This window comes from Canis aureus, chromosome 25, assembly GCF_053574225.1.
Source record: "Canis aureus isolate CA01 chromosome 25, VMU_Caureus_v.1.0, whole genome shotgun sequence".
NCBI lineage: Eukaryota > Metazoa > Chordata > Mammalia > Carnivora > Canidae > Canis > Canis aureus.
The window spans coordinates 37,653,363-37,797,541 of record NC_135635.1 but is presented as its reverse complement, the minus strand read 5'-3'; the positions used below and the strand labels follow the sequence as shown (position 1 = coordinate 37,797,541).

Genomic DNA, 144,179 nt, shown 5'->3' with positions numbered 1-144,179 from the left:
GTTTCCTTCTGGAAGTTAGATTATTGATAAGAATGTTTTTTATTTTTCTTGTAAATCACTAAAACTTTTGTAAACTAAGGGAGACTCCTGTCTTGCTGGACTGTGATATCTATTAGTTAACCATTTGTTTTCCCTTCCCTTAGTTTTAGGGCAGCCAGGATTGCCTGAGGAATGTCACACAGATCCCACCTGGGAGTGGGGGTGGGGGGTTTGCCCTCGGCTTCCCTTCTGCTCCCTCATTGATAGCACAGGAGATGAGATAAATACTACTGTGAACATTGTTATGCATATATCCTATTTCTCTATAATAATTTCTTAAAAGTGAGTCATGGGTCAAGATGTACACCAAATTAAAAATTTTAATACGTACTATCAGACTATAAGACTGAAACAAACAAAAAAAAAACAAAAACAAACAAACAAAAAAGACTGAAACAATTTTACTCCCACTAGATGTGAATAAGAATACTGGTCCTTCTCAGGTGTTCTCAAATTTTAACTAATTATCATCATCATTATTATTACTATTCTTATTCTTATAGCGGCGGGGGGGGGGGAGGAGGAATGGTATATCTCAGTTCTTTTTTTTTTAAATTTTTTTTAAATTTTTATTTATTTATGATAGTTACAGAGAGAGAGAGAGGCAGAGACACAGGCAGAGGGAGAAGCAGGCTCCATGCACCGGGAGCCCGACGTGGGATTCAATCCTGGGTCTCCAGGATGGCGCCCTGGGCCAAAGGCAGGCGCTAAACCGCTGCGCCACCCAGGGATCCCTATATCTCAGTTCTAGTTTGTTTTCCTAATTGCTAGTGTCTGAGCATCTTCTCAAATTAATTTGTAATTTGCATTTCCTTTGAATTAACTGTTCATATCCTTTGGCTATTTATTCTCTCATGGTTTTGGGTTTTTGTTTGTTTTCTTTCTTACCAATCTGTAGGCACTGTATATACTTGGAATAACTTTTTGTTAGTTATACATGTTACAAGTGTTTCTATTATTTGCGTGTGTTTTTTATTTTTTATTTTTATTTATTTTTTTAAAGATAGATTTATTTATTTATTTATTTATTTATTTATTTATTTATTTATTTATTTATTTATTTATTTTAGACATAGAGAGAGAGAGAGGCAGAGACACAGGCAGAGGGAGAAGCAGGCTCCAAGCCGGGAGCCCGACGTGGGACTCGATCCCGGGACTCCAGGATCGCGCCCTGGACCAAAGGCAGGCGCCAAACCGCTGAGCCACCCAGGGATTCCCTGTGTGTGTTTTTTAAATGCCACGAGATTTTTTTTCTCTTTTCTTTTTTAAAAAAGAATTTATTTATTTATTCATGAGAGACAAGAGAGAGACAGAGATATAGGCAGAGGGAGAAGCAGGCTTGAGGGCAGATGCTCAACCACTGAGCCACCCAGGTGCCCCAGAGACGTTTTTCTATTCATGCATTTTAAATTTTAGTAAGGTCAAATCTCTCATCTTTTCCCCCCAGTTGCAGATTCTGGTTTTTTACTTTGAAGCCCTTGCCTGGGATTTTGCATACATTTTCCAATTTTTTTTGAATGAATTTATATTATTATTATTTTGTTTTACATCTTATTTTTTAAAGTTTTTATTTAAGTATTGTATTTATTCATTTAAATAAGCTCTATATTCAAGGTGGGGCTCTACCTCACAACCCCGAGATCGAGTTACAGTTCTTCTGACTGAGCCAATCAGGCGCCCCTTGCTTTACATTTTATTTTATTTTATTTTTTCTTGCTTTACATTTTAATAATTAGTTCATTTTTGCTGTTTTGAATATAGACAGGTGTCCCAGGTCTGCGCCAAAATCCTGGGTCACTGTGAGGGAGGCAACAGGTCTGGGGATGACAGTGGCAAGAAGGAATAGACTATGGGCGGGGGAGGGGGAGGGGTGTCAGCTGGCATGCATCTCAAAGGGGCCATTGTTTTTTATTGTTGTAGAATATAGATAACATAAAAGTTACCATTTTAGCCATTTTTTAGGCACACAATTCAGTAGCATTAATTACATTCACAGTGTGAATCTATTCAAGGATCCAGTTTTGGGATGTCTTGGTGGCTCAGCGGTTCAGCGTCTGCCTTCGGCTCAGGGTGTGATCCTGGGGTCGTGGGATCGAGTCCCACATCGGGCTCCCTGTGTGGAGCCTGCTTCTCCCTCTGCCTGTGTCTCTCTCTCTCTCTGTGTCTCTCATGAATAAATAAATAAAATCTTTAAAAATAAATAAAATCTTTAAAAAAATATTTGTCTGACTGCACCGAGATGTACAAAGAACTTTCTTACACTTCTACAATGGGAAAAGTGAGAAACGATTCACCTCTCCAGCAGTATTGAAATGATTGAATCACATCACCTCACCTTTTGCTTTCCTTCTGTAGAACAGACCTTGGAAAACGAAAATGTTTTCATCTTTTGCCTGCATGACTAGAGAACAACAATAATAGACAAAAAGAAACCAGTCTTTACCCCCCAACAAAAATCATCAAGGGAGAATGTTGGTGAAGAGTTCTCCCAGGTTCCACGGTGCCGTTCCCTTGGACTGCGGGCTTCTGCGGAGGATTGGTTTTGTTTGGCTCCTGTGGGAATGCGAGTGTAGACTGCAGTCCTGTTGTTTCATGGTGCTTTGAGTCTTTAATGTACTGTCTCCTTTTGCTCCCCCCACCCCCTTTTTAAAAATCTACCCACAAAAGTTGCACTTTCTTCTTTTGCCCCTAAGAACAGGTCCTCCCTGTCTTCAGAAGGCCTATATTTTTTGGCACGTGGCTACAGAGTTAGTGACCTCACTCCAAATTTTGTAAGGGATGCCAGGACTAAGGTGGTGGCCTATCTTGGCCAACAGGGCTGTTGTGGCCTGGGCTGCTCTTATCAATTTGGCCTCCAACCAGCTGTTTTATACATGATGTCTCTCCGCAGACTGGCTGGAATGTGCTCTGTAAATCCCTGGTAAGAACTAGAAGGTTTTTTGTTTGTTTTTGTCTTGTTTTTTCCCCCCTTAGTCCTGTTTTTTTGTGTTTTTTTTTTTTTTTTTTGCTAACATTTTCCTTACTGCAAGAACTTGCATGACTGGTAACGTCTAGTTGCCAATGCTCACTTTCCTGAAACCTATTAGTTACACTGGCTCTTTATATGGCTGTTATATATGTGTGTGTGTGTTTGTAAGTATGTTTTATATATGTATATATGTTACACATATATATTTGGACAATACCCTGTCCCTACTTGAGGGTGTGGAAGCATACTAGGAAGACAGGATGCTGAAGTTAATAGGACAAACCTGTATTCAAGTCCTTTTTAAAAATAATTACTGTGTGATTCTAGGCAAAGTGCTTGAGTTCTCTGAGCCTAGGTTTACCCCCCCCTATAAAGACCATTCCATCTAAAATAGCCAACCTCCTTGCTCTCTATTACATCCATTGTTTAGTTCCTTCAGAACTCTTGTCAAGTCTGATTCTTTTTATGTGTTACTACTTTGAAATGATTATTTACTTTGTTTTGAAGATGTGCATGTTCACAGTACAAAAATGCAAAAGCCACAAAGGGATGTATCTGTGAAAACGGTCTGTTCCCACCTCTGATTGCTGACTCACTCAGTTTTATTCCATTTCCTGTTTCTTTCCAGATACAATCTTTTTTTTTTTTTCAGATACAATCTTTTCATACACAGCATTTACTTATATGAGCACGCATGTGTGCACAGACACACAGGCTCCTCAAGTTGTAGCATATATACATGCTGCTCTGAACTTTACTTTCCCCTACCTCCACAAATTAATAATATATCTTGTATCTTTTTATGTTTTTTTTATTTTTTTTTATTTTTTATTTTTTTATTTATTCATGAGAGACACAGAGCGAGAGAGAGAGGCAGAGACACAGGCAGAGGGAGAAGCAAGCGCCATGCAGGGAGCCTGATGTGGGACTCGATCCAGGGTCTCCGGGATCACACCCCGGGCTGCAGACCACACTAAACCGCTGCACCACAAGGGCTGCCCTCTTTTTATGTTTATACTCATAAGAACTGTTTCTTTCTTTTTAATGGTTGGATAGAATTCTATTTTATGGATATGACAATTTATGTAGCTACTCTTCTATTAATGGAAGTTTAGATCATTTCCTCTTTTTTGCCTTTGCAAACAATGCTGCAATGACTATATTTCATAGCAGGCATAATTTTGTGCTTTTTGAGTGTTTGTAGACATGTCAAATTGCTCTGTGTAAATCTCCAGATTTATCTTCCCACCAGCGATGTATGATAGTTTCATTTTCTCTACATCTTCGCCAATGCAGTTTTTCATCAGTTTGATCTTTGCTAATTAGAGAGGTAAAAAGAAAAAAAAATTCCCATGGTAGTTTTAATTTGTATTTCTTTCTCCTTTTTTTTTTTAAAAAAAAGATTTTATTTATTTACTCATGAGAGACACAGGCAGAGGGAGAAGCAGGCTCCATGCAGGGAGCCTGCTGTGGGACTCAATGCTGGGTCTCCAAGATCATACCCTGAGCCAAAGGCAGCGCTAAACTGCTGGGCCACTGGGGCTGCCCTTGTATTTCTCTTATTAAGAACTACAGAGAGCATCTTTTCATGTGCTTAAGGGCCATTTGTATTTCCTTTTCTGTGAACTTACTGTTTTCATAGCTTTTATCCTCTAAAAAAAATTGGATGAAAGTCACCTGGTTGGCTCAGTTGGTTAGTTGTCTGCCTTAGGCTCAAGTCATGATCCCAGGATCCTGGGATCAAGGCACTTGAAACTCTCTGCTCAGTGGGGAGTCCGCTTCTCCTCCTTCCCTGTCCCCCACTCACATACGCTCTCAAATAAATAAACAAAATCTTTTTTTTTAATAAACAAAATCTTTAAGAAAAATTGAATGAGTGATCTTTTCCTCAATAATTTGTAAGAAAAAAGTTTTGTTTTTTTTTAAAGATTTTATTTATTTATCCATAGAGACACAGAGAGAGAGAGAGAGGCAGAGACACAGGCAGAGGGAGAAGCAGGCTCCATGCAGAGAGCCTGACGTGGGACTCGATCCAGGGTCTCCAGGGTCTCCAGGATCACGCCCTGGGCTGCAGGCGGCGCTAAGCCACTGAGCCACCAGGGCTGCCCGAAAAAAGTTCTTTATGTACTAAATAAATTAACCTTTTGAGTGTGATAAAAGCTGAAAATATTTTGTCTTAGTTTGTCATTTTTCTCTTGTATATGATGGGATTTTTTTTCCTAGTTAGAAATTTGAGATTTTATATATAAAATTTATCATTTTTAAAATAAGTTCTGGGTTTCGTATCATTTGAAGTTTTTCATTCTCTATTCTAAGATCAAATTAGTTAAGAAAGAGTACAAGACAATTGACTTCTAGTGAAATGCATAATTATGGAAGCATTGGGAACTAACTGGAATCGGCACTGTTGTGGCAAGAGGGTAGAAAACTGGTGTATCTGCCGGTGAAACATTGAAGGGTGCAATGATTGCATTATTGAAGGCTCATCTAGGAGGCTTTAAGAACCAACATAAGGCTGGACAGATATTCACTGACTCATGAACTCATCAAATATCCCTAGACTCAGAAACAGAACTGCAAGTGAAAAACATTGTTCAGACTCTAGAACAGCCCGGGGATGCTCTTTAAAAATCAATGTTCTGGATTGAAGTTTACCTATGAAAAACAGCTTTTCGCAAGAGTGCAAAAGTTTACTCAGTAATGAGAGTAGTAGAATACTAGAGAAAGATTTCATTCTGTGGTTTCGAAATTTTGGCTGAAAGCTAAAGCTGAGAATAGTAGGGTGACAAGAAGTCCTATATTCTAAAGGGAGTCCTTGGACACATCCCATAGGTCTTTGTTAGGGACAATTACCAACAGATCATTACGGGAAATTAAAAACCAACTGCAGACAAGTACTTTGAAGGAATTTGTAGATCAAGAGATTGCTGGGGTATTTTACCTCCCACCCCCAAGCCAAGTGACAGCAAAAACTAGATGGCACCTGGGACAGACAGAGTGAGTGCTGCTCACTGGAGGCGGGAACAGAATCTAGCTCCCCAGTTCTGTGTTGCTCAGCCATGGAAACTTGTAGACTTCGGGCCGCCTGGAGAACAAAAGAGAACTTGGAAGAATTTGACCCAAGTTCCCTGATATGGAGGAAATAGAAACTTTTATCTGGGGGTGCCTGGGTGGCTTAGTCAATTAGGCATCTGCCTTTGGTTCAGGTCATGATCCTGGGGTCCTGGGATCAAGTCCCACACTGGGCTCCCTGCTCAGCAGGGAGCCTCTTCTCTCTCTCTCTCTCTCTCTCTGTCTCTGCAGCTCTCCCTGCTGTGCTCTTTCTGTCAAATGGATGAATAAAATCTTAAAACAAACAAACAGACAAACAAACCAATTTTTATCTGAACACTGCTTAGAGATGCTTAGAGAGGTCTGATGGTTGTAGAAACTTTTGTAGAAATTGCCCCTACAGATGAGGGAAGGAGGAATGGCTGCAGTGGATGGAAGCTGCAATTTTACTATTTGTTGAGGGGGTATATGAGCTCTGCTGAGGCCAGAGGAAGCAGAAGAAGGTAATGCGATTTGAATACCTACAAAGGGCTTTATCCAAGAGGACTTCCTGCCAGGCAAAGGGATCCTAGAAAGAGGTCTTGTGGAATGTTTCCCCATAAATTGAGAGTTAAGGTAAAGCCATAAGAGGCCTTCTAGAAAGCGTATCTATCTCCTGTACCAGGGAATGATGCAGGGCAGAAATTCCTCAAAGATGTATCTTGCTGCATGCAGGATCTGCTAAAGCCCACAGAAGTGCCCCATGAAAGAGAACTAGTATCTCAGTATTGCATTTGGGTTCAGCAAGAGAAGCAGAACGAGTAGGATACATTCATTAAGAGATTTATTGCAAGGAATTGGTTTATGCAATCGTGGAACTGACTTGTCAAGTCCAAATCCATTGGGCAGGCTGTCAGGAAGGGCAGGCTAGAACTCCCCAGCGGGGCTGAAGCTCCCGTCCACCGGTGCAATTTCTTCATCAGGGAAGCTTCAACTCTGTTCTTAAGGCCTTTCAACTGACTGAATCAAGCCCACCAAGATTATCTAAGATAATCTCTCTTACTTAAAGTCAGTTGGTTATTGACTTTAATTACCTCTCTAAAATACCTTCATAGCAACATCTAGATCAGTGTTTTGACAGATAGCTGGGAACTGTTGCCTAGCCAGGCTGACACATCAAACAACCATCAAAGGTATCTTCTACACAGACCGATGGCCCAATAACATCAGTACCAATGAGAAGGATTTTGCCTTTGGAAGAAAGGCTGGAGGGCTGCCTCACTTCCCTACTGCTGGTCTGTGGAAACAAGGATTAGAACTGAGAGACATGCAGGTGAAATTTTTGAATTGGTTATAAGATTGACATTTTGATTTAGATCGGATTAAACTTTTCAGGTATCAGTTTGTATACACAGAAACAGGATTGACAAAGTGGTCTTATTTGATCTCTGCAAGTGTATAATATTATGTTTTTGTTTTTAAACATGAAAACGGGATGCCTGGGTGGCTCAGCAGTTGGGCTTCTGCCTTCTGCTCAGGGCATGATCCTGGAGTTCCTGGATCCAGTCTGCCTGGGGCTTCCCACGGGGAGCCTGCTTCTCCCTCTGCCTTTGTCTCTGCCTCGCTCTGTATCTCTCATGACTAAATAAATAAAATCTTTTTAAAAAGCTGAAACAACTTTTTTTCCTATCCCACTACTTTTTCCTCTGTTTCTTCACTTTATTTTATTTATTTATTTATTTATTTATTTATTTATTTATTTATTTATTTTTGTTTCTTCACTTTAAAAACCAATGTGTAACCCTCTCATTGTGCAATGGACAATTAAACCCTCTTGTGGTCAAAGCCAATAATGGTTGTGATAATACACTGCTAAAGCACTTAGCCTGAGGTCATGTTAGAGGATACTGAAATAAAGAGACCCCTTTAGGATTTGTTTGTTTTTAGTGGCCAATCAAGGGCAGAATATTTTCAATCACTAGTGGAAAGAATATTTTCTTGTTACCTTGATTCTAGAAATATTCGTGCAATATTCTTACCTTACTCAGATACGAATAGTTTATTTGTGGCCAGTCATTCCCTTTGACACTGTACCTTTTCAAGAGAGATCTAAGATCATTTGATTAGCAAGGCTGCCTCTACACTGTATTCAGGTTACAGCCAGTTCTGAACACTAGTCCTAAAATAATGAGTGAATAAGAAAGAAAAGAATGGTAACATTCAGAAGCAAAGAAACTGGAAATTTCAGGGGTAGGAGGTTCCATAATGAAGAAAGAACAGAAGAGGATAAAACAGGGACACATCATATTCTTAATAAAAGCTGACGTTGGATTATAGGAAATTAAACTTTCAGTAAAGCAGGAGAAAATGGAGAAGTGTAGTAGAATAAAGTGCTAAATCTTATTATCTTTTAGTATGGTTCATAATCCCACATACATAATTTCAGTATATGGCACAAAATCCTCACAGAGTCACAGTCACAGTATTAACTCCCCAGGCCTGTTCTGTCCTTGAAGTGCTTAGAGGGAATTTTATGCATTGAAGGCATGTGTTAGAAAAAAAAACACAAAAAACATCTAAAATCAATAATGTACACTTCTACCTTAGGAAACTTGAAAAAGAAAACCAAAATAAATCCTAAGTAAATGGAAGAAAAGAAATAATAAAAATTAGAGCAGAAATAAATGAAATTAAAACAAGAAATCAATAGAAAAAATCAAAAGATCAATAAAATTGATAACTTCTAACCAAGTTAATCAAGGAAAAAAAGTAGACACAAATTACTAATAACAGAAATGAAATAGGCAACTTTACAACTGATTCTATGGGAATTGGCAGGCTAATAAAGGAATATTATGAATAACTTCCTGCCCACACATTTGGTAAGTTACATGAAATGGACCAATTCTTTGAAAGATACAATCTGTCAAAACTCTCATATGAAGAAATTGATAATCTGAGTAGGTCTATATCTATTAAATAATTTTTAAAAAATTTTTATTTACTTATGATAGTCACAGAGAGAGAGAGAGAGAGAGAGAGAGAGAGAGGCAGAGACACAGGCAGAGGGAGAAGCAGGCTCCATGCACCGGGAGCCCGATGTGGGATTCGATCCCGGGTCTCCAGGATCGCGCCCTGGGCTAAAGACAGGCGCTAAACCGCTGCGCCACCCAGGGATCCCTAAATAATTTGTTTTTTAAAAATATTTTATTTATTTATTCTAGAGAGACACAGAGAGAGGCAGAAACACAGGCAGAGGGAGAAAGAGGCTCCCTGCAGGGAATCCAATTCAGAACTTGATCCCAGGACCCTGGGATCAAGACCTGAACAGAAGGCAGATGCTCAACCACTGAGCCACCCAGCTGCCCCTCTGTTAAAGAATTTGAACCAGAAATTAATAACCTTTGAAAACAGAAAGCATGAGGACCAAATGGTTTCATTGGTGAATCCTACCAAACATTTAAAGAAGAAATCATACAAATTCTCTACATTCTCTACGGGAAATAGAAACAGAAGGAACATATCCTAACCCATCCTATGAGGCGAGTATTACCCTAATACCCAAACCAGAGAAAGACTTACAAATCTTTGTCAGAATTCTATCCCTACAAATGATAGGGAGGCCCCAGAGTAGTAGACCTAAAACAGTCATGTAGACTGTAGACAGATGATGGCAGTGCAGATGATGGATGTGACACCTTCATCCTACATTAGTTCCCCAGGATATCTGAGATAAACTTCTTGTAGTCCAATGGGGATAAGGCTGAAAGTCACATTTTGTTCATGGAAAACAAAGAAATGCAATATTCCTTGTAGAATATACTGATCCTAAGAACCATGCCCTTCCCCATCAGCCAACTATTTCCAGCATTGTGAGTGTAATTCTGCTCACAGATAAGGACCATTTGTTCTAGGTACCTGACCTGATTTTGGTATCTTCTTATCTCAAGTTTCCATAATTACGTATTCCTTTTTTTCTTTTCCTTTTGCCAAACTTGTTTATTTTTTATGTTTTTTTATTTTTAAAAGATTTTATTTATTTATTCACAAGAGACACACAGAGAGGGGCAGAGACACAGGCAGAGGGAGAAGTACGCTCCATGCAGGGAGCCCAATGCGGGACTCGATCCCGGGACTCCAGGATCACACCCTGAGTCAAAGGCAGAGGCTCAACTGCTGAGCCACCCAGGTGTACCTTATTAAAAAAAAAAAAAGAAAGAAAAAATTAATAAAGCAGCAGTACTCACTTTTTAAACTTTGCTGCCACCCTGTGGCTCATTTTCATTACTGTACATGAAAAGAGGGCCTCACACCGCTTCTGGTAAGCCACCAGAAGAGGGACAAGCATTCAAGAAAGCACATTCAAGAAAAAAAAAAAATTGCAGAACATCCAAGATGGTTTTTCACCAGAATGCCCAGGATCTGAGGCATGAATCTCATATATGCTGGGTCTCTTAAAGCATTTGTCCTTTAACATCTTGTTAGTCTGAGTCTAACCGTGCTTTAGTAGTCCCCCATTCCTCATCCAATAACCAAGATGCATAATTACTCTGGGAACACATTAATTATTGATCTTGATTGGCCACTTAGTGTCAGTTATGGCTTTTAATGAGTCCAGAAAGCAAATTTCATAGAAAGCTGAACAGTAGGCCTGTATATTATTATTATTATTATTATTACTATATTATTTCGGTAGGTTTTCATTTTGGTGTAGAACTTGTCGTATTGGTGCACAGCATTCTGGCTTTCTCTAAATTGTAAAAATTAAAGAATACAGTTTTATGAAGTAGAATATACTTACAGCCTATTTTCCAGGCACATTTTTCATGAGAAATAAGTACTATTGTAATAATCAACTTGCCACTTAGCCTCTTTCTGTCACTTGTTGCCATTCTAAACCAAATCTGATCATGTTACCCACCTGTTTTTAAAAGATTCCATTGTCTCCCTATTGTGGGATCAAATACAGACTTCTTTGAAGATGGTTGATAAATCAGCCCCACTTGATCTCTGTAGCTTCAGTTTTTTATGTTTATTTTTATTTATTTTTAAAAGATTTTATTTATTCATGAGAGACACAGAGAGAGAGGCAGAGACACAGGCAGAGGGAGAAGCAGGCTTCCTGTGGGGAGCCCAACGTGGGACTTGATACCTGGACCTGGGATCACGCCCTGAGCCAAAGGCAGATGCTCCACCATAGAGCTGCCCAGGTGCCCCTTTTTTGTTTTTAAAACGGTTGTATTTATTTGAGAGAGAGAACAAGAGCACAAATGGGGGTGAGGGAAGGGCAGAGGGAGAGGAAGAAGCAGACTCCCCACTGAGCACCTTTTCAACATCCAACCTGGTCTGACTCTCTCAGCACAGACTAAAATTGAAAGCTGCTTCCACTTTCTGCCCTAGGTCTTACTATATTTCTTTCACTGCAATTAGACAAAAATATCAGTGCATCAAGGGTCAGAGGCTAGTCAGCAGGATTTTTCTGTTTCTTCCTCACCAAGTACAATGCTAGTAGTATTTGGTCATTTACTGGCAATGCTTCTAACTCATTGTGTGAAGCTGGGATTCTCCATCGTGACCATTTCTGGGAGGATCTCCACAAACCTGGGCTCTCAGCTCTGGTAGCTCTTTTGAGATTGGGGCCTATAGCAGAGTCACAGCATATGCCTTGGATAAGAGTGCCTGTGGGCATGGCCAGATCCAGTCTGAGAGTAGAGGTTCCCTGACCCTTCCGTTGTGATCAGCTAGGGAAGGAACCTTGGATCCCACGATATTATCCCATCATAAGTCTGTTAGCTCTTTTGGAATATTGAAGGGCTCTTTTCCTTCTGTCCTCTAGAAAGAAAATGAGCGAACACAATGTCCAAATAAGGAGGCTTTAAGCAAGAGATTTTGTGGGTGTTACCTTGTCTCCTTCCCCAGTGAAGTTTGACATTGGGAAAAGGCCTGTTGCAGCGTCAGCAGCATTGGTCAGTCTGTCAATCCCACATGCTTCTTGCAGAAAAGGGACGATTGCTCCCTGGTGATGCCCACACGCCTCAGAGGTGAGCTTGCCTGAGGGTCTCCCCGGAAACTGTAACTTCTGCTTTCTCTGCCACATTTTTCTCACCTGTTCTCTGCTTGCATATACATTTTTCTTCCTTTAAACACATCTCTTTTTCTGCATCCAGCCTCTCACCGTCCTTTGAAATCTCAAAAGGAGAAAGGACCTTTCTTTCCCACTGCTAAGTAATGGAGGGAAGTGGTTACGGTATATAGACTCTGATGCTGGAATGCCCGGGTGCAAATTTTGCCTCCCTCAAAATACTTTGGACTTTGGGAAGCTTCCTAGCTTCTTACCTCTGTCTCCTCATTTAAAAAATGGTATTAATCATACTATGTACATCATAGAGTGATTGTGAGTATGGAATTATATAACAAACAAAATGCTGAGAACAATGCCTAGCAGATAGACACTCAGCACTGGGCTTGTTAAAAAATTAAGGTAACCCTTTATCTATTTTTTTGCTTCTACGCTTTCTTATCTTCTCAGAACATTGCTACCATACTTACTTATTACTTCTTAAATAACATCAGATTCTCTCTTATGTGTGAAATTGATATCTAGACATTAGTTTATCCAAAGTCAATGCAGATGATTATTGGCAGATTTCATTTATTATTTAATATTTTAAAACAATTTTATTTTTTTGAGAGGGACAGACTGAGTGAGAACACAAGCCGGGTGGTGGTTGGAGGGACAGCAGAGGGAGAGGGAGAAGCAGACTTTCCGCTGAGCTGAGCCAGCTGGTGTGGGGCTGGATCCCTGACCTGAGTCGAAGGCAGATGCTTAACTGACTGAGCTGCCCAGGCATGCCTATTCATAACGGTTCTTTTTTTTTTTTTTTTTAAGATTTTAAAAAATTTATTCATGTGAGACATACAGAGAGAGGCAGAGACATAGGTAGAGGGAGAAGTAGGCTCCCTGTGGGGAGCCCGATGTGGGATTCCATCCCAGGACTCTGGGATCAAGCCCTGAGCTGAAGGCAGATGCTCAACCACTGAGCCACCAAGGTGCCCGAAAAAAGTTCTTTATATACTAAATAAATTAACCTTTTGAGTGTGATAAAAGCTGAAAATATTTTGTCTTAGTTTGTCATTTTTCTCTTGTATATGATGGGATTTTTTTTCCTAGTTAGAAATTTGAGATTTTATATATAAAATTTATCATTTTTAAAATAAGTTCTGGGTTTCGTATCATTTGAAATTTTTTAAACCAGAAGTCAAGTCAACCAATTTCTAATTCAGTGAAATTGCCATAATACTTTTCTGCCTTCTACCTTTAACGTAATGTATTAATTAATTAACATTTAGCTTCTGCAATATGAAACTCCCATCTGGTCAGGTCAGTCATACTACCTGGCATAAAGTATACTCTATGCCTTTTAAAAAGTGCTTCCACCCATCTATACTTTATACTCTTCTTGTCACTAATCTACCCATCAAAAAAATTTGGCAGGGGTGTGTGTGTGTGTGTGTGTGTGTTAAATTTTCTCAAATTGTCAGTAGATTACTTTGAATATTCTGAGGTTCTGCAGTAGTAAGGCTGTTTTGAATTGTTCCCAGTTTTATAATTCACCTTCTCACTTCTACTAGAATGTCATTCTTTGTTCATTGCAAATGCAGGATACAATGCAAGGCACTAAGTGATCTTGGAGTAGATTTGCATTGAATGAAGAAGGAATCAATGATAGATACTCTCAGAAATATATATTTATTAACCAAGCTTGTTCAGCCATATATTTTAGAGACCAAACAGTTCTCTTAGAGTCTGGTTCTGGGGACTTCAGCAAAGCCCTGTTTAAGGATACGGGCCGCAAGCATTTCCTCGCTCTGTGTCTTTGGAGAGAAGAGGAAAGAAAATAGGATGATTTAGTACTTGCCAAAGAGTGAATATAATTCTTTTTTTTTTTTTGAAAAATTGAAGTGCAATTGACATACAATATCCTATTAGTTTGAGGTGTACATAATAGTGACTTGATATTTTTATATATTATGGAATTATCTCCACAATAAGTCTAGCTACGATCTGTCACCACACAAAGTTGTTATAATATTATTGACTATATTCCCTATGCTGCACATTATATTCTCATGAGTTATTTATTTTGTAACTGCAAGTTTATTTATTTTATTTTATTTTATTTTATTTTATTTATTTTATTTTTTTTTATTTTTATTTTTTGTAACTGCAAGTTTATACCTCTTAATCCCCTTCATCTATTTCACCTGACCCATCACCTCTTAATGATATGGGAGAGCTTGGTTCTTGTTTCACGGAGTTGAAGAATGAATCTCGCAGATACAGGAGAGTGAGGAAAGGGATAGAAGTTTATTAAGTAAAGATACAGAGAAAGTTCTCAGGAGTGAGAGGGGTCCCGACAGGGTTGCCACTGAGAGCCTGTAGTGTCAGTCTTTTATTGAAAACTGACTGGGAAGCTTGTGGCCCTGAGATTCTTGTGCTGTCTTGGTTTGAGTTAGGACTGGTAATAACATCCTTAATGGCTTACTTCTTCTTTGGGGTCTGGTTATTCTTGGTTGGTCATGGATGACTGTCAGAAAAAGATACCCTCCCTATCCACACCTAGGGCAGGGTGGTCTGGCTTGCTCCCTTATCACTGGTTTCCTTCCACCTCAGCATTTTTGGGATTTCTGTGAGTCTGATTTCGTGGCCCCCTACCTAGCCCTGCCTAGTCCTGTTTGTCCTAACTCACTAACACCTTCTCACTCTGATAACCAGCAGCTGGTTTCCTGTATGTATCTATGAGTCTGTTTTTGGTTTGTTTTGATTATTCACTTATTTTCTTTCTTAAGATTCCACATGTAAATGAAATCAGACAGTATTTGTCTTTCTCTGGCTGACTTATTTTACTTAACACAATACCCTCTAGGTCCATCCATGTTGTCACGGTAAGTATATAGTTCTCCACATCCTCACCAACACTTGCTATTTTGTTTTATTTTTTGTTACTGGCCAATCTGACATGTGTGAGGTGATATCTCATGGTGGTTTTCCTTTGTATTTCCCTGATGATTAGTGATGTGTAGCATCTTTACATGTGTCCATGTATCTTTTGGCCATCTGTCAGTCTTCCTTGGAGAACTATCTGTTCAAATTCTCTGACCATTTTTAAAATTGGGTTGTTTTGTTTTGTTTTTGGTATTAAATTGTGTAAGTTTTTTTTTTAAGATTTTGTTTATATATTCATGCGAGACACACAGAGAGAGGCAGAGACATAGGCAGAGGGAGAAGCAGGCTCCATGCAGGGAGCCTGACGTGGGACTCGATCCCAGGACCATAGGATCATGACCTGAGCCAAAAGCAGACACTCAACCACTGAGCCACCCAGGCATCCCAAATTGTGTAAGTTTTTAAAAGGTATTTTGGATATTAACCTGTTATCAGATGGATGATTTGCAAATATCACAATAGAGGAAATATCAGTAAGTCCTATTCAGGTGGTTGCCTTCTCATCTTGTTCATGGTTTCCTTTGCTGTGCCAAAGCTTTTTAGTTTGACATAATCCTATTAATTTATTTTAGCTTTTGTTGCCTCTACCTGAGGAGATTTGTTCAAAAAATATTAGTAAGACTGATGTCAAAGAGCATACTGCCTATGTTTTCTTCTAGCATTTTCATGATTTCATGGATTACATTCAAGTCTTAATCCATTTCAGTTTATTCTTGTGTATGGTGTCAGACAGTAATCCTGTTTCCTTCTTTGCATGCAGCCTTCATTAGGTAGGGGTATGTTCTGTCTATACTTGGCTTTGTTGAGAGTTTTTATCATAAATGGATGCTCAATTTTGTCAAATGCTTTTTCTACATCTACTGAGATGATCACATGATTTTATTCTTTATTAATGTTGTATATCACATTAATTGATCTGTGCATATTGAACTGTCCTTGTATCCCTGAGGTAAATCCCACTTGATCATGGTGTGTGATCCTTTTAACGTATTATTAAACCTGGTCTGCTAATATTTTGTTGAAGAGTTTTGCATTTAATTTTCTCTTTTTTGTGGTGTTTTTGTCTGGTTTTGATATAAGGGTATACCTTGAGACAAATTAAAATGGAAACACGACTTTCCAAAATCAATGTGACACAGCAAAAAGAGTTCTAAGAGGGAAGTTCATAGCTATACAGGCTAGCTCAAGAAATAAGAAAAATTCCAAATCAATAATCTACCTGAAGGAATTAGGAAGAGAAGAAAACAAAGTCCAAAGTTAGTAGAAGGAAGGAAATAATAAAGATCAGACAGAAGTAAATTAAATAGAGATTAAAAAAAGATCAATGATACTAAAAGCTTGTTCTTTGAAAAGATAAAATTGATAAACCACTAGCCAGACTCATCAAGAAAAAAAAAGAGAGCCCAAATAAATGAAATCAGAAATTAAAGAGAAGTTACAGTCGACACCACAGAAATACAAAAGATCATAGGAACTATTGCAAACAATTATATGACAATAAATTGGAAAGCCTAGAATATATGGATAAATTCCTAGAAATATACAACCTTCTAAGACTGAATCATGAAGAAAAAGAAAATCTGAAGAGAACAATTATAGGTAATGATATTGAATCAGTAACTTAAAAAGTCTCCCCCAAAAAATCCAGGACCAGATGGCTTCATAGGTGAATTCTACCAAATATTTTTTTAAAGATTTTACTTTTTTATTTATTCATGAGAGACACAGGGAGAGAGAGAGAGGGGCAGAGACACAGGCAGAGGGAGAAGCAGGCCCCATGCAGGGAGCCCAAAGTGGAACTCGATCCCAAGACTCAAGGATCACGCCCTGAGCGGAAGGCAGGCACTAAACTGTTGAGCCACCCAGGCATCCCTCTACTAAATATTTAAAGAAGAGTTAGTACCTATTCTTGAATATAATTCTAATTAGATATGAAAAATAAGGCTTGCTGAAGGAAACCAGACTGGCTATGGCTAAGAATGGAATCCATCAGATATGCACTCTATAATAAATATATGCTCTACTGATAAAGGAATTAGAGAATTTTCCCAGAGAGTTAGAGAGTTAGTGCTCCTCTCCTAAGATCAATCGATCTTCTTCTTCTTCTTCTTCTTCTTCTTCTTCTTCTTCTTCTTCTTCTTCTTCTTCTTCTTCTTCTTCTTCTTCTTCTTCTGTCTTCGTCTTTGTCTTTCTTTCTTTTTAAATATTTTATTTATTCATGAGAGACACAGAGAGAGAAGCAGAGACATAGGAAGAGGGAGAAGCAGGCTCCTTATGGGGAGCCTGCTGCAGGACTCGATCCCAGAACCCTGGGATCACAATCTGAGCCAAAGGCAGATACTCAACCACAGAGTCATCCAGGTGCCCCTGCCATTGTTTTTTATTTTTTTATTTTTATTTATTTATGATAGTCACAGAAAGAGAGAGAGAGAGAGGCAGAGACACAGGCAGAGGGAGAAGCAGGCTCCATGCACCGGGAGCCCGACGTGGGATTCGATTCCGGGTCTCCAGGATCGAACCCTGGGCCAAAGGCAGGTGCCAAACCGCTGCGCCACCCAGGGATCCCCTGCCATTGGTTTTTAAGCAATATGCAGAAGAATGTGAGTTAAAGATAAACCCATGCTGTAGTCCTGGTGTTCAAGCTAAGACACACCAGTGTTCATACTTACTCATATTCTCGCTAACTTTAAGTTGTTCACATTTGAGATGAATTGGGTTATTTAATGTGATAATAAATAAGCACATATGCTAATCAAATAAAAATATTTTGAAAATTATACTTTTTGTCTTCTTATATGTTTTATTTTATGAATTTAAATAATATTTATAGTCTTCACCAGAATGTTTAGTCAAGTATAATAAATGAATCAAGACCCTTCACATGATCATGAATTTTCAGGGCACCATACATAAAGAAGAGATCTTAAAATGTTCCAGAAAGAAAATACAAAACAAATACAAAGACTGAAATTTAGAATGGCATTGAGCATCTCAGTCATGATTTTGGAAGCTAGAGAGCACTGGAGCAAGTGCCTTTAAAGCTCTCAGTAAAAATGATTTTCTAACTAATGTTCTGTACTAAGTATAAAATATTAATTATCTGAGTAAATAGAGATACTCACAGTTCTAAAAAATGTTTACCTCCCGTGTTCTTTCTCAGAAACTTACTAAAGGATGGGCCCTACCAAAAGGAGGAAGCAGACTAGTTAAGAGGTTAAAGGATCCAGGACACACAGTGAACCAAACCAGGGGAGAGATTTAAAAGGTATTTGCAAGAATGAGACTGAGCACCTGGCCTGGAGAGCAATCAGTCCAGAATAGAGCAAGAGGATGGAGGGATCCAATAGAGAGAAAGTGGAGTTAATAGAATTGAATACTATTTACAGATTTATTAGAGAATGTGGAGACAGACAGAAATGAGAGGGAAAAAATAAAAACAACCCTACAAATATGCAAATAAGGTAATGACTAATCTCCAGGAGAAATCAAAAGCAAGAAGGGAAATATAATCATAACACACTAGTTAGCTTTGTAATGATCAATATTTATATAGTCACAATAAGAAAATTAACAAAGACTTTTATCTAAATTATGACTATATTGGCAAGAGGAAAAGAGAGAGGATGAGTGTTAAGAAAGTTAAAACTTTGGGGCTCAGTCTGTTAAGCCTTCTGCCTTCGACTCAGGTCATGATCTTGGGGTCCTGAGATGGAGCCTCTTATGGTAGCTCCCTGCTCAGTGGGGAGCCTGCTTCTCCCTCTCCCTCTGCCTGCCGCTCCCCTGTCTGTGCTCTCTCTCTCTCTCTCTCTCTCTTTCTCTGAAATAAATAAATAAAATATTTAAAAAGTTAAAATACTACTTACTATAATAGGAATCAATAGATAATGTTAAAAATGATGAAGAATGGGCAATGGCTGTATGCTTATTTAGAAAAATGGAAGTAAATATCAGGAGGAATAATTAAAATGGTTGAAAGTGTATGCCTCCAAAGAATAGAATGAGGAAGTGTAGTAGGAAGCCAGAAAACTTGTTGTTTTTTGGTTATAACACTTCTAACACTTCTAATACTATTGGCATTTTAAAACCTAGTGCATATATTTCTTGAATAGAAATAATTACTCATGAGATCTTTTATTACAAGCAAGTTTGGGGGAACTCAAACTATAAATAGCAAAACTTTAGTAATATGTTTTCCAAAGAACTTCCTACATATGAAACATAAACTCTCATTATTTAAACACTAGTTCAAGTTAAGCACTAGTTTAATTAATAAACAATAAATTCTCAAACATCCTAGCTAAATAATTCTATTCATAATAAAATTTAATTAAACATTTAAGAAATTTGCATACATACCCTATTTTTTTTTTAATTTTTATTTATTTATGATAGTCACACAGAGAAAGAGAGAGGCGGAGACATAGGCAGAGGGAGAAGCAGGCTCCATGCACCGGGAGCCCGATGTGCGACTTGATCCCGGGTCTCCAGGATCACACGCTGGGCCAAAGGCAGGCGCTAAACCGCTGCGTCACCCAGGGATCCCCATACCCTATGTTTTAAATTACGTTTGCAGCCAATGCCAATAATGATTCTTAAAAGTTCCTTTTCAAAACTAGAGCTATCATATGGTAACCTTCATAAACGCTGATCATAACCCAGTACAATAACCAAATATAAAAACCGAGAGATTTTCACATTTTAACTAGCCGAGACGAGATTATTGAAAATAGTGTAGGATTTTATTTTAGTTAATTTATTTATTTATAAATTTATTTATTTTAGAGAGAGAGAAAGAGAGTGCGTAGGAGGGGGGAAAGGGAAGGACTGAGGGGGAGAATCTCAAGCAGACCTGCTGAGCACAGAGCCAAGGCTGGCTCCATCTCACAACCCTGAGATCATGACCTCAGCTGAAATTAAGAGTCAGATGCTTAAGGAACTGAACCACCCAGGTACCCCTAAAATAGTGTATGATTTTAGTTATGCTTTTGAGAATTTTGAAAAGAGATTAAGAGCCTCCCTCTTCATTTTTATTTTTAATTTAAAAAAATATTTTATTCCTATTTGGGAACTATTGAAATTTGTAAGAATCATTTTTATAAAAAGTTTACTTGATGCCTAAAGACCAACATTACTGAGGATCTTAAGGGTAAAAGCACTTAAAATATATGTTTGACTCATTGAGATAGCAGTAGTAAAATAAACCGCAGATATATAGACTGAATATCTGAAATCACATTCAAGTTCAGGAATTTACTGGCTGTTCTTATTTTCATCTTGGATAAACAGCTATATTTTCCTGAGCTATATTTTTACATTTTATTTTATTTATTTTTTTAGTTAAAAAGTTTTTAAAAATTTACTTACTCATGAGAGACACAGAGAGAGGCAGAGATACAGTCAGAGAGAGAAGGCTCCATGCAGGGAGCCTGATGTGGGACTCCATCCCAGGACCCCAGGATCATGGCCTGAGCCAAAGGCAGATGCTCAACCACTGAGCCACCCAGGCACACTTATTTTTACATTTTAAGATTAAGATATATCTTTGGGATGCCACCAGCATTCAATAAGGCATGTTAAAGAACTTTGACAATTATTAACGTCCAAACAAATGTAAACTATTTTAAATTGTTATTTCTTTTTACTTGCTCTGAGCTTCTGACCCCTTCCTCACTCCTGGGGCTGCAGGGAGCTCATGGAGGTTGGGGACAGCTCTGCCTTGGGCCTCCTGAGCAATGCACTTTGGTCCATGACCCAGTGGGGCACGGACTGAGGAGAAGCTGACTCACTGGTGGGCGGTAGGTGCGTGAAGCCAGGAGACTTTGTGCTGTTGGAAGCTAAAGTCCCCTGTGAAAGGGAAAGTCATCAGGTTAGTAAGCTACCTGGTGGGGTGACAGTCCTAAAGCTCCTCACATTTTTTGAGTCATCTGCATATTCAACACTCACCACTCCATTTTGCTAAATTATAATTGTCAGACAGTTACTTCTGGGGCTTTCTGCCTGTCTTTCCCTCACCAATGTTTTCTGAGTGATTAGTTTACAGGCCAGCTGTATTTGGAAACAATGAAGGAGTGCTTGGAGTGATTTATATTCTTATCACTTGTTCATAAGGACCATTAGGTACTTAAGCTATTGCTCCAGGTGCAATGTCAGTCATTCTAATTATAAGCAGATTTATCTACCTGAATACCCATTTAATCATCTGTCTTTCTCTCTACCTCTGCTTCTTATCTCCTTTCAGGGGAATGAAGTGAATGGCTCTGGACTGGGTTGTATTTTAAGGGCACTCAAAATGTGCTGAAGCCAAAGGGGATAGAATGGTAGATGCCAAAAGCTGGAGAGAGAGAGAAACAGGAGATACTAATAAAACGGTACAAGGTTTCAGTTACATAAGATGAATACATCCTAGATGTATATGTGCAGCATATAAACTGGGGTTGACAATATGGTATTTTACACTTAAAATTTTGGTAGGAGGATAGATTTTATTTTGTGTTATCACAAACAATATAATAAATGAAGAGTGTAGGACTTAAAAAAAAAAAAAAAGAAAGAAAGTACACTGAACCAAGATTTGGGAGAGCTGGATCCTAGTTCTTTATTTATTTTATTTTATTTTATTTTATTTTATTTTATTTTATTTTATTTTATTTTATTTTTTAGATTTTATTTATTTATTCATGAGAGACAGAGACAGAGAGAGAGGCAGAGACATAGGCAGATGGAGAAGCAGGCTCCATGCAGGGAACCCGATATAGGACTCGATCCCGGGACTCCAGGATCATGCCCTGAGCCAAAGGCAGACGCTTAACTGGTGAGCTACCCAGGCGTCCCTTAAATTCAATTTAGTTTTTTATTAAATTCCATTTAACATAACTTATTAGTTTTAAGAGTAGAATTTAGTGATTCATCAGTTGCATATAACACTGACTGCTTATTGTATCAAATGCCCTCCTTAATGCCCAACACTCAGTTACCCCATCCACCCCTCCCCTCCAGCAACCCTCAGTTTGTTTCCTAGAGTTCAGCATCTCTTATGGTTTGCTTCCCTCTCTATTTTCATCTTATTTTATTTTTCTTTCCCTTCCCTAATGTTCATCTGTTTTGTTTCTTAAATTCCACATATGAGTGAAATCCTATGGCATTTGTCTTTCTCTGGCTGACTTATTTTGCTTAGCATAATACCCTCTAGTTCCTGGTGAGGATAGGGTGGCAGTGGACACCTTGATATCTGGGAGTAGCAGAGAGAGAAAGCAATCATTGGATTGGAATACATTTGCTGGTATAAAAAATTTTTTAGTTATATTAATGATGAACGTCTGAAGAGTTCATGAAAATACATGATAAGGATAAGAGTTAGCTTTAAACATCTCCCTGGCCCAAAGGATGCAGAACCATCTTAGGACAGTACAAATTTAATTTATAATTTAATTTATACTTTCACAAATCAGGAGCAGTTAGTCTCTGCTTTCCTTACTTCTTCAATCCAGCTAGGCCAGAATCCCAAGATAGGGAGTGGGTAGGATATTTGCTTAAGGCTGAGGAAGAGGAGGATCAATCAATCCCTCTTGCCTGACTTTCCACCTGCACAACAGTTCAGCTGTGAAAAAGAAGAGGATTTAGCTTTAAATTAAATTTGGAGTTTAGATGGACACACTGGACTTGACATTCCAGTTAATGTGATTTTAAAATTACTATCTGACAATGACAAGAAAAGTCAGAAGATTGCCAGACTTTCCTTCTACAGGCAGAGATGAGTACATTTCAAAGAACTGTGAAAGACAAAGTAAAATTGTGTTCTGATTACATCCCTGGAATTATGATTTTTCAAAGGACCAACTAGGGTAGCCCCGGTGGTGCAGCGGTTTAGTGCCGCCTGCAGCCCAGGGTGTGATCCTGGAGACCCGGGATCGAGTCCCACATCAGGCTCCTTGCATGGAGCCTGCTTTTCCCTCTGCCTGTGTCTCTGCTTCTCTCTCTCTCTCTCTCTCTCTCCCTCTGTGTTTCTCATGAATAAATAAATAAATAAATCTTAAAAAAAAAAGAAAACAAAGGACCAGCTAATTTATGATCAAGGAAGTTTATATACAACAATTATTTGTTATAGAAGACAATAAAATTATAAATAAAAGTTTATGGAATATTGAATTTAAATTACTTTAGGGAGCCAATAAATGTTAAGAATAGTACAAAAAATAAAGATTCCAACAAGTGTGTTTTGCTATTTCCTAAAACAGAATTTGCTAGCATTGATTGTTTAAAACCACCTAGTGAACAACATTCTGATTCTATACTTTCACAAATCAGGAAATGGAGATTAACACAGGTTCTTTTTTTTTTTTCCCTCATGGTTTAATTTCAAATAACATATGGCTTCCAGAATTCTTGGGCAGCTCTTTGTTTTTCAAAGTGTGGTCAGAGGACACTAGGACAAAACTAATGATCAGAATTTCTAGATTCAGGCAGGAAAAAAAAATATACATATATACACACACACATATATATAAAATTATATAATTATAATTATAAATTATATATATATAAAACTCTGAACTAGAGGTTGAGAAGAGAAATAACAGCTAACTTCTTTTTTAAAAATTTTTTTATTTTTAAATTTTTTAAAAATATTTTATTTATTTATTCATGAGAGACAGAGAAGAGAGGCAGAGACACAGGCAGAGGGAAAAGCAGGCTCTACACAGGGAGCCCGACATGGGACTTGATCCCAGGCTCCAGGATCAGGCCCTAGGCCAAAGGCAGGAGCTAAACCACTGAGCCACCTGGGCTGTCCCAACAGTTAATGTCAATTGTGGTTTTGCTCTCTGGGAGATATTTGAGGAGTGTCACATTCCTTGTTTAAAAAAAATTGTTTATTCATTAGAGACACACAGAGAGAGGGAGAGACATAGGCAGAAGGGGAAGCAGGCTCCCTGCAGAGAGCCCAATGAGGGACTCTATTCCAGGACTCTGGGATCACGACCTGAGCCAAAGGCACATGCTCAACCACTGAACCACCCAGGTGCCTCAATGACTGTCACATTCTTTATCTTGTTTAAGGTTCATTGCAATCAGATGAGTATTCATATTATCCCCATTTTATAGATAAGAAAACTGAGGCATTAAGAGACTAAAAAACTTGGCCAAGGTAACACCACAAATGGAAGATGGTAGAGCTAAGATTCAAACCTAAGCTGTCTGACTCTAGTGTTCACATTTTTAAAAAAAATTTTTTTTAGAGAAAGAGAGAGAGAGAGCATGAGTGGGCTGGGTGGAGCAGGGGGAGAAGGAGAGAGAATCTTATGCTGGGCATGGAGATTGGTGTGGGGCTTGCTTGACCTTACAACCCATGTTATGACTTGAGCTGAAATCAAGAGTCCAATAGTTGAACTGACTGAGCCGACCAGGCGCCCCCAGAGCCCATGCTTTTTTTTTTTTAATATACTTTTTAAAAAGATTTATTTATTCATGAGAGACACACAGAGAGGCAGAGACCTTAGGTAGAGGGAGAAGCTGACTCCCTGCAGGGAGCCCAATGTGGGACTCGATCCCAGGACCCCAGGATCACAACTGAGCCAAAGGCAGACACTCAACCACTGAGCTACTCAGGCGTCCCCAGAGCCCACACTTTTAACCACAAATCTTACTAGCTAATTCTGCGTGGAATCCTAACACTAACAAAATTAAAAAAGAAATCAAAACAACTCACTGAAAGTTCTCTTGTAGCAATCTGGGAGGATATCAAACAGAAACAGAAGATTAATTAAAAATAATGATATGAAAGGGTGCCTGGGTGGCTCAGTCAGTTACATAGTGGAGTGGGGAGGCCCAGAGAGAGAGGGAGAGGGCATTCCAAGCAGGCTCCGTGTCCCAGAGCAGAACCCAACGGGGAGGTGATCTCACAACCATGAGATCATGACCTGAGCTGAAATCAAGAGTTGGACATTTAACTGACTGAACCACGCAGGCACCTCTAAACTATTTTTAATTTAAAAGAATCATGCACCATTATCAAGTGTGAATAATTCCTGGGATATAAGTATGGTTTAACATATGCAAGTCAATTAATGTGATATACTACATTAATGGAGTAAAAGACAAAAATCATATGATCCCCTCAATAGGTATGTGAAAAGGTATTCAACAGCACTAATCATCAGGAAAATGCAAATCATAACCACAATGAGATATCACTTCATACCTATTAGAATGCCTATCATCAAAAAGTCAAAGATAACAAGTGCCAGTAAGGAGATGAAGAAAACGTAACTCTTATGCACTGTTGGTGGAAAGGTAAATTGGTACAGCCATTATAGAAAACACTACAGTTTCCTTAAAAAAAAAAAAAAAAAAAAAGAACTACCATGTGATCTAGCATCCCATGTCTGGGTATGTATCTGAAGGAAATGAAATCTCTATCTTGAAGAGATATCTGTATTCTCTTGTCCACTGCAACATTATTTACAGAAGCCAATATATGGAAATCACCTAAGTGTCTATCAATAGATGAATAGATAAGAAATACACAGACATAATGAATTATTATTCAAACTTAAAAAAGAAAGAAATCCTATTATTTGTGACAACATGGATGAACCTGAAGGATATTATGCTAAGTGAAATAAACTAGACATTAGATACAGACAAATATTGCATGATCTCACTCATATGTGGAATGAGTGAATTTACTAATGTAAATGAGTAAATAAATAGATAGGTAAATAAATAAAATTTGAACTCATGGTAACAGAGTATAACTGTAGTTACCAGGGGTTGGAGGGGGTGGGGCAGAAAGAGAAGATATTTATCAAAGGGTACAAATTTACAGTTATAAGATGAGTAAGTTCTGGAGACCAAATGTACAGGATGGTGGCTATAGTTAATAATAATGTACTGTATACTTGAAATTTGCTGAGAAGTCTCAGCATTCTCAATGTGCATACGCACCCACACTACACAGAATGCTAACTGTGGGAGGTGATGGATATGTTAATTAGCTGGATTGTGGCCATTGTTTCACAAGCTTTGACACATCAAATGTATATATCAAATACATATACATATATTATAATTTCCTAATGTGGGGCACCTGGGGGGCTCAGTGATTGAGTGTTTGCCTTCTGCTCAGGTTGTGATCCTGGGGTCCTGGGATGGAGTTCCACATCGGGCTCTCTGCAGGGAGCCTGCTTCTCCTGCCAGTGTCTCTGCCTCTCTCACTGTGTCTCTCATGAATAAATAAATAAATAAAATCTTTAAAAAAAAAAAACCCTTCCTGTTGTATACTTTAAATATGTCCAATTTTTAATTTGTTATAAATTTCCTGTTCATCAACAGGAAAATAGATAAATTGCAAAAAACTATTTATTTGGTAGTTAAAAGGAACACACTATGCTACAGGAATATATAACAGCATGGGTAAACTTGAAAAGTATAATATAAATGAAAAAAACAAGCTACAGAACTATATATATATATGTATATGTACATATATAAACATTTTTAAAGATTTTATTTATTTATTTATTCATTATTCACGCAGAGACACAGGCAGAAGGAGAAGCAGGCTCCATGCAGGGAGCCTGACGTGGGACTTGATCCCCAGTCTCCAGGATCATGCCCTGTACTGAAGGTGGCGCTAAACCACTGAGCCACCGAGACTGCCCAATATTGTATATTTTAATATTATTTACAAAAATTTGCATAAACATGTAAAATAATACCATAATAGTTTAAGGATGCCAGTCTCTCTCTCTCTCTATAATGTATATATTTATACACACATATATAAATATGCACATATACTAGGTATATACATACTGTATGTATGTAGCACTCAGGACAAGAAGAAATAATAAACATGCTCAGCAATTATAAGTGCCAAATTCAGGATAATGGACATCTGTAGTGAGGGAGGGAGGAATAATAAGATAAAGGAAGGATAGATGGAGGATTTTCACATTTTTCTTTAATGTCTCCTTTCTGTACAAATGATGCAAATACAGTAACATTAAATGAATCACAGTTTTGGGTATAGGTGTTTGTGAAGTTATTCTCAATACCTGTCTGTCTGCTTTTAATGTATCATAGCATTTTAAAAGCTCAAAGAGGGATCCCTGGGTGGCGCAGTGGTTTGGCGCCTGCCTTTGGCCCAGGGCGCGATCCTGGAGACCCGGGATCGAGTCCCACGTCGGGCTCCCAGTGCATGGAGCCTGCTTCTCCCTCTACCTGTGTCTCTGCCTCTCTCTCTCACTGTTTGCCTATCATAAATAAAAAAAAAAAAAAAAAAAAAAAAAAAGCTCAAAGAGATGGGAGGTAGCATTTTAAAAGCTCAAAGAGTAGAGATACTGTGTGTAGTAAATTCTTTCATCCAGATTGGTCATGAAGGGGAATAGAGAAATGGAATGGTATTTAGTGAGAGGTGTGAGGCCTCAGGAAACTTTATGCTTAACTTAAAAATAAATAAGGTGCTAGTAAGGTGTGCAGCTTATTAGGAATCATCCTTCTTTCCTATAAGGAATTATAAAAGAGAAATACAATGATGGAGGAGAAGAGGACAAGTGGGAGCCCTGGAGAAGGAAAGAGGCTGGGCACAGCTGGAGGGGTGGTAGGCTTTGAGTTGAAATGTGGATACTTCTTTCATTGCAACAGAAGTAGAGAAAAAAGAATACAGGTAAAGATGTGGAACACTTAGTAGAGTTGGGATTTACTGTTTTCTTTCTTTTTTTTCTTTTAAGATTTTATTTATTTATTCATGAGAGATATACATAGAGAGGCAGGGACATAGGCAGAAGGAGAAGAAGGCTCCCTGTGGGGAGCCTGATGAGGAACTCGATTCCAGGACTCCGGGATCAGACCTGAGCTGAAGGCAGACACTCAACCACTGAGCCTCCCAGGAGCCCCAGTTTTCTACAAGTAAAGCAGTGAGAGTATACAGCTTTTGAGGATTTATGTGATGAAATGATGTCAAAGGCCAACCTCTGTCTGTTATTGTCTGTGTAGGTCCCCAGCTATGAGGATATAGATACTTCTGAACAGTAAAGATACTTGACTGATATCTGGTTGATTAAAAAGTGTGAAGGAAAAGAAATTCATTCTTCCCATTTGGTAACGCTTCATATGACAATCTAGTTTTCTGCTTGGGTTAAGGGTTGTTGCTGTTGATTTCAGGTTTGTTAGAGGCAAATGTCCTTTCTTGCATTTCTCTCCCCAGCCCCCATGACCACTACTGTTTCCCAAACCATTGATATACACACAAAAGGCTCATAGACTCTTGAAGTGGGTGAAAATTTTTGTCCACGGAGACAACTTGAAATGTAATGGGAGAAGACAATTTTTCTTAGTGAGATCTTTTGGGTAACATGCGAAGGATATCTAATTTCTAAAGTTACCCCACTGTGGAGTGTCATATCATATTGTCCTGGCACATAGGCTTATTTGTATGTTTTGACAGAGATAAGCCTTTCTGTGTTCTCTGCCAGGGCTGTGATATTTTCCCTGAATTCATGGTGTTGATCTTTTTATCTGGACACAGAGGAATACAGCATTCTCAAAAGTTGAGGATCTTGGGAGCTGAGAACAAGAACGAACATGAGAGCCTTCATAATCTCTCTCTGGAGGCCTCTGTATTTCTTACCTGTTCTTCTTCAACATCACAGGAGGGTAGGTAAGAGGTATTACTTATTACTGAAACTTAAGGTGGAGGCGAATAATTCAGAATGAACGTAACAAATGAAACCCAAATTTCCAGGCGACTCCACAATAGCAATTAAAATATAGTCAGCTGTATGGAGTAAATATTATAATGTAAATTAAAAAGTAAATCTAACTCTGAAAACTATGGGAAAGGGAAAAATTCATATTGTGATGATGGTAGGAGGTATGTCTTGAGAGTGGATTGCCCCAAAAGGAAACTGGAAATTTCCTCAGGATATAAATTATATGTAGAGTATGGGGACACTTGTTAGTTCTAGTATTCTTTCAAAGTTTGTGCCCTACTATTAGAAATATCCCAAAGGGGGCAGCCCCGGTGGTTCAGTGGTTTAGCGCCGCCTACAGCCTGGGGTGTGATCCTGGAGACCAGGGATTGAGTCCCACGTCGGGCTCCCTGCATGGAGCCTGCTTCTCCCTCTGCCTGTGTCTCTGCCTCTCTTTCTCTCTCTCTGTGTGTGTGTGTGTCTCTATGAATAAATAAATAAAATCTTTAAAAAAAAAGAAATATCCCAAAGTGTCTAACTTATTCTTTCTCTGGCTAATAGGACCATTTTGGGGATTCAATAGCAAATTTGCCTGTCTATAAGTAATGCCTCTCCCTTTTTTGGGATGGGAAATATATACTTTCTTCCTTTGTTCGGATAAATTTTCTTTTTAGGTTTTCCTTTGAAGTCATTGATGTCCTTTTATTTATTTTTATTTTTTAAACATTTTATTTATTTATTCATGAAAGATACACACACACATACACACACACAGAGAGAGAGAGAGAGAGAGAGAGAGAGGCAGAGACATTGGCAGAGGGAGAAGCAGGCTCCATGCAGGGAGCCCGATGTGGGACTTGATTCCAGGACTCCAGGATCACGCCCTGAGCCAACGGCAGACGCTCAACCACTGAGCTACCCAGGCGTCCCTGAAGTCATTGATGTCCTTTTAAATCAATTCCCTGTTCTGGAAAACCAATCTCCAGGCTGTTAGAATTATATTAAAAAGGAAGAAAACAAATAAAACAGGGATATAGCAGTTAGTACTCACAGTGAAGGAGATACAGTGGAGTAAGTCCTTGTCACCTACAAAGTCATTAAAGAGGCTCCCTCTTCCCTTGATAAATTCTAAGGAAGCACCTACAATCACTGTTCTATTTGAGTATCTCAGAAGGAGACATTCAATGCTCATGGTGAGAGAATATGCTCTCACTGAGCTTACTGAATAACTGCCAACTTCCCACAAAAGGCCCTGGGAAAGTCTCCAGGTGTGGTTAGAGCTGCTATGGGATACAGGAGCCATGGCATTTCTCCGACCTGGCAAGAGGGAGAGAAAATGAGCAACATCACACACACCTAGTCCTGCCTGGTACCTGGCAACTACATGGGACTCGGGGGATCCGGGCATTCATAAAATAGATTGGATTATTCTAGCCTGCAGGTAGGGTCAGCCTGATGAGGGGGATCTCGCTGGGCACATAGACCCTGGGCATCTATAGAGAAGATACAACAAATTCCTAGGAAGTCAGAGACGGGCCATCTATACTCCTGTTGTTGAAAAGAAGATGGGAGTCCTGGTCTGGCATCTCTCTCCTTCAGTCATTTCCTCATGTCTGACAGTGCTCTCTCCTTGGTCAATGTATGTGGTATGTACAACCAGGTCAAGTTCCTAAAACTGTCAACCTCCTTCTCCTCAAGGCCAGATGGACACATTCTGTTTTCCACCAGTACCATCATTTGTCCCCTCCACTGGCTTGGAGAACATTATAGCACAGATAGAAGCCCTTACTAAATTCACCCAGCAAGCCTTGAATGATAGCAACAAAGTCTGTCCTTACTGAATACTGAAATGTCTCTTAAGGGAAAAGCTGTTCTTCAAAATAGGCTGGCCATCATTGCGTCTCACAAGGAGGCACTCGTGCCGTTATCCAAACAAAATGTTGTGTTCATACCTGATGAGTCAGTCTGCTAATGTATGATCTTCATTAAATCCTTGCAGACACAAGTGAACACCCCGAGTGACCTGATCCCCAGCCTAGGGGCTTTAAGAAATCAATGGTGTGGATCATGGGCTCTTGCTGGAAAAAGCTGTCACTGATTTCAGGAATCACTGTCTAAATCTGTGTTTTCTCTTCCATGTACCTGCATTGTTACTGTGGCATCTGCCTCCAGTGTAGGCAGAAAACGGGCCACCTCCATGATAATGAAACTCCCTGCTGACCTCTCAGAGCACACTGGGGAAGACAGCTAGTGGAATGTTGGAAGAGGTTAAGAGGATGTGACCACAGGTGACCCGTGAGCTTGACCTTGGCACTCAGAGGCTCCTTACCCATTCTACCGTCCTTGGAATACATTCTTCTTGCCTTTCCTATTCCCAGCGACTGCCCCTGGGACAGGGACTGGAGATAGGGATGTGGTGATGAGAACACCTGCACGGTATATGTGGCTGAACCCAGGTAAGGCCTTTGTATACATTTTTAAGATTTGCCAGTTGGGATGCCTGGGTGGCTCAGCAGTTTAGCGCCTGCCTTCAGCCCAAGGTGTGATCCTGGAGTCCCAGGATCGAGTCCCATGTTGGGCTCCCTGCATGGAGCCTGCTTCTTCCTCTGCCTGTGTCTCAGCCTCTCTCTGTGTGTCTCTCATGAATAAATAAATAAAATCTTAAAAAAAAAAAAGATTTGCCAGCTGGGTGTGAGGATCTACTTGTTTTGCAGTCGCTGAACACAAGCCTCCTATGTACATTCCCTTCACTTATTTGACCTCTCCCTGCCCTCTGTATACAAGAGCTGGTTTCAGATTTTGCCTGGGAAGCTCCGAGGAGGTTATGAACCAACAGTGACAGACTCACAGGAAGGGAGTTTTCTGAAATAAAATCACATATAAGTTTAGTCATATGAATCACTTCTGAAAAAAAATTATACAAATTTATATAATATTAAAGTAGGAAGGGGCATTCAAGAAAACAGCTAGTGGCTTGGAGGGAAAAATGGCAATGGAATGACAGAAGAGAAGAGAGATGGAAAGAAAAGGGGACAATATAAAAATAAGACCATGGGTGGTATTCATGGTCTTCCATGTACTGAGGTCAAGAAGAATTAGAACAAGACATGACAGAGCATATCTGTCTGTCCTCATGGTGTAGGAGATCCGAGAATATGGTATCTTCCTCCTTGCACTCTGCGTAGTCTCCGAAACTCCCCCAGCTCACAGGCATTTATTTATGAGGGAGCTCTGTGCAAACAGAATGCCCCACCCCAAGGCTTCCAAGCAGAGCGTGTGGAATTTGGCAGGAACACCCTGAAAGGGCTCATTGCTCTCAGCAGTGGCCAGAAGTGGTGTCAGAGCAGATGCTGTTAGTAAAGTGGCCAGGGAATGCAAATCACCCTCTCATCAGAACCCACCTCCTCATCTTAGAACTGAGTTTCCCAGCCTCAGCACTATTGACATTTGGGGTCAGATAAGTGTTTAAGCAATGACATGTTTGAATCTGGTTTAGAATCCTTGATATGGTGGTTTGGAGGATGACTGAAAGCAGAGAGACTCATTTGAAGGTGAATTTAGCTATCTAGAAATGTTGTGATGGTATTCTCAGCCAAGATGGAGGTGGTGGGAATGGAGAGAAGATGAATTTACACGGTATTTAGAAGGAAAATAAAAATCAATGAAATATTTTGAATGATTGGATATTTAGGGTGGAAAGAAAGTTGGGGATGATTTCTAGTCTCTGTTCTAGTTGGGTGGATTATGATGCTTTCATTAACAGAAAGCACAGCAGTGTGTGTGTGTGTGTGTGTGTGTGTGTGTGTGTGTGTGTGTGTGATGAATGTGATGAATGTGGTTTAGACGTGACGTGCATGTGGATGTCTATCATTGAGTTGAATAGGAGAGGTTAAAGCTCAGGAAAGGGCTCATGGCTGGAGATACAAGTTTGGATCATCATATCTGGAGGACTTTAGGCAGGGGAATGGATGACATCCCCCATGTAGAGGATGCAGATTACGAAGAAGTCTAAAAAAGGGCTCCGAGAAACAAGTGCATTTAAGGAGACCCAGAAGAAATAGACAGAGGAATAGTAGAAAAAGCAGGGCAATATGGTGTATCATGGAAGTTAAGGAAAAAACGCATACATATTTAAGAGGTATAAAAATATAGAAGGATTATTAAAAAATTAGGCAATTGTAAAATTGGTTATATTTGGCTTTTTTGACTCAAGCATAATGAAGTCTAATTTCCATATAGAAAATTCATCATTTGGTGTTCGGTTCTATTATTTTTTTTCTTCCTCCACTGTTTTATTTATTGCTATTTATACTTTTTATTTTGATAAAATATCCAAAACTTTCTTGTAACAAGATAGTTGCTTGCCTGAAATTTCACTCTGTCAAGTTAGATCCCTCTCCTCCTCAAGATTGGAAAATACAGTCCTCTGGGTACTGGAGTTCAGTAATGCACTGAACTGTGAGTCCAAATGGAGCTCTAGTCCCGGCTTCACACTTAACAGGTATATTTATTGAGCTCTTACCATATGCTGGGCTTTATGTTACTTCATTTAATCCTCCCAACAATATCATGGAGTGGGTACTCTTATCGCTCCCTTTTCACAGATGGCATACCCCGTGGTTAAGTAACCAACTGGAAATTTCACAGGTACTAAGTGGAGGATCTAAGATCCAAACTCACATGGTCTAGATGCAGGGGTCTAGTTGTTCGTCATCACTACACTGCATGCCTAAGTCATGTCTTCCAATGAAATCATTTTTGGTTCTGATCCAAGCCACAGCTTTCTGAGCAGTAACACTGGAATGATAAGATTTTCTCTGCCTTGCCCTGAAGGTGGTATTTCATGAGAAGAGAAGCACATCAAAAGTGCAAGACTAGCGTCATGATTGAGAATGTCATCTTCATCAGATCCTGGCTTCTCTAGTTGACTTAGCATCTCTAAGCCTCATTTTCTCAACCTTGAAATGCAAATAATAATCCCATCCACTCGTGGGGGCACTGTGAGGGTGAGAAAGAAAGCCATGTAATGTCCTTATCACCATGCAGGGCACAAGGTAAGCAACATCGTGTTGGAGCTCCTCTCTTTCCCCTACTCCTCATTATAATAATAGTTACTTATTATCACTGTTCCCAAGGGCTGATAAGGGGAATAATTTCAAGTCTACTATTGATATCAGCACAGGGAGGGAATGTGCCAACCTCTAGACAGTACAGATATTAGATAATCTTTGTAAGAATTTTCTGGGAGGGGGATCCCTGGGTGGCTCAGTGGCTTAGCGCCTGCCTTCAGCCCAGGGCGTGATCCTGGAGTCCTGGGATCGAGTCCCATGTTGGGCTCCCTGCACGGAGCCTGCTTTTCCATCTGCCTGTGTCTCTGCCTCTCTCTGCGTCTCTCATGAATAAATAAATAATATCTTTAAAAAAAAAAAGAATTTTCTGGGAGAAGAGAGCCATTGTAACTTTGATACTGACTCCATAGCTTCGGAATACTTACTTCATCCCATGAGTTTCTCTAATTAAGAGGAACAGAGAGAAAAGGTGGAAGGAAAGAAGGAAGAGAGATCAAGAACAAGAAAGAGGAGGAAACAGAGACAGGAAAATGAGCAACATTTTCTCACCTTTTATAGGTCTCTTCCTATAACATTATTTTTAATTTTAATTTTTAAAAATTTATGAGAGACACAGAGACACAGGCAGAGGAAGAGGTAGACTTCCCATGGGAAGCCTGATGTGGGACCTGATCCCAGGACTCCAGGATCATGCCCTGAGCTGAAGGCAGATGCTCAGCCACTGAGCGACCCAGGCACCCACGGCTTCTTACGGAAGTCTTTCCTGAGTTACTACATAGAACTGTAGTCCTACCCCATTCCTACTTCCATCTTCCTCCCTGTCTTTCCCTCCCATATCAGGAAACATTTTTTGTCTGCAATTTAAATTTCTTGTTTATATTTTTGTTTTTAAAAAATCTTTTCTCCACTTTCTAGAATACAACTCTCTGAAGGTGGAGAGTGTTTTGTTTCCTATTGGGCCACAGTGTAATTGTTGGATGAATGCATGATTGATAACATGAAATAGCAGGAATATTTGAGATTGGACACAAATGGGGACTATGAAGTTAGATGCCTCAAGTCAATTGCATGAAATATTTGTTTCCTGTAACAATTACTATGTGACTGAATTAACTCTCCTATCTTCTTGCATTCTATCAGTCCCAGTGTTGTATTTGAACTTTACCTAATATAAGTCATACAAGAGTATATTAGCCGTACTTTGCCTGAGTCCTACAGGGGCTGAGGGACATTTTGTCGGGTTAAACAATAACCATTTTCAGACACATAACGCCCAATTACTGGACATGAACACTTTCTTCTCAGAATGCAAGCCCAACTATTCTATGATGTTAACTCTTTGTACTTGTTTTTAATTGGAAGCTAATCAGAATATGAAGTAAAAAACTTAATAAACATTTTTCAGACCCTTATTATCTGTCAAGTTATAATTAATTTATTTTTAAATTGAATTTGGTAATTTATTTATTTATTTTTGAATTTGGTAATTTAAAATGAATTTAATTCATTTCTTTTTTTTTTCATTCATTTCTAAAAGTGATGAAAAAACAAAATACTTTGGTAATCATGTCAACCTCTGAACATTAAAATCTTGTTTCTTTCATGCCATTCCCTAAATGACCCAAGCAATATACAAGGGTTACAATTTCTCTACATCCTTGGCAACAATTGTTATTTTCCTTTTCTTTTTTTTTTTTAATTATAGTCATCCTAGTAGGCATGAAGAGGTATCTCATTGTGGTTTTGATTTGCATTTCCCTGATGACTAATGGTGTTGAGCATCTTTCGTGTACATATTTTCCACTTCTTCTCTTCTTTGGAGAAATCTCTATTCAAGTGCTTTGACATTTTGAAACTGGGTTGTTTCTGTTTTTGTTGTTGACTTGCACAGGGTCTAGAGGCCCCTGGGAAGAGTCGACCCAGAGCCCCCCGAGGCTCAAGCCCAGTGTCCCCCACCACCTGCCTAGTCATCTCCCCACTTCCTTCCCTGCTAGCAGAATGAATATAACAGCCTTATCCCAATTACTTGCATTTTCCAGTATATTTTTAAAGCCTCAGATTTTTATTAACTTTGTGTTCAGGAAATTGGAGAAAATAATTGGACTTCTAAATGTAATTTTTAAAATGGTAAGTTATTTCAGATTTGCTTTTTTTGTGGTTAATTGCTCTCCAGTGCATTGTTGTTATTGTTCAGAAACAACCTTGAGCTCCCCTATTTCTGAACTAATTTCCCTTGAAGAAGTCATGTTATTACTGGCAGGCTTTAAAAGATATTTGAGAAATAGCTACCATTTAGTTACTGAGTGTTTATGTGTGTCAAGGACTCAATTCAGCAAGCACACTCCTCACAGCTGTCTCCTGAGATAGTTGCTGCTTCTATTCCCATTTCACATATAGAACCAAGGTGGCCAGTGACTCCAGTCAGCATTGCTGTGTCTGGCGAGGTCCGCTATGTGCAGGGCCTTTGTCTTTTCATCCTCACACACACTTGTGGAGGTTGATAATATTCTCCTTCTTTACAGATCAGAAAATTGAGTTTCAAGAGGAGTTAAGTGCTGAGTAAGATTACATAGGTATTAAGTGGCAGAGTCGAATTTTGAGTCCATTCTATTTTCCACATCTTGGAAAGCACATGGTTTTTGCACCACATCAAACTGAAAATTGTGTAAAATGTGGAAGTAAAGGGCACCTGGGTGGCTCAGTGGTTGAGCGTCTGGCTTCGGCTCAGGTCGTGATCCAGGGTCCTGGGATCGAGTCCCGCATCAGGCTCCTCATGGAGAGCCTGCTTCCCCCTCTGCCTAGGTCTCTGTCTTTCTCATGAATAAATAAATAGAATCTTTTAAAAAAATATGGAAGGTAGATGATTCTCTGAAGAAGGAAACCCTGTCCTTGCCCACTTCACCATTAGGATAATCATTTCTTCCCGGTGTTTTGACAGGGTTTTAGCCTGGCCCTGGTTATCAAGTTTGTGCTGAATAAATCTGGTGCTCTGTCAGCCTTGTGAGTTTTTGTCTGTGGGGCTTCTGTGGTGCTATTGCAGCTTTGCAAGAGATCTGGGATTCAGTAGGGTTGAGATGGGGAGGCTTGGATGTGTGGAATTCAGTGATAGTTTTTATTTTTTTACTTGTACCCAGTTCCAGAGATAGAGCTAAGAACGCTTAACTTCAAAGTCCTTTAGAGTTCTTAGTTGATACCATTCAGGCATCCATCAAACTAACCCAAATGAAGACATGGACTCCTATAGACTCCTAGGACTACTCCAGAGATCTCTATGAACTCCTGAGTCTTCTGCCCCTCTATCCATACAATAAATGATTTCAATACTTACCATGAAGAATGTGTAAAGACTGGATATTGTGCGGACACTTATTTCTGTGTCTGAATGCCTCCTTGAGTTTATACCTATCTTTTGATCCTGACTCAAAGTTCTGGGGAAAAAGTATTCCAATATAACACTCCTATTCAGACTTTTGAGTCATATACTTTCTTCTAAAAGAGTTCATTTTGTTGTTGTTTTTGTTGTTGTTTTTGAGAGAAAGAGAGAGAGCGTTGGGGGAGGAGCAAAGAGAGGGAGAGAGAATCCCAAGTAGGCTCCATGCTCAGCACAGAGCCCAATGTGGGGCTCGATCCCACTACCTCAAGATCATGACCTGAGCTGAAATCAAAAGTCCAACACTCAAACGACTATGCCACCCAGGCACCTCTACGGGAGCTTGCTTCTAATGTATCACCCTCAGCATTTATTTTTTTTCTTTACCCTCAGCATTTTCCTTCTGTCATCCTTTATCATCTGAGACCCATGGTTAACTCTGACTAATCACTTGTATCAGGCAATGGCAGATTTGGTTCTGAGGACACATAACCCCAGTTCAGGTGAAGTTCCAACTAATTATGCTGCCTCCCAATATAACTTATCCAACACTGTATTTCATTATTTCTCTTTATTATGGAAAGTCTTTTCCATGCACTTTGGCTTTTTCTTAGGGGATTCCTGTAACCAAACATACTTCACATTCTTACAGTAAATAATCCAGTACTTTGCCTGCAACCTCTAATGAAGCCTACTTAGACCACCATCACTGTAATGTTTTTCATTTTCTGAAGTCCCTCAACCCTTGATTGCTATGAATTTTTAATCTCAGAATTCTATTGGGGATTATATGGAAATGTAATAAATGTCTATTGTGTGAATGAGGAAGCAGTGATAACAACTGACCAGAAAAAAAAGTTTATTCCTCAAATCTTCATAGACACAAAAGTTCCTCAGTCTGTGGAATGAGGACACCAGCAAAGAGGTTTTCACTGACATGGTCTTCAAGCATTTCCATGATCTGTGATAGTGGAAAAAAGAGAGAATCAAGATGGAGTTGGGCTTCCTGAACAGTGAATGTTCCATCCCTTAGGTGTGGGTAGCATACTGCCTAAGGAAGCCTGATTAGCACAGTGGGAAATGAGATTTATTACTTATAAGTATCCAACAAATAAACCTATGAACTATCTGAAATTTGCCCATCAGCGGCCCTTTCCCGATAAATGCATTTTTCTATAATAGGTTGCACTGTGAGCAAGATGATGTCTATGAAAAATATTTAGCCATAATTTTATGGAAATGTGAGAGACAAGCCAAGCGGGTCTGACTGCATTTGGAAAGAGTGTGCATTACTTACCCTTGCTGCAAGGAGCATTGTACTCAGCAATTGCAAACTCATCTGAATCAAAACAAAACCATTAGGTGAAGTGAGAGGGAAAGAAAACATCTATGGGATGCAAGTCAGTTAAAAAATCTTTTATTATGGGAAGAATTGTATCAGAAACATAAGTATCATCCATTTGATGTGTTGCTTGCTGTCTTATATTGCTAACTCTTTATTTTTATTTTTTATTTTTTTTTATTTATTTATGATAGTCACAGAGAGAGAGAGAGAGAGAGGCAGAGACACAGGCAGAGGGAGAAGCAGGCTCCATGCACCGGGAGCCCGACGTGGGATTCGATCCCGGGTCTCCGGGATCACGCCCTGGGCCAAAGGCAGGCGCCAAACCGCTGCGCCACCCAGGGATCCCTATTGCTAACTCTTTAAATACAATATGTTGTATTTCTCTTTCCCCTAACTTCTGAAAGTTCAAATGTTATACTTATTTAAGTCTCATGTTGTCTTATAGTTAACTAATCTGAAGAAAAGGGAACGAAACATCCCACAGGTGGTCTCTATTAGTAGTTGATGTATTTACACGATAAGATAGTTTCTATAATGTATGTATAGAAGACAGAGAAGAATCAGACTTGATGGAGACAAAACGAAGTATTAAGAATAATTAGTGTAATAATTTGCCCCTACACATTTCTCAAATCTAAATTTTTGTGATCAGAAATTTAATTTCTAAGTGAAAGTTGTTCATACTCACCTGTCTCATAGTAATCATAGACTTTCACTATGGCTGGCTTCAGATCTCTTACTGGGACATCTTGCAAAACCATGAAGGACAAGCTGAGTGTCTGATTTGTCACCTAGAAAGCAAAAGGAAATGACAAGCTTTCTTCTCTCTTCTTTGAATGAGTTTAATTATTCATCTACTTCTGGGGAGAAAAAACCTTTTTTTAAAAAAATATTTTATTTATTTATTCATGAGAGACGTCTCTCTCACAGAGAGAGAGGCAGAGACATAGGTAGAGGGAGAAGCAGGCTCCATGCAGGGAGCCCGATGTGGGACTCGATCCCAGGACTCCAGGATCACTCCCTGAGCCGAAGGCAGATGCTTAACTGCAGGCATCACAAGAAAAAAAACCTTTTTATCAACTAATGGTGTCCTTAAGTTTTATAGAAAGCTTCCAGGGTGCTTGAAAATATCCCTAAATTTTTCTTAAATAACTCAAACAATTCATATACTCCTATCAATGCTGGTATGTGCATTCTATTTATAATGGGTGAATGACAATATGATTTTTGTTGGTTGAATGGCAATGTTCATTTTTACAAATCCAGTGATTTTGTATAGTTTTACTCCTCTATCTTGTAGAAATACTGTGTTGACTTAAAAAGTAATATAAAAGGTCGATTGTTACAGCCTTATTACATTTTCAAAACACTTGTAAAATAAAATGTCCATTAATATATGAATAAATAATGTTAGAACACATAACTATAAAATGAGATTGGTTTATTGGTCAACTCATCTTATCATTTTATGGTGCATCCTTGCTGAAATGAGTATTTTCCCCTTTTATACTGTTGATGTGCTGTTGAAATTGAGATGTCATTTATATAATTGATGTATTTGAAATATAATACATAATTGACATATCAACATCCACATAATAATTGATGTTGATATAATAATAGAAGGAAGAAATCATTAGATTTACCATTGGATTTCTTCCTTATATTACTCAAAGCTTCAAAATAGCTTATGGACATAACAAACACATTGTATAGAGAATTTTTTGCTTATAACATTCTGGAAGGATTTACATCCCAAAATTATAATAAGCTATTTCTTCCCATAGTTTCACATGAAATGTGAATAAAGGAGAGGAGAATATTTACTGGAATTAATATTAGAATGCTCAAATTTTTGCCATGGAGGTGATGTCTCCAAAATGCCTTCATTCACATCCTTTAGAATAGGATTATTATAGTCCTCTTAGAGAGATTATTATCTGTATTTTTTTGCTACTAGAGTGGCAGGGCTCTTACCTTATCCAGATAAATCAACACATGGTTGTTGCTGACTTCTGTTCGGCTCACATGGCTAGATCTCTCAAGCTGAAGAAAAGTAAGACATCACAAATGTTAATAAACAGATGAAACCTCTGGGAAAACCAGAGAAAAGAAGAATTGTTATTACCAAATTAAGCCTAAGAGGAAAGTTTCTTCAAGTGATTTTTGTAAGTGAAGAGGGTAATGTTTTCAAATTAAAAACTGAAAGATAATTGGGATGCATGGGATGCAGGGTTTGATATTAGTATGGTACATGACTATGCATAAAGTTGATATATCTGAAGAAGAGTGAAATAAATATCCTAAACTTGGGAATTCCCCATATTTTGATGTTCAGTTTACATTTTATTCTTTTGTGAAGGGCTTTTTTTCTTTTTTTAACTTTATTTTGTTTTCTCTAACTTACAGCAATTTCATTTTTCTCCGAACTTCTGTAATAATTACAGTTAATATCTATTGGTCATTTTCATGTTTTTTTCTTTCTACTGGTGCATAAACTTTATCTCATTTTTTAAAAAATGTTTTGTTTATTTAAGTGATCTCTACACCCAGCATGGGGCTTGGGACCATGAGGAGATCATGCTCTTCCTACTGAACCAGCCAGGCGCCCCTAAGCTTTATCTTCTTAAGAGTCTAAGCTCCATGAAAAGTGGGAACGTGCTGACCTTCTAGTAGATGTGGCTCATAGAAAAGAGCTGTTTGTAACATGAAACAGTCCCTTTAGGTGTATCAAAGCAATGGATGAAAGGGCTGCTGGAGCTGGCAAGATCACCACATCTGCCCAGAAGCTCAGGAGGCTAAATGAATATTATACCTAATATTATATTATCCCAGTCTTAACCAGTTGTGGAAGAATGACCACAGAACTCTGTCTCAATTGGACAGTTAAGTTTAAAAGGAAGACTGGTTAATGATGAAAATGTCTCAGAAAACCTTCAGAGGGAAGGGTGAATGTTTTGTGGACCATTTGTGTGCGTGTGTTTTAATTTATTAGTTTTTAAAATAAGTACTTTTTAATGGGAACAACTTGACCAAAAATCTGTCACAGAATCTTGAGATCCATTAAAACAAAGTTTAATGAGGAAAAAAAACCCACACCAAAAACCCTAGTATACAAGCATGTTAAATTATATTTCTCAGATTGGAGAAAGTATTATTTAAATCAGAAGTGATTTAAAGTATTTTAGTATTTTCTTAGTGTGAAGATACCTAAAACATCAAATAAAAGAGAGCCTCCTGAACTTATACTAGACCTACCATTTTCACTGTTGGTTTCAGGGGAATGAAGCCAGATACCATCTTCACGTCAGTAATCACCATATTGGATTCAGGACGACTCCCAGTGTAACTGAAGAATTAGGGAAGAAAGGAATTAGGGTCTTCTGTGTTGTTAAATATTCTCTTTTTCTATGCCCATAGCAAGCCCTTACAGCCTTCAAAGGTATATGGAAGTCTTCCTAAATATCCACCCTATGTGGAAGACGGTTGTGCGTTACAGTCTCCAGGGAACTTGTTAAAGCCACAAAGACCAGGCTGTCCCCTAGACCTGATGAATCAGGACTTCAAGGGTGTGGACTCCAACCTCTGTAATTTAAGACAGTAAGTGATGCATAGCTGGGTCTGAGACCTCTAACCTTTGCCACTTATTTGGTACGTATACTTTAACTTTTTTTCCTGAATCATATCCCCATCAAGGCTAGAATACTCTTGTGGACAGACACATTTTTTTGGTAAGCCCTGGAGCTACTTGAATACTGCTGCATATATGTGTATGTTCCCCCCAAATTGATTATTTTGTATATAACCTGAGAGTTCTATATTGCCAGTAGTAATTCTAACTAGAGAGTCACTACTTCCTTCTATTCATACTTTTCAGGAATTCTCCATCTCTGCCCTGGATAGAGCAAAGATAATATAGAATTTCATTACAATAGAATGAAATCAGAGAATGAATCGATTACATCAGAATTAAATCAAGAATTCAGGTCAGAGGCAAGGGCTAATATTCTTTTGTTTTTAGTTATTGTTGAGGGGAATTAATCCTTAAATAATGAGGTTTGACAATCATAGATCCTGGAGGCAGGTGATGTACGATGTATATAAACCCCACCATGGAGAAGTTCTGTATGAGCATGAGGACGCATTGCTTTCTCAATAAATGTAGTGCAACCATTTATTGCCACACTGCTCAGCTTTGGGAGGAGTTCCAGTAAGAGGACTCGTTGTTATATCTATGAGATGATTAATTCAGAAGTCTCACCTGACATTCAGCAAGATATGGAAGCTGGTGTGGGCTTTGGGTCTGTCACAAGTTTGGGGCAGAGTCTGTACCTCCAAAGCGAATGGGGACTCTTCCCTTTCTGGAAGAATATTGTACTTCAAGGATGTCTGTGGAACATCAGAGACAAAAATCTGTGTTTCTCTCTTCACCGGCACCCCTCCCAACTTCCTCAACTCTTTTCTCTGATTTGCCCTATCATTTGCTGAGTTAGAGGAGTTTTCGGTGAGAACAGTTATGTGGACACTGCCCCATGTCCCCAAGAGTCTCACCTGGAGGTAGACACACCCTCCTCCTGTCACCGTCATGGTGTATTCCTCAGGCACCTTTGGCAATGAGGTCTGCTGTAGTAACAGGCGGTTGTCATCGTCCACTTGGAATTTTGTGAAAAATGTCCCTGAATATTGGATGGTCACCTGGGTTGGCTTCCCAGTCCTGGTGAAAGTGGCTGCTCCGTATCTGGACAAGGACTGGAGAGCCACCACTGTGTCCTGGAAGAGACGAGTGAGAGAACCTGCATCGTCATGGTAACCTACTGAGGGCCCAAAGGCCCATGTTAGCTGATTTCCTCTTCCCTGCTTCCCTCACTACTTAAATATTGGAGTTCTAATTTCAAGATTGGTTATATTCCTTAGATAGATAGCAGACCCATAACATTCACATGTGTGCCTTGGACTGTATGCTTTGGAAGCTTACTTTATTTCTCAGAAAATTGATCTTTATTTATAAATATTGTGGGATATGGAATGTGGAAAATATATGTGAATGGGAATCATTTACTGGCATTAGCTATTTGCCTAAGAAGTGTCACTTGATAATCGTGGTCATATCTGCCACCACCCAACCACAGTTCAGTCTGGCTCTCACTCCAGATTAAACTCTACTCTGCTGCTGAGGTCAGCGCCTGAGAAAATCTAAGGTCCTTTGCAGTCATCATCGGGGTCATGCTTAATTATAAGTATTTTCTTGATTTATGGAATTTTTTGGCTCTCTTTCTTTTTTAAAAAAAGATTTTATTTATTTATTCATGAGAGAGATAGAGAGGCAGAGACATAGGCAGAGGGAGAAGCAGGCTCCCTGTGGGGAGCCTGATGTAGGACTCGATCCCAGGACCCCGGGATCACAATCTGAGCCAGAGGCAGATGCTCAGCCACTGAGCCAGCCAGGTGTCCTTGGCTCTCTTTTTTATTGGAAGTCTGGATTCCCCCCATCCCTGCATGTCATATTCTCAATTCTCATCAGCATTCAAATCTGAATGACAGTCTTTAAATAATAGATTTCTAAGAAAGAATAGCTTTTAATAAAAGTATTCAGTTTTTTCCATTCATATAGAAAAATAAGAGATTAAGTACTATGGACAAAAGATGAGATGCCATTTTGTCATATTCTCTTTCGCTTTGAGGTTTACCCTATAGGCTAACCTCTAAATTCTCTGAAGAAGAAACTTCCTGCTGTGTACATACTGACGAATTTTTTTATATATAAGATTATATAGGGATCCCTGGGTGGCGCAGCAGTTTAGCGCCTGCCTTTGGCCCAGGGCGCGATCCTGGAGACCCGGGATCGAATCCCACGTCGGGCTCCCGGTGCATGGAGCCTGCTTCTCCCTCTGCCTATGTCTCTACCTCTCTCTCTCTCTCTCTCTCTCTCTGACTATCATAAATAAATAAAAATTAAAAAAAAAAAAGAAAAAAAAATAAGATTATATAGTTAGGCTTAGGATGTTGGTACAATAAAGAAAGTTCTTCATGCTCCTGGTGAACAGATGTTTGTATAGTAAGAGGTAACTAGTGGAAGCATAAAATGTGTCAGCTTTACAACAAGCCAGTTAAAGGGGACCTACAAATAGAGACATTTGCAAGGAGAGATTAGTGGGTTTCGAGTAGCGTTCCTGGAGTTTGGAAGGCACTCTTAGAACTTCCAGAAGATTCCAGAAGGTAGATTCTTTTTTTTTTTTTAGTTCATTCTGCTCTGACCATTGCATACAGGGTCCTGTTTCTTTAGAAAGATAAAGTTCTTGTTGGGAAGAGGGGGCCATGATGATAACAGGGATAGGGTGCCAGAACTGCAGGCATTCTTCCTTATTTCTCACCATCCCTGAATACTAATAATATTTTCATTTCATGTAATTCTCAACTTCAGGTTTTCTTCTTGCATGTCTTTACATCTTGTTCAAAACTTTGTTACCTAAAGGTGAAGTAAAAGGTTCTGGTAAACACATACCTGGGTGGAGGAGAAGCCCCCCTGGGAATTCTGTTGCTTTGTGATCCACTTCACGATGCGAGAGGCAGAAGTCAGCTCCTCTGAGGTCGGGGCAGGCTGGGCCACGAGGTAAGCCAGGAGCACATAGGACGTCATCTCCACCTCAGCTGAGGGAGCCCGGGGTTGGTAAAAATGCTCCACTGGTGCCCTGGGTTTCTGAGGTCGCTCCCAGTGGACGGAACTCTCTGGAGATGAGAAAAAGAGATGTATGAGTGACTACATATTCTTATTTAATTTAAGGTGAAAGTACCTAAACCAGAGGTGAAGTGAGGGATACATTGCAATCATATTCTCTTGAACCCGATCTAGATGCTTTTTCTTCTGTGTAAATCTGGACTTGGTTGGTCTCAGCCAGCCTAAGGCAGATGATTTGCCAGAGTCCGAAGCCCACAGTCGTCCAAGTTTTCAAATGGTTGCTATGGTTGGGTTGTTGCAGAGAAAGAGCAGAGCAAGTGCCCTCACCGATTGTGGTGATTTCCTCTGTCTGATGTTAGCCAGACCTTATCTGGGCTTTGCTAAATTTTCTATAAATTTTTCTATAGCGGCTTCTTGTGATGATCACAGATGACCCGAGGTAGTAGAGTTCATCCTCGTTAGGCCAGAAAAAATAACTAATCCTTAAGATACCAAAGGCTGACAAAGGTGTGAAATAATGGGAACTGATTCACACTGCTGTGGGAGAGCTAGCGGGGAATATCCAGCAAAGGGCAAGATGTGCTTAGCCTACTAATCAGCAATTCACTTCTCGAAGGATAGTTTAGAGAAACTCACACATAGGCTCAAGGAGACATGTCTATGGGTGTTCACTGCTGCATGGTTTGCAGGAGGGACAAATAAGAAAGAAGAAAAGATCCAGGCGGGGAGACTCCTTAATATAAATTATGGCCTATGTGTATATTGCAATATATCATGTGGCAGTGAACGTAATGAACTACAGGCACTCATAGAGGGGACTCCTATTAGTACAATGTTGAATTTAAAAAAGAAAAGGCGGACAAGGAAACAAGATGCAGAAATACTGAAAGGTGTAATACTGGTTATCTAAAGATGAAGAACACGTAAAAATTCTGAATGTTGTCTAGAAATGCATATGCAGTAAAAATAAAGAAATCCATGGAAATTGTAACGCTAGATTCCAGGTAATGGTTACCTCTGGGGGTGGGCGTGGTACACACAGAATTTTTCCTGTACTGGTAATTTTGTATTTCGTCAGCTGGGGGGAAAGTATAAAGTGGTTTGCTAATGATTCTTTGAGCCTTTTTGTATATCTGAAATATTCCCAGTACATTTTAAAAATGAGCAATTTTTAAAAAAGATTTTATGTATTTATTCATGAGAGACACAGAGAGAGAGAGAGAGGCAGAGACACAGGCAGAGGGAGAAGCAGGCTCCATGCAGGGAGCCCGACGTGGGACTCGATCCCAGGACTCCAGGATCACGCCCCCTGGGCCGAAGGCAGGTGCTAAACCGCTGAGCCACCCAGGCATCCCTAAAAATGAGCAATTAATGGCACTGCCAGGGGAGAAAGGTAGAATATGATTTATTTGGATAAAATATTATCATTTGCATTTTATTTTCTATTTCTTTGATCCATCCGTGTTCAGTGTATACATAGAAATATTGTGTGAATACAAATAGATTTGTCAACATGATCAGACTTGTGATATGAACATAAAATACCAGAATTTATTTGTGAGTGACTTCCTTCAGCCCTTTCTTATGTTTAAGATGATATGATGCACCAGGTAAGGATTGGGCGAATATTAAGAACAGCTATTGTGGGGGATCCTTGGGTGGCTCAGGGGTTTAGCGCCTGCCTTCGGCCTAGGGTGTGATCCTGGAGTCCCGGAATCGAGTCCCACATTGGGCTCCCTGCATGGAGCCTGCTTCTCCCTCTGCCTTTGTCTCTGCCTCTCTCTCTCTCTCTCTCTCTCTCTCTCTCTGTCTATCATAAATAAATAAATAAATCTTTAAAGAAAAAAAAGAACAGCTATTGTAATCATAATGGGTAATACTTCTATAGCACTTACTATGTACCATCATATAGTCTACTAAGTGCTTCGCGTGTATTAATTTACTTAATATTGACACAACCCTGTGAGGTAAATACTATTATTATCCTCACTTTACTGATGAAGGAATTGAGACACAAATAAGTTAAGTGACTTGCCCAAAGTCCCATAGGTAAAACGTTTTGGAGCTAGTCTCCAGAGGCTGAGCTTCTCACTATTACAGTATACTGCCTCTTATCTTCTGATGTGTGACTTGCTTAAGAAATCACCGATTTTCAGGACACCTGGGTTGTTCAGTGGTTGAGCATCTGCCTTCAGCTCAGGTTGTGATCCCGGGGTCCTGGGATCAAGTCCCACATCAGGCTCCTCGCAGGGAGCCTTCTTCTCCCTCTGCCTATGTCTCTGCCTCTCTCTGTGTCTCTCATGAATAAATAAAATCTTAAAAAAAAAGAGAAATCCCCGATTTTCTAATGATATAGACAAAAGAAGAGGGGGTGCAAGGAATCACAGGAGGTAGGTGTGGGAGGATATAGAGAATGGGGGATGGGAGAGGATCTCAGATGTGTACTCACCTTCCTTCACAGCTTCCTCATTAAGTAAGGTGAGTATCTCTCTCCTCTTTTCCTGGTTACCTGCCAGGGCAAAAGCGTAGGCCAACAGTGCCTTGGTGTAGACATGCTTTCCATGGGGTCCTTCCTTTGCTGACTTCCAGGCTGACTCCAGGCAGAACAGAGCACTGCGGACAACAGGGTGCTGAGGAAAGAGAACAAGGAGGCAACCAAGCTATGTGAATAGGGATGCTAACATTCCTAGGTAAACACAGATCATTTTTCAAATGCATGTGTCCATCTGTTCTCATTCTTTTGGATAGAGAGAAAAATATTTTTATGCTATTATTACATTCATAGGGTGGACACACAGGCCATATTTTTAGAATTCATTTTGCATGTGTATATGGCAGTAGTGGGAGGTCTTAGGGGAAAAATAGCTTAGAGGCTTCACTGGGATAGTGTAAATCTTTCTTAATGGATTGGCCAAATTTTCAGTTGACCTGGGAAACACCAGCGTGGCATAAAGGGACATGATTTTCAGTAGGGTGATTGTTCTGAGCAGGGCAGCAGTTTCATTGCATCCAGAATGATGGCTCAGCGAGGGAATGAGGTGGTACATACAGTGGTTGAGAGAGGGATCTCCAGAAGGGCAATGGTGACGTAGGCAGAGAGGGTCACTTCGTCTTCCACTCCACCCTGTAACGGTGAACAAGAGAGAGGGATTTGAGTAATTTAATTTCTGAGAATGCTCTTGATCGGCTCTTTGCATTCTACTGTGTCCTGAAATTTATCCTTACTCATATTCATCCCCAGGGGACAAATGATCCCAATCAACCTAAGTTCTATCCCCTCTTTCTTGGTACTATCCAGGCTTTTAAAATTAATCAATTAATTAGTTAAGCAATTAATTAGTTAATTAGTTAACTAATTAATTATGTTAGTTAGTTACCTTTCCTAAGGAATTCCTACATTATTACTTCTTCTCATCCCTGTAGACATCGTAAATGGACAAATCGAAACTAACTCTGAGAACACCCCACCTTAATGGCATTGTTGAGCAGAGACCCGGAACTCCTGAAACAGCCATTGTCCTTCTGCTTTTGGGAGAGCCACATGAGGGCTTGGGTGATGTGTGCTTCATCAATGAAGATATGGGTTCGAGCTTGGGCAAAAGTCTTCAGTACAAAGGCAGTGAGCCTGAGCAGGGGGAAGGAGATGATGATATTTATGTTGTTACAATAGTTTTATAACTATGGCACAGTAAAGGCTTCGTATGACATGTTTATATTGATGTGAGTCACCTGACAGGCATTCCTGTGTGTTTGAAACTCCTATCTCCTTTAGACTGCTTGGTTAATCTGCTAGATCTAGTATTTCCTTGCTAACTCATTTTCTCATTGCTACAGAGAGTCTAAGTACTTCTGATGTTACTTAGTTTTACTTATCTGAGTAAGGTTTGCCATTTTTCTTCTCTAGAGATTTCCATCTGTAGACGACAGAATCTTCTTATATTGAAAACTGAGTAACTGTGAACCGCTTTGCTTTGCCTTAGCGATTTAATTTATTCATGTATTTTTAAGTAGGCTCCACACCCATCGTGGAGCCCAACAAGGGGCTTGAACTCATGACCCTGAGATCAGGACCTGCGCTGAGATCAAGAGTCAGGTGCTTAATTGAGTGAGCCATCCAGGTGCCCCATGCCTTAGGGATTTTATTTTATTTTTTAAAAATATTTAATTTATTTATTCATGAGAGACAGGGAGAGAGGCAGAGACATAGGCAGAGGGAGAGGCAGGCTCCCTAAGAGGAGCGTGTTTAAGGACTCAATCCCAAGACCCTGGGATCTCGACCTGAGCTGAAGGCAGATACTCAACCACTGGGCCCCCCAGGCGTCCCTGCCTTAGGGATTTTATTTTTTATTTATTTATTTATTTTTAAAGATTTAATTTATTTATTCATGAGAGACACAGATATATATATAGAGAGAGGCAGAGACACAGGCAGAGGGAGAAGCAGGCTCCATGCAGGGAGCCTGATGTGGGACTCGATCCCGGGTCTCCAGGATCATGCCCTGAGCCGAAGGCAGCACTAAACCGCTGAGCCACCCAGGCTGCCCTGCCTTAGGGATTTTAAAGCAATGTTTCATGTCACTGGGTCCTCTTCATTTCTTTCAGAAAAAAGGAATAAATTACTGAAGTTATTTGTAGTCAAGATGAGTATGATCTAAAAACATATTAAAAGCTAAGCTAACATGGTTTACCTAGAAGTTATATGATACAGTCACTGGCCATATATTAAAAAACTGGGAGCTATTTTAGAAAAAAATGACGATTAAAAAGATAGCTATTTCTGGGTATGTGGGTGGCTCAGTCAGTTAATCACCTGAAATTAAGTGTACGGACCTTGATTTTGGCTTAGGTCATGATCTCAGGGTCATGAGATTGAACCCCAAGTCAAGCTCTGCACTAAACATGGAGCCTGTTTAAGATTCTCTCTCTCCCTCTGCCCCTCTTCCTGCTCGTGTGCACCCTTTCTCTCTCTCAAAAAAAAAAAAACTATTTAGAAAGAATACCTTTTATTAACAAGATGAATTTTGGGGACCAATCTAACATACGTGTATTTAAATGTCAGCTTCTCTGTTTGTTACCTTGCTACTCTTGGTATATTATTTATTATAACCAGCTATAGGTTTAATAATACATATCTGACAAGGTTACTAGGAATATAATTGTGAAAGAGCTAGTACAAAAATAGGACCTCAAAAAAACTGTCTGTTCCTTACCAAGTATTGCCCTTATTCTTGCCATATTGCTCTCCAAAGGTGCTATAGGAGCCATCACGGTGTTTGTACTTCAGCTGTCTCTGGTAACCTAAAATGGAAGGTTAATGAAACAATATGATAGGTTGTATGCATTGTGGCCAGAGAAATTACTAAAATGCCTTGGTCTCTCTTATGATAGTTCTTAAATTTTGCTGTCCTATGTTACAAGGTTCTTAAACCTTTATTAGAGACTGGACACTGGATAATAACCACAAAATTAATTATTATAGCATTCTTATCATAGTAACTATGGTCCTCTGATAAGCTAACATATCATAGAATTATTAAGTAATTCAAGTCTTTTGGGAAATCCAATCTATTGTTAAAATAACACCGAGAAGTCTTCACTCACTCATTTAATCACTCACCAGTATTGAGGTAACCAATGGCCTTGGACATGACTTCTGGAGTCAGCTGGTGTGTTTTATTTAGATAATTCAAGACATAGATGTTGGGAGCAAAGAGGACCATGTTCTGTTCTCCACAGCCATAGGGCATTCGGAGGAGATTCTGTATGTTTTGCATGGCAGATCCCAGTATGTCTCCTAGGGAATTGGAGAGATGGGAGGTCATAAGGCTTATATATTATAATCTATCAGAATCATTAAGAAGAAATGAATCACTTTAGGAAGATTGAAAAATGAAGATTTTTAGGAAGTGTGAGTTGTCCAGGGACAGAAGTATGATTGGGAGCAATCCAAAGCAGGAGGGGAGAATCAAGTTGACATTATAGTTGGGATTTCAAGTATTTATGGAAAAGAAATATAGTAAAAACTATCAATGTAGTAGAATAATTCACTAGGGCCAGAGCTTACCCAATACTGAGATGGAGGCTCGAGCAGATTCTTCTACTACATTCTTTGGCAACTTTAAAGATAATTGTTCAGACACCTCAGCATCTAGAGGAATAATGAAAATTATTTCCACCATATATCTTCCTGAAGAGCTCCAAACCAAGAATCCAGAACTGTATCTTACTTACACTTAGACTTCTGAAAAGTTGTCCTCCTTACAATATTCCTGCTTTCAAAAATATATGTATCTTAAATGTGTACCGACAGGATTCTGAGATTTCCAGAAATTCTCCTTCCTCATCCCTCTTTTCCCCTGCATGTAGAGTGCATTCCATAAGGCTACAAAGTGCCCACGAGGTTGCCTCTGCTGTAGTCATCCTGTGACTGGCAGGAGATGTAAGGTGATCTGTTTAGTGTCTATCCCTAACCTCCTTACTCAAAAGTTTTATGAAAAAACTCCTAATGTATACATAGGCAAAGGAAAAATCTCTGAAATTTCCTGAATTTTATAATAATGCTCTGCCTTACTGCCATCAAATTTCACCAGCTATGAAGGTAGTATTTCTATGGAAGCCCTAGACATGGAGTGGGGGTGAAGATGAACAGTGTTTGACTTACTGAAAATAAAAAAAATTGCTGCTAATAGGCAAACATTTACTGTTATTTTAGTATTGGTAAATTTCAGGACAATGAAAGAAAAATGTAGTATTTTCATGCTGCATCCCCTTGCTCATGAAATTAATATTGATATTTTTGCCAGAGGGTACAAAATTTCAATTATGTCGGAGGATTATGTTGTAGAGATCTCTTTTATAGAACAATGCCTACTATTGACTTAATTATAATTCAATTAATTAACATATAGTATATTATTAGTTTCAGAGGCAGAGTTTAGTGATTCATCAGTTGTATATAACACCCAGTGCTCATTACATCACGTGCCCTCTTTAATGCCTGTCACTCAGCTATTCCATCCCCCAACCCTCTCCCTTCCAGCAACCCTCAGTTTGTTTCCCATAGTTAAGAGTCTCTTATGGTTTGTCTCCCTCTCTGATTTCATCTCATTTTATTTTTCCCTCCCTTCCCCTATGATCCTGTGTTTTTTTTTTTTAAGATTAAAAACATTTTTTTTTTTAAGAGAGAAAGAGCAGGCACAAGCAGAAGGAGCAGCAAAGGGAGAGGGAGAATCAGGCTCCCCACTGAGCAGGGAGCCCCACATAGGGCTTCATCCCAGGACCCTGGAATCATGACCTGAACCAAAGGCAGATGCTTAATTGACTGAGCCAGTCAGGTGTCCCCTCTGTTTTGTTTCTTAAATTCCACACAAGTGGAATGATATGATAATTGTCTTTCTCTGATTATTTCTTAGCATAATATCCTCTAGTCCACCCACGCTGTTGCAAAATGGTTAAGATTTCATATTTCTGATGGCTGAGTAATATTCATATATGTATACACCACATTTTCTTTATCCATTTATCTGTGGAGGACATCTGGGCTCTTTCTACTGTTTGGCTATTGTGGACATTGTTACTATAAACAGTGGGGTGCAGGTGTCCCTTTGGATTGCTACATTTGTATCTTTTGAGTAAATACCCAGTAGTGCAATTGCTGGGTCATAATGAACCTCTATACTGTTTTCCAGAGTCACTGCACCACCTTGCATTCCAGAACAGTGTCTACTATTAACCATATTGTACACCTAAGCACTTGCCAATAGGATAGATTTCGTATTAAGTCATCTCATCACACAAAAAAATATGATAATAAGAGAGTAAGAGGAAACTTTTGGAGGTGATGGATAGGTTTATAGTATGGATTATGGAAAGAGTCTTAGATGTACACTTATTTCCAAACTCATCAAATTGTATGCATTATGTTATTATGTTAATATATGCAATGTGTATTTAAATTTAACCACACAATTAAATACATAATATAATTACGCATATATTATTTGTATGTTAAAAAACTCTCTTACATTACCTCAAAAAAACTTTTGTAAGAAAACAGATGCCACAGAGGTAAAAGACAAATTACCAAGTGAAAAAAAATTACAACTTATTCAATAGATAAAGAATCAGTGTCATACAGATGAATCAGAAAAAAGACAAACCACTAAAACCTGAATGGTCAAAGAATATGACGATATTCATAAATAGTAAAAATAAGCTCATCCTCACTTGTGATTAGATTGAAAAAACAACAATATATATTTCATCCAAATTTTTCAAGGAAAATTTAAAACTTTGATGGTTAAAGATGGTGAGGATGATGCAGGGAAATATAAACTGGTGGGAATATTAATGTATTAGGTAATAAAAAAGGTCTTTAAAGATTTATTAAAACTTAATATACATGTCCCCTCTTTTTTTTTTAATTTTTATTTATTTATGATAGTCACACAGAGAGAGAGGCAGAGACATAGGCAGAGGGAGAAGCAGGCTCCATGCACCGGGAGCCCGATGTGGGATTCGATCCCGGGTCTCCAGGATCGCCCCCTGGGCCAAAGGCAGGCGCTAAACCGCTGCGCCACCCAGGGATCCCTACATGTCCCCTCTTAATTATGAATTTCACATTTGGTATCTACCTTAAATATACTTGCATCTGTAGATAAGGAGGTATTCAATCATTCAGTCTGGCAAATACTTAAAAAAATAGAGGAATAGCCGAAAAAACCAATCAGAACTGTGATATATTGGTAGTATGGCATAAAAAGGGACTTAAAGGGATTACCTAGTTCTATAATTTAACATGGTTAGATTTCTAAGTCAGGTTGCCAAGTAGCAAGTTCTAAAATGTTACTTAGTTATAGAAGTTAAAGAATGAAATTTATAACATTTACATAAATCACATGTATATAAACAAATTCACCTGTGCATATTATTTCTAAACATATATAGATGATCATTAAAGTATTGAAAAAGATTGCCAAGAAAAAAAAAAAGAAAAAGATTGCCATTAGTGTGAAGTTTTGTTTTGTTTTGCAAAGGAGAATGTATTTTTGTAGTACATGGGCAATTAAATTAATTTTAATAGAACTACTTAATGATTATAATGCTCTAGATACATAAGAAATAAATCAAAATGAAGAAGTTAGGAATAGAAGAGAAGCCATGATAAAAGGATTTGGTGGTAAATTCACTCGAATGTTGAAATAAGGCTAAACAACCAGGCAATTAAGGTTTTAGAACACATTTTATATATTTGAAATCTTGACAGTACAATAAGCATAATAAACATAAATTAGGAGGTAGACAGAAAGGCAAGAAACACATGTATGATGTTGATTTGACATTGTTTGAGTTGAGGATACATTGTGTTGTTAAGTATTTATTATTTAATTTTATTTGTGTGTGTGTGTGTTGTTAACTTTCTTAGTGTAGTAAGTTTCTGTGTTTTTGTTTAGACTAGAAAATTTTCCATCAGGATAAAGTTATATCTTCTGCTGTGAATTTCTTTAGTTTCTTCTCAAATGACTGATAGAGCATGGTAGAATCAAACAAGTATTGATACTACAATAATAGTACAGACTAAGTCAATTCTTTCTTCAGGACATAGCATGGTCCTGTTATCAAATGCTGTTAGCTATGCAAAACTGAATGTTGGGGTGGCTTGAATTCAGCTACTCATATATTGTAATACTAAATATTCAAGGAAACATTCCCTTTGGCAATATTCATTGATTCTACTTACTTTCTACATAACCACATCATATACTGGTCAGAAAGATATTTGGGTGTTTACACAGGTGCTATAATTGATAAAGACTCAGAAGCATGGGCTAGGGTAGAATCAAACTAATAGGGATAGTCTAGGGATAGTCTCCTGATCAAATTATGTGGCTTCTCTAAGAACCAGGTGCCTTGTTTATCAAATGGTTTGATGGTTCTTTGGGTCTTAAGTCATAGGGAAGTGTGGGAATAAGATACAAAATTCTTTGAACTTAAAATGTTACAGAAAGTTTAGACAATACTATTTTAATTGAGATGAATGACTCTTACCTGATGCACAGAGCAGGGAGTTGAATGTTGTTTCCGTCTCTAGTCCTTCAGGCTTTAGGGAAAGAAAGAAAAGGCAGAGATGAGAACAGACATGGTATATTGATAGCAGAACCAAAATTTCTTAATAGTGAAGAGAAGAATTGGAGCTGACTTCCAAATGCATTACATAAACAAATCTATAAGTATAAGCAATATGAAGGAGACAGGTTGATAGATGAGAAAGTGAGGAAAAATTACGTAAATAGCAAGAGAGAAAAATGGAGAAAGAGATAACAGATAGAGAAAGAGAGAGGAGAAAATATTGTGAAAAATTCTGTGATTATTTAGCCCTTCTTACCTAAAACTTGGAACCTTGACTCACCGTTGTTTTTATTGGCTCACCATGATCTATCAAATGGGTAGGCTTACTTACTTCAACCAGCAGGGATTTAATGATGGTGTCTTTCTTTCCATATTCAGGAACCACTGTCACCTCAGTCCCACATAGCTCTTGCGACTCCAGTGCCTCTGCACTCACGGTGAAATTCACATTTCCTAAAAAATGGTCAGTATAGATGAGCACTATCTCCTTTCTCCATGTCTCCAAACCTCAAGATTTGTAAGTGTTCAATGCTTTGTAACTTCTTTTTGTTTTATAAAACCAGAGGAACAGGAATGGGAGGAGCATCAACTAGAGGCTAGTGACCCTAGAAATCCAAGGTGGCGATAGATGGAGGTAAAGGAAGTGAGGGTAGTCTAGACATCCTAGAATAAAAGACAAAGGACAAAATACTCTACCATGGTGTGTGTGTGTGTGTGTGTGTGTGTGTGTGTGTGTGTGTCTTTGAGGGAATTAGCACTAGATATAAGGATTCTACTGCTATATACAATCCTTTTTTTTTTTTTTAAAGATTTTATTTACTTATGCATGAGAGACATAGAGGCAGAGACACAGGCAGAGGGAGAAGCAGGCTCCATGCAGGGAGCCCGACGTGGGACTCGATCCCGGGTCTCCAGGATCACACCCTGGGCTGAAGGCGGCGTTAAACCACTGAGCCACCGACCTGCCCTGATATATATAATCCTTGAGTAAAGAATTGTCCCTAGGAGACTGTCCCTTACCTAATGCCTTTGGCGTTACTGCCCAGGACACGGTTTGCCGGCCATTCCCACAGATGCAATGAGACTCTTGTTCCTTCTCCTGTACTAGGAATGCAGGATTTGGGTCTAGCTGCACACTAACCTGAAACCACATGTGAGACAGAGACAGATCACAGGGAGAAGGTGACCAAAGGGAGAATGGTTTGAAATAATGTATATTGGGGGATTGATTAGATTTTAGGTTGCCTAATACTTCAGATGATTCAAATGGAGAGCAACTACCTTACAGTGGATCTGACATCAAAATCTTTGTATTTTTGGATAACTACTCTTTCATGGGGTGAGACAAGAGATGAGGAAAAGTCATGATGGCATGTTGCCTGTGAGGGCTGTACTTCTCTGGCCTGGGATCTTGACCATTCCCTCAGGTCTCCCAGGAGAGTATATAAGATTTACAAATGGTTATAGTTTCGGTGGAGATCAAATACTTACACATAACTTTTAAAGTAAGGCTTACTATAATTAATGCTATATGATACATGAAAGTTAAATATGTGAAATGTAGAAGTTTTTTTTTATTTTTATTTATTTATTTATGATAGTCACAGAGAGAGAGAGAGGCAGAGACACAGGCAGAGGGAGAAGCAGGCTCCATGCACTGGGAGCCTGATGTGGGATTCGATCCCGGGTCTCCAGGATCGCGCCCTGGGCCAAAGGCAGGCGCCAAACCGCTGCGCCACCCAGGGATCCCAAATGTAGAAGTTTTTTAAAAGCTTGGGGGATCTAAGACATGAGAATGAAGCGCGCTGATTTTTTATCAGTGTGTCAGAAATCTTCATCGCATAAGCTTCCTAACCTTATGGGGTTGGGGTAAGGGTCAGAAGTTTGTTTTAAGTTGCAAGTATATGGAAATATTATCAACCATAGCTTCTATACCATATGAATATCTTTGAGAGCATTACTCCTCGGGTGAGCACATCTTACACTTGTATTTCAAAAAATGCAATTTTAAATTTACTTGGCTGTTACACTTTGTGTTCAATGTATGACAGAGAGGTATTTACCCGGATGCATTTGGAAAGGTAGTTGAGGACCGTGGCCTTGAGGTTGAAGGCTTCTCCACGGATCACAGAGTAGGGCATTGTGAGCTCCACAAAGAAGGGCTGGAAGGCTTGGAGGGAGGTGGGAAGAGACAGACCAAGTCCAGTGTCGTTGGACAGACAGAGCGCCCCTGCCTTCCACTCTGTGATGGTATCAGGGACTGTCACTTCCACTTCAGCCACCCCTGATGAGCTGGGGAGGATAGAGATGCGAAGAATAGAACATAAACAGTTAAATAAATCCTTTCCAGGAAGAGAATCCCTATAAATAATTCTATTGTCATGACTTAAATGAACTTAGTAGAAATAGCAATGAAGGAGAGTATAATCAAGGCTTAAAGTTGGAAAATAAAAGGAGTCCTTTCCTTCCAATTCTGTTTTCAATTCTAGTTAGTATCGAAATTCTGTTTTGACATATAATTATAGTATTATCTATTGTAGACAATATCATTATGAACTAAATATGTAATCTGAGATTACTCTTAAATTTTTCTCTTTGAAATACTTTTCCAATGAGAGCAGACTTTTAAGCTTTAATTCTACCACTACGGTGTGTAGTTGGCCTGACTGATTCTGTATTTAACTCAAAATTGTTGGCCAGGGAAGGATCTCTTATAGGTGTTAGTCTGTGTAGTGACTGGTCATATGTAGTCTTTATTCCCATTTTCTGGAAGTCTTAGGATTAAATGTATACAAAATTTCTTAGCTCTGATATAAATAGAATAGTGAGACTCTCATAGCAGAAGTGTTTATGTTAAACCCCTCCTGAAAACAGCAATATATCTAAAAGAAATACTTGGATATTGAAAAATTAGCTAAAAATGGAAAATGGTGAGAAGTCTATATTGTTGCCTTTTACATATAAAGAAAGTTGCTTACTCTACCACCACCAAATCCCAGATCCACGTCTCAGGGAAGTACTTTCGCACAGTTTCGGTGAGAGGCTCGGAAAAATGGACCATGTCTGTAAGCTCATGGGATCTTTGCAATTCAGACACTACTGTGGTGGGTAAGAGAGGAGACAGAAATAATGAATATAAAGATAAAGAGATTGTAATAGATTTTACAAAATATATAGACAGGGTAATGGAATAGACAGGAACCCGGAGAGGATGCTTCGGTGTTCAGGCAAAGCTTCTTTGAGGAGGTGATATTTTAGGTGAATTCTGTATTCTTCGATTAAGTTCTAAGTGAGCTGTGGGAAGAGAATCACAAGCAGAGAGCAGACACCTAGAGGCAGGAAGAGTTGGGATTGCCTGGGGAGTAGAAAAGGTATCCTCTGCGGTTACTGTGCATTATCTCAAGAGAAGAGAGATAGGACGTGGGTTGGGAGGAGGGCAGGAGTCAGTGTCCTTTTGGTGTGTTCCTCTGTGAGATCAAAGAAACACCGTATTCGGACATGATGACAATGGGTCTCAGAAAGTTAATAGGAGTGAAGGATCAAGGATAAAAAAATTCTTTATTTCCACAATGTGCCAAAAGGTCAGTCAGGTTCTCTCGCCTATTTACCTTCTGTTAATGGCATGCCAGTAAATATTCAATAGCCGGCTCTCTGAAAAAAATTTGTGCATATATATATATACTTGTATATACACAAGTTTTCTATAAATTCTACTGTAAAGGTGATAGACTTTAATTTATACATAATAAAATATATATAATAATATTTAAATTCCACATCATCAGTTAATTTTCATTGAATGTTTTCCTGATATTTGACAAATTTTAGTTTGTACTCAATCTATATTCCACCATGATTTGACAATATCAGACTAGAAATAATGTTTGGTTACAATCTGATTCACCAGTAAAGCAGCCATTTCACTGACAAATGGATGTGACTTTGACATGAATATTGGCTGATAATTTGGGGATGTTAAAGAGTTTCCTTACCTAACTGGTGAGAATGTAGTGCCAACTTGTGAACATTTCTGTTTTGGTTTATATTGATCCTCTGCCTGGACATGATCTTTCCTTCTCAATCTTACATAGTCACACATTTCCATTTACCAGAGGCAGATTCTTTATGAATGACTTTCCTGGTTGCTCAATCAGAATTAATCCTTTCTTTTATACTGCATCTCTCTCTTTTTAAAAAAAGATTTTTATTTATTTGAGAGAGAGAGAGAGAGCATGAGCAGGGAGAGGATCAAAGGGAGAGGGAGAGGGAGAAGCAGACTCTACGCTGATCAGGGGGCCTGACTTGGGGTTCAATCCCAGGACCCCAGGGTCATGACCTGTGCCAAAGGCAAATGCCTGACAGATTAAACCCAGGCACCGCCCTCCTTTTTTAAACGGGAAATACAGTTGACACACAACATTACTATACTTCTCAGAAAATTTTCCATAGCTGGCCTTTTATTCTTTTCAGTGTTGCTTATAAGGGGGGCTTGACACAATCAGAGTTTTGGGGTTTGTATTGCTTTATGATCTTGAGAAAGAACCTTACTATATCTGAATCACAGGGCCGTTTTTGTTAATTTTATCACATTTTATCTTTCAAAAAGTTCTTTTATTTGATTCAGTATATTAACTTTTATTAGTTTTTTACCTGGAGAAGCAAATAGTCTTCGAGATGAGTGCGCTACCATGTGTTCAGGCTGTTCACATACTTTGGGTTTATGAATCTTTGTGTTGGTGAATACCTTTAAGCCCATATCCTGCAAAGGAAATTATTACCTAATCAGTACATAATTATTATAAAATCTATATAAGCACAGACTTCATTGAATTTCACAATCCAATTAGCTTAATGTGGAACTTTTAGTGTTCATATCTGTAGAAGTGATATTGGTATACTTGCGGAGGTAATTTTATTCTGATGTTAACACTCTTTTAACAGTAATATTTTATATATGTGATATTTATAAATGACACAAGGGCAATGAATTACAGGAAAAAAAAAAAAACACCTTAATAGTCCAAAAAGTTCTAGCCCTGGCTGTGTTGCTATTAGTAGATCTGCTACTATTAGTGACCTTGAAGTCACTTGACCTCTCTATGTCCCATTACTCTCAATTATGGCATGAAGGCATTAAAATAAATACTTTTTTATATATAATATTTGTAAATCTTTAGAACGGACATCTCTAATATAAGGAATTTACCTTTAGGAAGCTATACATATCTTTTTCATCTGTATTTGATACAGGGGAATACTTGACTCCATTGATAAAGATATTATGGTGATGGACACAGTCTCTATCATCTTCCTCCTGTTGATTTAAGCTCCCAGGGAAACCGCTGAGGTCCTTCACTGGTAGCAGGTTATAAACCTGTACAAATGCAAATGACAAAAAGACAAATTTATTTGTGGCTTATTCTTCTTAAGGGCAAAGAGAAAAGAAAAAAATAATCACAACCAGTCTTTGAGCACCATTATTGCTTCAGTAATTTATAGAGATGATTTTTTTTTTAAGATTTCTCTTATTCATTCATGAGAGACACACAGAGAGAGGTGGAGACATAGGCAGAAGGAGAAGAAGGCTCCCTGCAGGGAGCCTCATATGGGACTCGATCCCAGGACCCTGGGATCATGACCTGAGCCAAGGTAGATGCTCAACCACTGAGCCACCCAGGCGCTCCTACAGAGATGATTTTGAACCTGTTTCTTTTGAACAGTTTTAGAGGGAAAAGACAATTAAAACATTCCCATTTTTGTACCCAAGCATCACGACAGTTTGTTACACAGTTCAAGGCAAACACTAGACTAAAACTAAAACTCTCTTGAGATATGTTGTTGTCTGCTATAGTTAAGACATGGTATAAAACTTTAGGATGATAGAATACAATGATAGTTTTGTCTCTCCTTGTGGTTAGCAGCTGACCCAGTGTGTACCAGAGTTATTGAATACTTGTTCTAAATTGGCACATCAATAAGTATATATCCTCTATATAGGACAAGACAGTATTTTCTTAGGTATTATTCATGCGAACAAAATGCTCCAGAGCTTCACCCAGTACATAAAATAGAGCAAAATGATGCTTTCAAATTAATTTGAAGGGGAAGAGTAAGACAGATGTAAAAATGCTGATAGAGCACAGAGAAATTATATTCAGAGAAATTCAAAACTGCTTGGCTAAGTAAGTAGTATAATGAAATTAAATGCTTTTTCTCAAAAGTAGTTCCTTCTTACTATTCTCTATCTCCCCTGTATGTTTTTTTCTCCGAAGCATATTATGTATTATTGTTTATATCATCTATGGAAATATAAGTTCCATGAGATCATGGCTTTTTGTCTTTTGAGTAGTTCACTGCTAGATCCCCAGCAGTTCAACAAACAGTGGGCACACCTAGAGCACAGCAGGCACTAAAAATGTGTTGAATGGATGACTTATGTTATTGAGAGCAAAGTGTTTCATTAGTAAAATACTCTCAAGACTTGGGTGGATTGGGCTAGTCTCCTACCCCAGGCCTACTACTAATTACCCAAAAGCTTCTGCTTTTTTATTGACAAATGAATAAGACAGACTATCTTATCTATCCTTATAATTTAGAACCTCCCTGAGAACTATCAAATTATGTTGTATAAACATAAAATGTTATTTTTCCATGTATCCCTTTTGTTCCCACTATTGAATTGTATTTAGTATTTCTTTTAGAAGACTTCTTTTTTTAAAAAAAGATTTTATTTATTTATTCATGAGAGATACAGAGAGAGAGGCAGAGACATAGGCAGAGGGGGAAGTAGGCCCTCTGTGGGGAGTCTGATGTGGGACTAGATCCCAGGATCCTGGGATCATATCCTGAACCAAAGGCAGACGCTCAACCACTGAGCCACCCAGGTGTCCCTCTTGAGAAGAATTCTAATATTTTCAATTAAATTCCATTTGGAAGGACCAAAAAGTTAAAAGTATTTTCTTATAACTTCCTTTTTTAGGGAGTAAAATATAAATTTCCCTTTGTAAAATTTTGAGACTGAAAAAAATAAATCCTGTAAGTAAGAGGTTATTTCAGTTGGCTGCATATTGAAAATTTGAAGATACATGCAAACTGTTATTAGCATGTGTTGTTGTTTCTCCTCATTCCACTTGAGCATATGCTTGTGCTATTTCTTCTACTCACCCAACCTTTTAAAATGTTTCACTCATCAATATAATTTATCATATCGTAATTTATTTTTCCAAATTTTTATTCATCAGACAATGTATATCTTCCTTCAGAAATTGTGTTCATTTGGGACATACGGCGTTTGATATAATTCTTATAAAAACAGAAATTTGATATTTCATATCCGTTTTAGTGCAGGTAAGTGCACCACTTTTGTTAGGCTTTTTCAAATATTTGCAATATTCAGGGGCTATGAATGGTGCATGATTGATTGATATTCATATATAAACACACATATACATATATATGTGTATAGGCATATAAATTATGTAAATACATATAAATCTTGTATTCAAATGTAATATATTTCTCATAAAAAAAAGTGCCCATGAAGGAGATCAAAACTCTAAACTAGAGAAAGATAATTTTAATAGATCCTATCTTACTCAGGTAAGCATTTCTCCTCGTTCTGAGCTCTTTGTGCAGCCTCTCCTAACTCAGGGGAGCTGCGGGGAACTCACCGAGGCAGCGGACAGCTCAGCTTCTGGCTTAGCAAGCAGCACACTTTGGTCCACAGCTCGGAGCGCGCACAGGGACTGAGGAGATGCTGAAATTTGCAGGTGGGCTTGTGAGGCCGGGAGACTTTGTGTTGGCCGGAAGCTCAAGTCCACCTGTGGAATTGGGGAGGGTGGTGGAAAAAACAAAAGTCCTGATTTAACTGTGCATTCACAAGCATTTCCTGAGTGTTCCTCACGTTCAATGCACATTCACTTTGTTTGACTTGGTGGTGGTTGGCGCTATGTGAGCCTTGAGGCTTTTTGTCCCCTACACTTCACTCTGATTCTCAAGTAGTAGTTGAACCATTATAATGATATCTAATTATTCTTATAAGTTATTAAATTTGAGATGCCTTTTTTTTTTTTTTTTTTTACCTTTGGCACATGGGAAGGTGTTTATCAAGTACAGGTGGAATGTAAATGGTTCTAGATGCTCTTGCATTTTTCTTTGGGCTCTTTAGTAGTCTTAAAAACTTGCTTACAGGTTTTCCAACATTTCATAGTGGGGGAGCAAGGTACTCTGAACTGTATCATATAGTAAGAGACAATGTATGGGAATTTTGAACTAGGAGTCAAATGATATGGCTTCTTAGTGGGACTCTGCCATTACCTTGCTGAAAATTTCTGGAAAATTCATTTAACCCCTCTGGCCCCAATGTTCACATACAGAAAATAATTGATAATAATAGCAACTTTTAGTTTTAAATGTTGAAAATTTTATGATAAAAAAACCTACCTTGTTGGCTAGACAGTTTTCAACCTTATATTTTGCAGAATCCCCAACTACTTCCCCATCAGGTAAAATGGCATAGATGAGTAATCGAGCAACGGGAGCAATGTCTGACTCCACGGGGACTGACATGGAAAAATGGCCTTTCACTGGAGCACAGAGAGAATGAGGAAGTGATTATGGGTTAGACAACACCCCAGGACTGACATGAAATTTCCCTGTTGCACAGAGCCACTTTTAGGAGCCTGGTCTGCTTAATGACTGTTTCTACTAATTGGTATAACAGGTATAAGAAAATGTAGATGTAATAAATAAATGTTTACCTCTAAGAATTCTACACCTCTAAGAATTCTGGCTTTATTTTTAAAAAGGATTTTATTTATTCATGAGGGGCATAGAGAGAGAGGTGGAGGGCGAAGCAGGCTCCCTGCAGGGAGCCTGATGTGGGACTTGATTCCAGGACCCCAGGATCACAACCTGAACCAAAAGCAGATGCTCAACCATTGAGCCACCCAAGTGCCCCCAAAATTCTAGCTTTAGAAAAAAACTTTATTGAAGAGCTTTCTTCTCTTACAAATCATATAATGGTTTCACACCAACTTTCAATTTTAGCTCATCTATATAAAGTTCTGATGCTATCTGAGGGTATGGAGACATCCAGTTGGCTACTATTTGATCTAGATTTCACACTAGAGAAGGGAAATAGAACCTGAAGGTATGTGATGTAATAGTAAGAGTTTAACACATTGTATTTTTTTAAAGATTATTTATTTATTTATTTATTCATGAGGGACAGAGAGAGAGAGAGGCAGAGACACAGGCAGAGGGAGAAGCAGGCTCCATGCAGGAGCCTGATGTGGGACTTGGTCCCAGGACTCCAGGATCATGCCTTGGGCTGAAGGCAAGCGCTAAACCACTGAGCCACACAGGGATCCCCCACTAACACATTGTATTTATCCTTATATTTTATTTAACTTTCTATGAACCAAATTTTGTATTTTTTTAAAGAGGAGTACTGTGCTCCTTTGATAGTTGTTTTTTGATGCCCACATAGGTGTTTTATAAGTTGCATTAAGCTTCTGTAAGTAAATCTACGATGGTGCCTTTTCATTGCTATGAAGACTATTAAAAGACTAGCTCACTGATAGTTTTCTTGTAAGCAATCTTTGAAACTTCCTTAGAGGGGGGTACCTGGGTGGCTCAGTGGTTGAGCATCTGCCTTTGGCTCAGGGCATGATCCTGGAGACCCGGGATCGAGTCCCACATCAGGCTCCCTGTATGGAGCCCGCTTCTCCCTCTGCTTGTGTCTCTGCCTCTCTCTCTGTGTCTCTCATGAATAAATAAAATCTTTAAAAAAAACTTTCTTAGAAGAGCAGAAAACTTCAGAGGTTTATATTGTTCCATATTTGTTCATAGTGAGCATCCAATTCAATGGTGGAAGTATCCAATTTAACTTTTCATCAATCAGAATGATCTTCAAAAAGGAAATATTATGTAAAGATATAAATGACTCAGCAAAAGACCTAGTATATAGGAAGCATTCCAAAATTTTACCTTCTCTGTTTCCTAAAATAATTCTACACTTGATTTTAGCCAAAAGGCCATGAAGCGATAACTAAAACAATCCTAAAATGCCATTGTGTGAAGAAGCTCCATGAATATTTATGGCTTGAAAATTTTGAAAATTTGGAATAAGCATAGATTCTAAAACAACAGCATCAACATTTTAAGTAATCTAAACAGAAGACACTGAAGGAAAAGAAAATAAATATTTGATAAAGGGCAAAAAACCCAAACAAACAAAGACCAATTCTTTCCCTTCTCATTTATTGGAGTCAGATGGAAATCATCTCTCTTTATTTGAAACTATTTCTGGTATTTCTGCAACATAAGGCTGAATATGTTGGAGTCGGGGCAGAAATGTGGAATTGTGGAAATACTCACTTTCTCCCTGTTCCACAGGCAGCACATGTGTCCCTTTCCGGACAATGCCTCCCTTTGCCATTATCTGCCGAAAAAGGAAAGGAAAAGGAATATGACTTGCCTGACAGAAATCTCATACCCCATGTCTTGCCCTTCACGTGTTATGCTTGTTTTATTGAGTTCCAGCTGGCAATAATTAGCCCTAAGAGAAGTCAAACTTTCAGGAGGAACATGGGTAATTCAAAGTAGTGATGTCTAAAGAACTTCATAATTCCTTGCCCCACAGAGGGCTTTTGTCTACGGATAAGTCAATGGAGTGGCCTTCCTTCTCACCAGATAATAGAACACGAGCTCCTTCAGCTCCTGCAGGACCTGTCCATTCAGAATATAATGTGCTTGGATTGTCTGAGTTTGGCCACAGGGCAGTTCACGAGGCATGGGCTCTAGGTGGACAAAACTCTTGCTTAGGGAGAATACAAGATTAGCAGTGTGATCAGCTTCTTTGTGTTCTATTGACAGCCACTGGTAACCATAACAGGAACGAGAATCCTTGTGTCTGACCTAAAGAATTTAAAAAAATGATATTATTTTTTAGATCACATGTCATAGAGAATCAATGTTCTCACAAAGCTGCATTAGTTCACTGTCCTACCTTAACTAGTACCTAGAACGCTTTTGCTCCACAGTAACAAGTGAGAGAGTGTTTATCTGTATTGCAGACCTTAACACTGCAGAGGCTCCTTGGGTTGGTATGTAAATTTCTGAAGAGCATACACAGAGGCATCTTTTGCTCTGTTTAATTTGTTCAACATTTTTTTGAGCCACTTTACTTACGCAGACAGAGACACTGGAGCTATAAAACCTAATTGAGGAGACTAAATACTCTCCAGAAACTGAAGAACTACATTTCAGAAGCCTATTTATGATGGATTCCAAATAGGTATTATGAATAAATGTGATATTGCTACCGTAGAGGTCAGAGAACACTTGCTGCCAACAGCTTTGGTTCAAAAGTTGAGTTGGTGAATTAGGTAAAATCGATCTCTCCTGGGATGTCTTAGGTTGATTATTTTTAATGCTTTTTGTGGTTCCTGACTCTTAAGGTTCATAGGCTCTATTTGAGTTGTAGTTTAACTTTTCTCCATGTGGAAGTTTTTCCTTATTCTTTCCGGCTTCCTTAGCCTCATCCTCACCTGCCAAGTGGAATGAATGAATCCTTGTGTCAGCAAAACACTTAATTTATATTTTAATATATGTTCTAGTGATAATTGGTAAATGATACATATTATTTGAAAATAATATTTTTATTCTCAAGATGAAGACATTGCCTAGCACATAGAAAACACTCAAGACATTTCTTGATTGAATAAATGAAAGAAAGCTCAATTTTTAATTACTAGGAGGTTTGGGCTTTCATGCCTTCTATTTAAAGTGTAATCAATAAAATATATCATTTATCTCATTTATCATTGTTATTATGTAATGTATATTGTGTATCTGTGTATCTCTAGATGTGTATCTTCATCTCCACTGATGAATAGAGAACTCTATGCTATACCAAGCAAGTTATGTGGATATAACAAAAATCTGGAGAAAATTAGAATAGCAGGACCAAAATAAAGTAAGAACAACAATTTATAGAGGATATATACTTGAAATTAAATGCTAAGGATGTTAAACTGGACTTTTACAATAATAATATTCAAGCTAAAGGGGGCTTACTAAGTGCTGTAATATGTATTCTTTTTTCATAAATTTTAATTTACTTTTATTTCAAAATACACATCAACTGTTAAAAAAGAAATTAAACACATTTAATTCCACCACACTGAAAATTAAATGATATTATATTTATTTACTTATTTACTTATTTTCCATTTCCATAGGACTAAATACTACTTGGAAATTTCATCGCTTTTAGGTTGCAACCTTATTTCCAAGTCTACTTCATGTTGTTGGTAACTTCTTGTCAAACTTACCCTGACAGTGAGAGAGGTACCCATAATGTTGGTGGTATTGATAGAGAACTGAACCAGGCCATGCTCATCAGTGGTAGCATTGGAATTATAATTAGCTTCATTTGCTGTGATGAAGATGAGTTCATTTGGCATGGGGACACCTTTCCCATCCATGAGTTGCACCTGAAGATTAAAATATGTGGATCAGTTATATAGTTAATACCCAGTAGTTACCAAACATTCATTTTATGTCAAATATTTATTATGTCCTATATGTTGGACATAGCTCTGGGCATTGAGGTGGCAGCAGTGAACAAAGTTCCTGCTATCACAGAAAAGAGATAGATGTTAAATAAATGCATAAATGATATATATTTATTTGTTAGTAATCAGCCCTAAGATGAAAAATAAAGCATTGTGGGGGCACCTGGGTGGTGGCTCAGTTGGTTAAGTGTCGGACCCTTGATTTTGGCTTAGGTCATGATCTTGGGATTGTGAGATCCAGCACCATATCTGATTCCACACCTAGTGTGGAGCCTGCTTAGGATTCTCTCTCTCCCTCTCCCTCGGCCCCTCTCCTCCAAAAAAATAATATAAGATAAAGAAGTGTGAAGGAATGGAGAATCTTGGAGCTAATGAGAAAAGAGTAACCTAAAAAATGTATTCTGTGGATATTTTGGAAATGCCATGTACTATATAGAACTCTTGGAGAGTCACAGAGCACAAACATCAGATGTAATGAAAATTTTTAACCCCTGAGCCAAATTTAATTGAGCCCCAAACACTTATTTTGTGGCCAACCCTTAACTTTCTATGGATTAGTATTCTAAAGTATAATAAGTGCACAAGTTAGCAATTGCTAATGCATTGCCCTGTGTACTTTTCTAGTTGTTTTTTTTTTTTTTTATATATCTGCTTCTCAATGTAGATTTTCAAACTTTTGGAAGGTAGGCAGATATTATTGGGCACTTCCTATGTGAAAAATGCAAAATTGAGGAGAATCATACAGTATTACATAAGGGCCTAAGGTCAAATTACTGCTAATATTGCACTCAGTAGGTGAGTAGTCCGATTTAGATTGCAAAGATGATGGTTCTTTTTCAGTAGAGGCTACTTTTGGTAGAAAGAAACACAGCTGGAAGACTTGGATCAGTATTTGTAATTGATTAATAAAATCTGAGTTTGCCAATGAAATATTGGCTGCATATACAATGATAAAGACAGGTACAAAATTCTGATTCTTTTTTGATGAGAGAGTCTTACAACTCATAGGGTAATTATTTAGCAGGAATAAAATCTCAAAAAAAGTAGTCTGAGAAATACTGAATATTGAAATATCAATATACTCTGAGAAATTAAAAATAAAGGGACTATTCATTTTAGGAAGTGACTAAAGTTTCTCAAATAGTTTTCTGTCATAACATAATCAAAACATTCTAAAACATACTCCACCCTTCCTTAGTGGGGTCTAGTCCCTCCCTGTTTCTCAGTTTCCACACCTAATACCTCATAACATTTCCATTAAGAATATGATGCACAGTAATGATACATTGACAGACATACAATTGCCATCTCAGACTTCTGGAGTCAGAGAGATCCATTTACACATCTGCTTATAATAGAAAAAATAACAATACAAGATATTTTGTAGATACATGAGAGAATTTATATTTTTAAAATCTGGAAGTCTTAAATAGCAGTATCTTACCCTTATGTGTACTGTTTTTAAAAAATATATTCTGGTTATTATAGAGAAAATAATGTAAATATAATAACAATGAAAGGAACATTAGGTCCAGTAGATTCTTTTATAGTTCAAAATAAAAATTAAAGCTACCTACCCACTCATTTCCATACAAAGTTAGTGTTAGAAGGCTAACACAAGTGGCCACTATGAATTTTGAGATTCGTGTGAGAAAAAATAAAAATCTGAGACTACCAGTAAACCAAGAAAGATTGAGTGATATCACAACAATGCTGTTTCAAAGGTGAAAAAAAATACGTCTAATTTTGATGGTGCTTTAGAATGATTTTGTAGATTTCATTTATAAATTTACAGAGGGACAGGTTTATTTTTATGTGGTTTTATGCTTTTGGTTATATTAATCAATAGATAATAAACCAAGTCTGGTTTTAGCATAATATGATGTGCTTATTAGGTGATAATACACAATTTGATTTGTGATTTAGAAAATACTCCACCTGCCCAAAGAAGGGGATCCCTTGTCTAAAATATGGGTCCACTTTCACGAATGAGAGTTTGGTTATGGTTCTTGTAATTTCAGTGGATCCTTTTCCAGTTAATTCTACCTCTGGAAAAAAGAAAAAGAAAATATGAGTTTTTTTTTTTTTTGGAAGGATGATATCCCTGAACTTCTTATACTACTATTTCCCTTTCAGTTCATAGTTCAGGAAAGGAAATAAATCAATATACATTGTTTTTTCTTCCACACCCACGAGGTACACAAACCTGTTCCTTCTTCTTGGATCTTGGCCTCCACTTCAAGTTTCATTTCATATCCTTGTCTTTTCATCTGGAAGATCTTGGTTTTTATTTGCTGAGAGAAGCAGCCCTGGCTGTTTAGCTAGGAGGGGATAAAATAAAATACAAAAACATAATACTGGACAGATCAGTGGTCTTTTAATCTGGTAGGATTTGGGGGGCACAATATAACCTAGGGATTTTCTATGATAAGAACACTAAATATTCTCTAGGAATTAATTATGACTGTATTTCACAATTGTATCTGGTTTATCAGATGTATTTCTTAATATCTGATATTCCCTAGAGTTAATGAGATAAAAATGTCTTAACAATTTGTGGGTAATCCTGCTGTAGCAGGGAGCTAACTTTTCACCAAAGTCGGACTCCCCTTCCATAGCATACACCTGCTGCTGGGAAGGGCTGCCCATCTGGAGACTGTGTTTCCTACCTCCTTGACACCTTGGGACGGGGTGCTATATGACAAATTCTCACTCATGGAAAGAAGGCAAAACCTATGCCCTTCCCAGCCAAAGTGATTAACAGGTGTAATGCTTTTTCTTCTTCCTTCATACAAGTGGATGCCCAAGGCAGCTTTGGATGCCAAGTATTAGAGATTGATCAACTTCCATTATTCCGGGGGCTTGATGAACCAAGGACACCCACTGTGGACAATTACGAGAAATAAATAATTCCCATTGTGCTAAGTCACTATATAAAAAATTAGTACAATATACCTTCTAGATTGCTCTCTTCTAGCTTGCTCTCTTCCTGAGTTAGTACCAGGTTGTAGTTCACTGCTTATCAACAATGTCTCCATTGTTAGACCGTAGAAGGAACAGTCTTCTACCTACCTGATGACTGAATTTCTCACAGACAGCCTGTGACTCTCCACTATAGCAGTTAGAAGGGTTACTGTACTTTCTGCACACTCTCATAGTTATATGTCCTGGGACGGGCTTCCCATATGTGTATCTGCCATAAGAACATTGCCAAATGAATCAAAGCAGACATCGAACATCCCCATTTTCTACCTATTTCTATTTCCCCTTTAGCATGTTTACTCTGTATTTCTCTCTAATCTCTGCAGGGCTCTCACAGTGTCAAAGCAAGTGGGCTAAGTTAAGTTAAGCAAGTGGGCTAAGCAAGACCTTTTTAAAAAAATCTCCAGTGCCACATGCTGAAATTGACTAGAGTCTTCTTTGAAATCTTTTTTCCTATAATTTTTATTTTTAATTTCATCTTTAAAAAGATAGATTTATTTATTTATTTATTTTTTTAAAAAGATAGATTTATTACCAAAGCTACATCTATTCTTAAAAGAAAAAGAAAACCCAGCACCAACAAAATGAAAATGAGAGAGAAAATGCCCTCAATTCTATCTAGGAATACAAACTATTAATACAATGATGTTTCCTTCTATTAGCCTCTTCCGATGTGTAGCTCTATTTATATGACTTTTAACTTGTCTACTTTTTACAAAAATGGGGTTATGATTACACACACACATATATGTGTATATCTATCTATCTATCATCTATCTATCTATCTATCTATCTATCTATCTATCTATCTTTTTGTCATTGATGGTTGATGTGTTTTCAAGGGTATTTGTTTCCTTCTCTACCTAAAAATACCCTTTGTATCTTTATTTGCAAGGGTATTGGCTCACCAGTTATGTGGGATCAGGAACTCGGTGGCAATTACTCTGAGACAGTGCTGGAGCAGGGACTCAGCTAAATCATGGATGCCTTACATGTGTGGCCCTTAGGCAGGGCTGGATTCTTCACTCTGTGTGCTCTATCTGCTAGTGCTACCACTGGACTACTGGGATGAGAGCATAAGATTTTGGAAACATGAATTTTTAAGTTGAAAAGGACCAAACTGGACCAAAGGTCCAGTCTCATCAGTAAAAACGACAGTGCTGACAAGGAGCCTGGGTGGCTCAGTTGGTTAAGCATCTGCCTTAGGCTCAGGTCGTGATCTCAGGGTTTTAGAATCAAGCTCCGTTTTGGACTCCCTGCTCAGTGGAGAGTCTGCTTCTGGATCTCCCTCTGCTCCTCCCCTATTCATGCGCTCTCTTTTTCTCAAATAAATAAATAAATGCTTTTAAAAAAAATGGCAGTGTTGAGAGGTATGTGACAAGCCTTAGGTAGACCAATGAGTCAGCTGAGATTTTGGTAATATGCCTATCTTTAAAAATTTTGAATCTAAGCTGTTTTCCCACTATGTATGCAAGGTCCGGTAAATGATCTGTTGATGACAAGAATTTCCTTTACAACCTGGGGAGGGGAAAGTGATTATACCCTTTAACACTGTCCCATTTGCCTATGTGTGTGTGTGTGTGTGTGTGTGTGTGTGTGTAGCTTTGTCACTTTCAGAATCAATCCTAGTAGACAGCTTCCCTAGGAACAGTTGCTTGTCCCATGATAGTTATAATAATGTTGATAAGGACAAGAAAGAAAATAAGAGGGAAAAATAGAGAAGCAACAGGTAAGGAAGGTTCCAGAGATGGGATGATCTCATGTTCTTTAAGTATTTGTGCTCCCACTGTTCCTAAAGAAATGAGTCAAAATATCACAAATGGTGAGTCTCCTTTAAATATTTTTTCAAAAGATTAAAAAATATGTAACTTACAGGCCACACACTGAAACATTCACTTCTTCTTCCAAGATAGTGATTATCCTTGGCATTGTTACTTTCACTTCAAACTTGGGAAGCACTGTTCATTGATGATAAAGGAAGTTAGTGATTATTTTTCAACTTTTGGGGAATTAGTATTTTCAGTAACAATTCCCTAAAAATATTTTAGGGTTCTGAAAAGGTAGCTATACTCTCCAATACAACCACCTTCCTATCAAATGGATATTCTTTTTTAAAAGATTTTATTTAATTATTAGAGAGAGAGAGAGTGCACAAGCAGTGGGAGGAGCAGAGGGAGAGGGAAAAGGATAAGCAGACTCCCCAATGAGCAGGAATCCACACACCCCATCATGACCTGAGCCAAAGGCTGATGCGTAACCACTGAGCCACCCAGGCACCCCTCAAATGGATATTCTGATTGAAGGACTCTGACAGATCACTGAAGCCTTAATGAATTATGGAAGACTTCTCTAAAACAAAGATGTTTTACATTTCTTTGAGATTAAAAATTATTACAAAAAATAACCAAGGTATATGAAGTTCTCTTCACAGATCATTGATAATCTCATTGGAGTGAGATATAAATGACTCTAGTCAAAGCCCAACCTCACACATAGGAAATGGAAGGACTCTAAATAAGCTCAAATTCTGGGCCCAGAAGTTTAGATATGAAGAAAAATGCTCCATGACTTTTCATAATCCATACCAAATTCTTCCACGCTGAAGGGGTGCTCTGTCCTTTCACCTGATTCCTTCTGCACCACCACCTTATAGGAGCCCTGAAAGGGCTCAGATGAGAGGGGAAAGCTCAATTGCTTGAGACCATTCTCTAATCTGAGTTTCTGCCATTGTGTGATGCGATTTCCTTTTGGGTCCTATGGATACAGTAATTGGAACTTACAACAGAGCCTAGAGCATTAGAGACAATAAAAGACATCTACAGAAACTCCCATGTTATCCACAAAGAGAACCAATGGGGTGCTGGTGAGGGGTGGGGAGGGCAGATGAGTCAGAACCATCTAGCACTATATGAGCTCGAAGGTTTCAGCCTTAATGTCAAGTTTCTGGTATATTGTAAAAACCTCTCAAATATCAACACTTTCTCTACATTTATTACTTTAATTCTGATTATGGAATGTTTCATGTTGCTTACCTGAATATATACTAGTGGAATCTGAAAGACAAAAGAGAAATAAAGGAATGTAGAATTATTCTCAACTATTCTCAATTCTGATTTATAAGCAAAACAGCTTTATGTAGAATAGCTCTCTGTAGTAAAGTAGAAAGGAAATCCAGGTTAAATTTTATAAAAGTTTTAATTATTCTATTTTAAGCAATTAATAAATAATATTAAGAATCTATTAGGCTATCAGCAACAAATATCCATGTGCACAGCCACTCATTAGGAATGGAATTTACTAATATTACTTAAATTCCAGTGAGAAATACTCCTTTCTTATGAAACTTTACAGATTAAAAAATGAACACTAACTATAAGAACCACACTCAGATCCAAATATTGAGATGTGTCACAGAATTCTCACTCCTAAGAATAAAGAGGAGGAATAGCTCCTCTACTATCAATATTCAGTCATTTTTTAAAAAGTAATATTTATTAAGTGCTCACCAAGTGCTATACATCATTCTAGGTGCTGGGAGTACAGAAAGGCACAAAAGAACAATATATCTGATTCTAGGAGGGTTGGATATATAAGAAACACACATGCAGGGGATCCCTATGTGGTTCAGTGGTTTAGCACCTGCCTTCGGCCCAGAGCATGATCCTGGAGTCCCAGGATCGGTCCTGCATCTGGTTCCCTGCGTGGGGCCTGCTTCTCCCTCTGCCTCTGCTCCCCCTCACCCCCACCGCCTCTCTCTCTCTCTGTGTCTCTCATGAATAAATAAATAAAATCTTAAAAAAAAAGAAACACACACGCATATACATATATTTGGGAGATAAATATTTTATATACTTAACATTTACATATTTATAATATGTAAATTATATGTAAATACAGACACATATTCATAAGTTGATATTCATTTCATATTCAGCATTCATTTGAGATATATATCAATGATTCATTGATTCAGCATTCATTTTACATATGTATATCAATATATCAATGATATATATCTCAAAGGTGACAATATATGATAAATACACACACACACACACACACACACACCTGATTTACATCAGGTAGTTAGTTGCTGAGAAGAAAAAATGGTAAGGCTGCTACAGTGATGGATGAAGTGTTTATTTTAGATAGAAGAATGAAAGTAGAAACTAGAAGACCAGCTTCAAGGCTACTGCAACAGTCTTGTTTAGAGGTGATATTGGCCAGGATGAGATTAGCAATTAGGTTGTAATAAATAGAAATAGTCTGGATATATTTCAAATTAACATGATTTTCTGATAAAGTGGATGTAGGTATGGGAGAAAGAGAGAAATGGATTATACAATAATCTTTTTTTTTAAAGATTTATTTATTTTAGAGAGCAAGAGTGGGAGAAGGGACAGAGGGAGAGAGAGAATCTCAATCAGACTCCTGCTGAACTGAAGCACAGAGCCTGACACCAGGTTCCATCCCAGGACCCTGAGATCATGACCTGAGCTGAAATCAAGAGCAGGTCAGTTAACCAACTGAGCCACCCAGGTGCCCCATGATAGGCTTTTGTTTTAGGAATTAGAAGAAAAGAATTGCCTCTGAAATAAGATGTGGTGGAGCAGTAGATTTGGAGAGAAAAATGAGGACTTTCTGATTTGATGTTTGCATTAAAGTTGAAAAAGTTGTTCCTTATAAATATCAGGTGTTAGTCTCAACAAACACTGATTACATTCTTCCTTTATAGAAGAGGTTTTGGTAGGTGTGTTTAGAAAAATTCTAAATCTTTGAGAAGTTATTTGAATTTAAGTTATTTGATGATGTAGTATATGTTTTTAATTTGCCTAATTTAACATACTTTTCTAATTTGCTTAATCGAAAACTTTATAAAGAGTAAGTTTAATTGTGTGACAACTGACTGATTACCAGTACTAAGATGGAAAGAATTAGCTACTTTCTTAACCTGGGATTCTGGTCTATTTTGTTTTATTTTATTTTTAAATCTTTTATTATTTTTTTAAAAGATTTTATTTATTTATTTATTTATTTATTTATTTATTTATTTATTTATTTATGAGAAACACACAGAGAGAAGCAGGGAGATAGATGCGAGGAGCCTGATGTGATACTCTATCTCCGGACCAGGATCACTCCCCGAGCCAAAGACGCTCAACCGCTGAGCCACCCAGGCATCCCGTGGGATTCTGGTTTAAATGAGGATCTTGCAGGATTGTAATGCCAGAAATCACTGCTAGTGATACCAGATTCTTCCTCTCTCTGGTCCTCCCCCAGCACCAAAAATACACTCTCAGATTGTTTACACAGATAACAGTGATTCTATATAGATATTTAGAGACTCACCAACTCATTTAGGGGGTGAAAATTCTCATCCAATGAGACAACACGAAACTTCACTGAAACAGAAACATTTTCTGTGAGTCCTAGAAACTTTAAATCAGGATTAGTAGCCTGTAAATCAAACCCAAAGAACCAGGACTACAGAGCCTTTGGGGAAAATGCAGGGCCAGAAGGCCTTCCCTTTTTGGAGTTGTTCTGACTGTAGGGCCTTTTTGTACCTGTCTGGTCTGGTTTGTAGATGGGTTTGTCTGTCTGGACAAAGACCAGACTCTCTTGGTTTTTAACCACCACTGTGGTCCGTCTCTTGAATTCTTGTGTTGGTCCTTTCACTTGGATAGTGAGGAACATGACCTCCTCATTGGATGGAGATCTTGGCACCTGAAATATAGGACAGACCCCCAGAACCCAGTCAGTCTTGCAAGTTTCTTCCTTCACTCCCTGTTCCTCTCCTCCCTGGAGATCTGGCACCTTCACTGCACCCCCTTCATTTTCATCAGGGGAAGCTGGCATGGACAGGAATTACTTCTGTCATTTTACAAATGGGAAAACAGAACAGATGGAGGAAAAGAGGTCATAAGTGAGACCTCCTTCACATCTCCTTGTAGATCAGCTAATAGAGTCTTGATTCAATTATATAATGAACTTTACCAAGTTGATGCTATGCGCTAACAGGGCATGGTAGAAGCATATGGGAAATAAGGCTACCATATTTTATTGGCTATAGGCTGTAAGCATTTTACATACGGGCAATGCTGAAGAGATTATTGGATATTTGCTTATGGTAATTTTACAATTTTCCCTCTTTAATATGGGCTGATTCTTGTGTTCTTGTCAGACCACCACTGTGCTTATGTGGTGGGTTGGTCTAATTTGCCTTATTAACATTTCTCCATTTTAATTTTAAGAAGTCACATTTTCCTTTTGTCTAGTGCATACTGCTTTTTCCACCCCTGGCTAATAGAAATTTTTCTTTGATCATTAAGTTGATCTTTAATATGCCTATAAATATTTACCTCCTGCAGATTTCTTCTTGGAGTTTTTGCCAGGCTCTCAAAGCTGTATCTTGACTGAATTCTAGATGCCTATGACCCTAACCAATAGAATCAAGTATGTGAAGTCAAACAGGCATACTCACAGTGAAGGAGATACAGCTGAATAAGTCCTTTTCCCCCACCAGGTCAGTGAAGAGGCTCCTATTCTCCCTGACGGACTCCAAGGTAGCACTTACAGTCACCGTCTCATTCAGGTAGCTCAGAATGAGGCAGCCCTTCTCAGGGATTTCAGAGTGGAGCAGGGAGGGGACTAGGACCATGTACTGCCTGGGAATGGGGGAATCCAATTAGAGGAGAGTGAAGGAGGAGAGGTATTGTTATCACCAGCACTATTTTCCATCACAATGATTATTACTCTCATTAGTTCTATACCAATTGATAAGACACATTGATTGATAAATATGACATTGATCACTGCTGTTGAATGGCATGCATGAAAATGATTTCTCATTCCATCATCATTGCCATGGCAGTGAACATTTTGCTTGAAGTGAGCTTGAAGTAGATTAAAATCTGCTAGGATACCTTGAAGGAACTTGAAGGAACACAATATGTGATCATCTAAATTCAAATGAAAATATGTGAATTATATTTCTTCATGCGGTAAATCAATTCTACACTAGGAATGCAGTAAAAAGCAAGCAAAGCCTCAGGAGAGACACTACAAAAATCAATCAATAAATAGTACTTTCGTTGGGTAACAAAAGTATATATATTCAACAACCCTGTGAAAATGGTACGGCACATACTTGCTTCCACTTTACAGAAGGAATCTGAGGAAAGTGAGTCATTAGTTTAAAGTCTCAGTTGTGGTAAGTAACTAATGAAATATTCATATTATCTAACCCTGACTGTTTGCATTTTAAATATTTGCCTTTCAACTCATAGCTAGACAATGGATCCACCCAAAAATGGCCTTCTAGTGATGGAATTTGGGGTCTTGGTTATTCATGAGCAGAACAGAAACTTTGCCAATACCCCCATATAAGATTTTATTGACTATGTAGTTTTCAAACATTTTTGCTCACAGAATTCCTAAAATAATTTTTAGACACTATGTATTCCTTACATGTTTCCAAGTAAACATCTATATTTTTATCACGCATAGTACCAAAAGATATTATTTTGGATGACATTTTAAGTTAAAACTTACATTAGTCTTCTATAGTTTTCAATGGGTTCTAAAATATAGTGATAAGTTACTCACTATGATCTACTTAAAAAATACATCAAAAGATTCTTTTTGTGATGATCAGAAATTTAACATCTTTCCTTTTTTTCCCTCCTTAAACTTGAATTATCATGCCACTTACTACTTAGAAGTTTATCTTCAGATTTTTATGCTTCCAAATATTTTTATGGATAACTCTTGCTTCTTTATTAACTATACATATATGGGCTATATATATGTATATATAGGTACATGAACTCATACATATATAATATTATGTATGGGTGCTTAATTTAACTTTAACTCATAAAGCTGTACATGTTAAACATTTTCTTCTGGATTGAATTATTTTCAAGTCTTACTAGTATGCAACTGATCAAAACAAAATAAACATATTACAAATTATGTTTCAGCTATTTTTAGTTTTAGATATAAAATCAAAATATTTTTGAAACACATCTTGAATAAGAACAATGAGCTGTTTTGTGTATCCATGGATGGATTTTTTTTATAATAAATTTATTTTTTATTGGTGTTCAATTTACCAACATACAGAATAACACCCAGTGCTCATCCTGTCAAGTGCCCCCCCTCAGTGCCCATCACCCATTAACCCCCACACCCCCGCCCTCCTCCCCTTCCACCACCTCTAGTTCGTTTCCCAGAGTTAGGAGTCTTTATGTTCTGTCTCCCTTTCTGATATTTCCCACACATTTCTTCTCCATTAGATGGATATTTTTTAACTGCAGGAACTGAATGAGGCTTAACATTAATTCTGTTGCTATTTTTAGTTTGTATGGACATGAGTGCCATGAGACATTGTTTAAAGGTAAATAAAATACAGATAAAACAATTATATCATTGTCATCAGTTCTTGCAACTCCTGCATTAGGTACCAAAAATCACCCAGTACCTATTATCAAGAATTGCTTCTAATCACCTATCAGCCGGTGTTTCAACTTTGTTAAACAAATAATTCATTACCACATAATCTGCAAATGAATTTTCTTCCTCACTGTTAGAATCCTTTGCTTTCTCAACATCAATATCAGTATTTCAAATTGTTCCTTTAACAGTATTTCAAATATTTCTGCCCTACAGATTTTTATACTCCAGGACAATGCTCCATGGTAATATAGAGCACTGAGGGAGAGGTTTGTCTCATAAATTGTGAGATGGGCAATTAAAAAGGAGAAGTAAAAAAGGATAAACAGCATGGTCTTGAGAAAATCAATCTGAATGTGAGGATCTAAAAATTGATTCTTTAAAAGTATCAATTGCAAATGCCCCTTAGAAAGTCTTTGTATATCCCTAGAAAATTTAGAAAGTGAGAGATCGAAAGAGTTGGAGAAAACTAGTTAAGAATAAGGAAAGAATGAACAAACCAAATTTATGAACTCTGATAACTGGAAGAGATCTTAAAGCTAAGAAGGTGACAGTTTTGTGAGAAAGACAAATGAATCATCTAAATGAGAATCAGAAAGGATTCTCTTTAAAGGAAAGGATTCTTTACGTTCTCTGTGAAACTCACGGTTTTCCAGAGACTGAGGCATCTGCAGGCAGGAAGACCAGAAGGAGGAGAATAAAATTGGGATGAAGGAGTTTGTTTTTCCTCATGCTGCAGGAAGAAGGGCCCTGAGGAGACCAGACTGTATTGTACCCGGCTCCCTGCAACTGGTTTGATCCCAAACATTCCCCAGGGCAACTAGGCTTTATGCAGCTCCTGGTGCAAACAGGAAGTTCCACCCACACTTGGTGTCTAAACAAAGCAGAGGTCTCTGAACTTCTGTGAAAGGGTCATTGCTCTCAGGGGCCTAATTACAGCCAAGGTTATTTCCGGGTGGGCTGACTAGAATTCCTGGAGGGATAAAATCCACATTTCCATCAGTGCTCACTTTCTCTGGGTTTTACTGTAAAGCAGCTAATCGGCTTTTCTTTTCTTTTTTTACCCCCGGCCTTTCAACCCCTTCTCTCACTCCCTCGTTCCACTTCCCCGCAGCTCCTTTTATGGCTTTCCTCACGTCTCTTGCCTGAATAGTTGGCAAGGGAAGCTACAGTTTAAGCAACGCTGTCCAGGCTCAAAATAGCAATTTCACTTCAGAAGTCAGTGTGCCTGCGAGGCCTCCATTAGATATGCCTACTTAAATGTTGAAGCACATTCAGAATTCAGTAGTTCCCTATGGGAATGGTGTTGGATTCAGCTAATAGGTTTTTGACCTTAGGGGTAGTACCGAATTGAGGATGAAAAGCCAGACCCTGGAAGAATGATAATAGAAAATATTTTCCTGAATTAAGAAAGTGGAAAGATGAAAAGAGAAGTAGCAGAACCTAAAAAAAAAAAAAAAAAAAAAAAAAAAGAAGCTTTGATTTACTGTGATAACAAAGAGCCCAATTTATCATCAACTATACAAACAAATTTTGTTACTGCTTTCTAAATATGCTACTCCTCAACAACCTGTAATCAAATCAACTATTACACCCACCCATCTATCCATCTGGTTGTTTTGTAAGTATTTATTGAGCCTACTAAGACTATGTATAATGCAAAATTATGGAGTGGAATGGTCACATATGTAGAAACAGATAGGCACTGAAAGGTCTTAAGTTCTATGGGTGTGAAACCCGACAAACTAGCAGTAAAAATACAGTAGGCAAACATTATTATTATTTGTTTGGACCCCTAAAATATGCATATTTATTCATTTGATCCGGTCAAAAAGATTCTTTAACTTATCCTCATTTTTATAAACTCTTTTCTTGGGGTGCCTGGATGGCTTAGTTGGTTAAGCGTCTGCCCTCAGCTCAAGTCATGATCTCTGGGTCCTGAGATGAAGCTCAGTCAGGCTCCCTGCTCAGCTGGGAATCTGTTTCTCCCTCCCTCTCTGCCACTCTACCCCCCCCACCCCCGCCCCCGCCCCTGCTCGAACCAATAAATAAAATCTTTAAAAAACATTCTTTTATTTTTTGCTCTTCAACTTGGGTGCTATTATTACCCTGTCTTGCAGATCTCTATGTTTTTCTGCATCTCCTAATCTATTCTTGATTTCCTCTAGGATATTTTTATTTGTTATTATATTCTTCAACTGTGATTGGTTCTTTTTTTTTAGATTTTCTATCTTCTTATTTTGAAATAGCAGCAAATTGAGTCATTCATGAAGCCAGCATTGTCAGAATCACCCTTTGAACATATTCCTATATGGAATGTTTAACTTGCAGCACAAACTGTTAAATACAGTGTCTTACTAAAAAATTGATGGTGTGATTTCATTCACTCAGACACCACTTCTACCAACAACTGTGTGCATGCTTCTTTCAGGAGCGTGTAACACAGTGCACATGCTGCTGAGCAATGTGTACACTGAGATAAGAGCTCTATTGATTCTTAGAAGCATCTAGCACTCTGAGAAATATCTTTTGTCCATGTGCTCTTATGGAATGTTACTTATTTACTATTTAAGTATAGTTGACATACCTTGTTACATTTGTTTCAGGTGTACAACATAGGGACAAGTTTATACATTATACATTATGCTGTGACTACTGTAAGTGTCACTACCATCTGTCTCTATACATTGCTCTACAATATCATTGACGATATTTCCTATGCTGTACCTTTCATCCTCTTGACTTATCTACTCCAAACTGGAAGCCTATACCTCCCACTCCTCTTCACCCATTTTGCCCATCAAGTCATTCTTACCAACAGCCCGCCCTCCCAGTTGGTGAGGAGAATACAGTTTTTTTCTGTATTTATGAGTCTGATTCTTCTTTTTGTTTTATATATATATATATTTTTTAAAGATTCCACTTATGAGTAAAGTCACATGGTATTTGTCTTTTTCAGTCTGACTTATTTCACTTAGCATAATACCCTCAAGGGCCATTCATGCTGTCTCAAATGGCATGATCTCATCCTTTTAGTAGCCAAACAGTATTATTAAAGCTCAGGATGCTGTGGGAGTGCATAAGAGGGATGCACAATCCGCTCTCGGACTTTGGAAAGGCAATCTCTGGCAAAGCAAAATTTTCATTAAGCTTTGAAGTATAACTAGTGTTTAGCCAGAGGAAAGAAGGCAATGAAAAATGCATTCTAAGCACATAAGAAATGACATATACAAAGGCTCAGGAGGTGAGAATAATCATGACACATTCAGTGAAACGGACAATACTTGGTATTGAGAAAGTGCCCATGCACTCAGAAACGTGGTGAAACAAACTGGCTTCCAATAAAAAAGGAGCTTGTTGATACTATTAAGGTGCGTGGGGACTTATCAGTGGCGTGACTTCTTCAGATTTGCTTCTTGGAAAGATCACTTTTATTGAAATTTGGAAGACTGACTGGGAGGAGGCAATCCAGGAGTCAGAGAGGCCAATTTGGGAATTGATATAAGGTGAGATGACGGTATTTTGCACTAGCGTGTTCATAATGACATTAGAAAAAGATGGATAGGTTTATATCATATTTAAGAGGTAAAATTACAGTACCCAGTGTATATATGAATGTGATGGCATGTGCTTTTAAATTTTCCTGGCTGATTATGGAGTGAATTGTGTTGCCTTTGACTGGCTGAATGAAATGGAGGAAATACAGAGTGGGAAAGAGGGACAGAAAAGCTGAGGGCTGGGGGGACAAAGAGTCTAGTTTTAGAAAATGCTTGTAGGGGCACCTGGGTGGCTCAGTCAGTTAAGCGTCGACTCCTGATTTCAATTCAGGTCACGATCTCAGGGTCCTTTGATTGAGACCCCAGTCAGTCCTCCCTGAAAGTGGAGTCTCTTCCTCTACCCCTTCCCCTGTTTTCCAATGGGTTCTCTCTCTCTAAAAAAATAAAAAGAAAGAAAAAAAAGGAAGTGCTTGTAGAATATTCAAGTATTAATATTCAAAGGAAGTTTAATGTTTGCATCTAGAATTTAGAGTGGTATGCCTTAATAGAAACATAATGTGAGCCTCCTATGTAATTTTACACTTTCTAGTGACCACATTAAAAAACAAAAATAGGAGATTAAATTAATTTTGATAATATATTTTACTTAAGGTATCCAAAATATTATCATTTCAACATTTAATTAATATAAAAATTGCTAAGATGCTTCATGTTCTTTTTTTGTACTAAGTGTGAAATCTGGTGTGCGATTCTACACTTACAACACATATCAATTTAGACTAGCTGCATTTTGAGTGCTCAATAGCCCATGTGGCTACTGGTTATGTTTGACGCAGTAGGCTTAGAGAAATGTTTTTCAGATTATGGTCATCATTTACAGTGAGCTATGATATGATCAGTGAGTTATGACCAAGATTTAAAAAAATGAGCTAGAATATAATAAAATAGAAATTATAGTATAGTGAACAGAATAAGTAAAAATATTGATTTCAGGAACATCTGTTTGATATCCATGCAGCAGAAACTGTTGGTTGTATCCTATTACTGCTTCTCCAATTCTATCTTTCTATCCTTAATCCTTAATAATAGAACTCCTGAGGGGCACGTGGGTGGCTCTCAGTTGGTTAAGCATCTGCCTTTGGCTCAGGTTATAGTCTTGGGATTGAGTCCTGCATCAGGCTCTCTGCTCTTTGGGGAATCTGCTACTCCCTCTCCCTTTGTTCCCTCCTACCCCAACTCATGCTCTCTCTCTCTCTCTCTCTCAAATAAATAGATAAATAAGTAAAATCTTAAAAAAAAAAAATCCTGAGTTTTAGCTGGGCACAATTTGCCTAGCTAAAAACTTTCATTTTCTAGCCTTCTTCCTTGAAGTTAAGTGTGGCATATGACTATATTCTGGTGATTGGAGTATAAGTGGAGTAGCTTTTCATGACTTCAAAAGGAAGAGTTGTGTTTAGTGTTCCCCCTTCCTTCCTTACCATTGGCTGGAATGTGGGCATGGTGACTATACTCAGACCTTCTATTGTAGGCTCTAAGATAGAAGCCATGTGTCAAAGAAGGCAGAGCAACAAGCAAGATATAGTCTGAATTTCTGAATCATCCAAAGGCCACTCTAGCCTAGACTTTCATGTTATTGAAAAATACATTCTCTCATTGTGTTTTGATATCTCTTTGCTGGGGCAGCAAAGTTTATATCCTAACTAAATTATTTCTTTATCACTATGATTATTATCATGTCTATTCTTAACTGTGAGTGTCTTCATACATTGTGAAAATGTGATTATAGTGTTCCATTGTGAGCTGTCCTATGAAAACGTACAAATTTTGCTAGTGCAGGTTAAAGTTAAAGCAATTGGAACACCACTAGTTTACTGAAAGCTGGCCTACTTAAATAGATTAGAGATTTATCAGTTTGTTGGGAAAGCTGATGCTAGGGAAATGGATGATAATAGCCAAGTAGGATATGTTGGTGATAAGAGAAAAGAGCCTAGGACAGAGCCTCAAGGAACACCAGGGTCTAGATGAAGGGCAGGTGCACCTAATGGAACAAGAAAAGACAGACAGAAAGAGAAACATGGGATGGGATCTCTATCTCCCCATTCCCCCAAGCACATTTTTAAGAAAAGTACAGTCAGGAGAAGATTTTTACTAGTAAGGGTGATTGGTGCTTGATGCCAAGGCATCTATAAATGGCACACAGAATTAGAAAAAAAAATTCAAAAGTTTGCATGATTTTATTCATTTATTTTATTTATTTATTTTTAATTTGCATGATTTTATAATGTACTGATTCAAAATATAACAGAACTCAAGGTGTTTTTAAGAAACTAGAAATAACTAAAAACCTAGTCACAAGATTAGTTACTTAAAGTAGGAGGTATCAATAACATTAAGAGCATTAATTTGTTGTCTTATAACTTACAAAGATGGTCTGTAAACATTGTTATTGTTAAATCCCTGGCTATCCATGTCAAATACCACAGTGAAATCTAATAATATATTAAATTATCATTTTTTTTCCCTTCTCCTAGATTTAGGCAAAAGGAGAACAGGATCCAGCAGTTTCAGTGTCTGTGTTGAGCAGAAGCCCAATGGCAGCTCATGGAGTGAGAGGAAAACAAGCAACTGGAGCCAATTTCACGGAGTTCATCTGAAGGGAAGGGGGTTGCTAGGGCAGTACTTGGCAGACATGTTGGGTGACGAGTTTCTTTTAGAGGAGAGAGAGAGACTTAAATGAAATGTTGCTTCTCTAAATGCTGAGTGGGAGGGCCAAATGAAAGGGCAGAGGTGGAGTATTGTGGAGAGAGAAGTGATAATTCCAAGAGAGAGGCTGAAGCTGTGTGAGGCAGATGTAACTGAGTAGGTGGAGGAGTTATCCTTAGGAGAAATGGCACCAACTTCCATATAATCATAGACAAAGAGGTAAGTTTTATCAAAAAATGCTCCCTTCATCCAAGATAGAGCTTTCTCTTCTTGGGAAGAAGACAAGTGAGCTTAGGGAAAAAGTGACTACATCAGTTGTCAGGACACTGAGTCCTCTTTCTGACCCAGCGGTAAGTAACTCAGTTGACTTCCCTCAGTTGACTTCCCTTTCATTTTCTAGCCTTCAGCTTCCTAGCCAATAAATATGGGGATGGTGATATATGCACTCTCAGCTTCCTGGGGGGTGGTTTTACACATGATGCTGTGTGGAAAAAGAGATTTCAAAACTACAAACCTTAGTGAACCAGTGAAAATGGATATTTATATTTGAATATATTTTTTAAAATTTTATTTATTTATTCATGAGAGACACAGAGAGAGGGAGAGACATAGGCAGAGGGAGAAGCAGGGTCCCTGCAGGAGGCCCACTGTGGGACTCGATCCTAGGACCCCGGGGATCATGACCTGAGTGAAAGGCAGGCGCTCAACCAGTTAGCCACCCAGGCGTCCCTATCTTTTGAATCTTAATGATTGAAGAAGGGCTCTGGGCTTTGGTCTAGGATGGTATCCAAATAAAGAGAGTTAGGGGACCTGAGTAACACATCCTTGATAGAAAAGAGAACAAGTTTTCTAGAATTTTGAAGTAGTTCACAAATATTTAGTGTTAAAAAATTGAGGTAAAAGCATAAGATAGGAAAGAAAGTAGGGGAAAGAAGAAAGGCCGTTTCTCAAAAAGAAAGTAAGGGTGTAAAATGCGGGAAAACTCATGCCCTTAAGAACAAGGGAGGATTATTTGGGAATTGAGAAAAAATAGGATTAGGAGGTAGATGGGTTCCAACAGAAATACATAGAAAAAAAAATGTTTCCATGTATTGGTATAGTGCTTGCTGGGACTGAATATGGCTTCTCCAGTGGTAACAATTGTTAGACCTGGTTTACTTTGTCTAGGTGAAGAGAATGTTCAGGATAGTGTAGCCCCTGACAATGAAATCAAGGACATTTCAGCCAGTTACATGTTAACCACATTCAGGGTCAGGAAGCTTAATGAATGGCATACTATATTCACTCTATCAGAGGGTGTATTCAGCGCCAGTACCTTGAGGAGAACTTGGGAGTTCAGACCATATGTATCTCCAGAGATGGTCTTAAAGATTTGATTGTTTCTCATTTATGCTACTTCCTTAATTTTTAAAAAGATTTTATTTATTCATGAGAAACACAGAGTGAGGCAGAGACATAGGCAGAGGGAGAAGCAGGCTCCTTGTGGGGAGCCTGATGTGGTACAGGATCCCTGGATTCTGGGATCGGGACCTGAGCCAAAGGCAGGAGCTCAACCGCTGAGCCACCCAGGTATCCCTCTCTCTTAATTTTTGATGAGAAAAATATTTGAATGTACAAAGATAAAAAGCAAAATGAACTCTCAGATTGTTTCTATTCAAACGATATGCTTGCCCTAGTTTCTCAAAATTATCAAAAAGCTTAATGTTTTATCTTTTAAAGTCCACTTGTTCCTTTCTGCTTCTAAAGAGTACTGACATCACATGTAATTTGTTTTACTAGATTCTACATTGCCATACAGAGGAGTGAGTGCCTGAACTAAAGTGACTTATTACAAACAATGCAACTCAGTGACTGTCTTTACAGTACTTTTGGGCACGTAGAAGTATTTTTTGTATGACGAATCTGTAGTGAATTTGCTAAGTCAATGAGCACATACCTTTAAAACTTTGTAGGGATACTGTCACATTCACCTTCTAAAAAGACTCTGCTAATTATCATCTACCAGTAATGCCCAAAACTACCTTTCTACATCTTTGAAAAATTTCCCAATCTGGTAGGGAGTGGTGCATTATAGATTTCTTTTCTTTTATATGTATATGATTGCTAGTGATGTACTGCATCATTGTCCTTCCTAACTTATAGGAAGGCTGTAAGGGCTTGTCTAAGGGTTTTATTTTCTGATTAGGAAGTCTTTTTGCACCCCAAAATTGCAAAAAATCTGCTATATTGTTTTTCTAATTTAAGTATTTGTAGTTGATATTTTATCTTTAACTATATGCAGTTTATTATTATTTTTTTATTTATTATGATAGTCACAGAGAGAGAGAGAGAGAGGCAGAGACACAGGCAGAGGGAGAAGCAGCCTCCATGCACCTGGAGCCGGACGTGGTATTCGATCCCGGGTCTCCAGGATCGCGCCCTGGGCCAAAGGCAGGTGCTAAACCGCTGCGCCACCCAGGGATCCCCGCGGTTTATTTTTGAATATGAAGCAAGGTAGGGGATAGGTTGCAGGGTAAATTTTCCTTTGGTGATTGAAAAATTCTGTGCATATGTGAGGGCACCTGTGTACACTGACACACAGGATTATTTCATCGCTTCACCATATGAATCCACTTTGTTCTCTGAGGGTCTCATGTTCACTGTGGAGCTTTTAAGAGTCAGAAACTTCATTTTATTTATTTATTTATTTATTTATTTATTTATTTATTTATTTATTTATTTATTTATGAGAGGGCGGGGGAGGGGCTGAGGAGAGAGAAAATCTTAAGCAGGCTTGGCTCCCAGTGCAGACCCTACGCAGGGCTCAATCTCATGACCTTGAGCTAAAATCAAGAGTCAGATGCTTAACTGACTGAGCCACCCAGTCACCCCAGAACTTTTATTTTATTTTATTTTATTTTATTTTATTTTATTTTATTTTATTTTATTTATTTTTTTAAAATTTTTATTTATTCATGATAGTCACACAGAGAGAGAGAGAGAGAGAGAGAGGCAGAGACACAGGCAGAGGGAGAAGCAGCCTCCATGCACCGGGAGCCCGACATGGGATTCAATCCCGGGACTCCAGGATCGCACCCTGGGCCAAAGGCAGGCGCCAAACCGCTGCGCCACCCAGGGATCCCATTTTTAGAGAGTTATACCTAGTCTAGGAGAAAACACTGGAGTCAGATTTTAAGAATAGGAAAGGTGAAGTTATTTGTCAAGCTTTAATTACTTAGATGTTAATGACGATACTAACAACAATAGTGATGATAGCTAGAAATTACATAGTACATACTAGATGGATGAGCTGAGTAATGATCTAAGAGCTCTAGATATTCTAATTTATTTGGTTTTCTGTCATGCCAAAAGGTTATTTAACTATTAGTTGAATTGCGGGTTATTTATCCCACAATTTCTAGTAGTACTATAGCAATGTGTAAGAAATAAATAATGAAATATATTTTGTAAGATATTATTAAAAACTGTTAAGTTTTAAAAGTCATTGTTTTTATAATTCATGTGTTTTCATGGCAAGCTACATATATGTAGTTTCCTATTACTTAATTTGAAATAATGCAGTATAATTTGGAGGTAAAGTCATGTTATTTACAAAACAAAGGGCATGAAAAAGATAGTATTCCTTTAATAACTGTGTGTGTATAAAATTCTACTTTTCTAGTTTTCAGCTTTTGGTAAATGCAATATTATGATTTATAAGAGAAATATATATTTGTTCATGCAAATGACCAAATATGTATTTCACATTTATATTTGGTCCATGGCTCCTCCCCAAACCCTTGGAGTTTCCTAAGTGTTGAGAAGAGACAAATGTGTTTCTTATTATGTTTATGAGATTACTTTTAAACCCCAGCTAAGGATAGGGGGCTGGTTGCCAGGAGAACTAACCATGTGATTAGAGCACTGGAACTTTCAGTGCCCTACCCCCATCCCCTGACACTTGGTGAAGAGAGAGGGGCTGAAAGTTGAATCATTCACCAATGGCCAATGAATGGTTTAATCAACTGTGACTATGAAATGAAGCCTCCATAAAAAAGACAACAACCAGGAGGACTGGGTGGGAGAGCTTCTGATTTGTAAACATGTGGAGGTGCCAAGAGGACAGTGCACTCAGAGAGGGCATGGAAACTCCATGTCCCTCGCTACATACCTTGCTCCATGCATCTTTTCCATTTGGCTGTTCCTGAGTTATATCCTTTGATAGTAAACCAGTAATCTAGCAAGTAAAATGTTTTTCTGAATTCTGTGAGCTGCTCTAGTAAATTAATCTAACCCAATGAGGAAGCCATTGGAACCTTCAATGTAGTCAGAAGCTTAGGTAACAGCCTCGGCTTGCAACCAGGCTCTGAAAAGGTGATGATGGAGCAACCTTGCAGGACTGAGCCCTTAACCTGTGGAGCCTGATGCTCTATAATACTACTAGAAATTGTTGAATTGTAGGACACTCAGCTGGTACCTGGACACCTGCTTGTTGTATGTGCTGGACCATGCCCTCCCCATTAAAATTGGGTCCAGGATCCCAAAAAGAGCAGTAATTACAAATAACTCTATTAATTAATTAGATAAAATGATGTAATTTTTCCATGTAATTAAAAAGTATGGTGTAGATTGCTAATGTATTTTAATTTTTGGTAACTATTCTGCGGTCTTTATATATATATATATACACACACACACACACTCAAAAGTGAGATTGCTGGATCATATAGTAGTTTTTTTTTTTAAGATTTTATTTATTTATTCATGAGAGACACAGAGAGAGAGGCAGAGACACAGGCAGAAGGAGGAGCAGGCTCCCTGCAAGGAGCCTGATGCGGGATTCGATCCCAAAACGCAGGATCAGGACCTGAGCCGAAGGCAGATGCTCAACCGCTGAGCCACCCAGGCATCCCCATGTAGTAGTTCTATGTTTAAGTGTTTGAGGAACACCATGCTATGTAGGCTCTTCTCTGTAGCAGTTGCACTTTTTAACAATGCCACCAATAGTGGACAGAGTTTCAGTTTCTCCACATCCTCATTTTTGTTTGTTTTTGATAGTAGCCATCCTAATGAGTATGAGATAATATATCATTATGGTTTTGATTTGCATTTCTCTGATGGTTAGTGATGCTGACATCTTTTGTGTGTTTATTGGCCATTTGTATATCATTTTTGGAGAAATGTCTATTCAAGCTTTTTTTGCTCATTTAACAAATCTGATTATTTGATTTTTTTAATGTTGAGTTGTAGGATTTCTTTATATATTAATGTAGATATTAACCCCTAATCAAATATATATGATTTAAGTATTTTTTTGCCATTCCACAGATTTTATTTCACTCTGTTGATCATGTCTTTGATGTACAAAAGTTTTTAAGTTTGATGTAGTCTCAATTGTCTATTTTTGCTTTTGTTGCCTGTGCTTTTGGTATCATAGCCAAAAAATCATTGCCATGTACAATGTCATAAAGCTTTTCCTCTCTGTTTTCTTCTTCTGGGAGTTTTATAGTTTTAGGTCCTACATTTATTTTTTTAACCCAATTTGTGTTAATTTTTGTATATTGTAAAAGATAAGCATCCGACCTCATTCTTTTGCATTTAGATATTCAGTTTTTAAAACATCAATTGTTGAGGAGATTGTCTTTTTCTTCTTGAGTGGTCTTGGTACTGTTGTTGAAGACCATTTGATCATATATATGAGGATTTGTTTTTGGGTTCTCTATTCTCTTCCATTGATCTATTTGTCTGTCTTTATTCCAGGACCACACTGTTTTGATTACTGTAGTTTTGTAATATTTTTTAAATCAAGAAGTGTGGATCCTCCAAATTTATTCTTTTTTTCAAAACCATTTTAGCTATTCAGGGTCCCTTGAGATTCCACATGAATTTTATTATGGATTTTCTTTCAAAAGTGTGGCTTTACTATTGTATACATTTTACTTTACATTTTTTCCATTAAAATATATATTGAAGATAACTATCCATGTCAGCATAAATGTCTATATTGAGAGAGATATATTGATTTGATATATTTGATTTATTACACTTACATTGTAATTAATCAATGCCATATTGATATTCAATGTTTCTTTCTTGTTACTCTAGTTATTGCATTAATGGGCATCTGCGTTTTTGAAGAGTAGTCTGTAAGGTAAATTACTAGAAGTAGACATACTGGATCAAAAGGTCAATATTAGAAGAGGTTTCACAAGGGGAAGGTTTTCATTCATTGCTATATTGTCAGAGCCTAGAATGCAACAGTACCTGGTATGTACTAGGTGTTTAATAAATATTCATTTAATGATGAATATATATATCTCCTAAATTCCTAAGATAAAATTCTTGAGCTCAGTCTCAAAAATTGAGAAGATATTTGCCAAGCAGACTATTGCAGGCACTGCTCATTGGCTATTTATTCATGTAATATCCTTCTCCTTAGCCAGCTTCAAGCTATGAGTCTAGCTTGATCTAGTCTGACCAATGACATATAAGTGGAAAACTTCTGGGGAGTGGGCTATTGAAGACTTTTGCTTTCCTAATAAAAAGAGAAAGTTTCAGTAGTCCCACAGTGAAGGCTTTTCCTCATTCTTCCTGTGTGGAAAATGGATGTGATGCTTGAAGATTCAGTGACCATCTTGAGATGATGAAGCAGCAGGAGGAGGATGAGGAAGGTCTGCTTACTAAGGAAGAACAAAAGATAGAAAGGGCCTTGTTCTCTGCCAGAATTATTGGGCAATTGTATCAACCTTGAAATGTCAACCTATGGACTTTCCTATTTGTTTAAGCAACTACTAGTTGCTTTTCTGTTATTTATTGCCAGAGGGATTCCCAGCTGATGCAGACACGTGCAGAATATATTCTAAGTAGATAGTTCAGTGTGGTGAGAAATGGGTTTTGAAACAACATGGGATGTTAGGTAATCTGTAAGTACAAAAAAGGAGTTTAGCTTGGCAGGGGTTTAGGGATAAAACCAGAGAGTGAAGTTAGAGCTTCTAGTGCCATAACAAAGAATTTGGATTTCATTCCATAGGCAGCTGTGTAGAAATGAGTTAGGCATGGGAGGCACATGAGCACTCTGGTAGGAAGCTGGCACACATACTGGAGGAGAGCAATGTAGACAATGAGAAGACCAATCTGGAGGCTGTTTCAGTGTTGCAGTGAGAGAAAATGAGGGCCTCAAGTAAGGTGGCAACGGTGGGGGGAGGGGTGAAATACGAATTTGAAGTATACAGAGCATGACAATTACTATGTTAATGTCAACAAGCAGAGTGACATTAAATAAAATGCAGTATTACTGCATTTTATCACCTCTGAGACATCATTGATAGGACACCATTCTCTAAGGTACTATTTCAAGAAAAAAAAAACCCTCATCTAATTAAATTCTAATATACTACTGATTGTAAAACACATCTCTGATTTCACAGATGTGAGAAGATGTGTATTTGAGAATCACTGAAAGGTGGTGATGGCAAATATTTGCAAAGTGCTTTGTGCCAGGCATTGTGCTGAGCACTTTGCTTTAATTATTTTACTTAAGATGCTCAAAAAACTTGTGAATTGTTTCTGAGTACAGAAAAACAAGAAACTCAAACTTCCTTTTATGAACTGAGTATAACACTGATACCCAGATCTGGCAAAGATAGCGTAGTGAGGAATCTCATGCAGGAATATTGATAACATGTCTTAAGTGAAAAGTTAGTAAACGTGATCCAACAGCACATCAAACAAGTACTGATTTTATATCATGATCAAGTTGATTTCATTTCCACAGATGTAGGAAGAGAGAGAAAGATATCCATTCTTTGTAAAAACTCAGTAAAAGAGTAATGAATGGTTAATTCCACAACTATATATATATATGTCTTTTCCTGAAAGCAGATATCATGCTTAATAAGAAAACATTAATGTATTTGCAATAAGGAAGAAAGAAGACAAAAAAGCTATCTCTACTACTCTGTTCTACACATTTCAGCAAATACAACAGAGATATTAATTATTAAAGGAAAAGGTGAAATGATTATTTGCATATGAGATAATTTATACCTCAAATATATAAGAGAACCAATTAAGAAACTACATCAAACAATAGAAGAATCAATAAATTATCTGGACATAAAATTAGTATGTGGCAATATTTGTCAATATAGAAAGCATCTATCTATCAAAACTAAATCACAAAAAACCCTATAACTGCACAATTCATTTGAATCAGCAATTCTATTTCTAGGAATTCAGTCTGCTATTTTATTAACACTCTTGCACAATGTTGTATGTTCAATATTATTCATTGCAATACTGTTTGTAGTAGTAAAAGACTGGAAACAGCCCAAATTTACATCAATAAGCAGCAGGTTAATAAGATATGGGACATGCATACAATATAATGCTGTGAAGCTGTGACAAAAATCTCCATTGATATGGAAACATGTTTAAGATATATTGTGTGAAAACAAAAAGTGAGTTTATGCTACCTTTTTATGTTAACAAGGTGGAAAGAAGAATGAATAAGCATATTGGTTTGTGTATTGACCATTTTTTAATGAAGTTGTTTGTTTTCTTGTGAGTTTTAAGAGATTTTTAAGAGAGGAGGCGGGGCAAGATGGCAGAAGAGTAGGGTCCCCAAGTCACCTGTCCCCACCAAATTACCTAGATAACCTTCAAGTCATCCTGAAAATCTACGAATTCGGCCTGAGAATTAAAGAGAGAACAGCTGGAATGCTACAGTGAGAAGAGTTCGCGCTTCTATCGAGGTAGGAAGACGGGGAAAAAGAAATAAAGAAACAAAAGGCCTCCAAGGGGGAGGGGCCCCGCGAGGAGCCGGGCTGAGGCCGGGGCGAGTGTCCCCAGGACAGGAGAGCCCCGTCCCGGAGGAGCAGGAGCTGCACCAACCTTCCCGGGCGGAAAGGGGCTCGCGGGGAGGTGGAGCAGGACCCAGGAGGGCGGGGATGCCCTCGGGCTCCCGGGGACACTAACAGGCACCTGCGCCCCGGGAGAGTGCGCCGAGCTCCCTAAGGGCTGCAGCGCGCCTGGGGGACCCGGAGCAGCTCGGGGGGCTCGGGGGCGGCTCCGCAGAGGGGGCTGCGGGGCGGGAGCGCGAATCCAACAGCTCAGACCCCGGAGCACAGGGCGCCGGGACACAGCCCAGGATCCGGCCTCCCCCGGGACAGGCAGAGGCCGGGAGGGCGCAGGATCGCGAGGACACTCCTGCCCCGAGCTGAGCAGATCAGCGGCCCCGCCCGGAGCCTCCAGGCCCTGCAGACAGGGTAGTTCCTGTGGGAACTGAATCTAGGTTTCCAGATCTGCAGCAACCACTGGGGTTGTTCCTCCTGCGGCCTCACGGGGTAAACAACCCCCACTGAGCCCTGCACCAGGAGGGGGCAGAGCAGCTCCCCCAAGTGCTAACACCTGAAAATCAGCACAACAGGCCCCTCCCCCAGAAGACCAGCTAGACGGACAAGTGTCAGGGGAAGCCAAGGGACTTAAAGTACACAGAAGCAGAAGATACTCCCCCGTGCCCCCGTGGTTTTTTTTTTTTTTTCTTTTGGCTTTTTGATTTCTGTTTGCTTCCCCCACCCTTTCTTCCCTTTCTTTCTTTTTCTTTCTCTTTTTTTCTTTTTTTCTTTCTTCCTTTTTTCTTTTTTTCTTTTTCTCTTTTCTTTCCTTCTTTCTCTTCTCTCTTTTTCTCCTTTTCCCAATATAACTTGTTTTTGGCCACTCTGCACTGAGCAAAATGACTAGAAGGAAAACCTCACCTCAAAAGAGAGAATCAGAAACAGTCTTCTCTCCCACAGAGTTACAGAATCTGGATTACAATTCAATGTCAGAAAGCCAATTCAGAAGCACTATTATACAGCTACTGGTGGCTCTAGAAAAAAGCATAAAGGACTCAAGAGACTTCATGACTGCAGAATTTAGATCTAATCAGGCAGAAATTAAAAACCAATTGAATGAGATGCAATCCAAACTACAAGTCCTAACGACGAGGGTTAACGAGGTGGAAGAACGAGTGAGTGACATAGAAGACAAGTTGATGGCAAAGAGGGAAACTGAGGAAAAAAGAGACAAACAATTAAAAGACCATGAGGATAGATTAAGGGAAATAAACGACAGCCTGAGGAAGAAAAACCTACGTTTAATTGGGGTTTCGAGGGTGCCGAAAGGGCCAGAGGGCCAGAATATGTATTTCAACAAATCATAGGTGAAAACTGTCCTAATCTGGGAAGGGAAACAGGCATTCAGATCCAGGAAATAGAGAGATCCCCCCCTAAAATCAATAAAAACTGCTCAACACCTCGCCATTTAATAGTGAAGCTTGCAAATTCCAAAGATAAAGAGAAGATCCTTAAAGCAGCAAGAGACAAGAAATCCCTGACTTTTATGGGGAGGAGTATTAGGGTAACAGCAGACCTCTCCACAGAGACCTGGCAGGCCACAAAGGGCTGGCAGGATATATTCAGGGTCCTAAATGAGATAAACATGCAACCAAGAATACTTTATCCAGCAAGGCTCTCATTCAGAATGGAAGGAGAGATAAAGAGCTTCCAAGACAGGCAGGAACTGAAAGAATATGTGACCTCCAAACCAGCTCGGCAAGAAACTTTAAGGGGGACTCTTAAAATTCCCCTTTAAGAAGAAGTCCAGTGGAACAATCCACAAAAACAAGGACAGAATAGACATCATGATGACACTAAACTCATATCTGTCAATAGTAACTCTGAACTCTGAACGGGCTTAATGACCCCATCAAAAGGTGCAGGGTGTCAGACTGGATAAAAAAGCAGCACCCATGTATTTGCTGTCTACAAGAGACTCATTTTAGACAGAAGGACGCCTACTGCCTGAAAATAAAAGGTTGGAGAACCATTTACCATTCGAATGGCCCTCAAAAGAAAGTAGGGGTAGCCATCCTTATATCAGATAAACTAAAATTTACCCCGAAGACTGTAGTGAGAGATGAAGAGGGACACTATATCATACTTAAAGGATCTATCCAACAAGAGGACTTAACAATCCTCAATATATATGCCCCAAATGTGGGAGCTGCCAAATATATCAATCAATTAATAACCCAAGTTAAGACATACTTAAATAATAATACACTTATACTTGGTGACTTCAATCTAGCTCTTTCTACACTCGATAGGTCTTCTAAACACAACATCTCCAAAGAAACGAGAGCTTTAAATGATACACTGGACCAGATAGATTTCACAGATATCTACAGAACTTTACATCCAAACTCAACTGAATACACATTCTTCTCATGTGCACATGGAACTTTCTCCAGAATAGACCACATACTGGGTCACAAATTGGGTCTGAACCAATACCAAAAGATTGGGATCGTCCCCTGAGTATTCTCGACCATAATGCCTTGAAATTAGAACTAAATCACAACAAGAAGTTTGTAAAGACTTCAAACATGTGGAGGTTAAGGACCATCCTGCTAAAAGATGAAAGGGTCAACCAGGAAATTAAGGAAGAATTTAAAGATTCACGGAAACTAATGAGAATGAAGATACAACCGTTCAAAATCTTTGGGATGCAGCAAAAGCAGTCCTGAGGGGGAAATACATCACAATAGAAGCATCCATCCAAAAACTGGAAAGAACTCAAATACAAAAGCTAACCTTACACCTAAAGGAGCTAGAGAAAAAACTGCAAATAGATCCTACACCCAGCAGAAGAAGAGAGTTAATAAAGATTCGAGCAGAACTCAACGAAATCGAGACCAGAAGAACTGTGGAACAGATCAAGAAAACCAGGAGTTGGTTCTTTGAAAGAATTAATAAGATAGATTAACCATTAGCCAGCCTTATTAAAAAGAAGAGAGAGAAGACTCAAATTAATAAAATCATGAATGAGAAAGGAGAGATCACTACCAACACCAAGGAAATACAAACGATTTTAAAAACATATTATGTACAGCTATACGCCAGTAAATTAGGCAATCTAGAAGAAATGGATGCATTCCTGGAAAGCCACAAACTACCAAAACTGGAACAGGAAGAAATAGAAATCCTGAACAGGCCAATAACCAGGGAGGAAATTGAAGCAGTCATCAAAAACCTCCCAAGACACAAAAGTCCAGGGCCAGATGGCTTCCCTGGGGAATTCTATCAAATGTTTAAAGAAGAAACCATACCTATTCTACTAAAGCTGTTTGGAAATATAGAAAGAGATGGAGTACTTCCAAATTTGTTCTATGAAGCCAGCATCATCTTAAATCCAAAACCAGACAAAGACCCCACCAACAAGGAGAATTATAGACCAATATCCCTGATGAACATGGATGCAAAAATTCTCAACAAGATACTAGCCAATAGGATACAACAATACAGTAAGAAAATTATTCACCATGACCAAGTAGGATTTATCCCCGGGACACAAGGCTGGTTCAACACTCGTAAGACAATCAATGTGATTCATCATATCAGCAAGAGAAAAACCAAGAAACATGTGATGCTCTCATTAGATGCAGAGAAAGCAATTGACAAAATACAGCATCCATTCCTGATCAAAACTCTTCAGAGTGTAGGGATAGAGGGAACATTCCTCAACATCTTAAAAGCCATCTCCGAAAAGCCCACAGCAAATATCATTCTCAATGGGGAAGTACTGGGAGCCTTTCCCCTAAGAACAGGAACAAGACAGGGATGTCCACTCTCACCACTGCTATTCAACATAGTACTGGAAGTCCTAGCCTCAGCAATCAGACAACAAAAAGACATTAAAGGCATTCAAATTGGCAAAGAAGAAGTCAAACTCTCCCTCTTCACCGATGACATGATACTCTACCTAGAAAACCCAAAAGCCTCCACCCCAAGATTGCTAGAACTCATACAGCAATTTGGCAGTGTGGCAGGATACAAAATCAATGCCCAGAAATCAGTGGCATTTCTATACACTAACAATGAGACTGAAGAAAGAGAAGTTAAGGAGTCAATCCCATTTACAATTGCACCCAAAACTCTAAGATACCTAGGAATAAACCTAACCAAAGAGGTAAAGGATCTATACCCTAAAAACTATAGAACACTTCTGAAAGAAATTGAGGAAGACACAAAGAGATGGAAAAATATTCCATGCTCATGGATTGGCAGAATTAATATTGTGAAAATGTCAGTGTTACCCAGGGCAATGTACACGTTTAATGCAATCCCTATCAAAGTACCATGGACTTTCTTCAGAGAGTTGGAACAAATCATCTTAAGATTTGTGTGGAATCAGAAAAGACCCCGAATAGCCAGGGGTAATTTTAAAAAAGAAAACCATATCTGGGGGCATCACAATGCCAGATTTCAGGTTGTACTACAAAGCTGTGGTCATCAAGACAGTGTGGTACTGGCACAAAGACAGACACATAGATCAATGGAACAGAGTAGAGAACCCAGAAGTGGACCCTCAACTTTATGGTCAACTAATATTCGATAAAGGAGGAAAGACTATCCACTGGAAGAAAGACAGTCTCTTCAATAGATGGTGCTGGGAAAATTGGACATCCACATGCAGAAGAATGAAACTAGACCACTCTCTTTCACCATACACAAAGATAAACTCAAAATGGATGAAAGATCTAAATGTGAGACAAGATTCCATCAAAATCCTAGAGGAGAACACAGGCAACACCCTTTTTGAACTTGGCCACAGTAACTTCTTGCAAGATACATCCACGAAGGCAAAAGAAACAAAACAAAAATGAACTATTGGGACTTCATCAAGATAAGAAGCTTTTGTACAGCAAAGGATATAGTCAACAAAACTAAAAGACAACCTACAGAGTGGGAGAAGGTATTTGCAAATGACGTATCAGATAAAGGGCTAGTTTCCAAGATTTATAAAGAACTTATTAAACTCAACACAAAGAAACAAACAATCCAATCATGAAATGGGCAAAAGACATGAAGAGAAATCTCACAGAGGAAGACATAGACATGGCCAACAAGCACATGAGAAAATGCTCTGCATCACTTGCCATCAGGGAAATACAAATCAAAACCACAATGAGATACCACCTCACACCAGTGAGAATGGGGAAAATTAACAAGGCAGGAAACAACAAATGTTGGAGAGGATGCGGAGAAAAGGGAACCCTCTTGCATTGTTGGTGGGAATGTGAACTGGTGCAGCCACTCTGGAAAACTGTGTGGAGGTTCCTCAAAGAGTTAAAAATAGACCTGCCCTACGACCCAGCAATTGCACTGTTGGGGATTTACCCCAAAGATACAGATGCAATGAAATGCTGGGACACCTGCACCCTGATGCAGCAGCAATGTCCACAATAGCCAAACTGTGGAAGGAGCCTCGGTGTCCATTGAAAGATGAATGGATAAAGAAGATGTGGTCTATGTATACAATGGAATATTACTCAGCTATTAGAAATGACAAATACCTACCATTTGCTTCCACGTGGATGGAGCTGGAGGGTATTATGCTGAGTGAAATGAGTCAATCGGGGAAGGACAAACATTAGATGTTCTCATTCATTAGGGGAATATATAAATAATAGTGAAAGGGAATAGAAGGGAAGGGAGAAGAAATGGTAGGAAATATCAGGAAGGGAGACAGAACATAGACTCCTAACTCTGGGAAACGAACTAGGGGTGGTGGAAGGCGAGGAGGGCGGGGGTGGTGGTGAATGGGTGACGGGCACTGAGGGGGGTACTTGATGGGATGAGCACTGGGTGTTATTCTGTATGTTGGCAAATTGAACACCAAAAAAAAATAAATTTATTATTTAAAAAAAGAGATTTTTAAGAAAATATTTTGGATAAGTCCTTTTTCAGATACGTCTTTTACACATACTTTCTCCCAGTCTGTAGCTTGTCTTCTCATTCTGTTGACAACATCTTTTACAGAGCAGATTTTTAATTTTAATGAAGTCCAGCTTTTCAATTATTTCTTTCATATATTGTGACTTTGCTGTTGTGTCTTAAGTCACCACCATATGCAAGGTCACCCAGATTTTCTACTGTGTTATCTTCTAGGTTTTTATAGTTTTGTATTTTACATTTAGGTCTATGATACACTTTCAGTTAATTTTCGTGAAGAGTATAAGACCTGTGTCTACATCCTTTCCTTTCTACTCTCCTCCTTTTTCCCTCCCTCTCCTTCCCTCAGATCCATTCTTCTTTCTTTCCTCCCTCCCTCCCTCCCTTCCTTCCTTCTTCCCTCCCTCCTTCCTTCCCTCCTAGCCTTCCTCTTTCTTTCTTTCGTTCGTTCATTCATTCATTCTTTCGTTCGTTCTTTCGATTTTGGATTAATTTTTAGATGTCAGTTATATCCAGTTAACTGATGGTGCTGTTGAGTTGAACTACATCCTAACCAATTTTCTGTCTGCTGTAACTGTCCATTTCTGATAAATGGTTGTTAATGTCTTCAACTATTGTAAAGCCTGAACAGACAAAGCAATCTTAAGCAAGAAGAATAAAGCAGGAGGCATCACCCTTTCTGATTTCAAACTATATTACAGAGCTACAGAGTTTTAGTAGCTCAAAACAGTATAGTACTGGCATAAAAAGAGACACATATGCCAATAGAATGAAATATAGAGGGCCCAGAAATAAACCCACACATTTTATAGTAAATTGATCTTTGACAAGGGGAATAAGAATCACAAGGGGAAAGAATAGTCTCTTCAATACATGTTTTCAGGAAAACTGAATATCTACAGGCAAAAGAAATTTTGCCCTTATCTTACACCATACACAAAAATCAACTCAAAATGGATTAAGAAGTAAGCATAATGTTGTAAAACTCCTAGAAGAAAACAGAGAGTATAAATGACTTGGCAATTTTTTTTCTTCAATATGACACTAAAAGCATAGGCAACAAAAGCAAAAATAGACAAATGGACTATACAAACTAAAATGTCTCTGCACAGCAAAGGAAATCACTAGCAAAATGAAAAGGCAACCTGCAGAGTGGGAGAAAATAATTTGAAAATCATGCATCTGATAAAGGGTTAATATCCAAGATGTATAAGGAACCCACATGACTCAATAGCAAAAAAGCAAAAACCCAACTCCTCCCCCACCAAAACAACAACAACAACAACAACACACACACACAGATTAAAAATGGGCAAAAGACCATTTCTACAAGTAGATATTTCTCCAAAAAAGACATACAATGGTCTATCAGTTATATGAAAAGGTGTTCAACATCAGTAATCATCAGAGAAATGCAAATCAAAGCCATAATGAGTTAGTACCTTACAAGCGTTAGGATAGCCATTATCAAAACCAAAAGATAGCAAGTGTTTAGAAGGATGTGGAGAAGAGGGACTCCTTGTACACTGTCAGTGGAAATGGAAATTGGTAAAGGCACTATGGAAAACAGTATGGAGGTTCCTCAAACAATTAATAATAGAACTACAGTATAATCCAGCAGTCCCACTTCTGGATGTTTACCCAAAAGAATTGAAATTAGGATCTCAAAGAGATGTGTATGTTTCCATGTTTATTGCAGGGTTATTTATAATAACAGAGACATGGAAACAACCTAAATGTCTATGGACAATAGAATAAAGAAAATGTGGTATATACATGTAGTGGAATATATTCAGCTTTAAAAAAGAAGGAAATTCTGCCATTTGCTACTTCATAGATGGACTTTAAAGACATTATGCTAGGGGCACCTGGGTTCCTCAGTGGTTAAGTGTCTGCCTTTGGCTCAGGTCATGATCTTGGGGTCCTGGGAATCGAGTCCTGCGTCAGGTTCCCCACAGGGAATCTACTCCCTCAGCCTATGTTTCTTCCTCTTTCTGTGTCTCTCTTGAATAAATAAATAAAATCTTTAAAAAAAGACATTCTGCTAAAGGAAATAAGCCAGACACAGAAGAACAAATAATCTATTGTCTTATCAGAAATCAGAAACAGTGAAACTCATAGAGGTAGAGGGTAGAATAGTGCTTACCAAGGGTTAGGGGCACAAAGAATCAGAAAGATGTTGGTTAAAGAGTTTATAGTTTAGGGATGCCTGGGTGGCTCAGTGGTTGAGCATCTGTCTTCGGCTCAGGTCATGATCCTGAGGTCCTGGCATCGAGTCCTGTATCCGGCTCCTTACAGGGAGCCTGCTTCTCCCTCTGCCTATGTCTCTGATTCTCTCTCTGTGTGTCTCATGAATAAATAAATATAATCTTTTAAAAAAGAGTATATAGTTTTACTTACCCAAGGTGAATAAACTTTAGAAATCTGTATAGTATAACGCATACAGTTAACAATATTGTATTGTATGTTTAAAGTTTCTTTTTATTTTATTTTAATTCAATCAATTAACTTACAGTGTATTATTAGTTTCAGAGGTAGAGTTCAGTGACTCATCAGTTGCATATAATACCCAGTGCTCACTATATCACATGCCTCCTTAATGCCCATTACCCAGTTACCCCATCCCCCACCCATCTCCACTGCAGCAACCCTGTTCGTTTCCTGTAGTTAAGTGTCTCTTATAGTTTATCTCCCTCTCTGATTTCATCTTATTTTACTTTTTCCTCCCTTCTCCTATGATCCTCTGTTTTATTTCTTAAATTTCACATATGAGTGAAATGATATGATAATTTTCCTTCTCTCATTGACTTATTTTGCTTAGCACAATACACTCTAGTTCCATCCACATCACTGCAAATGGTAAGACTTCATTTTTTGATGGCTGAGTAATATTTCATTGTATGTGTATATACCACACCTTCTTTATATATTCATCTGTTGATGGACATCTGGGCTTTTTCCATAGTTTGGATATTGTGGACGTTGCCACTGTAAATACTGGGGTGCAGGTGTCCCTTTGGATCACTACATTTGTATCTTTTGGGTAAATACCTAGTAGGGCAATTGCTGGGTTGTAAGGTAGCTCTATTTTTAATTTTTTGAGGAACCTCCATACTGTTGTCATGTCTGCACCAGCTTACATTCCCACCAATAGTGTAAGAGAGTTTCCCTTTCTCCACATCCTTGCTAACATCTGTCATTTCCTGGCTTGTTAATTTTAGCCATTCTGATTGGTGTGAGGTGGTATCTCACTGTGGTTTTGATTTGTAATTTTTAAAAAGATTTTATTTATTTATTCATGAGAGACACACAGAGTGAGAGAGAGAGAGAGAGGCAGAGACACAGGCAGAGGGAAAAGCAGGCTCCCCGCAGGGAGCCCGATGTGGGACTCCATCCCGGGTCCCCAGGATCATGCCCTGGGCTGAAGGCAGCGCTAAACCGCTGAGCCACTGGGGCTGCCCTTGATTTGTATTTCCCTGATGCCCAATGATATTGAGCATTTTTTCGTGTGTCTGTTGGCCATTTGTATATCTTCTATGGAGAAATGTCTATTTATATCTTCTGCTCATTTCTTGTTTGGATTATTTGTTCTTTGGGCATTAAGTTTGAGAAGTTCTTTATAGATTTTGAATACTAGCCCTTTATCAGATATGTCATTTGCAAATATCTTCTCTCATTCTGTCAGTTGTCTTTTGGTTTTGTCGACTGTTTCCTTTGCTGTGCAGAAGCTTTTTATCTTGATGAAGTTCTAATAGTTCATTTTTGTCTTTGTTTCCCTTGCCTTTGGAGATGTGTCTAGGAAAAAGTTGCTGTGGCTGAGACCACAGAGATTGCTACCTGTGTTCTCCTCTAGGATTTTGATGGATTCCTGTCTCAGATTTAGGTCTTTCATCCATATTGAATTTATCTTTGTGTATGGTGTAAGAAAATGGTCCAGTTTCATTCTTCTACATGTGGCTGTCTGTAAAAAGTTTCTTAAAAGAGTAAATCTTATGTTAAATGTTCTTATCAAAAAAGAGGGAAGGAAGAAACTGATGACAGTTACATTTATAGCATTTATAGCATTGTATATGGCAACTCTTTCCTTCTTGCAAGAGACTTCTTTCTCTTCTTCAGGAGCACCTAGAGTAAGTAATTTGCTCAGTAGTCAGGGCTTTCACAAAGTTATCTTTAAGTAACCTCTGCTTCTGACCCTGACAATTCTTAAGGCAAAGGAACACAAGAGTCTGGCTATACTTTTGAAATAGGGGAGGGGAAAAACAAGGGATTATAATCAGCATAGATCACATTTTTCCTAAATCTTTTTTAGGAGTGAAAACAAAACACCAGTTGATATTTCAGTAAGTTATCTTTCCATGTTATTCAGGGAAGAAAGCAGGGAAACTGAGAAATATTTCACATATTTTGGGAAAAGAGAAATGAGCACGTATAGTTTCAGTTCAGGTATGTGTATATATATATAGTTTTTTTTTGGAAAATGATAAAGGAAAAGATAAAGGAAGGGGAGAACAGTCTAGTTATCATTTTGGTAATTTCTATTTTAATATATATACCTCCATAACCTCACATTGTTGGGTAAAAACATGCAAAGACTTCTGGTGCTAAACTCCCATGTATGATTTTCTTATACAGGAGTGGATAATTTACCCTCCCCCCAATTTCTTCTTTGGCCTATATTTGATAATGCCATTACTGCCCACTCATATATTCTTCTTGCTTGTGTAAGCAGAAATATGATCCTAGAAATATGGAATTTTAATCCCAGGATTTAATAAAGAGCACTAGCATTAAAAGACTTACCTCTTTTTCTGGGAATAGTGAAATGTTGGGAAAATGTGTTAATCTCTTTTTATTACCTCTCCCATTCATTATGTATAAATGGATCAGCAATACTTGGCTTCATAAGAAAGGGATCAAAATTCATAGTGACAAATAGCACTGCCTACATCATTTGAAAGAAGGGACTAATGCAGTATATTCTCTTCTCTTTGGAAAACCTACGGTGAAATAAAAAAGTGGTCTGGATTAAGGAGAGGATTTTTTAGACTCCTAGCTGACCTGCCTTCCTGTCTTCCGTCTTGTTTTCCCTTCTAATCCCTGTGATTGAGAAACCTCTTGTTTCTGACAAAATTCCCACATTCATTTGGGATCAGATCTTTTGGGTCATCTTTAAAGATTTCTTCTAAATTTTCCATTTTGAAATCTGTTTTTGATTCTGAAGAAGACCAAGGAGAATGATTTTCATAGAGCTTCTTAGCTTTTACTCAGGAATAGAGAATTAGATTTGATTTTTTGGGAGTGCTACTTCCTAGGAAATATTATATGCATCCCTCAATATGCACCTAATATCTAATTATTTCTCTCTTTGTGATGTTAGCAATTGTTGGTGTTCAAGACCTAGATAGGTTATTTTATTATGAGTTGCAAACTGGTTTAGATAATATGAGATATATAGAAAAGTCTCTGAGATGTTTAAAATGCTATGCAAATATAGAATTACATCATATTAGATTTTCTTGAGAAAAAGGAGGAGGCGGAAGATGAGTGGAAGAAGAGGGGTAGAAGGGGAGAAGGAGGAGCAGGGGGAGGTGGAGACCCTGGAGAAGGAGGAGCAAGAGGGGAAGAATGCAGGGCAGGGGAGAAAGAGGGGAGAGGTGGGGAAGGGAAGGAGGAAGAGAAGACTCCTATAAGTTAAAAATAAAAAGTAAATAAATTTCCTCCACAAAAATGTTTGTAGATTGAGAATTCTTTCACCAATGGGACAGGAACTGCAAGATAATTTGGCTTCTTTTTTTTTTTTTTATAATTTGGCTTCTGAATAAAATGTAGGTCCATTTACCTCCTTTCCTTTTCCCAGTCACCCATTTAAAGGATGTTGAAGACAGCAAGAAACCTGCAGTAGGGCTGAAAATGAGAGGGGACATCATCAGGTAAGAATTCTGCACCATCACCCTCCACAAAAATTGATTTTAGCAGTTATGGATGAGAGTACCCTGGGGAAGTTGGGGAGTCTAGTGGGAAAGTCACAACACACTTGGGGGGATAATTCAAGAATAGATGCATCGAAGAGTGTAAGAGAAATATCTTTACTTTGCTTTCATCACCTTCCCCCAAGGTGGCACAGTTTGATGCCAGGACAGACCCTCATGGCCTGTGATTTTTTTCCCTGAGGGAAAGTGAGAATATACTGAGTGAGTGCCCCGTTAAAGTTTGGCTTGGTCATATGACTTGCTTTAACCAGTAGAATGCAAATGGAAGTTATATACTTCTCATTTTAGTCGAAACTAAAAGTCACTCTGTTATTCCCATTTCTTTGTGAGGAATCTGAAGCAGAGAGGTTAACTGTCCTCCTTATTCAGTTGGTGAGACATGGATGGAACTGAATTTGTCTCCAGGCAATCTGGCTTCCGTGTCTAGACTTTAACCATTGCACAATATTGCCTTTCTCCAGCACATTTTAGTCTCTTATGAAGGCTGTTTTTGATGTCTTAGCTTAGGGACAAAGAAATGTTTTCAATATTTCAAATAATCAGTACTACTTACTTATCTGTCTCTAAGCAAAGGCTTCCGAGACTAATGGATGAGTTTTTTCCTGAGGCTTCTCAGAATATAAACTATAATCGTTTAATCCCTGTTTGACTTTATATGTAACATCCACAGCTGAGCTATAAGCAGATTTGTTACACATTTGTTCTTCACATTATTTAAAATAATACAACTCTTTATGTGAACATGTAATTAACATTTTATAAGTGAACGACTGGACAAATGATAGCTTGACCAGAAACATATATTTATTCAACAAGCTTCTGTGATGTTTGTTTCACAGAGACAAACAACTCCATTTCTTTTATTTTTTTTTAAAGATTTTATTTATTTATTCATGAGAGACACACAGAGAGAGGCAGAGACATAGGCAGAGGGAGAAGCAGGCTCCTGTGGGGAGCCTGATGTGGGACTCAATCCCAGAACCCTGGGATTGTGACCTAAGCCAAAGGCAGATAGAAGCTCAACCACTGAGCCACCCAGGTGCCCCCAAGATGGGTTTTAAATACAACCCAAAGTGTTTGGAAACACTTTACCATGAACAAAATTCCCCAGATTTTCTCCTAAACAACTGAGACAATGCATATTCTCTTGTAGTCTTCTGTATGAGATTAACTCTCTGGGTCCATGTGAATATTTTCTAAGATGCAGAGACTTGTCTTTGTACCTTTTGTAATTATCAAACTATTCTTTTTGTGTGCCTCTGTAAAACATTCTCTTTGCTTTCTAGTCAGATATGAAGATATTTATGAGTTCTATATTTTATTTTATCTTATATAGTGATATATTAGAATATTTACACTATCATTAACTAACCACTGTGGTATATTGATTCTTTTGGGGAAGGTCTTTAAAATTAACAGATACAATCAACTTTTTGTTCTATTGTTTTCTACTTGAAATTTATGGAAATACATTCCAATTTCAACATAATTAAAGAGAGCAGAACACTCCATGGATCTAAAATGCAATTTTTATTCTCTTAGAATAAAGGAACTTTCTGGAAGGATGCTATTAGTTACAGCTTTTCTCATATTACTCATTTTCTAGTGAAGAGACCCCATTAAGAGACCACCAATATGTATAGTGTCAGCCAAAATGTCAGAGCTCTTACCTGTTCCACATAAATGAGGACATGGTTGTTGCTTACCTCTGTCCTGCTCATATGGCTAGATCTTTCAAGCTGAGGAAAATCAGAAAATTTGAAAGTTAGAAAATGAGAACAGATTGTAGTAAGGGTTACAATGATGTCAGAGGTAAGACTCCTATAAATTATTTTCATGATTAAATAACTAGGGTACATTAAAGATATAAAAGATGAGAGAGAGGGAGGAATCATATTTGGATACAGTCTTCAGAATTGTCATGTTTTGACTGTGAAAAAAAATCACCTGACTTTCTATGGAGAGAAGGAAGCCAGGTATTTTCAGATCAGGATTTCTAGCATGCTTCGATATCAGGTAACACACTGCACCCTCTGGCATCTGTGATGATTCTAGTTCATATTGACTTTATCATTGTCAAATTTTTTAGGATATATCAGCCAATTTGGTACTTAATCATAGTCTGTCTTTCTAGTATTTTTTAAAAAAGATTTTATTTATTTATTCATGAGAGACACACCGAGAGAGGTAGAGACAGAGAGGCAGAGGGCTCCGCAGGGACCCCAGGATCATGACTCAAGCTGAAGGCAGATGCTCAACCACAGAGCCACGCAGGTGTCCCAGTCTTTCTAGTATTGTTATAGTAAACTAAAGTTACATGCCTATGTGCTTTAAGTCCCCAGCTAGACTGTGAATGTCTCAAGGACAGGGACTCCTCTTGTGTTTCTCTGGTATCACACAAGTCTCTCAGCTTAGAGACAAATAAACAATTATCGAATTTAATTTTCTGGGTTTGGGAAAAATATTTTTTGAGGCAGGCTGATATTGATAAGGCTTTGATATTGGTATGGTCTTAGTTGGAAGACACAGAGCATCCTTTTATATGAGATCTGTTAGGCTTAAAATACACCTACCATTTTTACTGTTGGTTTCAAGGGGATAAAACCAGACAGCATCAACAATCACCATATTGGAAGTGGGACAGCTCCCCGTGTAACTGTAGTGTCAAAGGAAAAGGGAGTAAGGGCTTTGTATGTGAAACTAAGCCAGACCCCTCCTCAAGACCGACCATAAATCTGCCTATCTTCATGAAGTTTTCTGTAACATTATAACTCCTAGAAATCTGTGTTACCTGGACATGTAGGACATTGATGTTTGGAACCCTGAATATACATCAGATCTATGGCTTATTACAATCACAGATATTTAAGTCCCAAAAATCAGAATCTTTGGGAATGGAGCTTGGTAATCTGCATTCATTAACACACTCCCAGTTTTGGGACACTCCATTTATACTATACATTTGTTATTTTGTAGGTATTACTTTTCTATTTTGAGTTAACTTGAATGTAGCATGTCTCCAGAGAGTCTCCAAAGTGTTGTGAGATCAGATAGGCTCTTAACGCTTTATACTTTGAATACATTGATGTCTACTAATTTGGTTGGTTGTCTGAAATACCATTTGTTTTACAATATCAATATCATTAGTAGTAGATACATAGTATCATATGCTGCTATGTTTTCTTAGGATTCCTATAAGTGTTTTTTTTTAAAAAGATTTTTATTTATTTATTTGAGAGAGAGAGAGTGCACAAGCAAGGGGGGGCGTAGAGGGAGAAGCAGACTCCCAGCTGAGCAGGGAGTCACATTTGGGACTCAATCCCAGGACTCTGGAATCATGACCTGAGCTGAAGGCAGACGCTTAACTGACTGAGCCACCCAAGTGCCCTGTGTTTTGTTTTGTTTTGTTTTTATTAAAGATTTTATTTATGTATTTATTTATTTATTATTTATTTTAGAGAGAGAGAGAGCACATGTGTGAGCAGGGGGAGGGGCAGAGGGAGAGAGAATTTGAAATGGTCTCTGTGCTGAGTGCAGAGCCTGACGCAGGGCTGGATCTCACAACTGCAAGATCATGACCTGAACCAAGAGTCTAACGCTCATCTGATTGAGCCACCCAGATGCCCAAAAATCCTATAAGTTTTTGATGGGTTATTATAAGGCAATTTCTATATTTTATATTTAATTTATACTTCTATTTAATATTAACATTTGCTATTTATGTATTTGATTAGAAAAATAATAAAAGAGAATTCTATTATTCAGAAAAGGTAAGGAAGACTTACTTCAACCTAAAGTATAAATCTCTGTGGAAAGTAATTTATTCTTCAGCAGTGAGTTGAACAAAAAGTAGTGTAAAAGTAGGAATTTATTAGAACATTTGAGTAGTGTACTTTTTTTTTGAATAGTATACATTTTTATTTGACAGTTTGAGACCAGACTTTGCTTTTAAATGCTTCAAAAGCATTACTGAGGGGCACCTGGGTGGCTCAGTGGTTGAGCGTCTGCCTTTGGCTCAGATCATGATCCCAGGGTCCTGGGATTGAGACCCCATGGGGAGCTTGCTTCTCCCTCTGCCTATGTCTCTGATTTTCTCTGTGTTTCTCATGAATAAATAAACAAAATCTTAAAAAAAAAAGTATTACTGAAACTTTAAAACAAAAAAAAATTGCTAGAGAAAAGGATCACTTTGTAATGATACAAGGGCCAACTTCATTAGTAGATATATCAATTTTAAATTATATTCGCCAAATAGCATATCTTCCAAATATATTATTAATTACTGAAGGTTCCAGGTAACATTTAAACTGAGGATTAGATGATTCAATCAGAAGTCTTACCTGACATTCAGTGAGATCTGGAAGCTGGTGTGAACTTTGGGTCCATCACAAGTATGGGGTACAGTCTGCATCTTCAAGGCAAATGGGTAGTCCTCCTCTGGAAAAATATTGTATTTCATAGTGTCTGTGGAACACCAAGCACATCATCAGTTTCTCTCTTTACCTGGGACTCTTCACTGTTCCATCATTCAACTTCTCTTGATTTGCCCTTCACTTGTCCAGGAAGGAGAGATCAGAGCTCCCCTTTCATTTGGTGAGGTTAAAATTTCCAACATAACTGGAGTCTCACCTGAAGATACACACATCTGTCTCCAGCCACTGTCGCAACATATTCCCCAGGCAGCTCTGGCAATGAGACCTGATGCAATAACAAGGGGTTGTTGTCATCCACTTGGAAATTTGTAACAAATGCCAGGAATTCTGAATGGTTACCTGTGCAGCTTTCCCAGTCCTGGTGAATGTGGGTGTTCCATATCGGGACAAGGCCTGGAAAGCCACTACTGTGGCTCAGGAAGAGATGAGTGGAGGGCCCACCCACCCCCACAGAGTAAGTTTTGGAAGCAGGGATTTTCCCCCAAAGTCTGTGTTGGTTACCACAAGGGGACACTGGCTTTTTTTCCCCCTGAATTATACCCCTTTCATAGTTTTTCCTTTTTCTCTGCCTTTCAGGCATCATCAAAGTTATGCTATAGTTTCTGAAAATGAAATACAAAATTATTGATGCCAATTAGCCTCACCATTTATTTTCCCTTATATTGGTTTTGTCCTAAGGGACATTTCTACCTATTGAGAAGTTGCAGCTTGATCTTTCTCATCAACAGTCCTCTTCGTTATATCTTTCACAGATTGGGTTGAAAATTAGCAAGTTGGGAAAAAGAGTACTGTTGTTAATGTATACAGAAGAGTGAGATAAACTGGCTATGAGTGGTGATACATCTTAAAGGTCCAGGACAGCCCCACAAGAACAGTAATTATCTGGCTCAAAATGTCAAGAGCACTGATATTCAAAGACCCTAGAGTGTGGCCAATGACCTATGTGTATAAGCTTTATAGAGGAATGATGCTTATGGTAAGTAGCCAAATGTATAGGATGTTAACATAGTGCTTAGGGAAAAATTTTGGGGAATGTCTTAGATCTTTTCATATTCCCATGGTCCTCAAATATCCCTAAATAATTCTCCCAAGATTTAAGGTCTTTTCTCCTTTCCTTGTTAACTATTGTATTTTCAAGATTCCTGTGTGCTAAGTGAATCTGGAGGAGACCTGGGTGAAGGAGAAGCCCTCCTGAGAATTCTGTTGTTTGGTGATCCACTTCATGCTGCGTGAGGCAGAAGTCAGCTCCTCTGAGGTCAGGGCAGGCTGGGCCATGAGGTAAGCCAGGAGCACATAGGACATCATCTCCACCTCAGCTGAGGGAGCCTGAGGTTGGTAAAAATGCTCCACTGGTGCCCTGGATTTCTGAGGTCACTCCCAGTGGACTGAATTATCTTAAGGGTGAGAAAAAGGAGAGAATCCTAATTATAAGTAGATGATACTGAATACACATTTGTATCATATAGAGTTGAATATAATACAGAGATGAAGTAATGTCCTCTCTGTCATAAGCCCTGCAAATTCAGTAACATTTCCATGCTAATGTTGGTTTACTCCTATGGGGATAAGTTGAAGAATGTTCAATGCTTGGAGGCGGAAGCCTAGAGCATCCTTATCAGTCTCTCAAATTTTATTTTAATTGAATCAGGAAGAGAAAGCAACAGAGAGAGTTCCCTTATTGCTTGAGATATTTCCTGGAAACTGAAGGATAAATTGGAATATAAAATCCATCTATTGATCTCAGAGGACTTTTATGATAATCTCTGGCAAATAGAGATAAAAACACTTTGAGAATGTTATTACACTTCCTTTAGTATGATTTTTGATTGTGCCTCTTTTTATCCAAGTAGGGAGACAGATATGTGAAATATATATATGTAGTAGTTAGGAATATAATTCCATAATTGCAGCATTGTCAATTATGTTACACTCTGTATAACATATGAAATCACACAGAAGATATTTATAAAAAAAGATTTTATTTATTTATTTGAGAGAGTGAGAGCATTGTGGGGGAAGGGGAAAAGGGAGAAGGAGAATCTCAAGCTGACTCGCTGCTGAGTAAAGTATCCAATATGGGGCTTCATTCCACAAACCTGAACTGAAATCAAGAGTTGGAGGCTTAAATGACTAAGCTACCCAGGCACTCAAGGAGACGTTTTTATAAGAGGTGCTCTGATTTCACAATATATGAGCTGGCTAAGGAATTCCGGATGAAGCTTGTTACTTTCAGTAGGAATATAGCTCCTCTCGTTTTGTAGTATCAGTGTAAGTGAAAGGGGAAATTTTTTGACCATTTTCTCTCACCTTCTTTCACAGCTTCCTCATCAAGAGACTTCAGTATTTCTCTTTTCTTACCTTGGTTTCCTACTAGGGCAAAAGCATAGGCCAACAGCGTCTTGGTATAGCTATGGCTTCCATGTGTCCCCTCTTTTGCTGTGCTCTAGGTGGCCTCTAGGCAGAACAGGGCATTGTGGATAACAGTGTGCTGCAAAGACAAAGAGGAAACGATGTCAAACTAGGGTAAGTAGAGGATGGAGCAAACCTTGCGTTGGATATTGCTCGGCAGATGTTATTCATGGTTGCCAACCAGCCAGGGAGACAGCCAGATATCCACAATATTGAAATCGAAAAAATATTTTACAACTCTTAGTTTTATAGTTAAGCCTTAAAAGAATAAGGCTAGTGAGCCTGTGTTTTTAGATTAGTTTTGGTACCTAGTCCAAGGGCATGGCCAGGCAAGTATAAGTTCCCCTTAGTCAATTAACCAAAGAGCTCATCTAGCTGAGAAATGCCTCAGCATTGAGCAAAAGGAAAGTTGAGACTTGACTTTTAGTAGGGTGTGTTCCAGACATCAGGCCTGTGGTTTCCATGGTAGGAAATGGGGCTGAGATGAACCTTACACTGACAGCGAACCTTACAGCGTCCGGAAGAGGAATCTTCGGAAAAGCAATAGGCAGAGAGGACCACTTCGTCTTCTACTTTTCCTTGTGGAGAGAGAGAGAGAAGAAATTTTTATTCACTCTACTCTCAGATTTTAATATATTCTCTTCTGTTGTTTCATGGAGACCCTCCTCAGTATCTGTCCCTATCAAGCAAAAATAACATCCTCATGCAAAGCACCATTTCTTTCTCCTCTATAAAAAAATTATAGGTTATGGGTTTAATATTATAGTCTTTCCCTGATGCCCTCTCACACTGCTGGACTTCATCTTTGCAATTTCTCTGTGCCTTCTTTCTCTCCTCACTTTTGGAGGAACGTTAGAATCGGTGTATCATGAGGTTCAGGATAAGTACTCAGAACACCTAAACTTAATGGCATTGTTGAGCAGACACCCAGAACTCCTGAAACAGCCATTGTCCTTCAGCCTTTGGGAGAGCCAGGCAAGGGCTTGGGCGATGTGTGCTTCATTGATAAAGATGCAGGCTCAAGCCTGGGCAAAAGTTTTCAGTACAAAGGCCGTGAGCCTGAAGGGTGAGGAAGCATGGTGTGCTGTTTTCCATGCAGCACTCTAACACTCTGTTTTGCACACGTAGATTCCTTCTCCCCCCAGTGTACCCTCATGAGAGTCAGTGAGCTATTACTAAGAGTTTGGAGACTTTTTCTGTTAACCTGGCAGCTTCCATATCCTTTTTGTTTAGCTACAACATGTTGTTAAATGCATTACCTACTGGTAATGCATTCTAAAGCATTTCTGTGTCGCTTTAGAGATTCACGTGTCTCCCAGTGTTCTAGGTGGTTATGATATTTGCTCTCACATCCTGCGCCTCCTGTCTTTCTTCTTTTCACAGGTTTCTTATCTTCTCTTTTGCAGCTAATGCTCTAATGAACTAACTCCTTTTAATGTCTTGCTTCAGTAAATATTTACCTCCACATCACCTAGCTCCTCCACCACTTCCTGGGTCACTGATTTCCTCTTTTTTTTAAAAGTTTTTAAAAAGATTTTATTTATTTATTCATGAGACACACACACACACACACACACACACACACACACAGAGGCAGAGACACAGGCAGAGGGAGAGGCAGGCTCCATGCAGGGAGCCCGATGTGGGACTTGATCCCGGGACTCCAGGATCATGCCCTGAGCTGGAAGGCAGATGCTTAACTGCTGAGCCACCCAGGTGTCCCACTGATTTCCTCTTGTTTTCCTGTGTGGTCAGACTTATTCAGACAGATAGATAAACAGAGAGGTAGATGAGCAGATGGGTGGTCAGGCAGATAGATGGGATAGATGGGTGGACAAACAGAAACCAGACGGGTGGACAAACAGAAACCAGGCAGATGGACAGACGGATGGATAAACAGAGAGAGACAGACACACACATTGTCATTTAGTAGAAGGTAATAAACTACACTCAGTTTTTCTAGCCTGTTTTTAGCACTTTCAAGTGCTTGAGAGGGAAAATCACAAACTTACAATGGTCTCTTAGCAACATGAGAAAGAAAAGATGCTTGATGTATTAGATATAAAATGAATCAACTTCCAAATTGATTATTAGTTGTTTATACCAGAGACGTAAATATTAATCCATGCTGAATGTGATTTTCTCCTTTGTAAAATGAAGTGAATAGCTCTCACTTCACAGGATTGTTTAAAGAAGTAAAAAGACTAATATATGTACATGCTGTGAACTCATGGTCAAATCTCAGGATAGATTTTCTTTTCTCACCAAGTGTTACCCTGATTCCTGCCGTATTGCTCCCCAAAGGTGCTATAGGAACTATCTCGGTGTTTGTAGTTCAGCTGTCTCTGGTAACCAGGAATGAAAGATTCAACTAGTCAAGAAATGTTGTATAGAAAGGCAGGCCACCCATAGGTGCAGGCTGATGCATCCAGAAGCCACAGACATTGTATGGTCTTCTGTGCATAGGATCTGACATAGTTTGAGGAATATTACAGATATGTCACAATATAACATCTATTAAATGGTTGGAAAATTGTCATTTCCACAAAAATCGCCATTATTAGCTTAATATCTGGTAATACAAGTTAAACCGGGAAAAGTCTCATTAGAGTAACAAAGTAAACATTTGTCTCACCACTGATAAGATAACCAAGGGCCTTGGACTTGATCTCTGGAGTCAACTGTTGGGTTTCATTCAGATAGTTCAAGACATAGGAGAAAACAGGACCATGTTTTGTTCTCCACAGCCAAAGGGCACCTGGAGGAGATTCTGTATATTTTGCATAGCAGACATATTATGTCACCTGGGAAATATGAAAGATTAGATGTCAGAGTAATTAGATGTCAGCTCCTAAGTAGCCAACATTATTAAAGACAAATTATTTTCACATTTAGAGTCACAGGCACTATCATTTAGGCAAGAGGAAATTTACATTTAGACAGTGAGACTTCCAGAATCCTGAAAGAAATAGATGCTATTGATAAGTGGAGATTTAAAACACAAGTATTGGGGTGCTTGGGTGGCTCAGTCAGTTGTACGTCTGACTTTTGGTGTCAGCTCAGGTCATAATCTCAGGGTCGTGAAGTGCAGCCCAGAATCAGGCTCCATGCTCAGTGAGGAGTCTGCTTGAGGATTGTCTCTCTCTGCCCCTCCCCCTACTTGCACACGCACACACACACTCTCTCTCTCTGTCAAATAAATAAATAAATCTTAACCCCTCAGATATGTAGATATATGTATATAGATATAGATGTATGATGACTGCTCTTTTGTCCCAAGTTTCCTGGTGCAAGATGACTCACCCAAAACTGAGAAAGAGGCTCTGGCAGATTCTTTGACCACATTTGGTGGGAGCTTCAGGGATAATTGTTCAGATATTTCAGTACCTTTGAAAACAGACAACCCATATCAAAGTGCAACATCTCTTATAGCAACGTACTGTAGTGAGCCCTCCTGCCTGGGTCCAGCCCTGCCACTTACTAGCTATGTACTTTGGACACGTTACTTAACTTCCTCATAGTCTAACTTGCTCATGTGATGATTCAGTGGAAGAATGCATGTAAAATACATGTGCATTAGAACAGCCTCTGCAACATCTTAAATCTCAATACATGTGAGCAGTTATTATTGTTGTTATGATTATATTTAGCAATATTATTATGTCCGCTAAATATGAAGGAGTTCAGGAATGCAGGGTCTGAGGAATAAGGACTTTGGCTTATGATGAGATTACTTTTAACTGTCCAGCTCTTCTTGGTACTGTACGGCTTCTAAAGTCCTTTCTCCCCTCTCACTTTATTATGTTCTGTGAAGCTGTACATGGTGGCTTTCTAAAAGAGGCCTGGGAACTGGTGGGGGGCATATAGGTCTTCAATTTGTTTATATAATTCTCCAGTTATTTGTTCTCTGATTTTATACTCTAAATTGGTCCTTCTCAAATGACAAAAACAGTGTCATATACACTATGGAGGTAGAACTAATACTAATGTGGTAATGTAATTTAGAAGCAACAGCTATTTCTTTCTTTCTTTCTTTCTTTCTTTTTTTTTTTTTGCAAGAGCTATTTCTTAATGATATGATAAAATCCTAATGTAAAGTGGTAAGTTTTTTTTTTTTTTGCCATGAAACATTTTTGCAGGAAGATGAGTACAAAATGCCCCATGTTTTATCATTCTTTTAGAGAATATTACGGTCATTCAAACTTATCAATGATTCTGCTCTCTTTCTACCTAAACTATGACACTCTAAGCTACTATGTCCTGACTGATTCATGAGCAGCCACTGGGCTGTGGAGATAAAAGCTAAATGTGAACTGAGCAAGCCCCAGCACTAGTCTTGTCTGTACCCCTAAGCCACATTAATCCACTCTCTTGTGCTCAGTGTCCTCTTCTGTAAAATGCATATAAAGAAATACTTATTTCGATGCCAAATTTAAGGGAACATTCTAAAAATAAGGGAGGCACAATGTATGGACATGTATTGTAACTTGACATATATATCCCTGTGGGGCATTATTCTCACTATGATTATGAAGATGAACTCTTACCTGAAGTGCAGGTCATAGAGTTGAAAGTCTTTTCTTGCTCAATACCTTCAGGCACTGGTGAAAAAAGAAAAAGGAGAAAAGGGATAAATGTCCAGGTTTCTGAAGGACAATCACAGATTCATTTGAAGGGTGGGGTTTACACTAAACGACCTTAACACCCTACTTATTATCAAATTATTATAAATCCATAAAACTCTGAAGAACCATGGAGATCAGCAGAGGAGAAAATGAGGGGTAATAAAGAAAGAGAATCAAAGGTAAACGGTGTAAGTAGTAAATGGATCTTAGAAGAGATGGAGAGGTCAGGAAAAGGGAATAGCTCTGAAATAATTTGTGAGAAAAAGTATTTATGATAAGCTAAAAAGGTTAGCTAAAAACGTTTACTATAATACTTTTAGGACAAGAAATTCCACCTGTCTTATCAGGTGGATTGTGGGAGTATGGTATTAATTATTCTTTTTTTTAATCTCAGGAATATGGCCATACTGCTTTTCATTGTTACTATTCTTAGAGTCTCAGAAAAATAGTGAAGTGGTCTCGACCGACTTACCTCCACCAACAGGGTTTTGATGACCATGTCTTTTCTCCCAATCTCAGGGACCTCAGCAACCTCATTTCCACACAGTGCTAGGAACTGCACTGCCTCTGCACTTACTGAGAAGTTCACATTCCCTAAAACAGAGAACGTAGAAAAAAATGAGCATCCATGTTGATAGCAATCTAAGCCATCCCTAATAGTTGAAAATGGCTTTGTGCTCTGTAATCATCCGAAGGGCTGCACTTTAACCTTGTTGCTGGATAGAATAGGAAATAAAGCTGAAAAAGACCCTCAAGGCTAATGTACACTGAGTAATCAGTGTCCAAGCACAGTGATTGTGGGGCCCAGGTGCAGTGGGAGTAGTGGGAGGAGACCATTGTGCATAGGAATCAAAAGAAGAAAAAAACCTCTCACTTTATGAACTATATTTGTGGGAAGCAAAAAAGTGAATATGATGTAAGTAGTGTTCAGATATCCACCACCCCTGTTGATCTGAGAACCTTTTGCAGGGGATGTCACTCACCCAGAGCTTTAGGAGTTATCGTCCAAGACAGGGTTTCCTGCTCATTTGCACAGATGCAAAAGGACTCTCTTCTTTTTTCATTTTGGGATTGTGGGAAGGCTAAAGAAGCTTTCAGTTCCACTGACCTATCATTCGCAAGTGAGGCATGGGGAGAGAGATTATCAGGATAGGGAGAGACAATGCATGCGCAGAATTGGGGCCACATATGAGATGCTACACTAAATTGGAATTTGGAAAATGATGTCACCTTAAGTTCATGCATGCTTTGGGGAAGTATGAGTATGGCGATTATACAAATCAAAGATGATTAACTTACTGGGAGGATCTGGTCTTTTCTTCAGGATAAATTGGAGAAACCTGCACATGAGGCAGCAGTGGGTAGGAGAGAAAAGCAGCAATGCTATATTGCCCTTGGGGGCACTAGCTACTGGTTTCTGCTTGTTGGCTCCTACCTTTCTTGTGGATTTTCTTCCTTCTTACCTTTTCCCACTTCCTGCAACATTTATCACATGTCTACTATGTACAAGGCATAGCAAATTATGAAGAGTATGTGAGAATTTCCTGACCTCGAGGATATTGTGTTACAAAGGGGATAATCTATATACAAAACTCTGGGGCACCTGGGTGGCTCAGCGGTTGAGCGTCTGCCTTTGCCTCAGGTTGTGATCCTGGGATCCCGAGATCAAGTCCCATATCGGGCTCCCTGCAGGGAGCCTGCTTCTCCCTCCGTCTATGTCTCTGTCTCTCTCTCTCTCTGTGTCTCTCATGAATAAATAAAATCTTTAAAAAAAAAAAAACCCAAAATCCCTCTGCCACTATTTACAAAAAAATAGAGAAGTTATAAGCATATTGTGGGAGTTTAAAGATGGGAGAACTTTAAGAATGGCACTCATGGAATTAAGAAAACTTAGTTTGAGTCGGCATCCTGGTAAAAAGCCTATCCCTTGCTAGAGGATTCAGGAAATTTTTTTTAAAAAAGCATGTGATTTGGAGATCCATGATTTCAGTACCTGCGGCTTAAATGTCATTGTGTGATCTTTCTGATCCTGTCCTGCCTTGCTTAGCACAAACAGGGCTAACGCAGAATTCCCAGAATTATCCACAGTCTTGAAAACAATCAGGAGCTGCCTGAGCAAAGAAGTCTTGATTCTATCCACTCTTTCAAACCTCCCTTGTTTTCTTTACCCAGATGCATTTGGAAAGGTAGTGGAAGATGGTGGCCTTAAGTGTGAAGGCTTCTCTGAGGATCGCAGAGTAGGGCATTGTGAGCTCCAAAAGAAGGGCTGGAAGGCTCGGAGGGAGGCAGGGAGAGAGAGACCAGTCCAGTGTCATTGGACAGGCAGAGGGCGGCCGCCTTCCACTCCGTGATGGTATCAGGGACTGTCACTTCCACTTCAGCCACCCCTGATGAGCTGGGGAGGATAGAGATGTGAACAGAGAGGAAGCAAATGAAGCATCTTTTCTCCGTCTTTTTTTTTTTTTTTTAAGATTTTATTTATTTATTCATGAGAGGCAGAGAGAGAGAGAGAGAGAGAGAGAGAGAGAGAGAGAGAGGCAGAGACACAGGCAGAGGGAGAAGCAGGCTCCATGCACCGGGAGCCCAATGTGGGACTCGATCCCGGGTCTCCAGGATCACACCCTGGGTTGAAGGCGGCGCTAAACCGCTGAGCCACCAGGGCTGCCTTATGTGCACATTCTAATCTTGTTTATGGAAGGTTTCCCCAATGGCGTTAGGCAGTCTATCATTTGGATTTATTTATTTATTTATGTATGTATGTATGTATGTATGTATTTATTTTTTAATTTAGTATATTTTTTTATTGGAGTTCGATTTGCCAACATATAGCGTAACACCCAGTGCTCATCCCGTCAAGTGCCCCCCTCAGTGCCCGTCACCCAGTCCCCCCCACCCCCCACCCACCTCCCTTTCCACCACCCCCTGTTCGTTTCCCAGAGTTAGGAGTCTCTCATGTTCTGTCACCCTCTCTGATTTTTCCCACTCATTTTCTCTCCTTTCCCCTTTATTCCCTTTCACTATTTTTTCTATTCCTCATTTCGATAATTTTAGCACCCATATCTGTTTTCTGGCAGTCTCATGAATAATTCTTTTAGAATTGTTCATCTCTGAGACAATTTTACTAATAAGCCTATATAATAAAGGCATTTTCTTAGGCTCATTCTGAAAGGCTGAGAGGTTGAGCTTCTCAGAAAGATTATCTTGGAGTTGAAAATGCTGGAGGATCCGCATTCCCTCACCCAAGGCAAATGGAGGAGAGTGAAGGTACTTACTTCACCACCAACTCCTAGATCCAGGTCTCAGTGTTTCAGAGATTGGCTCTGGACTTTGCATATTATTTTTGGACATTATATTAGATGAGTGAAATTGAGTCCAAAATATGGACTTGCTGCCATTCCTGCTATTAAAATAAGGTAAAATTACAATTTAGTTAAAGAAAAAGCATCCATTCATTTCATGGTGCATGTGCAAGGCTTAGAAGAGCAAATTTTCAGTTTTCCTGCTCAGATAGTCTCTTAAGAGTTGCAGAATTTTGGAAATAACTTGTTAAGCCCTTATTCTTTGAGCAGACAGGAGTCTTTGTTAAAGGTAGAAATTTCATATATCCTAGAGGTAGCATAGTTCTCGAGTGAGGCTTGTAGGACAAGATAACTTGGGGATGCATTTATGGTTTGTGGGAGAAATAGTGGGTTTTCTAGGTCACAGAGTATTGTTTCCTCCATAAGAAGGATTGAACAGAAAATGTAAAACTCTCTTTAGGCAACATGTGTTCAGTTGTCTGAATTACCAATGTGGTGAACAGAAGTTAATAATATCAACTCTTTGCAGTGTATTGAAGCCTTTAAACTCGTTGTTCTCTTGATTACAAGGCTAGAGCATTAGATCTTATTCTCTTTATATCTTGGGAAGGAGGAATGAAAAATTCAAGATGCCAAAGAGAGACATTTCCATTTGGTATAGCTCTATGATGGAGATAGAAATTATTTACAAAAGTGAGGGGGGTAGAGATCTAAACACGAAGCCTTTTTGGTTATATGTTGTGCCTGAAATCATGCTTATAAATTAAGTTTGACTGAGGCTTTCCATCCAAGTACCCCATCTGATATTTCAGAATTGCCTTTGTGACAGTATATTTATAAGGAAAAACATTGCCAGACATTTTACCTCAATACCTTGCTCAACTGTGAAAAGCATCAGTACTAATCTTTTTAAATAAATATCATACAACTTCTTTCCCTTTTGTCCTTCCAAGTGGTAGCCATCTCTATCTCTGACTTTGGTTTTACAGTGATATTACTCTATTGTCTCTGTCTTTACTCTTGTGTTGAATATGTAAGTGGATTATTACTACTCAAGTTTATCTAATTGATGCATCTAAATAAACTATTTTCTCTTTCCTGCTCCAGATATCAAAGACCCTTCAACTTCTCTAGCTATTGCAGTTAATTATGGCTTAATGTGTTATTTTTAACTCCATTTATTGGATAATAACTATATTTTCCTTATCATCTCAGTGTCAAGGTCAACTTGACTTTCTACTGATCCTTTCACAATGTTGACATTAAAATTCTATTCTTCCTTATGTCACAACTCATAAACTCTACTGTAAATGCCTTTAGAATAATTTTCCAAGACAAAATGTTACTATAATTTTGCTTCTTTTTCCCATCTGACTTCATCAAAATTGTGTTGATCACTGGACACTCCCACTAATATTTTATTTCCTTGCTGATCACAAAATACTTTCTACTGGACATTCTGTTCATGGCTGTTAAAGGGCCACTCAACCCAGCTTTGTAATACTTGTATACATTTTTTTTGGCCATTGCTACTTTCAAGCAAAAAAGTATAAAAACTCAAAGTTTAATTTTCTTCTAAATGCAGTATTTAGTGTGATCCTTATAAGATCCTTAGAGATCACCTCACCACCCCTTCTGAAAGTCTTCCCATCTCACGTAGAGTAAAAGTTCAAATTCTTACAATGACCTAGAAAGCCCTCCACAATTTGGCCTCAATTATTCCATTGATCTCTCTCTCCAATTGCTCTCCCTTTATTCACTGTTCCAACCACACTGGTTTCCTTATTCTTAGAACATTCCAGACAAACTCTCATGTAGAGCCTTTGAGAGACAGAATAGCATAGAGGTTAGAAAACATGGATCTGGAGTCAAACAGCCAGGATTGAGTCCATCTCCATTCCATATCTTCCTGGCTATGGCATCTTAATGGCCTGAGTTACTTAGCCTTTTTGAGTTCAGTTTTTCCATTTGAAAAGTGGTGATAACCATAAAAAAGAAATGGATTGACTTATTTTGCTTAGCACTTATTCTCTAGCTCCATCCATGTTGTTGCAAATGGCAAGATTTCATTTTTTAATGGATGAATAATATTCCTAAGGCAGTCAGACAAAGATGAATACCATATGATTTCACTCATATGTGGAATTTAAGAAACAGAACAAACAAGCAAAAGAAAAAAAAGAGAGAGAGAGAGAGAGACAAACTAAGAAACAGACTTAACTGTAGGGAACAAACTGATGGTTGCCAGAGGGGAGGTGGTTGGGGGGATGGGTGAAATAAATAATGGGGAGTAAGGAGGGCACTTGTGATGAGTGCAGAGTGATGTATGGAAGTGATGAAATCACTGAATTCTACACCTGAAACTAATATAACTGTATGTTGTATTAGTTAACTGTATGTTAACTAACTGGAATTAAAATAAAAACTTAAATGGAAATTTTGAGGTGATGGAAATTTTAGTTAATGCTGTGGTGATAATCATTTTGCAATATACAAGTGCATCAAGGTGCACCTAGGTGGCTCAGTGGTTAGGTGTCCAACTCTTGGTTTTGGCTCAGATCATTATCTCAGGGTGGGGAGACTGAGCTCTGCATTGGGCTCTGTGCTCAGTGGGGAGTCTGCTTGAAATCCTCTCCCTCTCCCTCTGCCCCGCCTAAAAAATAAGTGTATCAGATAAGCACCTTGTACACCTTAAACTTATATATAAAATGTTATATGTCAGTTACATCTCAATAAGGCCATCTATCATCTATCTACATCTCATTGGTCTCCAAGACAGAGTAAGCACTCCACAGGCATTTTCTGTTATTGGTGTTGCTGTCTAAGACTGAAATACTCTTCTTCCAGAGGAGTCTCTTAGTTCTCTCCCTTAGCTCAAATTTCACTCTCTTCGTGGGATAGTCACTGAGCACTTTATTGAAACTTACAACTACTTTAATCTCAATATTCTATTTTCTCTTTTAACTTTTCCCATAGCCTTTATCATCTTCTACTAGACTATATAATATACTTGCTTATTTTGTTTATATTCCTTCTGTGCCCATTAGGACATAACCTTCAAAAAGGTGAAGATTTTTGTTCTCAATATTTTTTATATGTCCAGAAAGTAGGTCAGTAAGTGTTCAGTGAATATTCATGGAACACATGAATGAATAATAACTCAAATTTTTATAATTTCTTAATTTTTGCAGTTTCAGGCTCAATCATTTCTATCATTGTCTAACATGATTTTAGTGTCTTTTTTAGATGAACCATGCTCTCCCTCTCTCTCTCTCTCTCATGCTAGGGACATTATTAAAGTTTTATTCTCCATGTATATTGTTCTGTGTCATCAAACCCTTTGAGGTTGTATGATGGCTTTCCAAATAGACATGGGAATAGGTTTTGTGTTCTTCAAATTATTTTCAAGAACTTTTACAAAATAGTCTAGTTTTTGTACCTCTTCCATTGCACCATATACTTGATTCATTTATATCTATCCATTTATCATTCACTATATCTACCTGTTTCAATTCTCAGTTATTTATTTATTTTATTTTTATTTTATTTATTTATTTATTTTTAAATTTTCAGTTATTTATATCTATACTTTTTATAAGTTTCTTTTTGAGTTCTATCATATGCCTACAATTCCATCCTTATCAATTTCCAAAAAATCTGCTTCCCCCTCAAACTTTCATGGTTTAAACTTGAACTTATTTTTTTGTAACATTCATGGTTATTTTCCTTTTTCATATTCTCTATCATTTATATAACATAAGTTACCTGACAAAATCATATTTACCATCTCTGGAAAACTGTTTGGAATTTACTTGTGTTATTGAGAAAAATAGTCTATGGTCTTTTAAAAGTAAGCCAATAGCTTTGTTTTCTTCATGATAGGGTTGGTTTATGGAGGTGTAATTAGCCTTACACGTAGGCTCAATTTCTCAGAACAGAGGGAACAATTTTTAAGCAGTCTAAATCCTGAAATTGTTTTGGTACTTTACATTTTGTTATTTTATTGGGTATTTTGAAAGGCCTTGAAGAGCCTTCAGGCAAATTCCTTCAAGTTGTTGATGAAGGACTTGACAAGTGTAGAGAAGAGGCATTACATGCCCATTGACACGTAAAACCTGTTTATAGTCCAAAACTCAAATGATGTTAATCTTCAAAAAAATAGACAAGAATATCTTGGAAAAATGGATAGTCAGAATCATGGGAGAAAGGAAGAAAAAAGTATTGGTTAATGGCTGCAAGTATAAATTGACCTTGGGATTGGGACATATGTTTAAATGGGGAATTTAAGGGTGTAGGAAGAGGCTGCATAATTTGATGTTTTATTTTTTTTATTTTTTTTATTTTTTGGCATTGGATTAGGAGGTTTTGCTGCCATTAGTGTGAAGATGGCGCTTTTTTTTTTTTTTTTTTTAAACCGGGAGGCCTTTTCTCCTCCATTCTACTCTTTAAGATACACCAGCCTTATAAATGTTTCTTGATTCTATAGTTAGAATTATTCTCTCCCTACATTGTAAACTTTTTTCCTTTCATATCATACAGTAGAATCTTGTGTTTCATCTGATTTTGTGCCCTAATGTATCTGACTCATTTTAAAACATTCTGGGCAGTTCTGGCTATGCCATTTACCAGCTAAATAATCACAGCAAAAAAACATTTTATCTGAATATTGGTTTCTCTATGTATAAAATGGAGATAAGGCTACACTACCTCATTTTTTTCTTCAAAGTAATATTGTTGGTTGTAATACAAAATTGAAAGCAATTTGCCATTTTACCTGTGAGCAATGGTGCCTTTCTGTTCCTACAGGTGGATGGATCGTGAATATGACTTTGGTTTTCAGATTTTAGAATTGGTGAACACATTTAACCCCATACTCTGTAAAAGTGATAACTCAATAGGTTTGTAAACTTGATTAGAATATATGAAATATATTTTCCTTAGAGATGTCCCTATGTACATGGCCAACAAGCACATGAGAAAATGCTCCGCATCACTTGCCATCAAGGAAATACAAATCAAAACCACAATGAGATACCACCTCACACCAGTGAGAATGGGGAAAATTAACAAGACAGTAAACAACAAGTGTTGGAGAGGATGTGGAGGAAGGGGAACCCTCTTGCACTGTTGGTGGGAATGTGAACTGGTACAGCCACTCTGGAAAACTGTGTGGAGGTTCCTCAAAGAGTTAAAAATAGACCTGCCCTACGACCCAGCATTTGCACTGCTGGGCATTTACCCCAAAGACACAGATGCAGTGAAACACCAGGACACCTGCACCCCAATGTTTATAGCAGCAATGTCCACAATAGGTAAACTGTGGAAGGAACCTCAGTGTCCATCAAAAGATGAATGGATAAAGAAGATGTGGTCTATATATGTACAATGGAATATTACTCAGCCATTAGAAAGGGTGAATATCCACCATTTGCTTCGACATGGATGGAACTGGAGGGTATTATGCTGAGTGAAGTAAGTCAATCGGAGAAGGACAAACATTATATGATTTCACTCATATGGGGAATATAAAAAATAGTGAAAGGGATTAAAGGGGAAAGGAGAGAAAATGAGTGGGAAAAATCAGAGAGGGTGACAGAACATGAGAGACTCCTAACTCTGGGAAACAAACAAGGGGTAGTGGAAGGGGAGGTGGGCAGGCGGTTGGGGTGACCGGGTGACGGGCACTGAAGGGGGTACTTGACAGGATGAGCACTGGGTGTTACACTATATGTTGGCAAATCGAACTCCAATAAAAAATATACAAAAAAATGTTCTTTAGTAGATAATTCCATTTATTTCCCCTGCAGTGGTTGCTCCTCCCCTGTTTTATGGGTACATTTATTTTCTTTTTCTGAATTTACTAGATGTATTTTGTGGGCCTTTCTTTTTGCTTTCATGATAAAGTTCCTGTTTTTTTTTTTTAATTATTGCTCTTAAATATATCATACTAATTTACAGTCCTGTTAACTCTATCATTATAGAGTTTCAAATATAGGGACACTCATCTTTGCAATGCTAGTGAAGAGGAGGTATCTATCACAAAGAAAACATTAAGCATCATTCCATATTTTATTTATTTATTTTTAATTCCATATTTTAAATGGAACTAACATTTAGACTTTGGGAAATGGAAATAATTTAAATGCTATTTATCTAGGCTGGAATCAATAAATCATTGTGTTTTACCACTACTTTGCTTGTGATTAAAAGCATAAAATCTTTTTGGTTGTAGAAATCTTTTGATCATCTTCATTAGGCAATATATTTTAAGTATGTATGTGGGTTCTTAATCACTTTTAAAATTATCTGAGTGCATATAGAGAAAAAAAATAAATTTAAAACATAATTCAAATTACATGAATTACTTATCTATTGAAGAACTGATATGGTTTAGGACAAAATCCAATAAGATTTTTTTTGCATAATACATAAAAATTTAAAGATAATGCTAATGAAATGATCAGACACTGACGGTATCTTCTAATGCTTTTGTGTTTTTTAATGAAAATTTTAATCTCCAAGTTTATCTCTAAATTGGGCAGCTTCTTATTTCTCTCTCTTAAGTACAATATGTGTGCTTCTTTACTTCTGAATCAATGATTGGTATACTAAGGTTTCTCTTTGTCCTCAGGTGTTTTTTTTTTCTCTCATACTTACCATGACAGAAATTTTGTTAGCCATGATATTAGTAGTATTGACTGAAAACTGAACAAGACCCTGTTCATTGGTAGTTGTGTTGTAAAGATAATTTGCTTCACTTGTAGAGATAAAGATACGTTTATTGGGGATAGGCACATCTTTCCCATCTATCAGAAGCACCTAAAGAAGAAAAGAATTTGATAAGTTATGTGGATAATACTCAGAGAAGACAGAACTCATGGGAACAAATTCCTTTGCTTCCATAATTGAAGGCAAAAGCAAAAGCAAATGCAAATCCTGAAAACAACACTTCCATGTTTACTACAAAATCGATTTTTTTCCTATTTGTATCCTCATGTCTTTCACCTTTTTTTTTTTTTACCTTCTCTTTGGATCCTCAAGTCTTTTTCATCTCCTGAAACAAACCACGTAAGCAACCCCTTAAAAAATGTTTCTTTTTGAGAAAAATTATAAGTAGTTTTAAAGAAATACTTATAAAATGGATAATTAATGATAAGTACTTGTAAAAGGGGTAAAATTATTAGTTAAAATTAAAGTGTATACTGTAAATATGAAAATAATTTAATAATAGCCACAAAGTGTACACTATTATAGTTCTTATGTCTAAGAATAAAACTACACATATCTAGTCTAAACATACGGGAAGGCAAAAAAAAAAAAGAGAGAGAGAGAAGCAAGCCATAACATAGTCTTAATGACAGAGAACAAACTGAGGGTTGATGGAGGGTGATGGGTAGGGCATGTGCTAGATAGGTGATGGGTTTAAGGACTTGTGATGAGCACTGGGTATTATATTTAAGTGATGAACCACTAAATTCTACTCCTGAAACCAATATTACACTATATGTTAATTAAGTAGAATTTAAATAAAAATTTGAAAAAGAAAAAATTAAAAATAAAACCGCTTATTTATTCATTTCTAAATAGAACAGCAAGTATACAGGAGAATACTGATAGCCATAAATTTAGAATAATTTTTGAGAAATTCTCTTAAAATTCTGAAGCTGGCTGGAGATTGGCAGAAATATCTTTATTGTTAGATACGTGGTAGAAGAGATTTGACACAATAACTAACTCATATCACATTAAGCATTTTCATTAGCTACATGTTCTAAAAAGAAATAATACCTCTGTAATATCAGTGATATTTACAAAGGAAAGTAGTTTTACTGGTTTCATGGTTTGGGTCATAGTAATTAATTGATATCACTAACTAGATGTAGGTTATATCATTGTGCCCTGAAGGTAGGTACAACTGGATACTTCCTTTTTTGTGAATTGCAATATACTCTACCTGTCCAAAGAAGGGAATTCCTCGTCTAAAGTTCGAATCCACTTTCACGAATCTGAGTCTGGTTACAATGTTTGTGATTTCACAGGTCTCATAACCAGTAAATACTGGTTCTAAAAATATGTAGAGAAGAGTAAGTATTCTTGGAAGTTACTTTAGTCTTAAAATTAATTTCCTTCCACCTTCCTATGACCCTTATTTTGTTATGGAAAACAAACAAATGTTTATTGTTTCACTCCCTATATTAATTTAGAGTTCAAACCTGTTCTCTCTTCTCTGGTCTTGGCTTCCACTGTAAGTTGCATTTCATAACCCATATTTTTAATCTGGAGTAAGTTTGATTTTACTTGTTGGATGATGCAGCCATTGCTGTTAAGCTGAGAGAAATTAAAAAAAATTGATAAATACCATACTGATTAAGACAATAGTCACCAAATCTATTATTTTCTTTCCGATGCCGAGATGACTTCTTTGGGTTAAACATGTTAATTTATCTTCAGAAGTTTAATATTCACATCTGTTTTATAATCTCTAAGGGTTAGTCAGCAAAATGAGAATTTTATTGACAAAAAATAGAAATTCTTTTTCTTTTTTGGTGGGAAATATTTTGGGACAAGCTTACTCCAATGTCTTCTTTCCATTTAATAAAATGGGGTAGCTCAATTGTTGTCAACAATGATAGTGCCTAGAGAGAACACTAAACTAACCTGTTGACTGAATTTCTCGCAGAATTCTTGTTTTTGACAGTAAGCAGAATGAAATAATTTTCTGCACATGCTTACAGTCTCAAGTCCTGGGACAGGTTTCCCATAGGTGTATCTGTCACATAAGAAATAAATCAAGAACTGAGGAAAGGTATCTACATTTTCCACCACAGCCCAAACAATTTTTTTCTGCAGTTCCTTGCACTTCTTTATTATTTTGGGTTCATATCAGTTGAAATATATCTGGAAAATATATTTATCAAGAGGTACTACTCATTAAGGCATTTTTGCTTCAATGTACAATCAAATTTCCTTCATGATTAAAAAAATTCTTCCTTTTAAACTATTTACTTTTTATCAGTCTTTTTATTCTGTCATTATAAAACAAAAACTTGTTGTTTATACCAGGTGAGAAAACTTAGGTAATAAATTGAACATAGATAAATAAATAATAGAAATAATAAACCCAACATAATAACATGCACACACAGAAAGAGAGAGAGAGAGAGAGAGAGAGTCCTGATAAAACCTAACAACCATAAGGCATATAAAAAATTGTGTGTGTGTATACTCCATATTTCTCTTAGTTCTTTCTCTTAACAGAACAATTAATAATTGGTTTGCTTTGGGCATTACTTTTCTATTTGTAAATGCATCCAATATAACTTCTAATAAAAAACATAATCAGAGCAACTTATTCTGAAACCCTTTTCTAAGATACAGATATCAGTACTCAGATGCCATTAAATTAGACAAATAATTCCTTGGTCATTACTTCAAGACAGAATTGAGGCAAAGGTCCAGATGCTTTGATGCTTTCAGTATATAATATTTAGATGGGCATATTTTTTTGTTTTGTTTTGCTTTGTTTTCTGTTTTTTTATTTTTCCCTGCATGCTCCCTCTGCTACTGATGATTTGTAGGAAATGAGTTTTAATTCTCAAAGCTGAAATGAACATATAAGAGTTATTTGCAATTGCAAAAGGTTAAAGAAGGGAATGCTACAAGACAGAAAACATTTTCAAAACTAGCATTAGTAAGTCTTTCACTATCAATAATTACTTTAAATGTAGCAGATTAAATTATCCAGTAAAAAAATAGGGAAAATGGATAAAAATGTAAGATCCAACAATATGCTACATACAAGAGAAACACTTTAGATTTAAGGACACGCAGAAGATGAAAGTGAAGGGATAGAAAAAGATGTTCCATAAAAATGATAACCAAAAAAGATCAGGGGTGGTTATACTAACATCACACAAAATTGACTTTAAGTTGAGAACTATCACAAGAGACAGAGAAGAGGGATCCCTGGGTGGCGCAGCGGTTTGGCGCCTGCCTTTGGCCCAGGGCGATCCTGGAGACCCAGGATCGAATCCCACGTTGGGCTCCCGGTGCATGGAGCCTGCTTCTCCCTCTGCCTGTGTCTCTGCCTCTCTCTCTCTCTCTCTGTGTGACTATCATAAATAAATAAAAATTAAAAAAAAAAGAAAACATTATAAAAAAAAAAGAGACAGAGAAGAAATTATACAATGATAAAAGGGTCAATTCGCCAAAAAGATATAGCAATTATAAATATATATGCACCCAGCATCAAAGCACTTAAATATATGAAGCAAACACTGCTGAAACATAAAGGAGAAACAGACAACAATACAATAATACTGCAGTATTTCAATAATAGACAAGACTATCCAGATAGGAATTCAATAAGGAAGCAGTGAGACTGAACAACCTTAGAGACTGTATGGTCTTAAGAGACATATTTAGAATATTATACCCCAGTGTTGGCAGAGATTTGCAGAAAAGGAATACTTGTGCACTCTTGGTGGAAATGTAAATTGGTACAACCACTGTGGAAAACTAAGGAGGTTTTCAAAAAAATTAAAAATGGAATTACCATGTGGCCCAAAATTCCACTACTGGATATTTATCCAAAGAAAATAAAAATACTAATTTGAAAAGGTATGTGCATCACCATATTTATTGCAGCATTTTCTTAAATAACCAAGGTATGGAAGCAACCCAAGTGTCCATCGAGAGATGAATGGATAAAGAAGATATATGTATATACACAGTAGAATATGACTCAGCCATAAAAAAGATGAAGTCTTTTCGTTTGCAATAGCGTGTTTGAACCTGGAGGGTATTATGCTAAATGAAATACGTCAGACAGAGAAAGAGAGATTCTGTATAATTTCATTTATAAATGGAATCTAAAAAACAAAACAAATGAATAAATAAACAAAAGGCAGAATCAGACTTACAAAACGCAGAGAACAAATTAATTATTGCCAGACGGGTTGGACAAAATAGGTGAAAGGAAATGCAGAATGCAGTCTTCCAGTTATGGAATGAATAAGTCATGGGAATAAAAGGCACAGCACAGGGAATATAGTCAATGGTATTGTAATAGTGTTGAATGGTGACGAATGGTAGCTGCACTTGGAGTGAGCACAGCATAACATATAAATGTTGAATCCCTGTGTTGTACACTTGAAACTAATGTTACATTATGTGTCCACTCAACTCAACTCAAATAAAAAAAGGAACACATACCAAAAAACAAGTCATCCAAATCAGAAAAGAAGTAAAACTTATCACTCTTTGCAGAGGACATATTATATATTGAAACCCCTCTAATGACTTCATTAAAAAAACTATTAGAACTAATAAACAAATCCCATAAAATTTCAGCATACAAAATCAACATACAAATCCAAATATGTTTTTGTACACTAACAATGAGCTACATGAAAAAGAATGAAGAAAACAATCCTATTTATAATAGCAACAAAAAGAAGACTTAGTAACATACTTAACCAAGGAGGTGGAAGACTTGTTCACTGAAAACTACAAAACATCAATGAAAGTAATCACAAATAAATGAAAAGACATCCTATGCTCACAGATTGGAAGACAATATTAAAATATCCATATTACCCAAAGCACTCTCTAGATTCAATACAATCTCTATCAAAATCCTAATAGCATTCTTTACAGGAATTGAAGACATCACACTTCCTGGTTTAATACAGTATGGTCCTGGCATGAAGATGGATATGTAGATCAATGGAACAAAGCCAAGAAATAAATTCATTTCTATAAATTAAATTCTTTTTTTTTTAAATTGGTTTTGGATAAGGATGCCAAGAATACACAGTAAGGAGGAAAGGATAGTATCTTCAACAAAAGTATTGGGAAGACTGGATATCCACATGCAAAAGAATGAAATTAAAAAAAAAAAAAAGAATGAAATTAAACCCTTATGTTACATCATACACAAAAGTTGGTTCAAAATAAAGACTTAAATGTAAGATCTAAATGATAACATTTCTATCAAAGCTATGGGGGGAAAGCTTTATGGGGTACATATGAGTCATAGTAATCAAAAGCTAAATGAGTAAACACTATTCTTAGAAATATTGAGGGAACTTGAGTGTAAAATAAGGATTAGTATTGGAAAATTACTTTTAATTTTGTAAGGTGTGATAATGGCATCATGACTATGTAGGAAAATGTTAGCAATTTTTAGAGGTACATAGTACTGCATCTAGGGCACACAATTCATGATCTTTGTAGTTTATCCTGAAATGTTAAAGCAAAAAAAAAAATGCAGCAAATATAGACAGATGTTAATTGTAAAATCATGATTAGGATGCCTCTATTCTTTTGTGTATTTGAAATTTTTAATAATAGGCGGTCAAGATAAGTCATTGAAATAATTTTTAAAATTCTGTGGAAAATTGATTTGTATTATGTACCTGGCCAAGTAATCTCTCAAAATTGAGGCAAAATATGAAATTTCAGACAAAAGCAATTTAATTCACATCCCATGTACTGATACATTCACTTTTTCATCCAGGATATTGATTATCTTTGGCATCTGAACTTGGACCTCAAACTTGGGAAGTACTGTTGATAGAGATAATGGAAATAGGGAAGCTGGTAAACATTTAATGGAAATACAAATATCTCATGTCTATAACATTTCCCAAAATAATACCCTGAAATGCTGGATGCTTTTTTCAAGTGCCAACTTTAAGATGGTAAATTTTAACAATTCATGCAAAATGATCTGACTTTGTGGTCACAGCAGATCTTGATGACACTAACAAAAGATGCTGGCTCCACTGAAATAAGAATTTTGATACTTGGCAAAGTGTAACTTGCTACTGAAAATCAAGCTCTTGTGAGCTTCTGGTTACGAATTACAATGGCTTTACAAACAGCTCAAGCTGATTCTAAGGTACACCTGGGTGTCTCAATGGTTAAGCGGCTGCCTTCAGCTCAGGGTGTGATCCTAGAGTCCTGGGATCAAGTCCCACATCAGGCTCCCTGCCTGGAGCCTGCTTCTCTCTCTGCCTCTCTCTTTGTGTTACTCATGAATAAATAAATACAATCTTTACATAAAAATAAACCACGTTTAACATACCTATGGGAGATAGAGAAAGTCTAAGTGAGTGCATGGTATGAACCAAAAAGTTATGGCCTTTTCATTTTTCAGTATCCATACCAAATTCTACAGTAAAGGGGTGCTCTGTCCTTTCGTCTGATTCCTTTTGTACCACCACCTTGTAAAAGTCCTGAATGGGCTCACATGAGAGGGTAAAGACCAGCTGTTGGAGGCCACTCTCCAACCTGAGACTCTGCAGTTGTCCAACTCAATTTCTTTTTTGGGTCCTGGAGGTAAATAGTTACGCAGTCATAATAATCCTTAAAGCAAACAAATGACTTTGGGGTTGGTAACTGGCATTGTCTTCAAAAGAGATAAACACAGAAAAAAGATAAAACAGAATAAACCTGACACCTGGGAGTTGGAAATTTTAGATCTGAAAGATTTTTTTAATAGTGATTCATCTGTAAGGAATGTCAGAACTTGTAACCTTATATGTGCTGATTTCCATTACAAGACTCTCTCCGTTGCTTACCTCAAGGTATATCAATGGAATCTATCTGAAAAAAGGAAAGAAGAGATGTGATTAGAATTTCACCAAAGGCTATGATTTCAGACTTATGATCCAATAGCTTACTCAGGAAAAATAGTATCTGTAGTAAGATATAACAAAATTTAGCCTGCAATATTGAAGAAATAAAATTGCTTAGGGAAACCAGTAAATAGTTCTAAGAAAAGCATAAATAATGTATTTCCACAGCAATCATTGTGTTCCTATTTCTCTGGAAAATATTATAGGTGAATAACTTGTATTAATTTATTAATATTTATTAGCTTATTAATATTATTTACCAGTAATATATAGTAAAGAACATGACTATATTGTTTACTTATATACATTAGGAAATGGATGTTAATAGATATTAATAGAGTGATATGTCATTATAATTTAGACCAAATAGGAATAGAATTCCAGAATGACTTGGTTAACTGTTAACTAAGCATATTTTTTCTAACTTAAAAATTGCTTTTTAATTTAATTTAATTTTTAAAAAGATTTTATTAATTAGGGAGAGAGAGAGAGAGAGAGAAAGAGCAAAGAGCACAAGCAGGGGGAATGGCAGGGGGACAGGAAGAAGCAGACTCTTCACTAAGCAGGGAGCCCAATGTGGGGCTTGATTCCAGGATCCTGGGATTATGACCTGAGCCAAAGGCAGATGCTTAACCAATTGAGCCACCCAGGTGGCCCCTAAAATTGCATTTTTAAAGAAGCTTTGTTTCCTTGCTTTGTTGAAAGCTAATTAGAAGAAGGGACACTTGATCAGCAAAACCAAAATATTTATACATAATATATATTCTATACTATATCTATGTTACATTATATATTAATATACTTTATACCATATGTTATGATATTGTCTATTGTATGTGTATATCTATATATCTATATATATTCAGAATCAGTGAAACTCTTTGTGCTTTAGTCATAAACTTCTTGAGAGTATGGGTATGGATAACCTAACTTTTTATTGTGTCTCTTCATTATGTTTAATGTATTGTGCTCATGGCAATAAATGTAGCTATTGTTGAATGATTAGTTGCTATTATAAGAGAAACAGCTTCTGCATCTCTCACCCTTCAATTATGCACAAGAATCTAAATCTGTGGTGCGGCTGGAGCCCAGGTTCCTAAAGGAATGTCTTTTGTCTTCTTGCTTTTCCTGGACCTTCCTGCACCCTTTTGGAGGAGTACTCCCATCCTACCCCCCACCAAAACCATAACTCTTGAGATACTTACCAGTTAATTTAGGGGATGAAAGTTCTCATCCACAGAGACAATACGGTATTTTGCTGAAAAACAAATTCCCTAGTCAGACTCATACATGATAAAGCAGGTAATGTGAGTAATAAGGCAGGAGGCTCAGAGATAGGGATTTTGATGACTGGTTGCAAAACCTGCTGAGAGGTGGCCTTTCTTCTTCAGTGTTGCCCCAAATAGTGGAATTTTCCTACATACCTTTCTGTCCTAGTTCATAGATGGGTTTGTCTGTCTGGACAAAGATCAGATTTTGAGTATTCTTTACCAACACTGTGCTCCTCTTCCTAAAATATTGTGTTGGTCCCTTTATCTGGACAGTGAGGAATGCCACCTCTGAAGAGGACAAGATCTTTGGGAGCTAACAAACGAAGAATATTGCTGAGGAATTACACAGTCTTCTCCCTCCAAATCTTTTATTCATTACTGTTTTCAAACTCTCTTTCAGCTTCACAAAGGGCTAGATTAGTAAAAATGTTTCTACAATATGACTGAAGATAATAATATAAGATATAGGGGAGATATATCAGTGAGAACAGCCATAAGTGGGACCCATATCTTCAGATAGTTTACCTGGAACTCTAGTTTTAAATCATAGTTATATATATATATATATATAGTTATTAAATCATATTTATATATATTGTGAAGGAATGGAAAGAAGCCTCTGTAAAAACGTGGGAGAATATGATAGCTGAATATCTCGGCTGGGCAAACTTCAAGAGGTACTGGATGTTTGCCTTGAGCATCTTGCACCATTTATACATTCAGAGGACAAAGACACCTAATGTCTCACTACAGGAGAAAAGTTCTGCTACATACTGTCCTACCATGAGACTTTTGTATAATCTTTTTCTAGGTATTGGGCTACTCTGGCCTTAATGACATATCAAAGCTAGAAAATCTCTCTAAGTCATAATATTTTCTACAGCTGATAGGATTTTGTTGAACTTTTTTTTAAAATTTATTTATTTATGATAGAGAGAGAGAGAGACAGAAGCAGAGACACAGGCAGAGGGAGAAGCAGGCTCCATGAACCAGGACCCCGACGTGGGATTCGAAACCGGGTCTCCAGGATCGCGCCCTGGGCCAAAGGCAGGCACCAAACCGCTGCACCACCCAGGGATCCCCGATTTTGTTGAACTTAAATTGAATTTTAGCATTAGAAAAATATTTGTCTCCTATGCTGGTGGAAAATCCATGCTTTGTTCCTTTGTAGCTGAAAACTCACTCTTTTTAGAAGTCCTCCCTAACGTTCTTAAAGTCATTCTTTGGGATTCAACATCAGCTCCCCATGATTCAATATAATGTATCAAACAAGGACAGGCAGATAGGATCACAGTGAAGAAGACCCAGTAGAATAAGTTCTTTTCCACCACCAGGTCAGTGAAGAGACTCTGGTTCCCCTGAGGGACTCCAAGGAAGCCCTTATAGACACTGTCTCATTCAGGTACCTCAGAAGGAGGCAGCCCTTCTCAGGGCTCCCAGTGTACATTCAACAGGGAGGGGACCACCACCACATACTACCTGGGAAAAGAAGAAGGCTATATATCAGAGAAAAATGGAGGACAGCAAGCATTTTCAACCATAAATGTGTTTTCCATAACATTATGTATTTCTTGCTACAATTGGTTCTATACCAAATGTCAATGGTAAGATGGAAGTTCTATCATTGCCTGGTGTAAGAATTTATATTTTTTCCTCCTGAGTAGTGCCTCACCCACATAGTTAATCTGCCAGAAGTTGGCTTCAAGGATGTTACAGTTTTATGGGTATCCTCTGTGTTAAAGAGCATTAATATCTGAATTCCTCAGTATATATATATATATATATATATCCATAAAAGCATACATATATATATATATCCATAAAAGTGTACATATATAATAAATTGCTGGCGATTATTCACTTTCTAAAAAGATTTTCATTAAAATCTGTCCAAATAAACATCATTTGTGCATGAACACCATGACTGAATTTATATAAATTCAACTGAAAAAATTTCAGTGAACATATATCCATTATATAAAATAACTCATATCTATATTATAAAATAATTTTCTTTATAACATATAACACTGAAAACATATTTGTTGTTTCTCTAAGTTTCCTCAGATATGCCTTAGCCAAAATAAATAATTTTTTTATCAACAAGTTTTTATTTTTGTCAATAATTTGAATGTATTTAATTATTCAGAGGTATGGGCAATCTTTTGTGTGAGGTTACTTTCATTTTTGTTTAAGATTTTATCTTTAAGTAATCTCTACACCCAGTGTGGGGCTTGAATTTACAAACCCAAGATCAAGAGTCATATGCAGCCAGTCAGGCATCCCTGTGAGTTTACTTTCTTGACTTTATTGATAAATTTCCTTTATCTATTATATTCTCACATATCCTACTCTATCCCCCACCCCCCACATATTTCTAGTCACAATTCTACCCATTCTTTGGGGACCACCCCAAGTGACACTTTTGACACAACAGGTGAAGCAGTCATCTTAGTATAATCTCTCCATATTCCGAATTCCTATGAGCTAAAAGAGTCTGTATTTCCTACGTATCTTCTACTTGCAAGGAATTGTGTTAAGCAGCCTCTATATTAATCCTCCTAGCAATCCTAAATGATACTATACATCACATTCTTCATGTTCATGACAGCTAAAACATGGGGTCCTCACCAGACCCCAAATTCTAATATACAAGAGTAAGACAAAATCCCTGCTTAATTATTAAATCAGCATAAAATGTGACTCCTCAAAATTTTAATGATTTAATAGCTGCAGGCTTAAGTCATTTATTTATAGAGTTAATTTACAACTAAAAAAAAAAAGAGAGCTATTGTTTTCTTATATTATTTTACAATCCTTTCCCTTCTACTTCCCACATGGACACTTAAAGATAACCAGGCAATTTGACACATGAAAAACTATCTTATTATTTTTCAAAGTTAATAGGTATGAGACTAGTAAAAGAGAGTAACAGAGACTGTTTAGTTGTGGAATCTGGAAGTCAAGTTTGGTTCTCACATTCTCCAAGTGGTCTGCTCCAGCCCATTAGTCATGCTGTATGTGTTTTGAGTTGTGCCTTGGCAAAACTATATGCCGTGAAATTAAAATCTCAGATTTTTTTTATTGCAAAAATGCTAAGGTTTTGTTCTAAAGCAGAGAAGCTCAGAGTAGTTAAATACCATACCCATAATCATTCATATAGTACTTCTCATTTAATCCCTTTCTGGCATCTAGATATTTTTTATCTGAATCATCTACTCTTTCAAAAATGGTAAGTGATAAAAATGATCATTTTTTTTTACTTCCTCATCCATATGTTTTTCCCTCCAGTTCTTTGATCTTCATAGGAAAGAAGGCATCAGGGTATTATAATTTTATTCAATATACTATTATTATTATTAATTATAAACCTAGTTGATATCATAATTCAAAAATTAATTCCATGTATAGTAGATATTTCAAACAACTATTTCATGAAGATTTGGTTAGTATTCATTCAATAGATATTGAAATTGGAATTCATTAAGGTTAAGTAATTTGCCCAAGATTTCATCTGTGAGCAATTAAACTATTAAAATATTATTTAATAATGGATGTTTGCATTTTAAATATTTGCCTTTGCAGGAGTGACTAAATTTTGCAAATATTAAACAGATAACTTTTAATTTTCTCTTTTTCTTCATGTTCCCTGCCACCTCTGTCTCTCTGAAGGCAAAAGGAGAACACTTACTGGATCTTTTGGGTAATATCTCACATCAAGGGATAATAATGCTGGAGGGATATGGGATATTTTCTGCATAATGAGAAGATATCTCTTCTGTTCATGACAACCAGGCCATGAAGTTTGTTGTTCTTTATCAAATGGTGGACGTGATGTAAAGATATAATTTTCAGTGGGCAGAATGATCATATGTTGTGTTGGACTGAACACAGTCCACTTAATATTTCCAACTCCAATAAATGCCACTTGCTTCATCCATTTAGCCTTTATTCAGAAATCTGAACAGCCCCCATGTATTTCCAGATGCTCTCTGGGTGGAATGCAGTGGAAGGTGATACCATCCACAGTTGTACATGAGGTAGGGGAATGATGGCAGAAAAATGTACCTCTACCGGTTACTGGGAAATTGTGCCTGGAAGAAATTTGAAGAAGAAAGGAAAGCAGATTGGTTCTGATTTCTGCTTCCTGTACTTTGGCCTGGAGAGGGCCAAATGGATTAAGTGGATTAAGCTAACACAGAGAGAAGGATCCTTTGATCCCTCTGCACATTTAGAACTCTGGAGTCTCCTGTATTAGTCTGGAATGTAGCTACATTAAAGTCAGGAATACAGAGTGGGTAGGGTTCTGAACTCCAAAGGGGACTCTCCAGTACAGGTTGTATTGGAATAGCCACAGGATTGGAGGCAGGCTGCTGTCACAAACTGGGGATTCTATAGGATAAAAAACAGCTGACATGAATGAGGGTCAGCCTGAGAGGACTTCTGGGACTTCTTGGTCAAGGGACCAAGCTGAGACAAATGGCTGAAGATTCAAATGATGAATTTTGGCAGGTAAGGAGAAGCCAGATTAACTGTGGCCAAAGAAGACCAAGGACTCTCAGACCAAAGACTCTGAGTCTTTTTCTCCACCAGGAAGGAATGGAGGTCACAACCTTCTAGCTCCTACTTTGAGGAGGAACTGGGGAGAGGTGGAAGAAAAGTCTTAGATTATTGGATTTCATGAACTTTACAACTCAATAGTTTTCAATTATTCCCTTTCCCCCTCCCTGGTTGGCTAGTTACTGGGGTCTCTGCTGAAGGCTCAGTCATTATCAAAAAACAAAGGAGCCATACTTCCTCTACCCGTGTGATCTACAATAGGAATTAAACTGCACCCCACTATACACTATAACTATTTTTATAGCCAATGCTTTCCATCCCAAAGAACGATTCTGTGAAGGTGGGATTTGAGATTTCAGTGTCTAATCAAATCATGCCTTCTAGTGACCGCTTATTCTATTTCTGATTATGATGACCCAATGAAAAAAAATTGAAGTGTAGAAAAAAATGAAAGAAATAATCCCATTTATGATTCATCTCTTATGATTGGAAGGTATTTTAAGAAATGGAAGGGTAGCATTTAATGGGAAAGTCAAAGCAAAGATATAAAGAAGAGGGAGATAAAGCACAGACTCTTAAGGAAGAGACTTTATTTTTATTTAAAAAAATTTTTTATTGGAGTTCAAGTTGCCAACATTTAGCATAACACCCAGCGCTCATCTCAAGTGCCCCCCTCAGTGCCTCTCACCCAGTCACCCCCACCCCCTGCCCACCTCCCTTTCCACTACCCCTTGTTCATTTCCCAGAGTTAGGTGTCTCTCATGTTTTGTCACCCTCACTGATATTTTCACTCATTTTCTCTCCTTTCCCTTTATTCCCTTTCACTAATTTTTATATTCCTCAAATGAATGAGACCATATAATGTTTGTCCTTTTCCGATTGTCTTACTTCACTCAGCATAATACCCTCCAGTTCCATTCACGTCGAAGCAAATGGTGGGTATTTGTCGTTTCTAACGGCTAATATTCCATTGTATACATAAACCACATCTACTTTATCCATTCATCTTTCGATGGACACCGAGGCTCCTTCCACAGTTTGGCTATTGTGGACATTGCTGCTAGAAACATCGGGGTGCAGGTGTCCCAGCGTTTCACTGCATCTGTATCTTTGGGGTAAATCCCCAGCAGTGCAATTGCTGGGTCGTAGGGCAGGTATATTTTTAAATCTTTGAGGAACCTCCACACAGTTTTCCAGAGTAGCTGCACCCGTTCACATTCAAGGAGGGGACTTTTAATTTAATTTAATTTAATTTAATTTAATTTAATTTAATTTATTTATTAATTTTTTTTAAGGAGGGGACTTTAAAAGAGACTTAGGGTTCTGCAGGGTCTGAAGCATTGGTAGAGAGCAGGACAAGAAGTAGCATGAAACATGAATAAGGAAGTCTGCCTTTCTCCATAGCGAGGGACAAATCTCAGCAACTATATTGAGCCCAACTCCCTGCCCTCAGCCTGCTGCCCGAGACATCTTAAATTTACCAAGCTTTATGTGGCTGCTATTTGCAAACAAGCTCCACCCCAAGGCCTTCAAATGGAGCTCAGAATTGGGCAAAGCTTCTCCCAAAAGGCCATTGCTCTCCGTGATTGCCTCATTACCCTCAAGGCTCTGACAGGCTCTGAGGTGTTTCCAGAGGATAAAATTCATATTTTAATTAGAATGAACTTTTTATTACTTTGACAGCAAAGCTCCTGGTGAGCAGCTCCTTAGAAGAGATTCATGCATGTTATTATGTATATATTAAACCAGTTGTATTTTGTTAGAGTAGAACAATTCTTGGTTATCATCAACCAGATGTTATGTTTCCACTCTCCCAGTGATAGAATCAAGATTGTCTCCATCTCTCTGACATCACAAATAACTCTTTGATAAATATCTTTTTAGCATGTTTTCTTAGACACTTAGGCAAAACTTTTTGGAGGACACATACACACATGTGGGACTGCTGGATCCAAGGCATGTTCTCAACTGACTAAACACTGCCAGATTACTCTCCAGAATGGTTGTATTACACTATAATTCCACCAGTGAGTGCATGAGATTTTCATAGCCTCAAATTTCTGCTGACAGCTGATCTTTACATTTTGCTAAATAAATGGGTGTGAAGTGGTGTTGTATCACTGTTTTAATTTGTATTTGCCTCACTATCAATGACTTCAGATTTTTTTTAAATATGCCTTTAGTTTGTAAATTGCTTGTTCATTTCCTTTCCTAATTTTTAAAAATTATAGTTGCTATCCCAGTCTAGTTGATTTCCTGAAATTTCTTTTTCTTTTGGGGATTTTATTCATTTATTTATGAGAGACACAGAGAGAGAAGCAGAGACATAGGCAGAGGGAGAAGCAGACTCCTTGCAGGGAGTTCATGCAGTACTTGATCCTAAGACCTGAGGATCAAGGCCACTGCTGAGCCACCCAGGTGCACATTTCCTGAAATTTCTTGTATAAACCTAGATAGCAATTCCTTGCTATTTTAGACCTTCTGAACATTTCTTTCATTTTTTCATCTATAATTCTGTCCATAGTATCCTTTATTTCTTAATGTTGACTGATCAACTTCTTTTCCTTATGATTTATGCTTTCATATCTTGGTTTAAGATATTTTTTCCTGGCCCAAATTTGACTGACCCTTCATTAAGTGTATCAGCAAACTATCTGTATTCTAACTTTACATGTAGTTTTCTTTACAGATCCAAGTTGTGTGTGTTTTTTTAACCTTTAATTTTCCTAGCCCCTTGTATTAACGATCTTTTTAAATGCCATCGATTTGTGGTGCCACTTGTATGTCTGTTATAGTCTCATATATACATCAATCTATCTCTGAACTCTTTATTTCCTACCCGTTCATTCTTGCACCAGTATCCTTCTTCCCCACCTACGTGTAACTTGAGCTTATTCATTTCATTATCTAAGTATTTGCTTTCTTGCTTTGTTTTGTTTTGTTTTCCTCTGCAGCATCTGTCAGTTGCTGAGAGGGACAGTTAATATTTATTTTGAATTTAAATTTATTTTCACTTTTGTTTGTATAATTTTAATGACTATGCATTGACAATGGGCATAGCTTCCTGCTTTGTATTTCTTTTAAAGTATATAATGTTCCTCATAGTCTCTTCTGATTTTATTTTTCCTTAAATTTAATTTTGATAGATATAAGATAAGATTGCTACTTGGGGTAGCTTTTCTTTGGTTCATATTTATTGCTTTATCTCATTGCACATTTTCTTTTTTCAAACTTTTTTCTTTTTTTAAGAATAGACAATACATTGCTAAATTCTCCCCCCTTTTATCAGCTAGTTTAATAGTTCCTCTCATTTAGTTGTTAGGCTTAATATATTTACAGTTATTGTAATTTCTGGAAGTTTTATTCATCTGATTTAAAATATAAACATTCTGTTTTGTCTTAGGATTGTTGCTATTAACAAAGATGTATACTCATGTTTATTTATTCCTGTGGTAGCTTAGGCTTTCCACGTCTTCCATCTAATAAGGCAGGTATTTTAGAAATTTCCTATGTACATTTAGTCTCCTATACATCTATCCCACTTCCCATATACTTTTTAAAAAAGATTTTATTTATTTATTTATTTGAGAGAGAGAGAGATTGTGAGCATGAGCAGGGGGCAGGGGTATGGGGAGAGGAAGAAGCAGATTCTCTGCTGA

General features: G+C 37.9%; 1 protein-coding gene and 1 pseudogene across 1 annotated transcript; both read right to left on the bottom strand.

The window, feature by feature from the left end:
- Positions 1–38,013: 38,013 nt before the first annotated feature.
- On the bottom strand, positions 38,014–80,387 carry LOC144297266 (alpha-2-macroglobulin-like). The gene is made up of 36 exons (XM_077871122.1): positions 79,984–80,387; positions 77,365–77,548; positions 76,448–76,607; positions 76,233–76,285; positions 73,916–73,936; positions 73,469–73,637; positions 72,757–72,841; positions 70,974–71,094; positions 70,108–70,222; positions 69,840–69,949; positions 67,659–67,820; positions 66,013–66,240; positions 65,701–65,764; positions 63,763–63,905; positions 62,991–63,140; positions 60,527–60,694; positions 59,971–60,079; positions 58,299–58,419; positions 57,384–57,612; positions 56,341–56,461; positions 55,652–55,773; positions 55,240–55,291; positions 51,257–51,340; positions 50,810–50,986; positions 50,403–50,490; positions 48,661–48,817; positions 48,242–48,316; positions 47,642–47,822; positions 45,019–45,242; positions 43,068–43,286; positions 42,778–42,905; positions 41,775–41,865; positions 40,494–40,562; positions 39,205–39,307; positions 38,469–38,510; positions 38,014–38,132 (listed from the first exon to the last, which is right to left on the bottom strand). The coding sequence occupies exons 1-36, from the start codon at positions 80,067–80,069 to the stop codon at positions 38,116–38,118; spliced, it is 4,428 nt and encodes a 1,475-aa protein (XP_077727248.1). The 5' UTR covers positions 80,070–80,387; the 3' UTR covers positions 38,014–38,115.
- Positions 80,388–106,155: 25,768 nt separating this feature from the next.
- LOC144297515 (pregnancy zone protein-like) lies at positions 106,156–141,922 on the bottom strand (annotated as a pseudogene).
- Positions 141,923–144,179: the final 2,257 nt, after the last annotated feature.

What these genes read in the sequence shown, in the direction of transcription:
- LOC144297266 (XM_077871122.1), bottom strand. Translation starts at nt 80,069, where the DNA reads ATGAGGAAAAACAAACTCCTTCATCCCAATTTTATTCTCCTCCTTCTG. An exon ending in GATCCAAGAAGAAGGAACAG is followed by an intron (nt 69,950 to 70,107) that starts GTTTGTGTACCT and finishes TCTTTTTTCCAG; the next exon opens with AGGTAGAATTAACTGGAAAA. An exon ending in CTATGATTACTATGAGACAG is followed by an intron (nt 38,511 to 39,204) that starts GTGAGTATGAAC and finishes GTTTTGATTCAG; the next exon opens with ATGAGTTTGCAATTGCTGAG.